At 40.7% G+C, this 121,896-nt stretch overlaps 5 protein-coding genes and 1 long non-coding RNA gene across 10 annotated transcripts in view; 4 read left to right on the top strand and 2 right to left on the bottom strand.

Moving 5' to 3' along the window:
• Positions 1-5,928, top strand: part of ambra1b (autophagy/beclin-1 regulator 1b) — a 21,168-nt gene extending 15,240 nt beyond the window's left edge. The window contains exons 18-19 of the mRNA XM_056388043.1: positions 2,461-2,589; positions 3,962-5,928. Coding sequence (XP_056244018.1) covers positions 2,461-2,589; positions 3,962-4,494 — 662 coding nt within the window. The 3' untranslated portion in view covers positions 4,495-5,928. The remainder of the gene's footprint in view (positions 1-2,460; positions 2,590-3,961) is intronic.
• Positions 5,929-9,262: 3,334 nt separating this feature from the next.
• LOC130175694 (muscarinic acetylcholine receptor M4-like) lies at positions 9,263-11,721 on the top strand. The gene has a single exon (XM_056386188.1). It carries the CDS (start codon positions 10,122-10,124, stop codon positions 11,424-11,426), a length of 1,305 nt encoding a protein of 434 aa, XP_056242163.1. The 5' UTR covers positions 9,263-10,121; the 3' UTR covers positions 11,427-11,721.
• An 83-nt stretch (positions 11,722-11,804) lies between these two features.
• On the bottom strand, positions 11,805-45,337 carry mdkb (midkine b). 2 transcript variants are annotated; one of them, XM_056386189.1, is made up of 5 exons: positions 45,254-45,337; positions 43,576-43,676; positions 41,947-42,120; positions 13,346-13,504; positions 11,805-12,271 (listed from the first exon to the last, which is right to left on the bottom strand). In XM_056386189.1, the coding sequence occupies exons 2-5, from the start codon at positions 43,673-43,675 to the stop codon at positions 12,252-12,254; spliced, it is 453 nt and encodes a 150-aa protein (XP_056242164.1). In that variant the 5' UTR covers position 43,676; positions 45,254-45,337; the 3' UTR covers positions 11,805-12,251. The 2 variants fall into 2 exon arrangements, with proteins under 2 accessions (XP_056242164.1, XP_056242165.1); XM_056386190.1 differs by having other exon boundaries at positions 45,258-45,302.
• Positions 45,338-45,880: 543 nt separating this feature from the next.
• LOC130176502 (uncharacterized) lies at positions 45,881-46,667 on the top strand. The gene is made up of 2 exons (XR_008828878.1): positions 45,881-46,483; positions 46,627-46,667. It is a non-coding gene; the product is annotated as an uncharacterized LOC130176502 (long non-coding RNA).
• A 4,892-nt stretch (positions 46,668-51,559) lies between these two features.
• On the top strand, positions 51,560-54,244 carry LOC130176621 (uncharacterized). Of its 2 annotated transcripts, none has more exons than XM_056387805.1 (2): positions 51,560-54,060; positions 54,204-54,244. In XM_056387805.1, the coding sequence occupies exon 1, from the start codon at positions 51,605-51,607 to the stop codon at positions 53,066-53,068; it is 1,464 nt and encodes a 487-aa protein (XP_056243780.1). In that variant the 5' UTR covers positions 51,560-51,604; the 3' UTR covers positions 53,069-54,060; positions 54,204-54,244. The 2 variants fall into 2 exon arrangements, with proteins under 2 accessions (XP_056243780.1, XP_056243781.1); XM_056387806.1 differs by having other exon boundaries at positions 51,560-53,734; positions 54,008-54,244.
• Positions 54,245-54,736: 492 nt separating this feature from the next.
• On the bottom strand, positions 54,737-100,528 carry LOC130176620 (diacylglycerol kinase zeta-like). 3 transcript variants are annotated; one of them, XM_056387802.1, is made up of 33 exons: positions 99,857-100,528; positions 79,026-79,134; positions 77,407-77,502; positions 77,098-77,175; positions 76,277-76,333; positions 76,110-76,178; positions 75,866-75,937; positions 75,040-75,156; positions 74,407-74,481; positions 73,966-74,067; positions 73,784-73,866; positions 72,708-72,768; positions 72,286-72,399; positions 72,039-72,179; positions 71,879-71,957; positions 68,210-68,265; positions 68,075-68,137; positions 67,819-67,892; positions 67,477-67,588; positions 65,454-65,653; positions 65,257-65,357; positions 64,393-64,484; positions 64,182-64,251; positions 64,064-64,104; positions 63,759-63,952; positions 63,566-63,655; positions 62,370-62,438; positions 60,582-60,616; positions 60,412-60,455; positions 59,530-59,650; positions 58,662-58,698; positions 57,947-58,046; positions 54,737-56,865 (listed from the first exon to the last, which is right to left on the bottom strand). In XM_056387802.1, the coding sequence occupies exons 1-33, from the start codon at positions 100,054-100,056 to the stop codon at positions 56,749-56,751; spliced, it is 3,069 nt and encodes a 1,022-aa protein (XP_056243777.1). In that variant the 5' UTR covers positions 100,057-100,528; the 3' UTR covers positions 54,737-56,748. The 3 variants fall into 3 exon arrangements, with proteins under 3 accessions (XP_056243777.1, XP_056243779.1, XP_056243778.1); XM_056387804.1 differs by lacking the exon at positions 99,857-100,528 and adding an exon at positions 80,180-81,186; XM_056387803.1 differs by lacking the exon at positions 62,370-62,438.
• Positions 100,529-121,896: the final 21,368 nt, after the last annotated feature.

Raw genomic sequence — 121,896 nt, forward strand, 5'->3', positions numbered from 1 at the left:
AATAGTGAGCTGTTTCCTGCCAAATAGTGATCCCTCATGTCTCTGATCTGTTCAGCCTCGTCTCTTTTTCTCATCAGCGTCTGTAGCTGCTGCTTCATCACGTTTGTTCAGTTACTAATTAATTATTAATTAACCCCCGTCAGCACCTTAATGGTCAAAACGTTTCATCTGGCAGATCAAATTATGGCAGATCACATGATCACGTCACATGACCAGATTCATCTTCTGAGGCCTTGGCAGTATTGATTACCTTGAGCTGCTCTCATTGTAACACAGCTGTTGATCAGATATGAACATGGAGGTGATTTCTGCTGGTTCCTCTTCTTCGGCTTTAACACTCAGGTGTGACTCAGGTGTGACCTTCCTTTACCTGGTGAACTGCTCAGTCTCTGTCCACATCTCTGTGATTCTCCCTTCATCATCTTCGTCTCAGTTTACAACCATTGATTGATCAGTTATTAACATTTAGAAACACATCATTGTTAATTAATGAATTACAAAGAGGCTCCTGTTACCAGTTAGAAATGGTAATAGCTCATTAGATTAATAAGTAGGAAGCGTCAGCTGAGAAGACTGTTGTAACTTGTTTATAATTGTTTATGATTTAAAAGGTGTCAACAAGCTGATTAATAACCTGGTTGTAAAGCATTTATTTATCCTTTATAAGGGAGTCTGACGGAACCATGTGAGACAGACACTGTCTCCTCACATGTCCCTCCTCTCCTCCCTCCTCTCCTCCCTCCTCTCTCCTCCCTCCTCTCTCCTCCCTCCTCTCTCCTCTCTCCTCACATGTCCCTCCTCTCCTCCCTCCTCTCTCCTCACATGTCCCTCCTCTCTCCTCCCTCCTCTCTCCTCCCTCCTCCCTCCTCTCTCCTCACATGTCCCTCCTCTCCTCCCTCCTCTCTCCTCCCTCCTCTCTCCTCACATGTCCCTCCTCTCCTCCCTCCTCTCTCCTCCTCCTCCCTCCTCTCTCCTCACATGTCCCTCCTCCTCTCCTCCCTCCTCTCTCCTCCTCCTCCCTCCTCTCTCCTCACATGTCCCTCCTCTCCTCCTCCCTCCTCTCTCCTCCCTCCTCTCTCCTCACATGTCCCTCCTCTCCTCCCTCCTCTCTCCTCCCTCCTCCCTCCTCTCTCCTCACATGTCCCTCCTCTCTCCTCCCTCCTCCCTCCTCTCTCCTCACATGTCCCTCCTCTCCTCCCTCCTCTCTCCTCTCTCCTCTCTCCTCACATGTCCCTCCTCTCCTCCCTCCTCTCTCCTCACATGTCCCTCCTCTCTCCTCCCTCCTCTCTCCTCCCTCCTCTCTCCTCCCTCTTCCCTCCTCTCTCCTCACATGTCCCTCCTCTCCTCCCTCCTCTCTCTCCTCTCCTCCTCCTCTCTCCTCCCTCCTCTCTCCTGTCTCCTGTCTCCTCTCTCCTCACATGTCCCTCCTCCCTCCTCTCTCCTCCTCCTCCTCCCTCCTGTCTCCTGTCTCCTGTCTCCTCTCTCCTCACATGTCCCTCCTCTCCTCCCTCCTCTCTCCTCTCTCCTCCCTCCTCTCCTCCCTCCTCTCTCCTCCCTCCTCTCTCCTCCCTCCTCTCTCCTCAGATGTCCCTCCTCTCTCCTCTCTCTCCTCCCTCCTCTCTCCTCCCTCCTCTCTCCTCACATGTCCCTCCTCTCTCCTCCCTCCTCTCTCCTCAGATGTCCCTCCTCTCTCCTCAGATGTCCCTCCTCTCCTCCCTCCTCTCTCCTCACATGTCCCTCCTCTCTCCTCCCTCCTCTCTCCTCAGATGTCCCTCCTCCCTCCTCTCTCCTCAGATGTCCCTCCTCTCTCCTCCTCTCTCCTCACATGTCCCTCCTCTCTCCTCCCTCCTCTCTCCTCAGATGTCCCTCCTCTCTCCTCTCTCCTCCCTCCTCTCTCCTCCCTCCTCTCTCCTCACATGTCCCTCCTCTCTCCTCCCTCCTCTCTCCTCAGATGTCCCTCCTCTCTCCTCAGATGTCCCTCCTCTCCTCCCTCCTCTCTCCTCACATGTCCCTCCTCTCTCCTCCCTCCTCTCTCCTCACATGTCCCTCCTCCCTCCTCTCTCCTCCCTCCTCTCTCCTCACATGTCCCTCCTCTCTCCTCCCTCCTCTCTCCTCAGATGTCCCTCCTCTCTCCTCAGATGTCCCTCCTCTCCTCCCTCCTCTCTCCTCACATGTCCCTCCTCTCTCTCCTCCTCCTCTCTCCTCAGATGTCCCTCCTCTCTCCTCACATGTCCCTCCTCTCTCCTCCCTCCTCTCTCCTCAGATGTCCCTCCTCTCCTCCCTCCTCTCTCCTCAGATGTCCCTCCTCTCCTCCCTCCTCTCTCCTCAGATGTCCCTCCTCTCTCCTCCCTCCTCTCTCCTCAGATGTCCCTCCTCTCTCCTCAGATGTCCCTCCTCTCCTCCCTCCTCTCTCCTCAGATGTCCCTCCTTTCTCCTCACATGTCCTTCCTCTCTCCTCAGATGTCCCTCCTGAGACTCCGTCCACCAGTGCAGCAGCTCAGGGACAGATGGAGGCGTCTCCGAGCAGCAGAGCTCAGGACAGCGTCCAGGGTGAAGCTACATCAGAGGCCAACACCTCCACTGCTGCAGGTACTGCTCTGATACAGCTACGCCTCCTACACCTCCTACACCTCCTCCACCTTCAACACCTCCTACACCTTTAATACCTCCAACGCCTCCTACACCTCCTCCACCTTCAACACCTCCTACACCTTCTCCACCTTCAACACCTCCTACACCTTTAATACCTCCAACGCCTCCTCCACCTTCAACACCTCCTACACCTTTAATGCCTCCTACACCTTCAATGCCTCCTACACCTTCAACACCTCCAACGCCTCCTAACCTTTAATGCCTCCTACACCTACTACACCTTCAACACCTCTTAAACCTCCTACTCCTTCAACACATCCTTAACTTCCTACACCCCCTACACCTTCAACACCTCCTACACCTTCAATACCTCCAAAGTCTCCCACACCTCCAACACCACCTAAACCTCCTACACCTTCAACACCTCCTAAACTTCCTAAACCTAAACTTCCTACACCTTCAACACCTCCTAAACCTCCTACACCTTCAATACCTCCAACGTTTCTTACACATCCTACACCTCCTCCACCTTCAACACCTCCTCCACCTTCAACCTCTCCTACACCTTCAACACTTCCTAAACTTCCTAACCTACGCCTTCAACACCTACTACACCTCCAACGTCTCCTACACCTCCTTCACCTTCAACACCTCCAATGTCTCCTACACCTCCTACACCTTGAACACTTCCTACACCTCCTATACCTCCTACACCTCCAACACCACCTCCAACTTCAACACCTCCAACACCACCTCCTCCTTCAACATTTCCAACGCCTCCTACACCTTAAACACCTACTACACCTTCAAAACCTCCTTCACCTCCTACACCCTCAACACCGCCTAAACCTCCTACACCTTCAACACTTCCTACACTTTCAACACCTCCTACTCCTTCAACACTTCCTAAACCACCTAAACCTTCAACACCTCGTAAGCCATCAACACCTCCTAACCTACATCCCCTGCACATTCAACACCTTCAACACCTCCAACACCTCCTCCACCTTCAACATCTCAAACAACTCCTACACCTTGAACAACACCTTCACCTCCTACACCTTCACACCTCCAACACCTCCTACACCTTGAACGCCTTCAATGCTTCCAACACCATCAACACTTCCTACTCCTTCAACACATCCTACACCTTCAATACCTCCTAAACCTTCAACACCTCCTAAACCTTCAAAACCTCCTATACCTACTAAACCTTCAACACCACCTTCAACGCCTCCTACACCTTCAACACCTCCTTCAATACCTCCTACACGTTGGTGTTAATGTGACTTCCTGGAGGGAAGGAACTGTCGAAGTCGTGTGGGTGGGGACTGTGGACTAACTTGTGTTGTTCCTCTCGTTGGTCCAGGTGAGTCTCCGGATTTCGGCTCAGGTGAGGATGCTCTGGCACGGATTCGCCGGCTGATCGCGGAGGGTGGTATGACGGCAGTGGTCCAGCGGGAGCAGAGCACCACCATGGCGTCTATGGGCGGCTTCGGGAACAACATCATTGTCAGCCATCGCATCCACCGTGGCTCCCAGACGGCTTCCGGGGCCTCCAGGCCCTCGGCTGACCCTACGGCCCCCTCCTCCTCCTCAGGTCCCCTCCTCATCACCCAGACCCAGTCGTACCCCCCTCCCCAGGCCTCCAGCCCGTCTGAACAGTTGGCCCCCATGTGGGGCCCCCAGGTGCTGTCGGGCCCACCCCCCTCCGGCCTCTCTCTGGATATGGACGACGTGTTTGACGGAGGACGGACCGACGACGACTCTCTGCCGGGTCCCTCGTCTTCTTCCCTGCTGCTGTATTCCCCCTCTTCCTCCTCCTCCTCCTCTCACAGCCCTCTCCCTGGCGGCGGCAGTGGCCGCCCCAACAGTTACCCCGGTGACCCGTACAGCAGGTAGCTCTCCTATTGGCCGAGAGAAGCAGAGCGTTGGACGACGGGTTTGGTCCTCAAAGCCTTATCTCACAGACATGGGTGCTGCTTCGACTCTGCAGAGGGTCTCCCGCCTGGAACAGAAGGGACACAAGAACCCCCCTCACCCCCCTCACCCTCGATGGCATTGGCTGCACTTCCTCTGCACTTAGAGAACCTGACTGAAGCTCGTCAGAGAGGGGCGTGTCCCGTCAGCTCAGCTCCTCTCTCCTCGACGAGGCTCCTGTGTATCCCAGTGCCATGTCTGAGGGGGGGTCCGGGGTCGGGGTCGGGGTCGGGGTGGGGTGGGGTGGGGTGGGGGGGGTGATCTCTTTCTCACACATTTACTCCAACGTGCTGCATTCGGTGCAATGTGATGTTGACTTTAGATGTGAATAGTGCGTGATTGAAGTGTTCAAAGTGAATTCAGCACTACTTTATTTTGAAGCCTGTTTTTGTACCGTGTGATGATGTAATGATGATGTATTAAGGAGACAGCTGGAGGACATCACTGTCCGATCATCATGACTGAATGAACTCGACCTGCTGCTTCTCTTCAGTAACTGCAATTCATCAAACACATGATCTTTTTTTTTTTTTTTAAGAGGAGAAGAACCATTTCCTGTTTGAGGGCAGGGGGGCGGGGCTTCATCATGATGTGCTCCAAACCTCCCAAACCCCTCCCCCTCTAAATTACCACCCAACCCACTTTCACTATAGTGCGTGTGCTACAAACCTGGTGTTCAGTGTGTGGAGGAGGTCATGTGACCAGCTGCTGCTCATTCACTTCTGTACATGAGAATCAACAGACTGTGAATCAGCTGATTGAATCATGTCGACAACATATTTATCACAACTTTAGAAATAATCATGTTTGTTTGGGGAGGGGTTTTTCTTCTGTACAGAAATGAGTGTAAACCAATGGCTGTCCTCACTTGCTCTCTCCTGTCCTCACCTGTAGGAAGCTCAGACTCCAGGATGATGACGGTTTTATTCTTCATTTTCGTACAGCAGTAAATTTCATGTTGAGACTTCAAACCAGCAGTGTGTTGGTCCTTCTCTTAGCTCCACCCCCCTCTGTCTGAGTCTCTCAGCTCATTGGTTCCTACTGATGATGTAAAAACTAGATATAAAGTTTTTAAAAAGTTTCATTAATTTCCTGAATCAGCTGATCGACTGTAGTTTCTAACAGGAGGAACTATTTTCAGCAGCAAATTAATCCAAATTAATGATGATGAAGGAACATGTGTGAGACTGATCCAAGGACCTGGTTCAGATCTGAAAATCACCAACTGAGACTTTATATAAAATATAAAACTCTTTAATCGACTTTTAACAATGTTGATTAGAAGATGAGACTGTCTGTGTGTGTCCGTCTGTGTGTGTGTGTGTGTGTGTGTGTGTGTCTGTGTGTGTCTGTCTGTCTGTGTGTCCGTCCGTGTCTGTGTGTGTGTGTCTGTGTGTGTGTCCGTCCGTCTGTGTGTGTGTGTGTGTGTGTGTGTGTGTGTGTGTCTGTCTGTGTGTCCGTCTGTCTGTGTGTGTGTGTGTGTGTCCGTCCGTCTGTGTGTGTGTGTGTCTGTGTGTGTGTCTGTGTGTGGTGTGTGTGTGTCTGTGTGTGTGTGTGTGTGTGTCTGTGTGTGTGTTGTGTGTGTGTGTGTGTGTGTGTGTGTGTGTGTCTGTCTGTGTGTCCGTCTGTCTGTGTGTGTGTGTGTCCGTCTGTGTGTGTGTGTGTCTGTGTGTGTGTGTGTCCGTCTGTGTGTGTGTGTGTGTGTCCGTCTGTCTGTGTGTGTGTGTCTGTGTGTGTGTCCGTCTGTCTGTGTGTGTCTGTGTGTGTGTGTCCGTCTGTCTGTGTGTGTGTGTGTCTGTGTGTCCCCGTCCGTCTGTCTGTGTCTGTGTGTGTGTGTCCGTCTGTCTGTGTGTGTGTGTGTCTGTGTGTCCCCGTCCGTCTGTCTGTCTGTCTGTGTGTGTGTGTGTCTGTCTGTCTGTGTGTGTGTGTGTCCGTCCGTCTGTCTGTGTGTGTGTGTGTCTGTGTGTGTGTGTGTGTGTGTGTGTGTGTCCGTCTGTCTGTCTGTCTGTGTGTGTGTGTGTCTGTCTGTCTGTGTGTGTGTGTGTCCGTCCGTCTGTCTGTGTGTGTGTGTGTCTGTGTGTGTGTGTGTGTGTCACCTCAAGTCTCAGGTTGTTTAGTTCCTCTGGTGGAGAAGGTCTGTGATTGGTGTCTTCAAACTAACACCCCCCCCCCCCCCCCCCCCCAAACTCCTGCAGAACAAAACTTGAATTCAGTGATGAAGCCTCTTCCCCTCCTGATGAGACTGTACAGCCACCATTCTGCTGGTTTACTTTGGTTTTATTATACACACACACACACCTGTTAGAGCTTCATGTCCTGATAGTGTTTAAGTTGTGTATGTGTGTTTCGGGGTGCGGGGGAGGGGGCGGGGCTGTAACGGACCTATGGAAATGAAGATGACGAGGAGGGCGAGCTCTGATTGGAGCTCTGAAGAGACAGAGACTGTTTACTTCCTGTTTTTTATTTCACCTGTAGCTCCTGCAGATGAGACCAGGTGTGGTCTCCCGGGGCGACGGGTCAGGACAACAGCTGCATGTAACAGCAGGTGATGTGAATGCTCCTCCTGGCTTTACTTGATCAATGAACATTTTAAACACACCTGTTCAGGTGGTCTCGTGTCTGTTCAGTGTGTGTGTGTGTTTGTGGGGGTTATCGGTGGGGGCGGGGTGGGATGGGGGGGTGAACAGAGCGTCTTCAACAATGCAACAGGTGAGTGAAGGTACGAGTGGAGTCTGTACAGCTGATTCTCTGCTTTGACTTTTAGACGTGATGTAATTAAAGAGCTTTGAGAGTTACCTGTGAGTCACACCTTCATCTGTCAATCAGCCAATCAGCTTCTGTTAGCAGTGATGTCACAACTCTCAGGTCGTCATCTAGATCCAAGATAATAAATAATTTATCCCGAATTTCTGCTCCTCTGAGTCTCAAGCTTCTGTTCAAAGACTTCAAACAGATTCAGAGCCGCCATTTTGTTTTTCCTCCATTCCGCGGTCTCTGGATTAAAGATGTCCGCCATTTTGTTTGGAGGTGTTCTCTACACTACGACAGGCTCTCAGTTCTGGTCTATATGTCGACCTTTTCACTCATGTAGGACGAATGGACGCCACTGATACTGACCCCGTATTCTTAATTATTTAACTTATTTTCTATGAATCTCTGTTTTTATAGGCGACAGTCTGAGCCACCATTTTGTTTTTGTGCGTCTGTCTCATTCTCAAGGACACGACATCTCAGTAACAGCTGGAGGAAACTTCTTCAAACTTGGCACAAACATGCACCTGGACTCAAGGATAAATTGATTAGAGTTTAGGGGTCAAAAGTCGAGGTCAGTATGACCTCACAAAACAAGTTTTAGCCATAACTCAGGACTTCACACCAATGGTTCATATTTTCTATGACTCAGGATAAACAGGATGTGACCTGGAACTAGTCTGAGTGGCGGAGGGATACGACCACGAGGAGATTCTAGTTTAGTTTCATTTTCACTGAAAGACATTTAAAGATGATGATGTGACTTTTGTTCATTTACATCTGGAGAATATGATTTGTTGGTGGGGCGTCTCTGTAGCAACACAACACTGATGGTGCTAACAATGCTAATGCTAACAACAATGTGACACATTTTACCTTCAGCAATGAAACTGTAGCTGCTGAGATTTGGACATTGAACTCCATATTGAGATTTATTTCTATTTCTATTCATTGTGCAGCTGTAAAGTTCAGTGACGTATAAAGTATATAAACAGATTCCCACACAACTAAAGGAACCTTTCTGTTTGACCTTCAGTCAGCGATGACGTCTGCTCGTGTTGAACTCATCAAACATTCAAACTAAATGAATCTTTCCTTAAAGCTTCAAACAGACTTCAGATCAGACCATGGTCTCTGTGAAGAATCTTTATCTGATGTTTCCATCGTTAGGACGCTGACAGGTTCTGCCATGACTGACAGTGGAGGAGATGGTCTGTCACATTTTTTAAATAAAAACATTCATTCACTGACTAAAAGCTCGGCTTCAAAGTAAGAGTTCTCCATAGAAATGTAGAGGAGGAACCGTCACAATAAAACTCAAGTAAAGATTCTGTTTCTAAACTAAAATATAAATAAACCTGTTTATTAACGACAAGCTGAATATCTTTATAAAGATCATCTTTCTACAGTCTCTTCCGACTGACTGATGAACTGGTTCAGACTCTTAACTGGTGAGAGGAAACTGATGTTCTGTGATGGACTCAGGACTCTGGTCTGTCCTCAGTCATTAACGTCCCACGTGAAGCAGAGACTGATCTGAGGACAGCTGCAGCAGCAGGTGACGTCAGGAAGCTGCTGATGAGGACGAATGAGACGCTTCCTCTGCTGCTTATAAACCTCAGACTGAGCTGATCCAGCAGCTGCAACGTGCTGCTCAGCCCCAGGTCCAGGTCCAGCTCCAGGTCCAGGTCCAGGTACTGTCTGCTCAGGTCCAGGTCCAGGTCCAGGTCCAGGTACTGTCTGCCTCTCTCTTTACATGTTTAATTATTATTCATATATTACTCATATTATCATCACTGACTGTTTCCTCTGAACGATGCTTCACGTTTCAGTATTTATCTGTTTTTAATTATTTTCATTGATAATAAAAAGTAAAGCAGATCTTGATCTCTGTGACGTCTTGATGAAATAATGTATAAATAAAATCAATGGCGGTGAATTCAGCTGTAATCAATAGAGTTAAAACCAGCTCCAGCTTCATCAGCTGTAACATTAAAGTGATCAATAATCGATAATTATAAACTGGTGACACATCTTTTATTGCTGGTATTTAAAGTGTTTAAACGTCGATACTTGGGACTAAAGTCACAGTGAATGAACTGAAGGAAACATCAGAGAGAGGCTGCAGCTGATAATCAATTAGTTGTTGATAGAGAAAGATCAATCGATTCATTTTTATGAAGCTTTATTTGTGAATCGAAAAGTGTAAATCTTTCTGTTTGAACTGTTGGTGGGAGAGAACACCACATCTGGACATTTATAGACTGAACATCTTCAATTCACTGTCGGAACATTTGATCTGATCATTTTCAGATCATTGATGAATTAATCAATAGTTGCTGATTAATCTTCTTCTGATCAACTAACTGATTAATGACCTGATAGCATTCTGCAGGAGAAGTTCACTTGTTTCCTCCTCGACATGAACGTGACGCTGCTGCAGTAGATTCACGTTCTACTGACTATAACAACTACATTACCCATGAGCCTCAGCTGATGACTCACAGTTGTAAAAGCAGAATTCGTTGCTGCATCAACTTTGACCCAAACAAGTTTCTGTAGCTGCAGATTCAACAGCTGGATGAAGCTCTGTGATTGGCTGTTTGTTAGTGAAATGCATCTTGGGAGTCGTAGTTGATTTCTCCTTCATATAGCCACAAAGAAAAAGAATCAACAAATATTCATCAAGATCCATAAATTAATAAAACTGATTCTTCAGTTTATCACACATTCATGTCCTGTTACTAATCAATCACCTGATCACAGCAGATCTTCCTGTGTTTTATTTTGTAGGAAACATGGGAGGAGCATCTGAACTGGACCTCAACTCCTCTGCTTGGCTCCGCCCCTGCATTAACACCTCCTGTCAGCCTCCAATCAGAGCAGCATGTCCTTACAGCACTGCTCAGCTGATCGGGGTCATCATGGTAACCGCCTCCCTCAGCATCATCACCGTGCTAGGCAACATGCTGGTCATCCTGTCCATCAAAGTGAACCGCCACCTGCGCACCATCAACAACTACTTCCTGTTGAGCCTGGCGGCGGCTGACCTGCTTGTGGGCCTTCTGTCCATGAACCTGTACACGCTGTACCTGGTGGGGGGCCGCTGGCCCCTGGGGGCCACACTGTGTGACATGTGGCTGGTCCTGGACCACGTGGTGAGCAGCGCCTCCGTCATGAACCTGCTTCTCATCAGTCTGGACCGCTTCTTTTGCATGACGAGGCCACTCAGCTACCCAGCGCGGCGGACGGGAGGGATGGCGGGGCTGATGATTGGGGGGGCGTGGCTGCTGTCCCTTGTCCTCTGGGCCCCCGCCATCATCACCTGGCAGAGTGCCGGGGGCAGACGGGTCGTCCCTGAAGGGGAGTGTTACACCCAGCTGCTGGTCAGTCCCGCTGTCACTCTGGCGACAACGCTTCCCTCCTTCTACCTGCCGGCGGTCATCATGGTCGTCCTGTACGGCCGCCTGTCCGCGGCCAGCCGCAGCCGCCTAAGCGCTTTGCGGTCCGAGCGGGGGATGCTCAGGACGTCCAGTCCCTCCGTTAAAGACTTCCTCCTGAAGCGACGCAGTTGGGTGGCCAGTGACCCCACCTCAGACCTGTCTCTGAACCAATCAGAGTCCAGCACCTCAAAGACCAGAAGGAACCGGAGAGCGTCCAGAAGTCCTGGAGACACGTCAGACGTCTGTCCGTCTCCCCAGCCGTGTCTCACTCAGACCGCCGCCTGCCGCACCACAGAAGAAGACTACAACAAGATGGAGAACGAGTCCTCGTCCACCGCCGACCTCCACAGGATGGCCTCGGCGGCGCTCTCCTGTCCCAGCTTCAGGTTGGAGGACAGGAGGAGACGGCGAGTGATGGCGAGGGAGAGGAGGGTCACCAAGACCATCCTGGCCATCCTGCTGGCCTTCATCCTCACCTGGACTCCCTACAACATCATGGCAGTGGTCGCGGCCTTCTGTCACGTGTGTGTCCCACAGAGTCTGTGGACCACAGGTTACTGGCTCTGCTACGTCAACAGCGCCATCAACCCCGCCTGCTACGCCCTGTGCAGCGTCACCTTCAGGAAAACCTTCTGCCGCCTGTTGCGCTGCTGCCGGTGACACTGATGTGGTTACAGATGCGGCTAAGTCTTTGTTCGCCTTGTACGATCTGTGATGATGTCACTCAGGGTTTGAAGTCACAGAGTGACGTGGAGCCGCTTGAAGTTTCTTCTCAACATGAACTCAGCTGACGTTGCCATGACGAAGACAGTCAGACGTGAATCAAATGACACACTGTCACTTTTAACCTCAGTTGAATGATGATGTGAAGCTCTGTGATTGGCTGTTTGCACCTGAGAGAACTCATGTGACATGCTAACCGTCGCCATGGTAACACGTGGTAGAACCAGGAGCTCTGTGGTTGTTTTGTGTCATTGAGCTGATGCTTCTGTGTCATGAGTGAAGATGAATGAATGAACAGACTGAACTCATCACCAGAACAATGTACAGTATTTAATTGGTTCATTTGTACAGTCTCATGTTGCATCGTCAATAATCTATAGTTCAAAAATAGATTTTATATCAGACTCTGTCGTCACAGACCATCAACATATTTAAAGATGAGGATTCTGACTCGTCTGAGACCAGGACTGTTCAGGTCTCAGAGCGGGTCAGGACCTCACCTGGATGTTAATACACCTAGAGCTACAGTAACAGTCTTCAGGACTACCTGTTAAAACAAACTACCAGCTACAGCACAGTGTTATCATCGACTAGAGAAAAGCTTTCCTCATTTAATCCAAAGACAGGAGATCAGAAAGGGAGGAGGAGTGAAGGTGGTCGTTGTCGGAGGAGTCTCTCGGTTTTTGTGTTTGATGAAGGAGGAAGACAATTGTTCAGCTGGAGGAGGAGAGACCTTCCTCCATCTTTACATCTGTCCATCCTTCAGTTTGACTTCTTCTCCCCTGTGAAGAGAAACATGAAGGTCTGAGTTCAACAGATTAAAGCTCCTCCAGTGTAAAGGTGTGTGTCCATGTGTAGTGTGATTATAGATTATAGATCAGCTCTAGCTTCTATATTAATACTGTGAAAGTATCAAAGCCTCAGTCCACAGAGAAATGCACACAGCCTGTATTCAGAAACTGAGCCTTAAAACCAGCCGTCAGGACTTCTGGAACTTTGTGATGTCACAACAAAGCAGTCACCAAGCCCCGCCCACCTGGACCCACCATCCAAACCTTGCAGGATTTGCTTTCTCTGAGTGTTTTTACCTGAAATCTGCTTTACTTTTATTGGATCACTCAGAAAGCAGTCAGCCAATCAGAAGAGAGGCTCAGAGCCTCCTCTCTTCTGAGATGGTTGAGGTCCTGAGTCCTGGTCCTGTTTCATGTCTCAGACTCAATTGTTGGACTCAGGGTACATGTGGACCTGGTGATGATGGAACCATGTGGACTCAGAAACCATGAACCTTGTGTCTGTACTAAAGCTGAACACTGTACTACTGTACTGGCTGGTACAACTGTTTTTGTGGAGAACTGGTCTGGACTTAAACATGGTCTGGACCCTCCTGTGAGGGACAGAAACATCTTCAGGAACCTGGTGTAATTCATAAATCATACACCTGTAAGAACCTCATGAAGCAGCATTGTTGATGTTTGGAGGACACTCATTCAATTACATGACAATAAAGAGATTTTGACATATGTTGGCACAAAGATGTTTTTTATATATTTGAGCTGCATGAATGTGAATGTATCATGTTTTTCAATGTCTGTTTTGAAGCTTCAACAGAATCAGAGATTTTACCTTTTAAATAAAAACACTGATGATTAAATAACTTCAGTTCAATTGAAATACACAGTTATTTAAATAAAAATTTAATTAGATAATTATATAAGATTAAGCTCAAATTTTAAGTAAAATTTATAATTAGAATTTTTTTTTTTAATCTGAAAATGAAAATTCCATTTTGAATCTTTGAGTTATTTAATCTAGAATTAGCAGGATCTCTAGTTCTGGTCTGAACCTTCAGGTCTCACCTCGGGTCTTCTTCACTTTGGGGGAGCAGGGTTTGGAGACTTTGACAGTGGTTTGGCACTCGGCGTTGAACAGAGCCCTTTTCAGGGTTCCTGACCGACTCTTGGTGTTGGTGGAGGCATCGCAGGATCCCCACGGCCCGAACTTGTACTTACAGTCACCTGCAGGAGATGGACAAAAGTTACACCTGAGACACAGCTTCATCATCATCACTTTAAACTGTCCAAGAGTCAGTCAATGGACCTCAGCGTGAAAAACTGAGAACAGTGCAGAGACAGGAAGCTCAATGTTTGTTAGGGGACAGGAACAGGAACTTTAAAAATAAAAGTCGGAGTCATCAAACATATAAACTCCAGAAACTCTTTTCAAAGCATCCATTAGATCTCTCTCAGGTGATAGTATAATAAGGCATATGAATGCCAAATAATATAACATTATACTAAGGCATTAAAACGTCAAAAAATATAACATTATAGTAAGTCATAAAAATGTAAGTATATTAAGGCATAAAAACATCAAGGAACATAATATTAAAGTAAGGCATAAAATGTCATAGGCATAAGAAAGTGATACTATAGTAAGGCATCAAAACATCAATAAACTTAACAGTATGCTAAGGCATTAAAAACATCAAAAAGTATCATACTATAAACATAGAAACGTAACAAAACGTAACATTGTAGGAGGTTATGTAAATGTCAAAAAATTTAACATTATAGTAAGGCTTGAATATGTTAAAAATGTAACATCATAGGAAGTCATAAAAAGGCCAAAAAATGTAAGCTGTAAAATTTTTTTTTTCATTATATAAATTCATAAAAAAGGCCAAAAAATTGAACATAAACATTAACAATAAAACATAAAAACGTCATAGTAAGGCTTAAAAACTTCATGGTAAAATAAGGCATAAAAATTTTATATATAGTTTATCATGAAAACGTCATAGCATAGTAAGACATGAAAAAAGTTTTAAAAAAGTCATAGTATAGTAAGACATGAAAAAAGTAAAAAAAAACTTTGTAGTATAGTAAGTCATGAAAACGTCAAAAAAGGTAATACTAAAGTGAGAAATGAAATTTTTTTTTTAAAGTCATAGTATAGTAGGACATGAAAAAATAAAAAATAGTTCATAGTATAGTAAGTCATGAAAAAATAAAAAATAGTTCATAGTATAGTAAGTCATGAAAACGTCAAAAAAAAGTCATAGTATAGTAAGTCATGAAAACGTCAAAAAAGGTAATACTAAAGTGAGAAATGAAATTTTTTTTTTAAAGTCATAGTATAGTAGGACATGAAAAAATTTTAAAAAGTCGTACTATAGTAAAACATGAAGATTTTTTTAAAAAGTCATACTATATTATGACATGAAAAATAAAAAAAAAGTCATAGTATAGTAAGTCACGAAAACGTCAAAAAAAGTCATAGTATAGTAAGAAATAAAAAAAAAAAAACGTCATCGTATAGTAAGTCATGAAAAGGTAAAAAAAACGTCATAGTATGGTAAGTCATGAAAAAATTAAAAAAAACGTCCTAGTATAGTTAGTCATGAAAATTTATAAAAAGTCATAGTATATTAAGACATAAAAAAATAGAAAAAAAATGTCATAGTATAGTAAGTCATGAAAACGTCAAAAAACGTCATACTATACTAAGACATGAAAATTGAAAAAAAACGTCATAGTATAGTAAGTCATGAAGATTTTTTAAAAAAGTCATAATATAGTAAGCCATGAAGATTTTTAAAAAAAGTCATACTATAGTAAGAAATAAAGATTTTTAAAAAAAGTCATAGTATAGTAAGTCATGAAAACTTATAGTAGTAAGTCACGAATAGTAAGTCACGAAAACGTCAAAAAAAGTCATAGTATATTAAGACATAAAAAAATAGAAAAAAAATGTCATAGTATAGTAAGACATGAAAAAAGTAAAAAAACGTCATAGTATAATAAGTCATGAAAACGTCAAAAAAGGTAATACTAAAGTGAGACATGAAATTTTTTTTGAAAAGTCATAGTATAGTAGGACATGAAAAAATTTTAAAAAGTCGTACTATAGTAAAACATGAAGATTTTTTTAAAAAGTCATAGTATATTAAGACATGAAAAAAAAAAAAAAAGTCATAGTATAGTAAGTCACGAAAACGTCAAAAAAAGTCATAGTATAGTAAGAAATAAAAAAAAAAAAACGTCATCGTATAGTAAGTCATGAAAAGGTAAAAAAAACGTCATAGTATGGTAAGTCATGAAAAAATTAAAAAAAACGTCCTAGTATAGTTAGTCATGAAAATTTATAAAAAGTCATAGTATATTAAGACATAAAAAAATAGAAAAAAAATGTCATAGTATAGTAAGACATGAAAAAAGTAAAAAAACGTCATAGTATAATAAGTCATGAAAACGTCAAAAAAGGTAATACTATAGTGAGACATGAAATTTTTTTTGAAAAGTCATATTATAGTAAGACATGAAAATTTTTTAAAAAGTCATACTATAGTAAGTCATGAAAACGTCAAAAAAAGTTAATATTATAGTAAGACATGAAAAAAGTTTAAAAAAAAGTCATAGTATAGTAACTCACGAAAACGTCAAAAAAAGTCATAGTATCGTAAGTCATGAAAAAATTTAAAAAAACGTCATAGTATAGTAGGACATGAAAAAAGTTTAAAAAAGTCATAGTATAGTAAGTCATGAAAACGTCAAGAAAAGTCATACTATAGTGAGACATGAAAAAACTTTAAAAAGTCATACGATAGTAAGACATGAAAAAATTTTAAAAAAGTCATAGTATAGTAGGACATGAAAACGTCAAGAAAGTCATAGTATATTAAGTCATGAAAAAGGTAAAAAAAACGTCATAGTACATTAAGACATGAAAATTTTTTAAAAAACGTCATAGTATAATAAGTCATGAAAACGTCAAAAAACGTCATAGTATAGTAGGACATAAAAAAATAGAAAAAAAATGTCATAGTATAGTAAGTCATGAAAACGTCAAAAAAACGTCATACTATAGTGAGACATGAAAAAATTTTAAAAAACGTCATAGTATAGTAAGTCATGAAAAGGTAAAAAAAAAGTCATACTATAGTGAGACATGAAATTTTTTTTGAAAAGTCATAGTATAGTAAGACATGAAAATTTATAAAGAGTCATAGTATAGTAAGACATGAAAACGTCAAAAAACGTCATACTATACAAAGACATGAAAAAAGGAAAAACAAACGTAGTATAGTAAGTCATGAAAACATCAAAAAAAGTTCATAGTATAGTAAGTCATGAAAAAGTCAAAAAAACGTCATAGTATAGTAAGTCATGAAAATGTCAAAAAACGTCATACTATAGTAAGACATGAAAATTTAAAAAAAAGAGTCATAGTATAGTAAGACTTGAAAAAAGTAAAAAAAAATGTCACAGTATGGTAAGTCATGAAAACGTCCAAAAAGATGCTAGTATAGAAAGACATGAACATTTTTTTAAAAAGTCATAGTATAGTGAGACATAAAAAAAAAAAGAAAAAAAGTCATAGTATAGTAAGTCATGAAAACGTCATAAAAGGTAATACTATAGTTAGACATGAACATTTTTTTAAAAAGTCATACTATAGTAAGACATGAAAATTTTTAAAAAAGTCATACTATAGTAAGACATGAAAACGTCAAAAAAAGTTCATAGTATAGTAAGTCATGAAAACGTCAAAAAAACGTCATAGTATAGTAAGACATGAAAAAATTAAAAAAAACGTCATAGTATAGTAAGACATGAAAAAAGTAAAAAAAAAAAGTCATAGTATAGTAAGTCATGAAAATAGTAAAAACAAACGTTGTAGTATAGTAAGTCATGAAAAGGTAAAAAAAAGTCATAGTATAGTAAGACATGAAAAAAATAAAAACAAACGTTGTAGTATAGTAAGTCATGAAAACATCAAAAAAAGGTCATAGTATAGTAAGTCATGAAAAAATAAAAAAAAAAGTCATAGTATAGTAAGACATGGAAAAAGTAAAAAAAACGTCATAGTATAGTAAGTAATGAAAACGTCAAAAAAAGTCATAGTATAGTAAGACATGAAAACGTCAAAAAAGTTCGTAGTATTGTAAGGCATAAAAATGTCAAAAAACGTTATACTTATAGTAAGACATGAAAAAAGTTTAAAAAAAAAAAGTCATAGCATAGTAAGACATGAAAAAAGTTTTAAAAAAGTCATAGTATAGTAAGACATGAAAAAAGTAAAAAAAAACTTTGTAGTATAGTAAGTCACGAAAACGTCAAAAAAAGTTCATAGTATAGTAAGTCATGAAAAAATAAAAAATAGTTCATAGTATAGTAAGTCATGAAAACGTCAAAAAAAAGTCATAGTATAGTAAGTCATGAAAACGTCAAAAAAGGTAATACTAAAGTGAGAAATGAAATTTTTTTTTTAAAGTCATAGTATAGTAGGACATGAAAAAATTTTAAAAAGTCGTACTATAGTAAAACATGAAGATTTTTTTAAAAAGTCATACTATATTATGACATGAAAAAAAAAAAAAAAGTCATAGTATAGTAAGTCACGAAAACGTCAAAAAAAGTCATAGTATATTAAGACATAAAAAAATAGAAAAAAAATGTCATAGTATAGTAAGTCATGAAAAGGTCAAAAAACGTCATAGTATAGTAAGAAATAAAAAAAAAAAAACGTCATCGTATAGTAAGTCATGAAAAGGTAAAAAAAACGTCATAGTATGATAAGTCATGAAAAAATTTAAAAAAACGTCCTAGTATAGTTAGTCATGAAAATTTATAAAAAGTCATAGTATATTAAGACATAAAAAAATAGAAAAAAAATGTCATAGTATAGTAAGTCATGAAAACGTCAAAAAACGTCATACTATACTAAGACATGAAAATTGAAAAAAAACGTCATAGTATAGTAAGACTTGAAAAAAGTAAAAAAACGTCATAGTATAATAAGTCATGAAAACGTCAAAAAAGGTAATACTATAGTGAGACATGAAATTTTTTTTGAAAAGTCATATTATAGTAAGACATGAAGATTTTTAAAAAAAGTCATACTATAGTAAGAAATAAAGATTTTTTAAAAAAGTCATACTATATTATGACATGAAATATTAAAAAAAAATCATAGTATAGTAAGTCATGAAAACTTCAAAAAAAGTTCATAGTATAGTAAGACATGAAAAAAGTAAAAAAAAAAATCATAGTATAGTAAGTCACGAAAACGTCAAAAAAAGTCATAGTATATTAAGACATAAAAAAATAGAAAAAAAATGTCATAGTATAGTAAGACATGAAAAAAGTAAAAAAACGTCATAGTATAATAAGTCATGAAAACGTCAAAAAAGGTAATACTATAGTGAGACATGAAATTTTTTTTGAAAAGTGATATTATAGTAAGACATGAAAAATTTTTAAAAAGTCATACTATAGTAAGTCATGAAAACGTCAAAAAAAGTTAATATTATAGTAAGACATGAAAAAAGTTTAAAAAAAAGTCATAGTATAGTAACTCACGAAAACGTCAAAAAAAGTCATAGTATCGTAAGTCATGAAAAAATTTTAAAAAACGTCATAGTATAGTAGGACATGAAAAAAGTTTAAAAAAGTCATAGTATAGTAAGTCATGAAAACGTCAAGAAACGTCATACTATAGTGAGACATGAAAAAACTTTAAAAAGTCATACTATAGTAAGAGATGAAAACATTTTAAAAAAGTCATAGTATAGTAGGACATGAAAACGTCAAGAAAGTCATAGTATATTAAGTCATGAAAAAGGTTAAAAAAACGTCATAGTATATTAAGACATGAAAAATTTTTAAAAAACGTCATAGTATAATAAGTCATGAAAACGTCAAAAAACGTCATAGTATAGTAGGACATAAAAAAATAGAAAAAAAATGCCATAGTATAGTAAGTCATGAAAACGTCAAAAAAAACGTCATACTATACTGAGACATGAAAAGGTAAAAAAAAAGTCATACTATAGTGAGACATGAAATTTTTTTTGAAAAGTCATAGTATAGTAAGACAGGAAAATTTTTTAAAAAACGTCATAGTATAGTAAATCATGAACATTTATAAAGAGTCATAGTATAGTAAGACATGAAAACGTCAAAAAACGTCATACTATAGTAAGAAATTAAAAACGTAAAAAAACGTCATAGTATAGTAAGACATGAAAAAGTCAAAAAACGTCATAGTATAGTAAGACATGAAAACGTCAAAAAAAAGTTATAGTAAAGTAAGACCTGAAAAACGTAAAAAAAACGTCATAGTATAGTAAGACATGAAAAACGTTAAAAAAAAAAGTAGTATAATAAGAAATTAAAAAAGTAAAAAAAACGTCATAGTATAGTAAGTCATGAAAACGTTAAAAAAACGTCATACATGAAAATTGAAAAAAAAGTCATAGTATAGTAAGACTTGAAAAAAGTAAAAAAAACGTAATAGTTTAGTAAGTCATGAAAACGTCAAAAAAAGTCATAGTATATTGAGACATAAAAAAATAGAAAAAAACATCATAGTATAGTAAGTCATGAAAAGGTCAAAAAAACGTCATAGTATAGTAAGAAGAAAAAAAAAAAAAAATCATTGTATAGTAAGTCATGAAAACGTCAAAAAAAAGTCATAGTATAGTAAGACATGAAAAAGTCAAAAAACATCATAGTATATTAAGTCACGAAAACATCAAAAAAAGTCATAGTATATTAAGACATAAAAAAATAGGAAAAAAATGTCATTGTATAGTAAGTCATGAAAAGGTCAAAAAACGTCATAGTATAGTAAGAAATAAAAAATAAAAAAAAACTCATTGCATAGTAAGTCATGAAAACGTCAAAAAAAAGTCATACTATAGTAATTCATGAAAAAAGTAAAAAAAACGTCATAGTATAGTAAGACATGAAAAAATTTTAAAAAACGTCATAGTACAGTAAGTCATGAAAATTTAAAAAAAGTCATAGTATAGTAAGTCATGAAAACGTCAAAAAAGGTAATACTATAGTGAGAATTGAAATTTTTTTTAAAAAGTCATAGTATAGTAGGACATGAAAAAATTTTAAAAAGTCGTACTATAGTAAGACATGAAAATTTTTTAAAAAAACGTCATCGTATAGTAAGTCATGAAAAAATAAAAAAAAAAAACGTCATCGTATAGTAAGTCATGAAAAGGTAAAAAAAACGTCATAGTATGGTAAGTCATGAAAAAATTAAAAAAAACGTCCTAGTATAGTTAGTCATGAAAATTTATAAAAAGTCATAGTATATTAAGACATAAAAAAATAGAAAAAAATGTCATAGTATAGTAAGTCATGAAAACGTCAAAAAAAGTCATAGTATAGTAAGTCATGAAAAAATAAAAAATAGTTCATAGTATAGTAAGTCATTAAAACGTCAAAAAAAAGTTCATAGTATAGTAAGTCATGAAAATTTCAAAAAATGTCATACTATACTAAGACATGAAAATTAAAAAAAAAAGTCATAGTATAGTAAGACTTGAAAAATTTAAAAAAAAAGTCATAGTATAGTAAGTCATGAAAACGTCAAAAAAAAGTCATAGTATAGTAAGTCATGAAAACGTCAAAAAAAGTTCATAGTATACTAAGACATGAAAATTGAAAAAAAACGTCATAGTATAGTAAGTCATGAAGATTTTTAAAAAAAATTCATAGTATAGTAAGAAATGAAGATTTTTAAAAAAAGTCATACTATATTATGACATGAAAAATAAAAAAAAAATCATAGTATAGTAAGTCATGAAAACTTCAAAAAAAGTTCATAGTATAGTAAGACATGAAAAAAGTAAAAAAAAAGTCATAGTATAGTAAGTCACGAAAACGTCAAAAAAAGTCATAGTATATTAAGACATAAAAAAATAGAAAAAAAATGTCATAGTATAGTAAGACATGAAAAAAGTAAAAAAAAAAGTCATAGTATAATAAGTCATGAAAAAAGTAAAAAAACGTCATAGTATAATAAGTCATGAAAACGTCAAAAAAAGTCATAGTATCGTAAGTCATGAAAAAATAAAAAAACGTTATAGTATAGTAGGACATGAAAAAACTTTAAAAAAGTCATAGTATAGTAAGTCATGAAAATGTCAAAAAACGTCATACTATACTAAGACATGAAAATTTAAAAAAAAAGTCATAGTATAGTAAGACTTGAAAAATGTAAAAAAAAGTCATAGTATAGTAAGTCATGAAAACGTCAAAAAAAGTCATAGTATAGTAAGACATGAAAAAATAAAAAATAGTTCATAGTTTAGTAAGTCATGAAAACGTCAAAAAAGGTCATACTATAGTGACACATGAAAATTTTTTAAAAAAGTCATACTATAGTGAGAAATGAAATTTTTTTTTAAAAGTCATAGTATAGTAGGACATGAAAAAATTTTAAAAAGTCGTACTATAGTAAGACATGAAGATTTTTTAAAAAGTCATAATATAGTAAGCAATGAAGATTTTTTAAAAAAGTCATACTATATTATGACATGAAAACTTAAAAAAAAATCATAGTATAGTAAGTCATGAAAAAAGTAAAAAAACGTCATAGTATAATAAGTCATGAAAAGGTAAAAAAAAAGTCATAGTATAGTAAGACGTGAAAAAAGTAAAAAAACGTCATAGTATAATAAGTCATGAAAACGTCAAAAAAGGTAATACTATAGTGAGACATGAAATTTTTTTTGAAAAGTCATATTATAGTAAGACATGAAAAATTTTTAAAAAGTCATACTATAGTAAGTCATGAAAACGTCAAAAAAAGTTAATATTATAGTAAGACATGAAAAAAGTTTTAAAAAAAGTCATAGTATAGTAACTCACGAAAACGTCAAAAAAAGTCATAGTATCGTAAGTCATGAAAAAATTTAAAAAAAACGTCATAGTATAGTAGGACATGAAAAAAGTTTAAAAAAGTCATAGTATAGTAAGTCATGAAAACGTCAAGAAACGTCATACTATAGTGAGACATAAAAAACTTTAAAAAGTCATACTATAGTAAGAGATGAAAACATTTTAAAAAAGTCATAGTATAGTAGGACATGAAAACGTCAAGAAAGTCATAGTATATTAAGTCATGAAAAAGGTTAAAAAAACGTCATAGTATATTAAGACATGAAAAATTTTTAAAAAACGTCATAGTATAATAAGTCATGAAAACGTCAAAAAACGTCATAGTATAGTAGGACATAAAAAAATAGAAAAAAAATGCCATAGTATAGTAAGTCATGAAAACGTCAAAAAAACGTCATACTATACTGAGACATGAAAAGGTAAAAAAAAAAGTCATACTATAGTGAGACATGAAAATTTTTTTTGAAAAGTCATAGTATAGTAAGACAGGAAAATTTTTTAAAAAACGTCATAGTATAGTAAATCATGAAAATTTATAAAGAGTCATAGTATAGTAAGACATGAAAACGTCAAAAAAACGTCATACTATAGTAAGACATTAAAAACGTAAAAAAAACGTCATAGTATAGTAAGACATGAAAAAGTCAAAAAAACGTCATAGTATAGTAAGACATGAAAACGTCAAAAAAAGTTATAGTAAAGTAAGACCTGAAAAACGTAAAAAAAACGTCATAGTATAGTAAGACATGAAAAACGTAAAAAAAAAAAAGTAGTATAATAAGAAATTAAAAAAGTAAAAAAAACGTCATAGTATAGTAAGTCATGAAAACGTTAAAAAAACGTCATACATGAAAATTGAAAAAAAAGTCATAGTATAGTAAGACTTGAAAAAAGTAAAAAAAAAAAATGTGACAGTATGGTAAGTCATGAAAACGTCCAAAAAGATCCTAGTATAGAAAGACATGAAAAAAGTAAAAAAACGTCATAGTTTAGTAAGTCATGAAAACGCCAAAAAAAGTCATAATATAGTGACACATGAAAATTTTTTAAAAAGTCATACTATAGTAAGACATGAAAACATTAAAAAAAATCATAGTATAGTAAGTCATGAAAATGTCACAAAACGTCATACTAAACTAAGACATGAAAATTAAAAAAAAAAGTCATAGTATATTAAGACTTGAAAAAAGTAAAAAAAAACGTCATAGTATAGTAAGTCATGAAAACGTCAAAAAAAGTCATAGTATAGTAAGACATGAAAAAATAAAAAATAGTTCATAGTATAGTAAGTCATGAAAACGTCAAAAAAAGTCATAGTATAGTAAGACATGAAAAAATAAAAAATAGTTCATAGTAGAGTAAGTCATGAAAACATTAAAAAAAACGTCATACTATACTAAGACATGAAAATTGAAAAAAAAGTCATAGTATAGTAAGACTTGAAAAAAGTAAAAAAAAAAATGTGACAGTATGGTAAGTCATGAAAACGTCCAAAAAGATCCTAGTATAGAAAGACATGAAAAACGTTTTAAAAAACGTCATAGTATAGTAAGATATGAAAAATTTTTTAAAAAGTCATAGTATAGTAAGTCATGAAAACGTCAAAAAAGGTCATACTATAGTAAGACATGAAAATTTTTTTAAAAAGTCATACTATAGTAAGACATGAAAACATTATAAAAAAATCATAGTATAGTAAGTCATTAAAACGTCAAAAAAAGTTCATAGTATAGTAAGTCATGAAAACGTCAAAAAAACGTCATACTATAGTGAGACATGAAAAAATTTAAAAAAACGTCATAGTATAGTAAGTCATGAAAAGGTAAAAAAAAGTCATACTATAGTGAGACATGAAATTTTTTTTGAAAAGTCATAGTATAGTAAGACATGAAAATTTTTAAAAAAACGTCATAGTATAGTAAATCATGAAAATTTAAAAAAAAGTCATAGTATAGTAAGACATGAAAAACGTAAAAAAAAAACGTAGTATAATAAGAAATTAAAAAAGTAAAAAAACGTCATAGTATAGTAAGTCATGAAAACGTTAAAAAAACGTCATACTATACTAAGACATGAAAATTGAAAAAAAAGTCATAGTATAGTAAGACTTGAAAAAAGTAAAAAAAAAAATGTGACAGTATGGTAAGTCATGAAAACGTCCAAAAAGATCCTAGTATAGAAAGACATGAAAAACGTTTTAAAAAACGTCATAGTATAGTAAGATATGAAAAATTTTTTAAAAAGTCATAGTATAGTAAGTCATGAAAAAAGTAAAAAAAAAAGTCATAGTATAGTAAGACATGAAAAAAGTAAAAAAACGTCATAGTTTAGTAAGTCATGAAAACGTCAAAAAAGGTCATACTATAGTGACACATGAAAATTTTTTTAAAAAGTCATACTATAGCAAGACATGAAAAATTTTTTAAAAAGTCATAGTATAGTAAGACATGAAAACATTTAAAAAAAATCATAGTATAGTAAGTCATTAAAACGTCAAAAAAGGTCATAGTATAATAAGTCATGAAGACGTCACAAAACGTCATACTAAACTAAGACATGAAAATTAAAAAAAAAAGTCATAGTATAGTAAGACTTGAAAAATGTAAAAAAAAGTCATAGTATAGTAAGTCATGAAAACGTCAAAAAAAAGTCATAGTATAGTAAGACATGAAAAAATATAAAATAGTTCATAGTATAGTAAGTCATGAAAACGTCAAAAAAGTCATACTATAGTAAGACATGAAAAAATAAAAAATAGTTCATAGTATAGTAAGTCATGAAAATGTCAAAAAAAAGTCATAGTATAGTAAGTCATGAAAACGTCAAAAAAAAGTCATAGTATAGTAAGTCATGAAAAAATATAAAATAGTTCATAGTATAGTAAGTCATGAAAACGTCAAAAAAGTCATAGTATAGTAAGACATGAAAAAATAAAAAATAATTCATAGTATAGTAAGTCATGAAAATGTCAAAAAAAAGTCATAGTATAGTAAGTCATGAAAACGTCAAAAAAGGTAATACTATAGTGAGACATGATAGATTTTTTTAAAAAGTCATAGTATAGTAAAACATGAAAATTTTTTTGAAAAGTCATACTATATTAAGACATGAAAAATAAAAAAAAAATCATAGTATAGTAAGTCATGAAAACGTCAAAAAAGTCATACTATAGTAAGACATGAAAAAATAAAAAATAGTTCATAGTATAGTAAGTCATGAAAACGTCAAAAAAGGTAATACTATAGTGAGACATGATATTTTTTTTAAAAAGTCATAGTATAGTAAGTCATGAAAACTTCAAAAAAAGTTCATAGTATAGTAAGACATGAAGATTTTTTTAAAAAGTCATAGTATAGTAAAACATGAAAATTTTTTTGAAAAGTCATACTATATTAAGACATGAAAAATAAAAAAATAATCATAGTATAGTAAGTCATGAAAACATCAAAAAAAGTTCATAGTATATTAAGACATAAAAAAATAGAAAAAAAATGTCATTGTATAGTAAGTCATGAAAAGGTCAAAAAACGTCATAGTATAGTAAGGAAAAAAAAAAAAAAAATCATTGTATAGTAAGACATGAAAACGTAAAAAAAAAGTCATAGTATAGTAAGACATGAAAAAGTCAAAAAACATCATAGTATAGTAAGTCACGAAAACGTCAAAAAAAGTCATAGTATATTAAGACATAAAAAAATAGAAAAAAAATGTCATAGTATAATAAGTCATGAAAAGGTCAAAAAACGTCATAGTATAGTAAGAAATAAAAAAAAAAAACATCGTATAGTAAGTCACGAAAACATCAAAAAAAAGTCATAGTATATTAAGACATAAAAAAATAGAAAAAAAATGTCATAGTATAATAAGTCATGAAAACGTCAAAAAAAAGTCAAAAAAACGTCATAGTATAGTAAGACATGAAAAAAGTAAAAAAAAAGTCATAGTATAGTAAGTCACGAAAACGTCAAAAAAAGTCATAGTATATTAAGACATGAAAAAAAAAAAAAAAACGTCATAATATACTAAGGCACAAAAATGTCAAAAAACGTCATACTATAGTAATTCATGAAAAAAGTAAAGAAAACGTCATAGTATAGTAAGACATGAAAAAATTTTTAAAAACGTCATATAGTAAGTCATGAAAAAAGTAAAAAAAAGTCATAGTATAGTAAGACATGAAAACGTCAAAAAAAGTTCATAGTATATTAAGACATAAAAAAAAAAAAAAAAAAAATCATTGTATAGTAAGTCATGAAAACGTCAAAAAAAAGTCATAGTATAGTAAGACATGAAAAAGTCAAAAAACATCATCGTATAGTAAGTCACGAAAACGTCAAAAAAAGTCATAGTATATTAAGACATAAAAAAATAGAAAAAAAATGTCATAGTATAATAAGTCATGAAAAGGTCAAAAAACGTCATAGTATAGTAAGAAATAAAAAAAAAAACATCGTATAGTAAGTCACGAAAACATCAAAAAAAGTCATAGTATATTAAGACATAAAAAAATAGAAAAAAAATGTCATTGTATAGTAAGTCATGAAAAGGTCAAAAAACGTCATAGTATAGTAAGAAAAAAAAAAAAAAAAAATCATTGCATAGTAAGTCATGAAAACGTCAAAAAAAAGTCATACTATAGTAATTCATGAAAAAAGTAAAAAAAACGTCATAGTATAGTAAGACATGAAAAAATTAAAAAAAACGTCATAGTATAGTAAGTCATGAAAATTTAAAAAAAGTCATAGTATAGTAAGACATGAAAATGTCAAAAAAAGTTCATAGTATAGTAAGTCATGAAAAAATATAAAATAGTTCATAGTATAGTAAGACATGAAAACGTCAAAAAAAGTTCATAGTATATTAAGACATAAAAAAAAAAAAAAAAAAAATCATTGTATAGTAAGTCATGAAAACGTCAAAAAAAAGTCATAGTATAGTAAGACATGAAAAAGTCAAAAAACATCATCGTATAGTAAGTCACGAAAACGTCAAAAAAAGTCATAGTATATTAAGACATAAAAAAATAGAAAAAAAATGTCATAGTATAATAAGTCATGAAAAGGTCAAAAAACGTCATAGTATAGTAAGAAATAAAAAAAAAAACATCGTATAGTAAGTCACGAAAACATCAAAAAAAGTCATAGTATATTAAGACATAAAAAAATAGAAAAAAAATGTCATTGTATAGTAAGTCATGAAAAGGTCAAAAAACGTCATAGTATAGTAAGAAAAAAAAAAAAAAAAAATCATTGCATAGTAAGTCATGAAAACGTCAAAAAAAAGTCATACTATAGTAATTCATGAAAAAAGTAAAAAAAACGTCATAGTATAGTAAGACATGAAAAATTTTAAAAAAAACGTCATAGTATAGTAAGTCATGAAAAAAGTTTAAAAAAAGTCATAGTATAGTAAGACATGAAAATGTCAAAAAAAGTTCATAGTATAGTAAGTCATGAAAAAATATAAAATAGTTCATAGTATAGTAAGTCATGAAAACGTCAAAAAAAGTTCATAGTATAGTAAGTCATGAAAAAAGTAAAAAAAAAGTCATAGTATAGTAAGACATGAAAAATTTTAAAAAAAGTCATAGTATAGTAAGACATGAAAATGTCAAAAAAAGTTCATAGTATAGTAAGTCATGAAAAAATATAAAATAGTTCATAGTATAGTAAGTCATGAAAACGTCAAAAAAGTTCATAGTATAGTAAGTCATGAAAAAATAAAAAATAGTTCATAGTATAGTAAGTCATGAAAACGTCAAAAAAAAGTCAAAAAACATCATAGTATAGTAAGTCACGAAAACATCAAAAAAAGTCATAGTATATTAAGACATGAAAAATAAAAAAATAATCATAGTATAGTAAGTCATGAAAATGTCAAAAAAAAGTCATAGTATAGTAAGTCACGAAAACATCAAAAAAAAGTCATAGTATAGTAAGTCATGAAAACATCAAAAAAAGTCATAGTATATTAAGACATAAAAAAATAGAAAAAAAATGTCATTGTATAGTAAGTCATGAAAAGGTCAAAAAACGTCATAGTATAGTAAGAAAAAAAAAAAAAAAAAAAAAATCATTGTATAGTAAGACATGAAAAGGTCAAAAAACGTCATAGTATAGTAAGAAGAAAAAAAAAAAAAAATCATTGTATAGTAAGTCATGAAAACGTCAAAAAAAAGTCATAGTATAGTAAGACATGAAAAAGTCAAAAAACATCATAGTATATTAAGTCACGAAAACATCAAAAAAAGTCATAGTATATTAAGACATAAAAAAATAGGAAAAAAATGTCATTGTATAGTAAGTCATGAAAAGGTCAAAAAACGTCATAGTATAGTAAGAAATAAAAAATAAAAAAAAATCATTGCATAGTAAGTCATGAAAACGTCAAAAAAAAGTCATACTATAGTAATTCATGAAAAAAGTAAAAAAAACGTCATAGTATAGTAAGACATGAAAAAATTTTAAAAAACGTCATAGTACAGTAAGTCATGAAAATTTAAAAAAAGTCATAGTATAGTAAGTCATGAAAACGTCAAAAAAGGTAATACTATAGTGAGAATTGAAATTTTTTTTAAAAAGTCATAGTATAGTAGGACATGAAAAAATTTTAAAAAGTCGTACTATAGTAAAACATGAAGACTTTTTTAAAACGTCATAGTATAGTAAGAAATAAAAAAAAAAAACGTCATCGTATAGTAAGTCATGAAAAGGTAAAAAAAACGTCATAGTATGGTAAGTCATGAAAAAATTAAAAAAAACGTCCTAGTATAGTTAGTCATGAAAATTTATAAAAAGTCATAGTATATTAAGACATAAAAAAATAGAAAAAAATGTCATAGTATAGTAAGTCATGAAAACGTCAAAAAAAGTCATAGTATAGTAAGTCATGAAAAAATAAAAAATAGTTCATAGTATAGTAAGTCATTAAAACGTCAAAAAAAAGTTCATAGTATAGTAAGTCATGAAAATTTCAAAAAATGTCATACTATACTAAGACATGAAAATTAAAAAAAAAAGTCATAGTATAGTAAGACTTGAAAAATTTAAAAAAAAAGTCATAGTATAGTAAGTCATGAAAACGTCAAAAAAAAGTCATAGTATAGTAAGTCATGAAAACGTCAAAAAAAGTTCATAGTATACTAAGACATGAAAAAATAAAAAAAAAAAACGTCATAGTATAGTAAGTCATGAAGATTTTTAAAAAAAATTCATAGTATAGTAAGAAATGAAGATTTTTTAAAAAAGTCATACTATATTATGACATGAAAAATAAAAAAAAAATCATAGTATAGTAAGTCATGAAAACTTCAAAAAAAGTTCATAGTATAGTAAGACATGAAAAAAGTAAAAAAAAAGTCATAGTATAGTAAGTCACGAAAACGTCAAAAAAAGTCATAGTATATTAAGACATAAAAAAATAGAAAAAAAATGTCATAGTATAGTAAGACATGAAAAAAGTAAAAAAAAAAGTCATAGTATAATAAGTCATGAAAAAAGTAAAAAAACGTCATAGTATAATAAGTCATGAAAACGTCAAAAAAAGTCATAGTATCGTAAGTCATGAAAAAAGTAAAAAAACGTCATACTATAGTGAGACATGAAAAAAGTTTAAAAAAAGTCATAGTATAGTAAGTCATGAAAATGTCAAAAAAACGTCATACTATACTAAGACATGAAAATTTAAAAAAAAAGTCATAGTATAGTAAGACTTGAAAAATGTAAAAAAAAGTCATAGTATAGTAAGTCATGAAAACGTCAAAAAAAGTCATAGTATAGTAAGACATGAAAAAATAAAAAATAGTTCATAGTTTAGTAAGTCATGAAAACGTCAAAAAAGGTCATACTATAGTGACACATGAAAATTTTTTAAAAAAGTCATACTATAGTGAGAAATGAAATTTTTTTTTAAAAGTCATAGTATAGTAGGACATGAAAAAATTTTAAAAAGTCGTACTATAGTAAGACATGAAGATTTTTTAAAAAAGTCATAATATAGTAAGCAATGAAGATTTTTTAAAAAAGTCATACTATATTATGACATGAAAACTTAAAAAAAAATCATAGTATAGTAAGTCATGAAAAAAGTAAAAAAACGTCATAGTATAATAAGTCATGAAAAGGTAAAAAAAAAGTCATAGTATAGTAAGACATGAAAAAAGTAAAAAAACGTCATAGTATAATAAGTCATGAAAACGTCAAAAAAGGTAATACTATAGTGAGACATGAAATTTTTTTTGAAAAGTCATATTATAGTAAGACATGAAAAATTTTTAAAAAGTCATACTATAGTAAGTCATGAAAACGTCAAAAAAAGTTAATATTATAGTAAGACATGAAAAAAGTTTAAAAAAGTCATAGTATAGTAAGTCATGAAAACGTCAAAAAAAGTCATAGTATCGTAAGTCATGAAAAAATTTAAAAAAAAAACGTCATAGTATAGTAGGACATGAAAAAAGTTTAAAAAAAGTCATAGTATAGTAAGTCATGAAAACGTCAAGAAACGTCATACTATAGTGAGACATAAAAAACTTTAAAAAAGTCATACTATAGTAAGAGATGAAAACATTTTAAAAAAGTCATAGTATAGTAGGACATGAAAACGTCAAAAAAAGTCATAGTATATTAAGTCATGAAAAAGGTTAAAAAAACGTCATAGTATATTAAGACATGAAAAATTTTTAAAAAACGTCATAGTATAATAAGTCATGAAAACGTCAAAAAACGTCATAGTATAGTAGGACATAAAAAAATAGAAAAAAAATGCCATAGTATAGTAAGTCATGAAAACGTCAAAAAAACGTCATACTATACTGAGACATGAAAAGGTAAAAAAAAAGTCATACTATAGTGAGACATGAAATTTTTTTTGAAAAGTCATAGTATAGTAAGACAGGAAAATTTTTTAAAAAACGTCATAGTATAGTAAATCATGAACATTTATAAAGAGTCATAGTATAGTAAGACATGAAAACGTCAAAAAACGTCATACTATAGTAAGAAATTAAAAACGTAAAAAAACGTCATAGTATAGTAAGACATGAAAAAGTCAAAAAACGTCATAGTATAGTAAGACATGAAAACGTCAAAAAAAAGTTATAGTAAAGTAAGACCTGAAAAACGTAAAAAAAACGTCATAGTATAGTAAGACATGAAAAACGTTAAAAAAAAAAAAGTAGTATAATAAGAAATTAAAAAAGTAAAAAAAACGTCATAGTATAGTAAGTCATGAAAACGTTAAAAAAACGTCATACATGAAAATTGAAAAAAAAGTCATAGTATAGTAAGACTTGAAAAAAGTAAAAAAAAAAATGTGACAGTATGGTAAGTCATGAAAACGTCCAAAAAGATCCTAGTATAGAAAGACATGAAAAAAGTAAAAAAACGTCATAGTTTAGTAAGTCATGAAAACGTCAAAAAAAGTCATAATATAGTGACACATGAAAATTTTTTAAAAAGTCATACTATAGTAAGACATGAAAACATTTAAAAAAATCATAGTATAGTAAGTCATTAAAACGTCAAAAAAAGTTCATAGTATAGTAAGTCATGAAAATGTCACAAAACGTCATACTAAACTAAGACATGAAAATTAAAAAAAAAAGTCATAGTATATTAAGACTTGAAAAATGTAAAACAAAAGTCATAGTATAGTAAGTCATGAAAACGTAAAAAAAAAGTCATAGTATAGTAAGACATGAAAAAATATAAAATAGTTCATAGTATAGTAAGTCATGAAAACGTCAAAAAAAGTCATAGTATAGTAAGACATGAAAAAATAAAAAATAGTTCATAGTAGAGTAAGTCATGAAAACATTAAAAAAAAGTCATACTATACTAAGACATGAAAATTGAAAAAAAAGTCATAGTACAGTAAGACTTGAAAAAAGTAAAAAAAAAAATGTGACAGTATGGTAAGTCATGAAAACGTCCAAAAAGATCCTAGTATAGAAAGACATGAAAAACGTTTTAAAAAACGTCATAGTATAGTAAGATATGAAAAATTTTTTAAAAAGTCATAGTATAGTAAGTCATGAAAACGTCAAAAAAGGTCATACTATAGTAAGACATGAAAATTTTTTTAAAAAGTCATACTATAGTAAGACATGAAAACATTATAAAAAAATCATAGTATAGTAAGTCATTAAAACGTCAAAAAAAGTTCATAGTATAGTAAGTCATGAAAACGTCAAAAAAACGTCATCCTATAGTGAGACATGAAAAAATTTAAAAAAACGTCATAGTATAGTAAGTCATGAAAAGGTAAAAAAAAGTCATACTATAGTGAGACATGAAATTTTTTTTGAAAAGTCATAGTATAGTAAGACATGAAAATTTTTAAAAAAACGTCATAGTATAGTAAAACATGAAAATTGAAAAAAAAGTCATAGTATAGTAAGACTTGAAAAAAGTAAAAAAAAAAACGTAGTATAATAAGAAATTAAAAAAGTAAAAAAACGTCATAGTATAGTAAGTCATGAAAACGTTAAAAAAACGTCATACTATACTAAGACATGAAAATTGAAAAAAAAGTCATAGTATAGTAAGACTTGAAAAAAGTAAAAAAAAAAATGTGACAGTATGGTAAGTCATGAAAACGTCCAAAAAGATCCTAGTATAGAAAGACATGAAAAACGTTTTAAAAAACGTCATAGTATAGTAAGATATGAAAAATTTTTTAAAAAGTCATAGTATAGTAAGTCATGAAAAAAGTAAAAAAAAAAGTCATAGTATAGTAAGACATGAAAAAAGTAAAAAAACGTCATAGTTTAGTAAGTCATGAAAACGTCAAAAAAGGTCATACTATAGTGACACATGAAAATTTTTTTAAAAAGTCATACTATAGCAAGACATGAAAAATTTTTTAAAAAGTCATAGTATAGTAAGACATGAAAACATTTAAAAAAAATCATAGTATAGTAAGTCATTAAAACGTCAAAAAAGGTCATAGTATAATAAGTCATGAAGACGTCACAAAACGTCATACTAAACTAAGACATGAAAATTAAAAAAAAAAGTCATAGTATAGTAAGACTTGAAAAATGTAAAAAAAAGTCATAGTATAGTAAGTCATGAAAACGTCAAAAAAAAGTCATAGTATAGTAAGACATGAAAAAATATAAAATAGTTCATAGTATAGTAAGTCATGAAAACGTCAAAAAAGTCATACTATAGTAAGACATGAAAAAAAAAAAAAATAGTTCATAGTATAGTAAGTCATGAAAATGTCAAAAAAAAGTCATAGTATAGTAAGTCATGAAAACGTCAAAAAAAGTCATAGTATAGTAAGTCATGAAAAAATAAAAAATAGTTCATAGTATAGTAAGTCATGAAAACGTCAAAAAAGTCATAGTATAGTAAGACATGAAAAAATAAAAAATAATTCATAGTATAGTAAGTCATGAAAATGTCAAAAAAAAGTCATAGTATAGTAAGTCATGAAAACGTCAAAAAAGGTAATACTATAGTGAGACATGATAGATTTTTTTAAAAAGTCATAGTATAGTAAAACATGAAAATTTTTTTGAAAAGTCATACTATATTAAGACATGAAAAATAAAAAAAAAATCATAGTATAGTAAGTCATTAAAACGTCAAAAAAAGTTCATAGTATAGTAAGACATGAAAAAATATAAAATAGTTCATAGTATAGTAAGTCATGAAAACGTCAAAAAAGGTAATACTATAGTGAGACATGATATTTTTTTTAAAAAGTCATAGTATAGTAAGTCATGAAAACTTCAAAAAAAGTTCATAGTATAGTAAGACATGAAGATTTTTTTAAAAAGTCATAGTATAGTAAAACATGAAAATTTTTTTGAAAAGTCATACTATATTAAGACATGAAAAATAAAAAAATAATCATAGTATAGTAAGACATGAAAACATTAAAAAAAAAAGTCATAGTATATTAAGACATGAAAAAAAAAAAAAAAAATCATTGTATAGTAAGTCATGAAAACGTCAAAAAAAAGTCATAGTATAGTAAGACATGAAAAAGTCAAAAAACATCATCGTATAGTAAGTCATGAAAACGTCAAAAAAAAGTCATAGTATATTAAGACATAAAAAAATAGAAAAAAAATGTCATAGTATAATAAGTCATGAAAAGGTCAAAAAACGTCATAGTATAGTAAGAAATAAAAAAAAAAAACATCGTATAGTAAGTCATGAAAACATCAAAAAAAGTCATAGTATATTAAGACATAAAAAAATAGAAAAAAAATGTCATTGTATAGTAAGTCATGAAAAGGTCAAAAAACGTCATAGTATAGTAAGAAAAAAAAAAAAAAAAAAAATCATTGCATAGTAAGTCATGAAAACGTCAAAAAAAAGTCATACTATAGTGAGAAATGAAATTTTTTTTTAAAAGTCATAGTATAGTAGGACATGAAAAAATTAAAAAAAAAGTCATAGTATAGTAAGTCATGAAAATTAAAAAAAGTCATAGTATAGTAAGACATGAAAATGTCAAAAAAAAGTCATAGTATAGTAAGTCATGAAAAAATATAAAATAGTTCATAGTATAGTAAGTCATGAAAACGTCAAAAAAAGTTCATAGTATAGTAAGTCATGAAAAAATAAAAAATAGTTCATAGTATAGTAAGTCATGAAAAAATAAAAAAAAACATTGTATAGTAAGTCACGAAAACATCAAAAAAAGTCATAGTATATTAAGACATGAAAAATAAAAAAATAATCATAGTATAGTAAGTCATGAAAACATCAAAAAAAGTCATAGTATATTAAGACATGAAAAATAAAAAAATAATCATAGTATAGTAAGTCATGAAAACATCAAAAAAAGTCATAGTATATTAAGACATAAAAAAATAGAAAAAAAATGTCATTGTATAGTAAGTCATGAAAAGGTCAAAAAACGTCATAGTATAGTAAGAAAAAAAAAAAAAAAAAAAAAATCATTGTATAGTAAGACATGAAAACGTAAAAAAAAAAGTCATAGTATAGTAAGACATGAAAAAGTCAAAAAACATCATAGTATAGTAAGTCACGAAAACGTCAAAAAAAGTCATAGTATATTAAGACATAAAAAAATAGAAAAAAAATGTCATAGTATAGTAAGTCATGAAAAGGTCAAAAAACGTCATAGTATAGTAAGAAATAAAAAAAAAAAAAAAAGTCATAGTATAGTAAGTCATGAAAACGTCAAAAAAAAGTCATAGTATATAAGACATAAAAAAATAGAAAAAAAATGTCATAGTATAATAAGTCATGAAAACGTCAAAAAAAAGTCATACTATAGTAAGACATGAAAAAAGTAAAAAAAAAGTCATAGTATAGTAAGTCACGAAAACGTCAAAAAAAGTCATAGTATATTAAGACATGAAAAAAAAAAAAAACGTCATAATATACTAAGGCACAAAAATGTCAAAAAAAAGTCATACTATAGTAATTCATGAAAAAAGTAAAGAAAACGTCATAGTATAGTAAGACATGAAAAAATTTTTAAAAACGTCATATAGTAAGTCATGAAAAAAGTAAAAAAAAGTCATAGTATAGTAAGACATGAAAACGTCAAAAAAAGTTCATAGTATATTAAGACATAAAAAAAAAAAAAAAAAAAATCATTGTATAGTAAGTCATGAAAACGTCAAAAAAAAGTCATAGTATAGTAAGACATGAAAAAGTCAAAAAACATCATCGTATAGTAAGTCACGAAAACGTCAAAAAAAAGTCATAGTATATTAAGACATAAAAAAATAGAAAAAAAATGTCATAGTATAATAAGTCATGAAAAGGTCAAAAAACGTCATAGTATAGTAAGAAATAAAAAAAAAAACATTGTATAGTAAGTCACGAAAACATCAAAAAAAGTCATAGTATATTAAGACATGAAAAATAAAAAAATGTCATTGTATAGTAAGTCATGAAAAGGTCAAAAAACGTCATAGTATAGTAAGAAAAAAAAAAAAAAAAAAATCATTGCATAGTAAGTCATGAAAACGTCAAAAAAAAGTCATACTATAGTAATTCATGAAAAAAGTAAAAAAAACGTCATAGTATAGTAAGACATGAAAAAATTAAAAAAAACGTCATAGTATAGTAAGTCATGAAAATTTAAAAAAAGTCATAGTATAGTAAGACATGAAAATGTCAAAAAAAGTTCATAGTATAGTAAGTCATGAAAAAATATAAAATAGTTCATAGTATAGTAAGTCATGAAAACGTCAAAAAAGTTCATAGTATAGTAAGTCATGAAAAAATAAAAAATAGTTCATAGTATAGTAAGTCATGAAAATGTCAAAAAAAAGTCATAGTATAGTAAGTCATGAAAACATCAAAAAAAGTCATAGTATATTAAGACATGAAAAATAAAAAAATAATCATAGTATAGTAAGTCATGAAAATGTCAAAAAAAAGTCATAGTATAGTAAGTCACGAAAACATCAAAAAAAAGTCATAGTATAGTAAGTCATGAAAACATCAAAAAAAGTCATAGTATATTAAGACATAAAAAAATAGAAAAAAAATGTCATTGTATAGTAAGTCATGAAAAGGTCAAAAAACGTCATAGTATAGTAAGAAAAAAAAAAAAAAAAAAAAAAATCATTGTATAGTAAGACATGAAAACGTAAAAAAAAAAAAAGTCATAGTATAGTAAGACATGAAAAAGTCAAAAAACATCATAGTATAGTAAGTCACGAAAACGTCAAAAAAAGTCATAGTATATTAAGACATAAAAAAATAGAAAAAAAATGTCATAGTATAATAAGTCATGAAAAGGTCAAAAAACGTCATAGTATAGTAAGAAATAAAAAAAAAAAACATCGTATAGTAAGTCACGAAAACATCAAAAAAAGTCATAGTATATTAAGACATAAAAAAATAGAAAAAAAATGTCATAGTATAATAAGTCATGAAAACGTCAAAAAAAAGTCATACTATAGTAAGACATGAAAAAAGTAAAAAAAAAGTCATAGTATAGTAAGTCACGAAAACGTCAAAAAAAGTCATAGTATATTAAGACATGAAAAAAAAAAAAAACGTCATAATATACTAAGGCACAAAAATGTCAAAAAACGTCATACTATAGTAATTCATGAAAAAAGTAAAGAAAACGTCATAGTATAGTAAGACATGAAAAAATTTTTAAAAACGTCATATAGTAAGTCATGAAAAAAGTAAAAAAAAGTCATAGTATAGTAAGACATGAAAACGTCAAAAAAAGTTCATAGTATAGCAAGACTTGAAAAAAGTAAAAAAAAAGTCATAGTATAGTAAGTCATGAAAATTTAAAAAAAGTCATAGTATAATAAGTCATGAAGACGTCACAAAAAGTCATAGTATAGCAAGACTTGAAAAAAGTAAAAAAAAAGTCATAGTATAGTAAGACATGAAAAAAGTTTAAAAAAAGTCATAGTATAGTAAAACATGAAAAACGTAAAAAAAAAACGTTGTAGTATAGTAAGACATGAAAACGTCAAAAAAAAGTTATAGTATAGTAAAACATGAAAAAAGTAAAAAAAAACGTCATAGTATAGTAAGACATGAAAACGTCAAAAAAAGTTATAGTATAGTAAGACATGAAAAAAGTAAAAAAAAAAGTCATAGTATAGTAAGTCATGAAAACGTCAAAAAAAAGTTATAGTATAGTAAGACATGAAAAAAGTAAAAAAACGTCATAGAATAGTAAGTCTTTAAAACGTAAAAAAAAAAGTCAGTATAGTAGGACATGGAAAAAGTTAAAAAACATCATAGTATAGTAAGGCATAAAAACGTCAAAAAACGTTATACTTATAGTAAGACATGAAAAAAGGCCAAAAAAATGTCATAGTATCGTAAGTCCTGAAAATGTCAAAAAACGTCATACTATACTAAGACATAAAAACGTTAAAAAAAAAGTCAGTATAGTAAGACATGGAAAAAGTAAAAAAAACACCATAGTATTTTTAAGGTAAACACAAGAAACTTGTGCTACAGAAAATGGACCAGACTCAGTGAATAGCTCCCTAAGCTTAACATGTCCTATGATAACTATTAATTTAGCTATACAGACTAATGAGCAGTGATAACTAACATGTCTTTGGGGTCACCAGGTGGGAACCTCCTTTCACCAGTGTTTCGTCTAGTTGGTCCCACGACACCTCCAGGAGGCTAGACAGTGATCACTGGCGTCCCAGAGTCACTCCCCTAATGCCAGCCATCACTGCTCCACACACCACCACTATTTTCTCCTTTATCTTGCCTATGCTACCACAAACAACACCATCATCAACTCTGACAAAACACACTAGCAGATTCAGCAAACAAACTCCCCCAAACAGTTCTGTTCTGTTGTGTAGGACTAGAGTTTTTTTTTTTAAAGTGGCAGCCATTTTGAATGAGGGAGGTAGAGTCAGGGAGAGATGCCTTGTTGGGCTAAACTCTCCCCCACCGGATTAGGCTCTGCTCTACCTCCCCCTACTCCCCCACTCTCCAAGACAATACAACTCACCTAAACAGTCAAAGACAGACTACAGACCAATTCAAAACAATACAAACAAACAATACAGGCCAACTCACCTGGACTAACCGCATGGTCTCAAATAGACTCACACAGGCCATATCCCCCACTTAAAAAACACTTCCTCCTACTGGATTTCTTCCTTGCTTCTCCTAAGAGTCTGTCTATCCTAAGTGCTCCCCCTGCTGGGCCCCCAGCTACCATTACTTCTTCTCATCCAAATCCACTGACTGGATCTTACTGCCTCATCTGACATATCCTTTACCCAGAGTTTTAGGTTCTGGGGAGTTGGCAATACATCATATGTTGTCCCTATCAAAAATCTAATACTACTTTTGTATAGTAGGTCATGAAAACGTCAAAAAACATCATATTATATTAAGGCATGAAGACGTAAAAAAAAGTCATACTATAGTAAGACATGAAAAAAGTTTAAAAAAAACGTTGTAGTATAGTAGGTCATGAAAACGTCAAAAAACATCATAGTATGCTAAGGCACGAAAATGTCAAAAAAAGTCATACAATAGTAAGACATGAATAAAGTAAAAAAAACGTCATAGTATACTAAGACATGAATAAAGTAAAAAAAAAGTCATACTATAGTAAGACATGAAAACATCAAAAAACGTCAAGTATACTATGGCATAAAAAAGTCAAAAAAACATCATAGTACAGTAAGGCTTCAAAATGTCAAAAAACGTAATATAGTAAGGCATAAAAAGTCAAAGTATAGTAAGTCATTAAGACTTCAAAAAATTTAACATCATAGTTAATCAGAAATGTCAAAATACAAAATAGTATAGTAAGGCATAATATGTCAGAAAGCATCATTTTATAGTAAGACATAAAAAAGGCAAAAAACGTTACTGTATAGTAAGGCATCAAAACGTCAAAAAAAATATTATAGCATGGCACAAAAAGTCATAGTAGAGTAATTCATAGCGATGTCAAAAAGCATCATTCTATAGTAAGACAAAAACGTAAAAAAAATTTAATATCATTGTTAGTCATAAAAAGTAATTGTATAGTAAGGCATGAAAATTTCAAAAAAAATTAAAAGTAAAAAAAAATGTCGTAGTATAAGACATCAAAATGTCAAAAAACATCATAGTATAGTAAGTCATGAAGACGTCAAATACTTTAACATTATAATAAGTCATAGAAATGTCAAAAAACATGATCGCAGAGTAAGGCATAAAAACGTCAAAAAATATAATATATATAGTAAGTCATAAAACCTCATTGTATAGTCAGGCATGAAAATGTCAAAAATCTTCAGATTATAAGGTGTAAAAACGTCAAAAAACATTTCATAGTATACTTAGGCATAAAAACATCAAAAACACTAATATTATAGTTAGTCATAAAGGCATGAAAACGTCATAGTATACTAAGGCATAAAAATGTCATCGTATAGTAAGGCATAAAAACATCAGAAAACCTCATAGTATAGTAAAGTGTAAAAACTTAAAAAACATCATAGTATACTAATGCATAAAAACGTAAAAAAAAACCTCACAGAATAGTAAGGTGTAAAAAGTTATAGTATAGTGAGGCATAAAAACATCAAAAAATGTCATAGTTTAGTAATGTATAAACAAGATTATGCCATACATTGTACATGTCTGGACCTCTGGTCAAATCCTGATGTTATAACAGCAACGTCTTTTGTCAAAATGACCAAACACATGAATCAAACACAAGGACTGAGCTTTGATTTCAGTTGGATTCACCTATAAACACTAGAAGACTTTCTTTTTTAACTATCTTTATAGGCTCTTCAGGTGAACTACTAGGGCGCACACTCTCATCATGTAACAGACTTCAGTTAGAGGCAGGTCTTGTCTTGACGATATGTAGAGGTGGTCATAGCAGTTAGTACAAAACCTTCTCTCTCTTTCTCCCTGGTGGAAACATCATTAGTCAGTCAGTAAGTCAGTCAGTCAGTCAGTCAGTCAGTGTTTGGTTTACTCAGGTGATCAGAACCTGTTGAGATGAACTGACACTTCAACATCATCCAGTTCAATGAAGTTTGACTCTGGTCAGAATGCTATGGAAACCATGCCAGTCAGGGTTTAACGTCAGAGCTGTAAACCTGTTTGATCAGTTTGTATAATGAGAGCAGCTGTATTATTCTGTTTGACCTGAAGGTGTCGCCATTTGTAATCAAATGCTCCACAGAGACTCAGATCCAGATCATACAGACCTAACATCATGTTAACATTAGAAAATAAATTATTCAATCATCAGCTGAGTTTTCTCTAATTTTTACTAAAGTCAAACACCCTCCAGTCAAATATCTGCTCTATGTTCGTTAAGTCTCTTCAGCATCACTACAGGTGTGATTCAGGTGTGTTCAGGAAAGGACGTAGGTTTGCATATGGACAGTGGGGACATGTCCCTACCAATATTTTGGGAGGACAGAATTGTCCCTACCAATGTGTGAGTGAATTTGTTTGTACTATGTTTGGAGTGAAGTCATATTAGATCATTCCAATGTGGCCTCCAAGATGATACGTCTCCAAGACAACCGATTTGGACATGCTAGCATTGATTGACAGAAAGGGCAGGGACTATCTGAAGGCTCACATCATGAGAGAATATCACATTGGTACCTAACGTCACCAGGAAAATGTCAACCCTGGCTTCTGTCCTCTGTAGGCTAGCTGTCAGGTTGCTAACAGTCAGGCTGCTAGCAGGAATAAACATAAAATGGTGGATATATCAAAGTATGAATTTAATTTCTTTCAAGAAATCTATGAAAATATGGCCATTAAGGAATTCAATGATGAATCTTAAGGGTTTTAAGTTTTAAAATAAGATATGGATTAATTGACTAACCTACATTTATCGTAACCACAGTCCAGCTATTCTGATGTGAACGTGTAAGTTATTGAAACACAGGATAAATTCTCAAAACTTCCATCTTTGATCTGTTCCTGTTAGTTTTATTTAAATGTAAATACATTTCTAATGTAAATTCAGATCTTATATGTTAATAAGCCGTTTGGTTGACGGCTTTAAAAAGTCTTTTTTTGTTTGGAGGGGTTGTTGTGTCCCTACCAATGTTGAGACTAAGCCTACGCCCTTGGTGTCAGGTGGGATACAGCTGTGATTCAGGTGTGTGTCAGGTGTGATTCAGGTGTGTGTCAGGTGTGATTCAGGTGTTTGTCGGGTGTGATTCAGGTGTGTGTCAGCTGTCAGGTGTTATTCAGGTGTGTGTCAGGTTTGATTCAGTTGTATGTCAGGTGAGATTCAGGTGTGTGTCAGGTGTCAGGTGTGAGTCTTACTGATGTCCTTCTTCCAGTTGCAGGGGATCCTGCAGTGGATCTTGTCGGTGTGGTCTTTACAGGTGGCCTCTCTCAGTCCGTCTCCACAGTCTCCGTCCTCTGGGACACATTTCCCATACTGAGTCTCTGCAGTGGAGCACTCTGAGGCGGGTCTGGACTTCTCATGTTTCCCAGCTGGTGGAACAGAGTCACAGCAACACCTGAGTCCTTACAGTCCCCCTCAGAGAGAGACTCTACTTTCAATCATCAGGTGAGTCTGATGTCACCTCGTTAAGATTAATTAAGGGTTCATCTCCTCCAGAATCTGTAAACATTCTTCATTTCTACAGTTTAACAGCTGGACAGATGTTTCCTGAAGTGTTTGTGAACTTTACATCACAGTCAGTTTAATACTGCACTGGCTCCAGGCTAGCTGTGATGTCATAACACCTGCAGGTACATCCAAGTGTTAAACTGAAATTCAAGCACAGACTGTAAATAAAGATGAACGTCACCTCTGTGATATCACCCACAGGTTTCTGAAGCTCAGAGTGAGCTGCTCCACCGTTGGCATCTTGGCAGTATCTGACTCCGCCCCCTAACTCTCAGCTAATCTAAAAATGGTCAAAGAGGAGGGGCGTGTGAGGAGTCGAAGAGGCCACGACCTCAATCCTCCATAACTTTAATAAAATGTAAACAGGTGAGTTATATAAACAGGTGTCATGAAGGAGGAAATTAGTTTGTGTACCAGGCTGTAAACATGTTTATTTCTGCTGTAAAGTTGAACATTTTAACATGGGAGTCTATGGGGACTGACTCACTGTTGGAGCCAGACTCTAGTGGTCATTAGAGGAACTGCAGCTTCTGGCTTTGGCTTCATGTTTCAATCGCAGAGGGTGATGCTTGGATTTTGGTGAGAACAGAGAAAATCAGAGAATTCAACAAGCAAAAGTTTCTCTTTAGAATTCCCATTATAATTTTTTCCTGCCTCATGAAGCATTTGCATCAGGAAGTGATGTCACACTGAATCAGGTCAACATATGGCTCAGGTCTGAGGTTCAGGTGAGTGTGTGTTGCAGTGATGAACACTTTCATCAGAGTTTTGTGTCTGTCTAAATAACCAGGACTCTGGTAACCTGAGGATCAGCTGACAGCTCCGTCAGACCGATCAGTCCAGTGTGACTCGTTCTGTCTCTACAGGAATGAGGAACTTGTCTCACTCTCTAACCTTTGTGCATCTGGTTAATTCATTCCAAGTGCATTCTGGGAAATATGAAGTTCAAACAGAGGAAGACGGAAAAATGATTCATGACAGAACAACAGCTGTAATGAGCCGCACCTCAGACTCAATATTCATAACAGAGGACAGAGTCCACTATATCTGACTATATCTGCAGCAAAAAGGCACCAGAAATGTAACATCTAATTTTGTACATTAAATTTTAAACATTAAATATATATATATATATATATATATATATATATATATGTACTGTATATTCAGGTGCTGATTACAACATGATATGATTCAGAGTATCATGGTTTATGATCAGATGTTCCCATCAGCCTCATCTGCACTCTGTTTACAGCTGATTTATAAATGTTAGCAGTCTAACATGCTAAGCTAACAGCTGCCTGTTTAAGCCTCACCTCTGTGACTCTTTCCTCTCTTGTTGGCCTCGGTGGTGCCCATCAGGACCAGGACCAGGACCAGGACCAGGAGCAGCGTTACTGAGAATAAACCTCGCATTCTGCAGATACACAGACACAAAGGAGACGATCACAACACAACAACACAACACAACCCAGGAACCTATTCTGACGGGGCGGGGGGGGGGGGGGGGGCTCAGAGGTGTTTCTGGTCTGTTGGCTGACCTGATCCTGGTCTTTAACTGTACCCTGTACCCTGGCCTCGGGGGGCCAGATGGTCCAGATATTAGTCCAAACAAAATCAGATCTGACCCCCACCACATAATGTGAGCTTTGTAGTGAGAGCAGCCTCAGGATTATAGAAGTAGGCTAATGTATTCACACAGTCACTGCTCTGCACACTCCTCAGCTCTGATGTACTTCAGGCTCTTGGCTCTGCTCTGACAAAGAGAGAGTCAATTACCCATAAAGCCCCTCTCTCCCTCGCCCCCTCTCTGTTGTTATTGTGCTGAGAAATGACAGCCTCCTCTTTCAGGCCTCCATTAAAGCTCCGGCCTTCTTTCACATGTCAGCTGGCAGAGCAAATCCTGTTCTTCTCGCTCCTCCTGCGGGTCTTTTATGAGCAGAGAACCGGCTCTCAGCAGGCCTCCAGTCTGTCCTCCATCAATGAAGAGGGGTGGGGGGGGTGGCGGGGCGAGGAGGCCAAGCAGTATCTGAAAGAGCCCTTTAGATTTCCCCTCAAAAGAATACTGATTCATTGGCCCAAAACAAAGCCTTTTCTAGCCTGGTTCCATTTCTCTGAAGCCGAACACAGATTCCATGCAACGACTAAGGAGCTGCCCCCCCCCTCTGCCCCTGAATAGAAATGTATTTGCATAAGAAAACAATGAGATCTTAGCATGAAGAAAAGGAGTGGGATGCTCCCTTTGGTGGAAAACGAGCAGCAACATTTAGAGGAAGTTGCTGCTGAATCTCAGAGTTCAACTCTCACATCCGAAGCCAAGTTAAAAGGCTGAGGAGCTTCCTGCTGCAGAGACACAGAATCTGAATCTGATCCCTGCAGCAGGAAGAGACGGAGCTGCGGCTTCTTCTGACGCTTCCACAGCACAAACACGAAGCAGAGACTCAGATACAACTGATTCTGAAAGATCCAATCAGACGCTTATTTAACAACATCTGCACATTCACATCAACACAAACACGAAGCAGAAACTCAGATACAACATACTCTGATCAACATGCTCAGCTGGAAACGTCCGATCAACAACAACTAAACAACAACATGTGCACACGCACATTAACACAGACATGAAGACTGACGTTTGTCTGTTTTACTGTTTAACTGTTTTGTTTGTTCTCCCTTTCAAAATAAACCTTTCTCTTTCCTGTGTGGTTCCTTTGTGAAATGCATCATCACATAATTCTCAAAGATTTCAAATGTTCAGTCATCTGTGGATCTGAAACTCAAACTTATTAACAATTGATCACTGAATCGATTATTGAAAAAGTTCAACTATCTGTTCATCAGTACACTGTAGTTTAGAGGCTTTGTAAATTAAAACAAGTACACACAGTGTTGGTAAAATGAGTGTGTGTGTGTGTGTGTGTGTGTGTGTGTGTGTGTGTGTGTGTGTGTGTGTGTGTGTATGTAAAAGGTTTTAAAAACATAAAAACTTACTTGCCGGTCTCAGAGCAGCAGCCAGTCAAACTGTGGAGTCGTCGCCTTCTGTCGCTGCCTGCCTTCAGCTGCTGCTCCTCAACACCCCGCCCCTCCCTCCCTTACTCACTCACACTCACACACACACCCTAACACACGCACGCACACCCACACACGCGCGCACACACACACACACGCGCACACACACACGCACGCACACACACACACACACACACACACACACACGCACGCACACACACACACACACGCTGCATATGAACAATGCTGAAAACCAGCCTTATGGTGTCATCACAAGCTTTAATGCTTCTCCTGATGAACAAAACAAGCTCAGCTCATTAGCATAAAGTGTGTGTGTTACATACAGTGTTGGCAAAATATGTGTGTGTGTGTGTGTGTGTGTGTGTGTGTCACTGAGAAGGAGTGTGAGCTATGTCACCGTACAGGTTGTGTGTGTTTGTTTTCTGTAGGTGTGTCTGAACTCTGAATTACTATTTACTCAAATGGCTGAGTGAGTGTACAGGTGAGTGATGGGGTTCACCTGGTTTCAGTCACCTGTTGGACTGGGTGTGATATATGTGATATATAAATGTGTGTAATATGTGATATTTATGTGATATATGTAACGGACAAGGAAAGAGTTTTGTATAATTTTTTGTTTTATTTTATTAATTTCACCAAAATCCTTTCTATTATGTGTTTTGACTTATTTTTATGATTATTTTTATGTTATGTCAACATTATTTAACATTGTTTTCAGAATGAGGTAACCTTATTTATTAATTTTGGCTTCACATTTTATGGTTATTTTATTCTCATAGTCAGCACTTTTATTTTGAAGTTCCATGATGTCGGTTGTGATGTCAGATCCGCCTCTCCTCAGTGATCGTTAACCTGATGGAGAGCGGTAAGTGTTTGAAATAGCTTAAACTAAAAAGTTCATTTTTTAAGTTTTAAGTGTAGTTGGAAGCAGTTAAATTTGAGAATATTGGTCTGTGATGTGTTTGTAAAGGTTTTAGGTCATGTATGGTTTGTTGTTCATCTGCACGTTGAACGAAGAGAGCAAGCTAGCTTGCCGGAGCTCTCCCTGTGGGTGTGTGTGTGGGTGCGGAGGGGTGCGTCTAAGCGCACATGTTAATTCATCTCTCCTTATCTTTGTTTCTTTGTTTTTGTGTGTTAGGTAGCCGGTCGTGGAAATGTGTAAACGCTCACACTCAGAATGTCACATTACAGGTATGGGTGCAGCTGATTGTTTATGGAGGAATGTTTAGTTTAAAATTTATTTCATTTCAAAGTCGGTGATCGTTAACCTGATGGAGAGCGGTAGCCGGTCGTGGAAATGTGTAAACGCTCACACTCAGAATGTCACATTACAGATTGTGGGGAACAGAATAAAGAAAATTCACGTGGCAGCATCTCCAGTGTCCGGTATCTCATATTGCACCTGAACACAACGCAGAATTGTCGGGACTTCAAGGCTGTTCCGGCTACATTGGTGCCGTGACCCGGATCTCTTCGCCACGGATCATCGCCAGAGTGATCACCGGTGGTTGCTGGAATAAGTAGAGACTTAAAAAAAAAAAAAAAAACGCCATTGACACTCTTGTTTTTGTAAATTGATTTTGTTAAGTTTTTTTTCTTGGACTGTGTGCATGCCAAGTGTTACTAACCTTCCCACATTACTTTTGTACGAATGTCAACCTACTTGGTTAAAATGGCTAATGGTAGGGATGTAAACAGGCCACCTAATGATGATGAGGGTGGTGTAGTAATGACTCTGGGGCGAGGCAGGTTTTTGGGTGATTCCACTCCAGTTAAAGGTGTCAGCAAAGTGGGCCACCCAGTTTTATCTTCCACTCGCATGCACCATGACATCACTAGCCCACAACAGCAGACGCCTAATCCATTCAGCTTTACAGGCATGGGGAGAGGTGCAAGCGCAGTACGTCCTCGTACATCATTTTCCCCTCACGTGCTCGCTGATGAATTCTCTCCCATGCAACAAAAAACTAATGAAGATATCAGCTCTCAGGACATAGGGAACCTCATAACTCAACTAGCACATCAAATTGGCGAGAGCATTGCAAACCAGATACAGAAGACCACAGGTAAACAGAATGACACAAGTGTCCCCACACCCAACATAAACACAGGGGAAGGTCATCCTGAGTTAAACCTGACAGGGGTGAAGCTTGTAATGCAGGCAGATGTCAAAGAGCCGCCACACTTCAGGGGTGATGGGACAGACAAACACACAGTACACGAATGGGAGGAAGTTATGGACGTCTATCTGAAGAAAAGGGGTATTCCACCCAATGAGCACTCCCAAGAGATAATGTCAAAATTGGTGGGAAAGGCTAGAGATGTTGTAAGGGTGACTTTGCGCAGCATCCCCTCTTTAAAACCTGCTGAAGACCCCAAGCTTGTTTTTGATATTCTCAAACAGCATTTCAGTGAAGTAACATATTCCTCAATGCCCCTAGCAGACTTCTACAACACCGTACCTCTGGCTGGAGAAAGCCCCATGGACTACTGGATCCGCCTGAACAAAGCCGTGGATGTAGCAGATGAGTGTCTGAGAAGGCAGGGGAAGAATATCGGAGATCCCGCTCATGAAGTCACTATGATGTTTGTAAAGCATTGCCCTGACCCTGCACTCACCAGTGTCCTGAAATGCAGAACGGCAGAGAAATGGACATCACATGAAATACAGGAACATCTCATTGAACATCAGAGGGAGGCCAAGACAAGAAATCAAGGTAAAACATACCGGCCACCACAGCAGAGGCAGGTTAGTGCTCACGTTCAGGCTTCAACACTGGAAGATGTATCTACTGATAATGTGAGGGAGCACACTTGTGAGCAAAACATGACAGGGCCATTGTCCACTCCTCCTGCTGAGAGTACTTGCATTCAGTCACTCATCAGTCTGCTGGATCGTGTTTTGGAGCAGAAGACTCAGACGGCAGTCAATATAAGACCAAACAGAGAACAAGCAAATTCTCCCCAAAGGAGATGTAAAGTCTGTCAGGCAGCTGATCACTCTACTACAATGCACTGCAGACAGGAGAACTTGTGCATGAACTGTTTCAGACCAGGTCACTGGAGGCGAGAATGTCGGCAACGCAGGCCAGGACGCAATGCCCCACCCCACCTCAGCCAGTCTCCACCCACAGAAGGGCAAGCTACAGCACCTTTAAACTAAATAGCTCACACTCGGAGAGGGGACGTGTGGGCATCAAAGAGGGAACCCTCGAATGTGGTGAAGATTTAAAGGAGGTGTATTCAAAAATATGCAAAGCAATGCCTGATACCACAGTAATTGTTCAAAACATCCACAGGGTTGAAGCATTTGGTGAATTATTTCACGCTCCTGTGACCATAAATGGTTCTGTTCAGCTGCGAGGATTACTTGACTCTGGATCGATGGCTTGCACAATCAGTGAGGTTGCAGAACGGAGACTCTTATCTGAAAATACCTTGATCCAACAACAAGAAATGACACAGAACATTGTCCTTGTTGGTTGTGGAGGAGTGCGGGTGAGCCCAAAGTGCATGTATGACATGGAACTGACATTGTATGGGATTAAGTGCATGGTACCAGTTTTGGTGGTTGCTGGTCAGAATGATGAACTCATTGTAGGCACCAACCTGTTGAAGTATGTAGTCCGTCAGATGAAGAAGGATGATACTTACTGGAAACTTGTCTCATGCAATGGACAGGAGTCTGCAGAATGCGAACGGTTCTTGGAGATGATGGCTGGCCTCACAAGGTGGAGAGGGGAGGATGTGCCAGACAAGGTGGGAACAGTCAAGCTGACACAGGCAGTGACACTACAACCTCAGCAGGAGTACTTGTTGTGGGGCAGGTTGCCAAGTAATGTCCCTATGTCACCTGGGAGTACAGTGATGGTGGAGCCCACCTCATCTAAGTGTGCCCCCCGAGGCATAATGGTCGGCAGAGTGGTCACACACTTATGGGGAGATGGCTGGACTCCAATGAGAGTGACAAATATCACTGGAAAGCCCCTCACCCTAAAAAGAAACTGCAAGCTAGCAGATGTCTCTCCTTGCGTGGCAGCCGAAGACTTCACATTGCTTCAAGGCTCCTGTCAGAAAGAAAATGACACGGATAAGACAACACATGACCGACATAAGACTGTGGATAACACTGACCTGAAACATAAACTGAAGGACCTTGGACTGGGAGATGTTGACATTGACGGTTGCCAGGTGAGCCCCTCTACCAAGAATCAGCTGGTGGAAATGCTTGAACAATATCAAGATGTGTTCTCAAAGCACCATCTAGATTGTGGGGAAGCCAAGGGCTTTGTGCACAGGATTCGGCTCACAGACGACCATCCCTTCCGCCTCCCATATCGCAGAGTGCCCCCGGCTCATTACCAAAAATTGCGCCAAGTCCTCACTGAAATGGAAGAGCAAGGAATCATTCGAAAATCAGTGAGTGAATTTGCTTCCCCTTTGGTGATGGTTTGGAAAAAGAACGGTGACCTCAGGATATGCACAGATTTCCGGTGGCTGAATGCGAGAACCATAAAGGATGCTCACCCTCTGCCTCATCAAGCAGACTGCCTTGCTGCCCTTGGCGGGAATTCGGTTTTCAGCACCATGGACTTGACATCAGGGTTCTATAACCTGCCCATGCATGAGGAAGACAAGAAGTACACCGCCTTCACAACACCACTGGGCTTGCATGAGTATAACAGGATGCCACAAGGCCTGTGTAATAGCCCTGCATCCTTTATGAGAATGATGCTGAGCATCTTTGGTGACCTCAACTTTAGCACCCTGCTGTGCTATCTCGATGACCTCCTGGTCTTTGCTCCGTCAGAGCAAGAAGCCCTCAACAGACTGGAGGCCGTCTTTCAGAGGCTGAGAGAACACAACCTGAAGTTGAGTCCAAAAAAGTGTCATCTGTTGCGACGCTCCGTGAAATTCCTCTGCCACCTTATTGATGGTGATGGGGTGGCTGTTGACCCAGGAAAAGTGGAGGTCATTGTCAGGATGACAAGGAAAGATTTGATGGAAGATGACGGCTGCACACCTTCAGTTCGGAGAGTGAAATCGTTCCTTGGAATGATATTCTATTACCAACATTTCATTCCGAACTGTTCCTCTATCGCCAAGCCTCTGTTTGCTCTCACAGCTGGCCAAAAGCGAAGAGGAAAGACTGGCAAATCAAACCAGAAGACAGGGGTTTTCAGAAAGCTAAAACCTACAGATTGGACCGATGATTGTGACTCCGCCTTCCTCAGTCTCAAGGACAAGCTCCTGAACTGTGTGGTCCTCGCACACCCAGACTTCTCCAAACCGCTGGTCCTCTCCATCGACGCCTCTCTCAATGGTCTAGGAGCGGTTTTGTCCCAGATACCAGAGGGTGAGACAAAGGCCCGTCCAATCGCCTTTGCAAGCAAGACTCTGACTGGCTCACAAAAGAGGTATCCCGCCCATCGCTTGGAATTTTTAGCGCTCAAGTGGAGTGTTTGTGAGAAATTCGGTCATTGGTTGAAGGGACATTCTTTTACAGTGTGGACCGATAATAATCCATTGACTTATTTGATGACTAAACCAAAACTTGATGCCTGTGAACAGCGGTGGGTGGCCAAGCTGTCCCCATACACCTTCAGCATCAAGCATATCCCCGGAACGAAGAACGTTGTGGCGGATGCCTTGAGTAGAGACCCTTTTTCCAGGTCAGTGAGTCAAAGGCTGATCAGTGAGCCATACGAGGATCTCGTGGCAGAGGCTAAGGCTACAAAGGCGGAAGGAGTGCAAGATGTTTTTCGGTGCAGGGTTCAATGCTCTCAGGCACCTGACTCAGTCTGTGCAAGTGCAAATGTCTCTTGTGGCAATCAAATTGGAAGTCAGAGTTCCTCTGATGTTAAATCCATTTGTGTAGCTCACATTGAGTGGGAAGAGGCAGCAGAGTCACGAGCGGTACAGTTTTTTAAGGCTCTTCCTCAGATAGCACCTTCCGAACAAGAGGCACTTCCAGCTCTGTCTCTTGAGGAACTTCGGCACAGTCAGGAGTCGGACCCATACATTCGGGGGGTTTTGCTATTTGTAGAACGGGGAGAACCGCCATCCAGAAGGGAGAGAAGTAACTTACCTCATAAGGCACGAGCACTCTGTAAGCAATGGCATCGTCTGAGAGTTCAAGATGGAGTCCTCTATAGGACAATCAGGGACCCATTGACTAGACACACAAGGTATCAACTCGTCTTACCATCGACCTGTAAAGCCAAGGCCCTTTCTGGAGTGCATGATCTCGCGGGGCACCAAGGACAAGCCAGAACCCTGCACCTTGCCAGACAGCGCTTTTTCTGGCCACAAATGGAAAGAGACATTAAGGATTACGTGAAATGCTGCCGACGATGTGTCCTTGCAAAAACCCCTGAACCAGCTGCCCGAGCTCCATTGGAGAGCATCCACACCTCAGCACCCATGGAGTTGGTGTGTATCGATTTTTGGAGCGCCGAGGATAGCAAGCAGAGATCTGTGGATGTTCTGGTTGTAACAGACCACTTCACAAAGTTGGCTCATGCTTTCCCCTGTGTAAACCAGACGGCGAAACAAGTTGCAAAGAAGTTGTGGGATAATGTGTTTTGCATATATGGTTTTCCGGAGCGGATTCATTCCGATCAGGGAGCCAATTTTGAAAGCAAACTAATATCAGAACTCCTCAGTCTCGCAGGGGTAGCAAAGTCACATACAACGGCATATCATCCTATGGGAAACGGACAGACTGAAAGATTCAATAGGACGCTAGGCAGTATGCTACGTTCCTTACCACTGGCAGCAAAACAACACTGGGCACAGCAGATACAAACCCTGACATTCGCTTACAATGCTACTGTGCATGAAACAACTGGATATGCTCCATTCTATCTGATGTTCGGTCGAATCCCTAGACTCCCGGTAGATATGGTCTTCCAGCAGGTCCTTAAGGACACCAATGTGGTTGACTACAAGACCTATGCTGGCAAACTGATGGCGAGCCTTCGTGAAGCTGCTAGTATTGCCCAGCAGCATGCAAGAAAAGAACAGCAGCATCAAGCCGATGGCTACAACAAAAAGGTCCGGGGCACCTGTCTGAATGTGGGGGATAGAGTTTTGCTTGCCAATAAAGCAGAGAGAGGGAAGAGAAAGTTGGCAGATAAGTGGGAACCCACAATCTATACAGTCATAGACTGTAATCCCCAAACTCACATCTACAAAATCAAGGATGAGAGTGGAAAGACCAAGGTGGTGCATCGGAACTTGATATTGGATGTGAGCTTTTTACCAATCCCCGAACAAACCGGTGCAGAACCCAGTTCAGCCACCACAGATGAGATCAGTGGGTCTCAGACTCGGCTAGCAGATGCCTTGAGGGGTCTGTCAGAGGAAACTTCAGAGATCCGGACAAACTCATGGGTGAGCATGTCACCGGATGTTGACTGTGAGTCATTGGGGGATGGTAAGGAGACGAAAGAGATGGATGAGAGGTCAGAATCCTCAACTTTGGACACTGATCAGATGTCATGTGCAGGTTCTCATGACAATTCTGCAGATGGTGGGAGTGTGGAACGGAGGGAGGAGGTTTTACCTCCGAGAGACTTGCCTGATGTTACAGTGGATGGTGATCAAGCACCAATGCAAAATTCAGGGCTTGAGAGACATGCTGTCAGGACCCGTACAGGCAGGGTTGTTAAGGCGGTTAATCGCCTAATTGAGAACATGGCCCAGAAACCACTTCCAAGGGGTATTATGAGAGGGTTTGGCAGAAAATCTCAGTCTTTGCTGACTCTGTTCTGAGGTGTGATAGATGGGGGTACAGCTACGTACAAATTGTAGTATTTTTTATTTTTTTTATTTATTATTTTTTTTCATTCATTATTCATCATCATTCTTATGTATCTTCTTGTTCATGCACGATAAATGTTTTCATTGGTAGGGTTGTGTGCCAAGATTGGGTGTGGTGTATAAGGCACCATATTAACTAGGAGACACAGTAGCCTGATCAACTTCTGTCTTCTCTGAACTTATTTCATAAGTAGCTTTTCATGCTGTATTGAGGAATCTGATTCCGGGGGTCATCTTGGTTTGAGTGAATGTGACCATTGTAGATTGCACAAATTACTGATTACAGTTCCTTCCTAATGTTTGGGATTTTGGAGAAATTAAGGAGGGGTGAATGTAACGGACAAGGAAAGAGTTTTGTATAATTTTTTGTTTTATTTTATTAATTTCACCAAAATCCTTTCTATTATGTGTTTTGACTTATTTTTATGATTATTTTTATGTTATGTCAACATTATTTAACATTGTTTTCAGAATGAGGTAACCTTATTTATTAATTTTGGCTTCACATTTTATGGTTATTTTATTCTCATAGTCAGCACTTTTATTTTGAAGTTCCATGATGTCGGTTGTGATGTCAGATCCGCCTCTCCTCAGTGATCGTTAACCTGATGGAGAGCGGTAAGTGTTTGAAATAGCTTAAACTAAAAAGTTCATTTTTTAAGTTTTAAGTGTAGTTGGAAGCAGTTAAATTTGAGAATATTGGTCTGTGATGTGTTTGTAAAGGTTTTAGGTCATGTATGGTTTGTTGTTCATCTGCACGTTGAACGAAGAGAGCAAGCTAGCTTGCCGGAGCTCTCCCTGTGGGTGTGTGTGTGGGTGCGGAGGGGTGCGTCTAAGCGCACATGTTAATTCATCTCTCCTTATCTTTGTTTCTTTGTTTTTGTGTGTTAGGTAGCCGGTCGTGGAAATGTGTAAACGCTCACACTCAGAATGTCACATTACAGGTATGGGTGCAGCTGATTGTTTATGGAGGAATGTTTAGTTTAAAATTTATTTCATTTCAAAGTCGGTGATCGTTAACCTGATGGAGAGCGGTAGCCGGTCGTGGAAATGTGTAAACGCTCACACTCAGAATGTCACATTACAGATTGTGGGGAACAGAATAAAGAAAATTCACGTGGCAGCATCTCCAGTGTCCGGTATCTCATATTGCACCTGAACACAACGCAGAATTGTCGGGACTTCAAGGCTGTTCCGGCTACATATACATGAAATGTGACATATGTTATTTATATGTGATTTATATGATATATATGTGATATATAAATGCGTGTGATATGTGATATATATGTTATGTGAGATATATATTTGTTCTCTCTCTGTTCTCTCTGTTCTCTGTGTTCTCTTGGTTCTGTGTTCTCCCCTCCCTCAGTCAGAAAGTCTGTGATGGCTCAGTCATGCGTGGAGGTCATTGTTGTGAGCTGCAGCTGTAAACAGAGAGCGGCAGGCAAGCTCTGTCCTGTCCTCCTTCAGGTCCTCAGGGCCTTGTTGTTGTTGTTGTTGTTGTTGTTGTTGTTGTTGAACGCCATGACACAATAAATAAAACAATGTGTGGTTCATTTCCTGTTGATGGACAAACAGTTTCTTCTTCTTGGGAATAATTTCACGTCTCTCAGAACATTGTTACTGACATGCTTTATTGCAGGTCACTCAAATGATAAAACCAAACAGTGATTACTCGTTATCATACAGTGTCATCATAATTAGCTTTTAGTACAGACTGACTGCTTTGGCAGAATCTGGCTTCAGCTTCAGTTTTCACACTGAGTCTATCTCAGCTATGTACAGCAGATACACATCACTATGCTTCATTCTCATGTAGCAGACACAAACACATAAAGTCTTTATCTCTACACATCATAAATATCTAAACTCCTCTGAGGCTACATTAAATATCCAAACACTTATTTCTCATCAGAAATCATCACTAGAAGCTGAGAAGACACGTTTTTGCAGCCGCTCTAACTGATATGGCGAAAGCATCTAGTTTCCATCAAATCCAGCTGCAGACACATAAATGCTGTCACTGTTCACATCTGTACACACACACACACACACACACACACACACACACACACACATGCACACACATGCACACACTGTCATTTACACACAGGTCAGAGTGCTAATGTTTAGAGCGCTAACGTTCAGGTCCAGACTGCTAACATTCAGACTGCTAACATTCAGACTGCTAACATTCAGACTGCTAACATTCAGACTGCTAACATTCAGACTGCTAACGTTCAGAGTGCTAACGTTTAGAGCGCTAACGTTCACGTCCAGACTGCTAACATTCAGACTGCTAACATTCAGACTGCTAACATTCAGATTGCTAACGTTCAGAGTGCTAATGTTTAGAGCGCTAACGTTCACGTCCAGACTGCTAACATTCAGACTGCTAACATTCAGACTGCTAACATTCAGATTGCTAACGTTCAGAGTGCTAACGTTTAGAGCGCTAACGTTCACGTCCAGACTGCTAACATTCAGACTGCTAACATTCAGACTGCTAACGTTCAGAGTGCTAACATTTAGAGCGCTAACGTTCACGTTCACAGTGCTAATATTCAGACTGCTAACATTCAGACTGCTAACGTTCAGAGTGCTAACATTCAGACTGCTAACGTTCAGAGTGCTAACATTTAGAGTGTTACCTTTCATGTCTAGAGTGCTAACGCTAACCCTAACCCTAACATTCAGAGCACTAATGTTCAGAGCGCTAACATTCAGACTGCTAACATTCAGACTTCTAACGTTCAGAGTGCTAACATTCAGTCTGCTAACGTTCAGAGTGCTAATGTTCAGAGCGCTAACATTCAGACTGCTAACATTCAGAGCGCTAACATACAGACTGCTAACATTCAGACTTCTAACGTTCAGAGTGCTAACATTCAGACTGCTAACGTTCAGATCGCTAACATTCAGAGCGCTAACATTCAGACTGCTAACGTTCAGTGTGCTAATGTTCGGAGTGCTAACATTCAGACTGCTAACGTTCAGACTGCTAACATTCAGACTGCTAACGTTCAGAGTGCTAACATTCAGACTGCTAACATTCAGACTGCTAACGTTCAGACTGCTAACGTTCAGACTGCTAACATTCAGAGCGCTAACATTCAGACTGCTAACGTTCAGTGTGCTAATGTTCGGAGCGCTAACATTCAGACTGCTAACGTTCCGACTGCTAACATTCAGACTGCTAACGTTCAGACTGCTAACATTCAGACTGCTAACGTTCAGTGTGCTAATGTTCAGAGCGCTAACGTTCAGCTCATTGAGACACATTCAGAAACGAGCCTTTGTGGTCTAGTTTGAATTGACTTTAGTGTCCAGAGGTTTCCTTCAGTTTGGACCAGACGACAGAACAAACACTGATCTCTGGTCAGTTAAAGCAGTTTGATCAAAACAATAACTGATAATCATGATGTCATCAGTCTACAAAAACAATAACTGATAATCATGATGTCATCAGTCTACCAGCCTCCTGTCTTGAACAGACAGGAAGGAGTAGTGGACTACATTCAGTCTGAGGAGTTAAAACACGACCTTTGACCCTGATATACACACTGAGCTGGGAGTAGATACATGAAAGAGCTAAGGACAGACAGGTCAGAGGTCAGACAGGTCGGAGGTCAGACTGCCGTCTCGTGGTCTTCTCTCTGGATCATCTGGTAATGCTGGCGGTTCTCCAGGTACTCAGCCAGGTCCTGGTCTCTGGCTCTCTCAGCGTGCTGTTTGGGAGTCTCACCCTGAAAGACACAGACGTGTGGTTTGATGTGGTTTTAGCTGATCCTGATTAGAGTCCTGATACTGATCATCTGCTGATACACACTTTATAGAACTGTGGATTAGATCTGACAAGACAGTTTACAGACAGACAGACAGACAGACAGTGAGACAGTTTACAGACAGACAGACAGTTTACAGACAGACAGTGAGACAGTTTACAGACAGACATACAGTTTACAGACAGACATACAGTGAGACAGTTTACAGACAGACAGACAGTTTACAGACAGACAGACAGTTTGCAGACAGACAGACAGACAGTATAGCAGCAGCTCTGCACCAACACTGGACAAATTGACACACACACACACACTAACACACACACACACCCACACACACACACACACACACACACACACACACACACTACCAAACACACACAGTAACAAACACACACAGACACACACACACACAGACACACACACACTAACACACACAGTAACAAACACACACAGTAACAAACACACACAGTAACAAACACACACAGACACACACACACACACACTAACACACACACACACTAACACACACACACACACACACTAACAAACACACACTCACACACACACTCACACTAACAAACACACACAGTAACAAACACACACACACACACTGACACATGAACTCTTTTCATTTGCTGGAGAGCAGAAGAAGAAGAAGATTATGGGCTGCTTCCTGTTACCACTGGCTTCACCATGGCAACAGGGAGCCATGGCCTTTGTGTGTGTCGGAGCGGGGCCGGGATCCTGCGGCGCTTCGTCTCTCAATGACACACAACATTAATCACTTGAGAGAAGTGGGTCAGATCCTGGTGGGGGGGGGGGGGTGGGGGGTGGGGGGTGGGGGGGGGGGGGGGGCTGTCTCAGGCTGGTGGTGCTTCATACAGCAGGAAGCAGCCCTGGGTGAGTGCCACCATTCGCCCCCCACTGTTCACTCATCACTAACACTGATGGAGCTGCTGTTTCCCACCAACACTCAACACATCACACAGTCACATGACCACCACGGGAACATAGGAAGTGTGTGTCACAGGTGGTTTACCTGCAGGTCTGTCTTCATGAGCGATGCCCCGCCCTCCACCAGGTAGTGACAGATGCTCCTCTGACAGGAAGTGGCAGCTTTGTGGAGCGCTGTCTCACCTCTGACACACACACACATACACACACACACTATTCAGACTCAGCTGATTTCTGAACTCTGATATTAATGCAGTCCAGCATAAATATCATGATATATAAAATAACTAAATATTATCCGATATATCTGCTGTTCAGTTCATTTGTCACAAGCCAAGTTCAATGTAAAGTAAGGTCATAATACAGTAATGAATATCAGCCCAAATCTAATATTATAATAATAATATATTAGAATGTTATTGTACAACATTTTATTATTATAACATTATAACATTGGATGGATGGATGAATAGAAAGACACTTTATTTATCCCCTAGGGGAAGTTCATGTGTCCACTATCTTAAAAATAGTTAATAATAAATAATAAACAATAATAAGTAAATTGAATTAGTCCACTTCCTTTGGCTGGCTGTTATACAGCCTGATGCCAGTGGGAACAAAGGTTGTCAATATGTAATTATACTATAACATTATCACAGTATAATGTGATAATATCATTATATTATAGCATTAAATTATTATCACATTATATTGTTATAATATAATAACATAGTCACATTATTACATCACAGCATTAAATCATTATCACATTAGTACAGAGAACACAGAAGCCGACTTACGTCTCTCTCTCTGTGACGTCCAGGTGAGACGTGGGAACTAAAAGTAAAAATAAACAAAGTTAGAAACATGTCGCTGTCAGAGGAGCGGGACTAAAGTCCACCTTCAATATCATCTGTGACTAATCTGATGATGTTATAATCTGATGACAGATTCACCTGTAGTCCAACACACACACACACACACACACACACACACACGCACACACACTGATGACTTCTTCTTCTCTGTATATTGGATTTTTCCTTGTTATCATTTTTTTTTATTTCATCTTAACAAATCTCTTCAACTGACTCAAGACTTTTATTTTCTTAAAGTCAGTGAACAGCCTCAGTTGTGGCGCCCCCAGTGGTGAAGTAAAAACAGTGATGTCTGGATCAGAGCTGACGGCAACATGAACTGATGCTTTCACCTGAACATTCACAATCTTCTACAAGACAAACTTCTTTATCATCACATATATATGATATATATGATATATATGATATATATGTCATCTGTCAGTAACATGTGCTCCAGGTCTTTATAGAGATGTTCTTCAGTAGAACGGATCACTGCATTAGAACCAGAACACAAACGACAATAACTGAAACGGTATTTGAACAGAACTAGAGGAATGACTCTGTAATGTATTTACTCATGTTTCTTGATGTAATGTTATTTACTGGTTTATCTCTTTTATTCTACTTCACTTTATTTGTTTCATTGTTGAAACAGGAGTTTCGTTTCTTCTTATCTACACTTGAACAGCCGGAAACACAGAAGCACCTCTTTAATGTTTGAACAAAATGACAATGTTGACAAACGAGTTTGTGAGGTTTGAGATCCAGAGCCGCCAGCTGCTGTTAACGTCTGATGGTCGACTCTTACCATGGTCGATGAGGTACTTGACGATCTCTTTGCTCTCAACCCGCACGGCGTGATGCAGCAGCGTGCAGCCGGCTGCGTCCTGCAACAGCAGGTCCGCCCCCTGCTGGTGGAGCTCCATTAGCTGTATTGTGTTTGATGAAGGCAGAATATAGTTAACGCTCCTCCAGTGTAAAGGTCTGTGTCCATGTGTAGTGTGATTATAGATCAGCTCTAGCTTCTATATTAATACTGTGAAAGTATCAAAGCCTCAGTCCACAGAGAAATGCACACAGCCTGTATTCAGAAACTGAGCCTTAAAACCAGCCGTCAGGACTTCTGGAACTTTGTGATGTCACAACAAAGCAGTCACCAAGCCCCGCCCACCTGGACCCACCATCCACACCTTTACAGGATTTGGTTTCTCTGGGTGTTTTTACCTGAAATCTGCTATTTTTTTATTGGATCAGTCAGAAAACAGTGGGCCGGGGCGTCAAGTAGCTCAGTAGGTTGAGCATCCGCCCCATGTGTAGAGGCTACAGTCCTCGCTGCAGTCGGCCCCGGTTCGAGTCCCGCATCGGACAAGCCCTTAGCTGCATGTCATTCCCCCTCTCTCTTCCTCCCCATTTCCTGTCTCTCTCTACTGCACTATCAATAAAGGCACAAAAAGCCCGAAAAAATAATTAAAAAAAGAAAGAAAAGAAAACAGTCAGCCAATCAGAAGAGAGGCTCAGAGCCTCCTCTCTTCTGATTGGCTGACCAACCTGTTGTTACTAGAGCTCCAGAGAGAAGCCTGAGAGAGGAGATGGTTTAAACAAATGCTCTAACACTTTAAATCAAATAGTGGAAGCTTTAACTTGGAGCAGGATCAGATAAAACATGAACCAGTTGTTGTTTCAGACTCACCTGGTCCAGGTCTTCAGCCTCAATGCAGCTGATCAGCTCTGCCTCTACAGAGCAGAAGAACAACACAGGACGCAGTCAGGAGAACCGAGTCCACTGGGAACCTGACTCTGAACATACAACAGGTGTGAACAGGTAGATCAGCTCAATGTTTCTCAGGTGAGAACCTTTACCTTTCTCAGGGTGGTGTGAGATAGCACTGGAGGGACTGTCAGAGAGAAGAGAAACCGTTAGATATGGACCTGAAGAACCACAGGACAGGAGAACTACCACAGGACAGGTGAACAGGTGAACAGGAGAACTACCACAGAACAGGTGAACAGGTGAACAGGAGAACTACCACAGAACAGGTGAACAGGAGAACCACCATAGGACAGGTGAACAGGAGAACCACCATAGGACAGGTGAACAGGTGAACAGGAGAACCACCACAGGACAGGTGAACAGGAGAACCACCACAGGACAGGTGAACAGGAGAACCACCACAGGACAGGTGAACTACCACAGGACAGGTGAACAGGTGAACAGGAGAACCACCACAGGACAGGTGAACAGGAGAACCACCACAGGACAGGTGAACAGGAGAACCACCACAGGACAGGTGAACAGGTGAACCACCACAGGACAGGTGAACAGGAGAACCACCACAGGACAGGTGAACAGGAGAACCACCACAGGACAGGTGAACTACCACAGGACAGGTGAACAGGTGAACAGAGAACCACCACAGGACAGGTGAACAGAGAACCACCACAGGACAGGTGAACAGGTGAACAGGAGAACCACCACAGGACAGGTGAACAGGAGAACTACCACAGGACAGGTGAACAGGAGAACCACCACAGGACAGGTGAACAGGTGAACCACCACAGGACAGGTGAACAGGTGAACAGGAGAACCACCACAGGACAGGTGAACAGGTGAACCACCACAGGACAGGTGAACAGGAGAACCACCACAGGACAGGTGAACAGGAGAACCACCACAGGACAGGTGAACAGGTGAACCACCACAGGACAGGTGAACAGGTGAACAGGAGAACCACCACAGGACAGGTGAACAGGAGAACTACCACAGGACAGGTGAACAGGTGAACCACCACAGGACAGGTGAACAGTGAACAGGAGAACTACCACAGGACAGGTGAACAGGAGAACCACCACAGGACAGGTGAACAGGTGAACCACCACAGGACAGGTGAACAGGTGAACAGGAGAACCACCACAGGACAGGTGAACAGGAGAACCACCACAGGACAGGTGAACAGGTGAACAGGAGAACCACCACAGGACAGGTGAACAGGTGAACAGGAGAACTACCACAGGACAGGTGAACAGGAGAACCACCACAGGACAGGTGAACAGGTGAACCACCACAGGACAGGTGAACAGGTGAACAGGAGAACCACCACAGGACAGGTGAACAGGAGAACCACCACAGGACAGGTGAACAGGTGAACCACCACAGGACAGGTGAACAGGTGAACAGGAGAACCACCACAGGACAGGTGAACAGGAGAACCACCACAGGACAGGTGAACAGGTGAACCACCACAGGACAGGTGAACAGGTGAACAGGAGAACCACCACAGGACAGGTGAACAGGAGAACCACCACAGGACAGGTGAACAGGAGAACCACCACAGGACAGGTGAACAGGTGAACCACCACAGGACAGGTGAACAGGAGAACCACCACAGGACAGGTGAACAGGTGAACCACCACAGGACAGGTGAACAGGTGAACAGGAGAACCACCACAGGACAGGTGAACAGGTGAACCACCACAGGACAGGTGAACAGGTGAACAGGAGAACCACCACAGGACAGGTGAACAGGAGAACCACCACAGGACAGGTGAACAGGTGAACAGGAGAACCACCACAGGACAGGTGAACAGGTGAACCACCACAGGACAGGTGAACAGGTGAACCACCACAGGAACACAGAGATGGAGTCCTACCGAATCATGGATCTGAAATCAGCGAGGGTGGTGTTGGAGCGATGGACATTGGGGAACTTTGCCTCCCTCCTTCAGGATCACATAGAAACAGGTGGGACAAGATGTTCAGGTGAGGACGGTCAGAGTGAGGTTCTGTGAGGTCTGGGTTTCAGTTAGCAACTAAAACCCTGTCAGTCACACGTGTACAACATGAAGACAGTGATTACATGGGTACGACAGTCGGCTCATGTGGTCTGTGGTTGGCTGATCCAACCCAGCTCCACCCAGTTCTGGATACGTATGAAGAAGATTGAGAAACATCAGAGCGAGTGACGCTCTGGATATCTGATTCGGTCTTAGAGCACCATGTTAGTTAAATAAACAACAACAGATTATGATTTGTTTTTTTATCTCATCATTTATTTCTATGCCAACACAAATATTCCTCACCTGGACTGGTACTGGACTGTTGCTAAGCAACACATAAACATTTTCCTGACCTGATGATGTCATATGATCTGAAGTGTCCAGGCTTCTTCCTTCATCGTCTCCTGACGACCAGACGTCATTTAATTCAAACGTTATTTCTGAAATATTTTCATCTTTGTTTGTTACAGTCTGAGATCGTTAACGACGTTGGCGCTGATTAACGGTTGATGGAACAGCTGTGAAGAGGAGTGATACGTGGAGGGAAAAGTCCCAGAGCAGTTATACTCCATATCGGCACTGAGGGAATGACTCTCGTCCAATCACATTACTTGGTGGAACTAACTGTTGTGTAATAATGTTGTGTTTTATTTTGAAGGTCGGTCTCTTTACTCACTCATAATCAGCCAATCACAGCATTATTAGAGCCTGGTGCTGACATGCTGCATGCTGATTGGCTCCCTGACTGGCCCCCAGAAGTCTAAATCACTACCATACATAATATTCAATATATTTATTTTACTCTCGTTGTAATAAATGTTTGCAGTTTTGTTGTTAATGAAATTCATGAATAAAACTAGTTGTGTTGAGAGGACATTAATCAGGTCCCCTTATTAAATTGATGAGGTTTACAGCGCCCTCTAGTGGTGACCTCCTACACATGAGCTGAGGCTGAGGTCAACACACTGGTTTTAGATTTAGTTTAGGTTAAGTTTAAATTTAAATCATCAGCCTCACAAAATGAGTGGAGGTCGCTGCAGAGTCCTGAGAGATGTGCACAGGTGAGTTACCTGCACAGGGTCGTCTTGGAGGAGCTCTGGGACAAAGCATCAGCCACTGAGCTGTCACTGGAGATCCTCCTCCTCTGGAAGTCTCTCACCCTGAAACACAGAGCTGTGGGTTCATGGTCCAGCTGCAGTCCACCCGACACACCTCCCTTCTCACACTAGAGGAGGAATCTAGACCTGAGCCCCCCCCCCTCACCTGGGTGTGTCTGAGGAGGTGGGGGAGGATGGGGAGCAGGGGAAGGCGAACTGTCTCTGCTGGTCCTGGTGCTCCTCTGAGTCCACCAGGTCCGGCATCCCAGGGGAGGTGCCCACGGTCTCCTTTAATACGAGCTCCGGATCCAGGATGTAGAGCTCCTCCTGAGAGATCTCCGTGACGTAGTTCAGGTGCTCCTGGAAAACCAGGAGAAGCTCAGGAACCAGCTGACGTCTGCAGCCTGTACTGTTCATAAAACCAGTTCAGAGGACTAAGACCAGCTGGGGGTCTGTGAACAGCTGTCATACCTGAGCTCGGTCGATCCTGTAGAAGCGGTCTGCAGTCGTACCTGAAAGACAAGAACACAGGTCAGGTTCTTTGAGAGCCGGACTGACGGGGGGGGGGGGGGTGTTGATGTGGACTCACAGTCGAGGAAACACCACTTCAGGGACAGTTTCTGTGAAGATAGACACTCCCCCCTCATCGTGTCACTGTCCTGAAAGAGCAGGAACAGAGACGACACATGAACACAAGTCTCTCAGGAGAACTGGACTCTGGTGGACTCATGTTACTGTAACCTCCAGTCCGGTCTGGATTCTGGTTGTGGACTCTGGTCTGGAGGGTTTTACTGCTGTACCTGGTCTAAGTTTTCCTGCAGACGCTCAATGAGCAGGCGGCAGGTCTCCAGGTCACTGTCTCCGGGGACGGTGATGACTCCGAGCGGCATGGCTGCAGAGACAGAGAGAGACAGAGACAAAGGCACAGAGACAGACACAGAGAGAAAGACAGAGACAGAGAGACAGAGAGAGAAAGACAGAGAGACAGAGAGAGAGAGACAGACAGACACAAAGACAGAGAGAGACAGACAGACAGAGAGACAGAGACAGAGACAGACACAGAGACAGACAGAGACAGAGACAGACACAGAGAGAAAGACAGAGACAGAGAGACAGAGAGAGAGAGACAGACAGACACAAAGACAGAGAGAGACAGACAGACAGACAGACAGACAGACAGACAGACAGACAGACAGACAGACAGACAGACAGTGAGACAGACACAGAGAGACAGACAGAAAGAGAGAGACAGACACAGAGAGAGACACAGAGAGAGAGACAGACAGACGGACAGACAGACAGACAGACAGAGAGACAGACAGTGAGACAGACACAGAGAGACAGACAGAAAGAGAGAGACAGACAGAGAGAGAGAGACAGACAGAGAGAGAGAGACAGAGAGAGAGAGAGACAGACAGACAGAGAGACAGACAGTGAGACAGACACAGAGAGACAGACAGAAAGAGAGAGACAGACACAGAGAGAGAGGACACGTACAGGTTAAAGTAGCAACAGCAGTGGGCGGAGTCATGTCAAGTCAGTGTTTTCCAGTCATGTTCATGTGAGTATAGATGAATATCAAGTGTGTGATGTCATCAGCGTGTGATGTCATCAGCTGACTGACTGATCAGGTCTCGGTGGACCCTCTGAAGACGTGGACTCACAGGCCTCCTTCAGCTGGTCCTTGTCGTAGTGCAGAGCCTCGTAGGCCGCCATGCTGATCCTGTTCACTCTGATCTGCAGCGTGTCAGGGAGGGGCTGCTGACTGCACACACACACACACACACACACACACACACACACACACTGAGTGAGGACTGCAGGTCAGGTGATCAGTATGAGGGACTAGGTTCTGACGTACTCGTTGAGGTGGGGCATGGAGATCCTCCTCTTGGTCTTCTGGACCAGGTTGGCCTGGTTCCTCAGGTTGATGCGGATCACGGACGGAGCCAGTTTACAGGGTTCCCCGTCCACCTGCATGGGGATGGACTTGTAGGTGGTGAGGGTCACCTCTTTACACTGGTGCAGACGCTCGCCGTGACCCCCCACCTGCAGCGTGGCCTGGACATAGACATCAGCTGATCAGATAATGTGACCCGAAGGTGTTTCCTGGTTTCATGTATGGATTATATGGCTATTAATAAACAGCTGATTAAATCTAATCAATAAAACATCAGACGAGGTGTTAAAGTGAATGTGGGACAAATGAAACTTGAAGCTACTGAAATATTAAAATAAATGAGCAGATTTGTGAAGTTCTTGGAAACATCACAAATCCTCCTGAAGTTTTAGTCTTTGGATAATACACGTTAGCCGCTCAAAAAGTGTGTTCATCCACTATTTTCTCATAAAATGATCCAGGTATCAAATCAAACATTTTAACACTGTAGAAGAAGAATTTAGTTAACTGTAAAAAATGAAATCAAAGTATATATCAGCAAAAATATTACTCTCAAAAAAAGTTGCTAACTAGCCTAGCACTAGCGAGTTAGCCTAGCAAGCTAAAGTTAAAACAAGCAGACTGTCGATTCTTACAGAACTTTTGATTCATCATTAAGATAAATGGTTTGTAAACACATTGTGTTTTTTGCAGAAAGTTTCACGACATGTTAGAAGCTGTTCAAATTAAGTTCAGAGGAAATTTAAGAGCTGTGACTTTGACATCCTGAGAATCTAAAACATAAATTACAAATTATTTAAATCTGTCTGAGGGTAAAATGTATGTTTCTTGTGCCAGAAATGGCGACCATCTGGTCTGATCTGGTCTGATGTGGTCTGATGGTCTGATGTGGTCTGATGTGGTCTGATGGTCTGATGTGGTCTGATGGTCTGATGGTCTGAGGTGGTCTGAGGGTCTGAGGGTCTGATGGTCTGATGTGGTCTGAGGGTCTGAGGGTCTGATGGTCTAATGGTCTGATGTGGTCTGATGGTCTAATGGTCTGATGTGGTCTGATGGTCTGATGGTCTGATGGTCTGATGGTCTGATGGTCTGAGGTGGTCTGAGGTGGTCTGAGGGTCTGAGGTGGTCTGATGGTCTGAGGTGGTCTGAGGTGGTCTGATGGTCTGAGGTGGTCTGAGGTGGTCTGATGGTCTGAGGGGGTCTGATGGTCTGAGGTGGTCTGAGGTGGTCTGAGGGTCTGAGGGGGTCTGATGGTCTGAGGTGGTCTGAGGTGGTCTGAGGTGGTCTGATGGTCTGAGGTGGTCTGAGGTGGTCTGATGGTCTGAGGGTCACAGGGTCTGAGTTGGTCTGATGGTCTGATGGTCTGAGGTGGTCTGAGGGTCTGAGGTGGTCTGATGGTCTGAGGTGGTCTGAGGTGGTCTGATGGTCTGAGGTGGTCTGAGGTGGTCTGAGGTGGTCTGAGGGTCTGAGGTGGTCTGATGGTCTGAGGTGGTCTGAGGTGGTCTGAGGTGGTCTGAGGGTCTGAGGGTCTGAGGTGGTCTGATGGTCTGAGGTGGTCTGAGGTGGTCTGATGGTCTGAGGTGGTCTGAGGTGGTCTGAGGTGGTCTGAGGGTCTGAGGTGGTCTGATGGTCTGATGGTCTGAGGTGGTCTGAGGGTCTGAGGTGGTCTGATGGTCTGAGGTGGTCTGAGGTGGTCTGATGGTCTGAGGTGGTCTGAGGTGGTCTGAGGTGGTCTGAGGGTCTGAGGGTCTGAGGTGGTCTGATGGTCTGAGGTGGTCTGAGGTGGTCTGAGGTGGTCTGAGGGTCTGAGGGTCTGAGGTGGTCTGAGGGTCTGAGGGTCTGAGGTGGTCTGATGGTCTGAGGTGGTCTGAGGTGGTCTGAGGTGGTCTGAGGGTCTGAGGGTCTGAGGTGGTCTGATGGTCTGAGGTGGTCTGAGGTGGTCTGATGGTCTGAGGTGGTCTGATGTGGTCTGATGAGAGCTCACCAGAGACGTCATGGTGAAGCCGATGACCTCGATGAAGCCGTCGTCATGACGCTGAGGTTCAAAGTCTTGATGCTCACTAGGGTGACCCCACGGCATGGTGCCTGCACAGTACCTGCACACACACAGACACGCACGCACACACACGCACGCACACACACACGCACGCACACACACACGCATGCACAGACACACACACACACACACGCATGCACAGACACGCACGCACACACACATGCACGCACGCACACACACACACACATGCGTAACTGACAGAGTGAACCAATCACAGCCTGCTTCTACTTCCTGTCTGACACGCTGATTTCTACAGGAGAGAAGAAGTACCTGGGGATGTTGAGGAACAGCAGACACTGTAGCTTCAGGTCCTGGACTTTGGCTGTCAGGTCTGTCCCATCACACTGGGGGGGGAACACACACACACACACACACACACACACACACACACACACTGTCAAACATGACACACAGCAGGACGCTGTGACGCACAGACTGACTGACATGGAGCCGGTTTTTCATGAGGTTTGTTGACAACAGGAAAAAGAAAAGCAGTCAGAGTGATGTCATCAGTGTTTCCACTCACCACCACTTTGATGTGTTTGGCGAGGTCTTTGGAACTCCCGCTCAGGAAGTCAGAAAACGCCGTCTGAAACACACAGACACACAGGTCAGACCGTTGAGTGTGTGATGGTCAGACAGACTCAGTGAGTACTCTCACCCCTGCGTAGAACATCTTGTTCCTGAAGCGGCTGTTGAACTTCTCTGGGTTCGCCTCTGAAACACAAACAACAACAACAACAACACAGTCTGTGATCAGCTGATATTAAACATGATATACTTTTATTTCATTTTTCACAGTGAGTGAAAGAGTGAGAGAGTGAGTGAGTGAGTGACTGAGAGACAGAGAGGGAGAGTGAAAGAGTGAGAGAGTGAGTGAGTGAGTGACTGAGAGACAGAGAGGGAGAGTGAGTGAGTGAGTGAGTGACAGAGAGAGAGAAAGAGAGACAGAGTGAGAGAGTGAGAGAGTGAGTGAGTGACAGAGAGAGAGAAAGAGACAGAGTGAGAGAGTGAGAGAGTGAGTGAGTGAGTGAGTGACAGAGAGAGAGAAAGAGAGACAGAGTGAGAGAGTGAGAGAGTGAGTGAGTGAGTGAGTGACAGAGAGAGAGAAAGAGAGACAGAGTGAGAGAGTGAGAGAGTGAGTGAGTGACAGAGAGAGAGAAAGAGAGACAGAGTGAGAGAGTGAGAGAGTGAGTGAGTGAGTGAGTGACAGAGAGAGAGAAAGAGAGACAGAGTGAGAGAGTGAGAGAGTGAGTGAGTGACAGAGAGAGAGAAAGAGAGACAGAGTGAGAGAATGAGGGAGTGAGTGAGTGACTGAGAGAGAGAAAGAGAGACAGAGTGAGTGAGTGAGTGAGTGAGTGACAGAGAGAGAGAAAGAGAGACAGAGTGAGAGAGTGAGTGAGTGACAGAGAGAGAGAAAGAGAGACAGAGTGAGAGAGTGAGTGAGTGAGTGACAGAGAGAGAGAAAGAGAGACAGAGTGAGTGAGTGAGTGACTGAGTGACTGAGACAGAGAGACAGAGAGGGAGAATGAGAGAGTGAGTGAGTGACTGAGAGAGAGAAAGAGAGACAGAGTGAGTGAGTGAGTGAGTGAGTGACTGAGTGACTGAGAGACAGAGAGGGAGAGTGAGAGAGTGAGTGAGTGACTGAGAGAGAGAAAGAGAGACAGAGTGAGTGAGTGAGTGAGTGAGTGAGTGACAGAGAGAGAGAAAGAGAGACAGAGTGAGAGAGTGAGTGAGTGAGTGAGTGAGTGACAGAGAGAGAGAAAGAGACAGAGTGAGAGAGTGAGAGAGTGAGTGAGTGAGTGAGTGAGTGACAGAGAGAGAGAAAGAGAGACAGAGTGAGAGAGTGAGTGAGTGAGTGACAGAGAGAGAGAAAGAGACAGAGTGAGAGAGTGAGAGAGTGAGTGAGTGAGTGAGTGACAGAGAGAGAGAGAAAAAGAGACAGAGTGAGAGAGAGAGTGAGTGAGTGAGTGACAGAGAGAGAGAAAGAGAGACAGAGTGAGAGAGTGAGAGAGTGAGTGAGTGAGTGAGTGAGTGACAGAGAGAGAGAAAGAGAGACAGAGTGAGAGAGTGAGAGAGTGAGTGAGTGACAGAGAGAGAGAAAGAGAGACAGAGTGAGAGAGTGAGAGAGTGAGTGAGTGAGTGAGTGACAGAGAGAGAGAAAGAGAGACAGAGTGAGAGAATGAGAGAGTGAGTGAGTGACTGAGAGAGAGAAAGAGAGACAGAGTGAGTGAGTGAGTGAGTGACAGAGAGAGAGAAAGAGAGACAGAGTGAGAGAATGAGAGAGTGAGTGAGTGACTGAGAGAGAGAAAGAGAGACAGAGTGAGTGAGTGAGTGAGTGAGTGACAGAGAGAGAGAAAGAGAGACAGAGTGAGAGAGTGAGTGAGTGAGTGACAGAGAGAGAGAAAGAGAGACAGAGTGAGTGAGAGAGTGAGTGAGTGACTGAGAGAGAGAAAGAGAGACAGAGTGAGTGAGTGAGTGAGTGAGTGACAGAGAGAGAGAAAGAGAGACAGAGTGAGAGAGTGAGTGAGTGAGTGACAGAGAGAGAGAGAAAGAGAGACAGAGTGAGTGAGTGAGTGACTGAGTGACTGAGTGACTGAGAGACAGAGAGGGAGAATGAGAGAGTGAGTGAGTGACTGAGAGAGAGAAAGAGAGACAGAGTGAGTGAGTGAGTGAGTGAGTGACAGAGAGAGAGAAAGAGAGACAGAGTGAAAGAGTGAGAGAGTGAGTGAGTGAGTGACAGAGAGAGAGAAAGAGAGACAGAGTGAAAGAGTGAGAGAGTGAGTGAGTGAGTGACAGAGAGAGAGAAAGAGAGACAGAGTGAGTGAGTGAGTGACTGAGTGACTGAGTGACTGAGAGAGAGAGAAAGAGAGACAGAGTGAGAGAGTGAGTGAGTGACTGAGAGAGAGAGACAGAGAGGGAGAGTGAGAGAGTGAGTGAGTGACTGAGAGAGAGAAAGAGAGACAGAGTGAGTGAGTGAGTGAGTGAGTGACAGAGAGAGAGAAAGAGAGACAGAGTGAGTGAGTGAGTGAGTGAGTGAGTGACAGAGAGAGAGAAAGAGAGACAGAGTGAGAGAGTGAGAGAGTGAGTGAGTGACAGAGAGAGAGAAAGAGACAGAGTGAGAGAGTGAGAGAGTGAGTGAGTGAGTGAGTGAGTGACAGAGAGAGAGAAAGAGAGACAGAGTGAGAGAGTGAGTGAGTGAGTGAGTGAGTGACAGAGAGAGAGAAAGAGACAGAGTGAGAGAGTGAGAGAGTGAGTGAGTGAGTGAGTGAGTGACAGAGAGAGAGAAAGAGACAGAGTGAGAGAGTGAGAGAGTGAGTGAGTGACAGAGAGAGAGAAAGAGACAGAGTGAGAGAGTGAGTGAGTGAGTGAGTGAGTGAGTGAGTGACAGAGAGAGAGAAAGAGACAGAGTGAGAGAGTGAGAGAGTGAGTGAGTGACAGAGAGAGAGAAAGAGACAGAGTGAGAGAGTGAGTGAGTGAGAGTGAGTGACAGAGAGAGAGAAAGAGACAGAGTGAGAGAGTGAGAGAGTGAGTGAGTGAGTGAGTGAGTGACAGAGAGAGAGAAAGAGACAGAGTGAGAGAGTGAGAGAGTGAGTGAGTGACAGAGAGAGAGAGAAAGAGACAGAGTGAGAGAGTGAGTGAGTGAGTGAGTGAGTGACAGAGAGAGAGAAAGAGACAGAGTGAGAGAGTGAGAGAGTGAGTGAGTGAGTGAGTGAGTGACAGAGAGAGAGAAAGAGACAGAGTGAGAGAGTGAGAGAGTGAGTGAGTGAGTGAGTGACAGAGAGAGAGAAAGAGACAGAGTGAGAGAGTGAGAGAGTGAGTGAGTGAGTGAGTGACAGAGAGAGAGAAAGAGAGACAGAGTGAGAGAGTGAGAGAGTGAGTGAGTGACAGAGAGAGAGAAGAGAGACAGAGTGAGTGAGTGAGTGAGTGAGTGACAGAGAGAGAGAAAGAGAGACAGAGTGAGTGAGTGAGTGAGTGAGTGACAGAGAGAGAGAAAGAGAGACAGAGTGAGAGAGTGAGTGAGTGAGTGAGTGAGTGACAGAGAGAGAGAAAGAGACAGAGTGAGAGAGTGAGAGAGTGAGTGAGTGAGAGAGAGAGAGAAAGAGACAGAGTGAGAGAGTGAGAGAGAGAGAGTGAGTGAGTGAGTGAGTGACAGAGAGAGAGAAAGAGAGACAGAGTGAGAGAGTGAGTGAGTGAGTGAGTGAGTGACAGAGAGAGAGAAAGAGAGACAGAGTGAGAGAGTGAGTGAGTGAGTGAGTGAGTGACAGAGAGAGAGAAAGAGAGACAGAGTGAGAGAGTGAGAGAGTGAGTGAGTGAATGTGTGACTTACCTCTCGACTCGTGGAAGCCCAGTGTGACGTGAGCATCGAAGCCCAGACTGAAGTAGTTGTTGAAGACGTCAATAGGAAGCTGAGAGACAAACAGGGACATGAGTCAAACACAACGTGAGGCTGAGTGACCTCTGACCTCTGACCTCTGTGTGACACTGACCTTGTCTGTCTGATGCTCGTCCCTGTCCTCCGCTCGCGCCTCAGGGTTGGACTCCACATTGAGGTTCCACCGGTCCAGCTGGACAATGTTTCCGTCCTCAACGTGAGACAGGATCTTTGTGATGGGTTCATCAGTGTAGCCCTGAGACAGGAGGAGGAGGAGGAGGAGGACATGAGTGTTGTTAACATAATTAGAAGATGTAGGACCAGTAGAGTCCACTAGAACCTGTAGAACCAATAGAACTCACCCCGCCCCAGTTCAGAGTCCGAGCCAGGTCGTTACCAGTTCCCAGAGGAAGGATCCCGACGGGAGGCTGAGGACGAAGGTTCAACTGGTCCAGGACCGACAGGATCCATCCAACCTGAACACACACACCCACACACACACACACACACACATGCACGTACACATGCACGTACACATGCACGTACACACACACACACACACACAATGTTCTCAGTTCTCCACTGGGAGGTGCCAAAGTTCAAGTTAACGTCAACACAAGATCATTTCAGCAACATTCAAGTGAAACATTGAACCAGAGCAGGAAGAGAGAGAGATGATCAACTGACATTATTTACATTAATGTCATTAAAAATGTAACTAATGTCAGTTCTGAGTCTGAGTTGATGATTTTATTGATTTATTATTTTAATCTGCTGGACTCACTGTCCCGTCTCCTCCACAGGCCAAGATCCTCAGGTTGGGCACTTTGGCATACAGCTCCAGCCTGTAAGAGACAGAGACTGGTCAGACTGGTCAGACTGGTCAGACTGGAGAGATCTGGTCAGACTGGTTAGACTGGGGAGAGGTGGGGGGGGGGGGGGGGGATGACTGAGGTGAAGTGGGGGGGGGCTTGAAGAGGAAAGAATAAACTGCCTCCATTTTTCTTTCACTCGTGTTTTAGCCCCTCCCTCTCAGCAAGTGAGGAAAAGATGTGAAAGGAAAGGAGGAAACACACTTTTCCTTGTCATCGGAGTGATGTCAGAGTGATGTCAGAGTGATGTCAGCGGAATGTCAGCATGATGTCAGAGTGATGTCAGTGATGTCAGAGTGATGTCAGTGTGATGTCAGCATGATGTCAGAGTGATGGCAGAGTGATTTCAGTGTGATGCCAGCATGATGTCAGAGTGATGTCAGAGTGATGTCAGAGTGATGTCAGAGTGATGGCAGAGTGATTTCAGTGTGATGCCAGCATGATGTCAGAGTGATGTCAGAGTGATGTCAGCATGATGTCAGAGTGATGTCAGAGTGATGTCAGCATGATGTCAGAGTGATGTCAGAGTGATGTCAGCGGAATGTCAGCATGATGTCAGAGTGATGTCAGTGATGTCAGAGTGATGTCAGTGTGATGTCAGCATGATGTCAGAGTGATGTCAGTGATGTCAGAGTGATGTCAGTTTGATGTCAGCATGATGTCAGAGTGATGGCAGAGTGATTTCAGTGAAGTAGAATCAGCTGCAGCATCAATCACCTTTCTAATAAAAAATGTGTTGGTTCTTTAATAGATCTCTGAAACAGCCCCCCCCCTCCTACACACACACACACACACACACACACACACACACACACACACACACACACACACACACACACACACACACACACACACACACACACTCCTCCAATCAGGAATAAGGAAACTGGAGCACCTCAACATTTCTGGGTCATACAAGGAGCGATCAAACAAGGGAACTAAGATGTGCCCGCCCAACCCCCCTGAGGGTCCAAGTGGCTGATCTTACCCCTCTCTAGGCCCCCCCTTGGTCAGGTCGAACACCTGTCGAGGGTTCAGGTACCACATGAAGGACTGGATGATCTTGGCTCCCTAAAGAAGAAGAGACAGAATCATCAGTCAGTCAGTCAGACAGGTTGTTGTTAATCCTTCCTGTGGTCACTGCTTTGATGTGTTGATGAGTTGAACTACCTGGTTCCCGCCGCTCTTTGGGTTGACAAACACCAGCAGAGGCTTCATGAGCTGAGAGGGGAGGGGCTTCACCAGGAAAGGCTTCCAGCGGCCATCTTGGAGCTGAGAGACACAACAGAAAGCCGCAGTCTGACTCTGAGCTATTAACCTTATTACATTACATTCTCCCACCTCATTAACCTTAATACATCAAATACTCTATTTTTACTGCAGCTGCTCCTCAGACTCACTGTGACGATTCAGGGTCATTAAAGGTCAGACTGATGCTGCTGATAAAGGACAAGTGATTTAAAGAAACAGCAGCTGAGGCTCCATCTGCTGAACCTGATGTTAGCTAACATCTGGAGAGTGATGTATCTTTGCAGCACCACGAAGTTTAATTTATAACAGCTGTGATATAGATTCTGTGATTTCTATATGTGAACAATCTCTGCTCCTCACCTCAGATCCCTTCTTACTCGTCTTGTTGCACTTCAGTGACGTCCTCTTCTTCTTCTTACTGGACTTCAGAGACGACTGCAGGACGAAGACAAACAGAGAGGTGTCCTTCATTTTACTGTGTGAGGAGCTGGACCTGGTTTCACACTGGTTTCAGAGCTGATCCAGATCTAACAGACCACATCCATAACCCTAACTGTGCAGAACCCTGCTAATAAACTGTGCACGAACAGTAAGATTTTAATGTGTTGTCAAATTGAACAACCACACAGGAGTGGGTCACTGCAGAAGAGGTTTTACAAGTTAGTCAAATAAATGTATTGCTAGAGAACATTTTAAAACAACAAATGTTAACCAACGATTGAGTTTGGTTTAATTCTGTCATCAAACAACCAACTAATTCACTACTAATCACCAATATTCACTAATATTCATCAGAAAACCGACAAACAAAAAGATTGGGTGATGAAACATGGACGACAAATACAAACACAAAATACAAATTAACAGTTTTGCATAAAACTGAACCATGACACAGAATAAATCCACTGACAGTTAAGAAAGTGTAGTCCTAGTGTGTGTGTGTGTGTGTGTGTGTGTGTGTGTGCGCGCGTGTGTGCGCGTGTGTGCGCGCACCTGTGGTCGACGGACCCTGATGATCCAGGTAGGGGGGATGATGACGGCAGCGTGAGCGCCCAGAGAGCAACACTCCTCTATCTGCTGCAGCATGAAGCATGTCACCTTGTTGTGATACTGAAGCACAGACAGGAAGTCATAGACAGGAAATCACCTGACAGGAAGTCACCTGACAGGAAGTCACCTGACAGGAAGTCACCAACAGCTGCCCACCCAGAATAAAGGTATGATACACCATACACACCTGTATTGACTGACGCACGCATCCTTTGGTATTTAAATATATAAAGCATTCACAACCGTTAGCCTCAGTTAGCTCAGATAGCTTCAGTTAGCCCCAAATAGCCTCAGTTAGCTCAGATAGCTTCAGTTAGCCCCAAATAGCCCCAGTTAGCTCAGATAGCTTCAGTTAGCCCCAAATAGCCTCAGTTAGCTCAGATAGCTTCAGTTAGCCCCAAATAGCCTCAGTTAGCTCAGAGAGCTTCAGTTAGCCCCAAATAGCCCCAGTTAGCTCAGATAGCTTCAGTTAGCCCCAAATAGCCTCAGTTAGCTCAGATAGCTTCAGTTAGCCCCAAATAGCCTCAGTTAGCTCAGATAGCCTTGGCTAGCTCAGATATCCTCGGGTTAGCTCACATACAGCAGATACAGCCCCCCCCCCCCGGTAACCACAGGAGGAAGACAAGCTAACATTAGCTAATCCTGGACTGAGTTCTATTAGTTATCAATACAAGAAGAGGAGGGCTGTTATTGATTATTATAGTGTTGTTACCCAATCAGGTATCAGGTCTGCACCTGAAACAGACAGACAGACAGGTTGTGACCTTACCGCCTGTTTACACCACGAGCAGCTGATCGCAACAATCTCTTTACTGTGGAACGAGAACTTCTGTTGAAAACCCTGAGGGAGAGACAATCACACAGTGAGACAGAGAGAGAGAGAGAGAGACAGAGAGACAGACAGAGGGAGCGAGAGAGAGACAGAGAGAGAGACAATCACACAGTGAGACAGAGAGAGAGAGAGACAGAGAGACAGACACAGAAAGAGACAGAGACAGACAGGTGACACTCACCTTCCCACACTGTCGACACTTCCCTGTCTGACGTCTCCTGTGGACCCAGTGATGTCTCACCACGTTGGACTGAAACAGTGAATCAACAGTTCATGTTGTTTATGTGACAGTGAATGTGTTGTGATCATGTGACAGAGTCGATGACATCACAGCAGTGACTCACTGACCTCTCTAATGGCTCGGGATCCTGGTTCTCTGAACGATGGCTTGCACCTGAAATTGATCTGATCACAGAGACAGAGAGAATCATTAACTCCGTTAGTCCACACCTGTTCTAGACCCGGTCCAGACCCAGTCCAGAACCGATCCACACCTCGTCTACACCTCATCCAGACCTGATCCAGACCCGGTCCACACCTCATCCAAACCTCATCCAGACCTGATCTAGACATGATCCCGACCTGATCCAGACCAGGTCCACACCTGGTCCACACCTCATCCACACCTCATCCAGACATGATCCAGACCTGATCCAGACCCGGTCCAGACCTGATCCAGACCTGGTCCAGACCTGATTCAGACCTGGTCCACACCTCATCTAGACCTGATCCACACCTGATCTAAACATGATCCAGACCTGATCCAGACATGATCCAGACCTGATCAAGACATGATCCACACCTGATCTAGACCTAATCCACACCTGATCTAAACATGATCTAGACCTGGTAAAGACCTGATCCAGACATGATCCAGACCTGATCTACACCTGATCTACACCTGATCCACACCTGATCAAGACCCGGTCCACACCTCATCCAGACATGATCCACACCTGATCTAGACCTAATCCACACCTGATCTAAAAATGATCCAGACCTGGTAAAGACCTGATTCAGACCTGATCTAGACCTGATCTACACCTGATCTAGACCTGATCCACACCTGATCTAAACATGATCCAGACCTGTTCTAGACCTGATCTACACCTGATCTACACCTGATCCAGACCTGTAAAGACCTGATCCAGACCTGGTCCAGGCTTTACCTTCTCCAGCTGCTCCATACACATGGTGTGGACTGAGATCTTACACCCGGCACACTTCTTCCTCGCCACAGACTTTTGCTGCAGAAAACAAGAACAGAGTTGTTGTGTAGTAAGAGAGACTGTAAACACTATGAGCAGGGGGGCGGGGGGTGGGGGGTTATCTCAAGATAACAAGATAAAAAATACTTTCTTGCCCTCCAGACCCCTGAAATGAGGGAAGTTAAAATGTTTGAAATCTTTCATTTATTCATTTAAAGAGTGACAGCTGTGAAACACCCACTGAGCAGGTCACATGACTCTGTGACTCACCAGCGACTTGGCGACGCAGTACTGCTCTCCAACATAACAGAAGTCTCCAGACCCACTGGTCTCAAACCAGATGTGGTCCCCGAACTGGGCATTATCCTGTGACGGAAAAGAGTGGGAAACACAAAAACATGTTCAGGACCACAGTCCTGCTCAGGGTCACATGATGCTAATAGCGCTTCTCTATTTATTTTAAATTGAGCTGCACAATACGCAAAAAAATCATATTGTGATTATTTTTGCAAATTCTCTTTATGACTGGAGAATATGATCTGTAGGCCAGGGCATCTCTGTAGCACCACAACACTGATGGTACTAACAATGCTAATGCTAACAGTGATTTTTTTTCAGATTTGGATATTACACTTGGTCATATTGAGATTTCGATGAATTCTGCAGCTCTACTTTTAAAGTGTTTGATTTTCATCAGGAGTCTCTCCTCACTTTGTTTTATATTGTAGAACCAAAACCCACAGTGAGGCGTCTTATTACTGTGGTCCATGTCTGTGGTTAAGGACCTGAAGACCTTAAGAGCTGAGACCTGAGACCTGAGACCTGAAGAGCTGAGACCTGAGGACCTGAGACCTGAAGACCTGAAGAGCTGAGACCTGAGGACCTGAAGACCTGAGGACCTGAGACCTGAAGAGCTGAGACCTGAGGACCTGAGACCTGAAGACCTTAAGAGCTGAGACCTGAGACCTGAGACCTGAAGAGCTGAGACCTGAGGACCTGAGACCTGAAGACCTGAAGAGCTGAGACCTGAAGACCTGAGGACCTGAGACCTGAAGAGCTGAGACCTGAGGACCTGAGACCTGAAGACCTGAGGACCTGAAGACCTGAGGGCCTGAGACCTGAGACCTGAGACCTGAAGAGCTGAGGACCTGAGGACCTGAAGACCTGAGGACCTGAGACCTGAAGAGCTGAGACCTGAGGACCTGAGACCTGAGACCTGAGACCTGAAGAGCTGAGGACCTGAGGACCTGAAGACCTGAGGACCTGAGACCTGAAGAGCTGAGACCTGAGGACCTGAGACCTGAGACCTGAGACCTGAAGAGCTGAGACCTGAAGAGCTGAGACCTGAAGACCTGAGACCTGAAGACCTGAGGACCTGAGACCTGAAGAGCTGAGACCTGAGGACCTGAGACCTGAGACCTGAGACCTGAAGAGCTGAGACCTGAGGACCTGAAGACCTGAGGACCTGAGACCTGAAGAGCTGAGACCTGAGGACCTGAGACCTGAGACCTGAGACCTGAAGAGCTGAGACCTGAGGACCTGAAGACCTGAGGACCTGAGACCTGAAGAGCTGAGACCTGAGGACCTGAGACCTGAGACCTGAAGAGCTGAGACCTGAAGAGCTGAGACATGAGGACCTGAAGACCTGAGGACCTGAGACCTGAAGACCTGAGGACCTGAGACCTCAGGTCTTTCTGCTCCCACCTCCTTCATGTTGTGTCTTCATCTTCATTAAAGAAGGATTCACAGTGTCTCCCTCCTCAGACATTAAACTGCTTCATCTGGACTGAGAGCCACAGTTCCTTATTATTGATCAGTTAACATTAGACTGAGTGTGTGCAGAGAGCAGTGACTGATATTAGTGAGGATATTATCTGTCAGTGACTCACGCTCCAGTCCACGGTGCTACTGGGCTCTTGCAGCAGGTCGCTCTGACTGGACGTTGAGATGCTCGGCGGAGTCGCCGCATGCTGCAGACCTGACTTCGCGATGGCTTTCCTGAAACCACAAGAGACATGCACTGTTTGATTCTGACTTTATTAATGTATAGTTTTATTTGTGTTAATGTTTCCTTTAAATGGTGGAGGATGAAGGCCTTCACTCTGCAGGACAAACCAGGTGTAGACAAGTCTGAGTCCGTCCCTGCTGCAGACAGAGTGTCTCGGCAGGTCCGAGAGCTCTAGAAGTGTCTCATGAACACCACGATGAGACGTCACATGATCCTTCATCATCATAGACACAGTAAATCTGATTCAACCATTAATTTGTTTGTCTGATTGCAATTGTTCATGTCATCACTACTGTTGTTGCCATGGTTACCTGGAGCCTCATATATAGTAAGCACTGATTTACTGCAGTGATGAACCTGTTGATCACACCATTTTATTGATGAGGTGACTCACACAGATACTGTATGTGTCAGCCAATCAGGAGCAACCAGCGTTCACCACACACCCCATGTGTCTGCATGAGGGGGTTCTTACTGTGTTTATAAGTGAACTATTGACTATGCTGTGACATCACACACACACGCACACGCACACACAAGCATACACGCACGCACGCACACACACACACACACACACACACACACATTCATGAACCTTAGCAACAGAGCTGCTGTGATCAGTCGTTGTTGTGTGAGCTGCTAATGAGGATGTTTGTGTCATCATCCTCCATCCCTTCATGACTCTGCCTCCTCACCTGTATTTCCTGTCTCCTCTGCACTAAGAACATCTACAGGTACAAATGAAGAAATCTTGAACCTTATCATCACCTCTCTACTTTCACTTTCTCCACATCAGATCTAAAACTACAAACAACTCTTCAGCCAGGTGACATGTTGCAGTAAAACCAGGAAACCAGGTGAACACCCAGAGGAGGGAGGAGGAAAACACACACTTGAACACACACTCAGAGACGAGTGTTTCAACACACTGAGGATGAGCTGAGCTAACTGAGCTGAACTAATCGAGCTAGGTGAGCTAACTGAGCTGAGCTAACTGAGTTAAGCTAACTTATCAAACAGTAGCCGGCTACATACAGCAGGAAGGCGCTCCAGTTCTCCAGGCGGGAGTCGTAGCCGTGGGCCCCCAGAGGACTGAGGGCCCCGGGGCCCCTGTAGAAGGCCGGGTGGGTGAGGTAGTAGACTGAGGCCCTGCGGCTGGGCAGCGGGGGCCCTCTCCCAGGCCAGGGGCTCCCAGCTTTGGAGATGGTGGAGATCTTCCTCCTCCTCCTCTGGATGGAGGCGCGGCAGCGGCTGTAAGGAGCCGAGTCACCTGAACACACCTGAGACGAGTTCCTGCGGAGGCAGCGAGGGGCCCGGATCAGGGGCCGCGAGGTCGACGGCAGCTGCGGGACCTTTCTCATCACCTCCAGGGTGGAGGAGTGAGAGACGTGTCCATCAGGGGACCAGGAGGCGTCGTCTTCCTCCTCGGCCAGCTGCTCCACCTCTGACGGCTGACTGGCTTCTGATTGGCTGTCGTCATTGCTGGAGTAATCGTCACTGTCCTCATCTCCGTCTGAGTGGAGGCTGCTGGAGCGTGAGAACATCCTCCTGTTGTTGGCCCCGCCCCTCACCTCCACCTGCTGCTCTCCAGTCAGCAGCCCCGCCTCCAGCCCCTCCTCCTCCTCCTCAGCCATCTGGATGAGACTGGCCAGCAGCATGGACGGCCCCAGTAGGTGGGTGTCGATGGTCCGCAGCTTCCCCACCTTCTTCCTGCTCACGGCGAACCTCGGGTTCAGGCTGGGAGTGGTGGTGCTGGAGCGCCTGCGACCGTGTCCTGCCAACCTGCTGTGTCTGGATGCTTTCGCCAAACGCCCCCCGCCCGCACAGGGCAACGCACCCTGCAGCTGGACACTGGACCGTCGCCTCTGGGTCAGGGTGGAGGAAGGGAGGCCGACGTTGGACCGGCGGCGGGCCTTACTGGTGGGGACGGCCACGCTGGGCCTTCGCTGGCGGCCGGATGTGGCCTCAGGTTCCACCTGCAGTGCAGCCTCCTTCCTCTTAAAGTGACGGCGGAAAAACGTGTCCATGTTGGACTCGGGTGGGGGGGGGGCAGACACCTGAAGAGCAGCGCTCTGTTGGACAAAAACCAGTTAGAGCTGCAGGAGCACCACCCCAAGTCTGTAAAGCACATCAGACCTGCTGGACCACCAGTCTCAGCCTCATGCAGCTGGAACATCTGCAAACATCTGGCAGCTACAACAGTCTCAGCCTCCTCACTGACACACACTGACACACCTGTGCAGGTGTCACCTTCAGGTTAATACCTGGCTCACTGTGTTAAAAACCTGATCCAGTCGTCCAGTGTGACTGCAGGGTTAGCAGCTAGCAGTTAGCAGCAGCTAACCCGGACTACAAAGGAGAACTGGAAACAGCAGGTGTGCCTGATCCCAGATCAGCTGTTCAGACTTGGTCCTGTCTCAAGTCTTAGGACAGGAAGAGAAGAAGACTGGATTCATTACAGAATCAAATCCTAAACACATCAGTTATCAACTGTTATGTCTGTTACCTAGCAACGCACGTTACATCTCACTCAGGTGTCTCTGTCACCTGCAGATTTCTCATTGAATCAACAACAGGTGAGTTACAAGTTCTTTTACTACAACACTCACTAAGAGGACAAGAGAGGGGTTGTGTCTTCAGGACGATTTGCTCCTGTTACCAAGGCAACAGGTCACAGCTTCAACCTGTGGCCAACATGAATTATGAAACAGTCTGAGGGGGCGGAGGGGTCGTCTCCACAGGGGGAACAGCATGACAACAGGAAGCTGTCATCATCACTGTGACTCACAACAACAGTAATTAAGGCCCGGGCTCCTGCTGGCTCCTCGCCCTCCAACACAAATATTACACCAGGAATTAGTCTGTGACCGAGTAGTACACCTGTTCACCTGCAGAACAAGCTGCCAGGTGTTCAGCTGTTACAGGTGAGAGAGCAGCACACACCTGACAGGTACCTGGAGCTGAGTCCAACTTCAGGAGCCGCATCCTTCAAATGAGACGTTGTGGTCTATGGAGGATTTTCGGTGTTCCCACCTTTACTGTTGCGTCGCCTAGCAACCCCGACAACGCGTAACTTTTTTAAACAAAAATGTGAGCTGTGTCTCATCCTTCAGAGGCCGCAGCTGAAGACCGACTACACTGCCCTGTTTCACAGGCTGCAACAGGTGGATCCTTCCTGGTCCAACATATCCCAGGATGCATTGCGCTGTGGTAATGAAAACAGTGACAGAGAGTCTGAGAATCACTCCATTAAATGTCAGTATTGTGTTTCAGTTCAACAGCTAACAATACTGTTAAAGGCAAGACATTGAACACTAAAAGTTACTGTGAAAAAAAGTTACGCGTTGTCCAGGTTGCTAGGCGACAAGAACTAGGAACAGTGTACTATGTTTTTTTAAAGGGACAGTTGTTGTCTTTTGACGTGGGGTTGTTTGAGGTCATCAGATATAGTTGGTACATTACCTGCAGCAGATCATGATGAGCGCGCTCCCAGGTAGGAGAGCCGACCCCCGCTGTGGGCGGGGCCACCAGAAGAAACGTGTTTTAGACACTTTTAAAAACGCCCACCAAAACAATCCAATATCTGCTTAAATTAGGCTTAATGTAGAATATTTTCAGAACAGAACCTTTGGCACTACATTTTTCAACCGCTGAACTACCGTATTCCTACGCACATGCACCTATAGAGAGCACTTTATTATGACACTTTCTACAGTGCGCTACATTAAGCTGGAGAGCTGAAATATTCTACATGAAACAGATGTTGGATTGTCTGCATTTTAAAAGTGTCTAAAACACATTTTTTCCTGGTGGCCCCGCCCACAGCAACACATCTCTCTGACCTTCTTCACACAGACCTGAGGACCTGAAACCTGAGGACATGAGACCTGAGACCTGAGACCTGAAGAGCTGAGACCTGAGACCTGAAGACCTGAGGACCTGAGACCTGAGACCTGAGGACCTGAGGACCTGAGACCTGAGGACATGAGACCTGAGACCTGAGACCTGAGACCTGAGGACCTGAGACCTGAGACCTGAGACCTGAAGAGCTGAGACCTGAGACCTGAGACCTGAAGAGCTGAGACCTGAGACCTGAGGACCTGAGACCTGAGACCTGAGACCTGAAGAGCTGAGACCTGAGACCTGAGGACATGAGACCTGAGACCTGAAGACCTGAGGACCTGAGACCTGAGGACATGAGACCTGAGACCTGAGGACCTGAGACCTGAGGACCTGAGACCTGAGGACATGAGACCTGAGACCTGAGACCTGAGACCTGAGACCTGAGGACCTGAGACCTGAGACCTGAGACCTGAAGAGCTGAGACCTGAGACCTGAGACCTGAAGAGCTGAGACCTGAGACCTGAGGACCTGAGACCTGAGACCTGAGACCTGAGACCTGAGACCTGAGGACCTGAGACCTGAGGACCTGAAGACCTGAGGACCTGAGACCTGAAAACTGAGACCTGAAGAGCTGAGACATGAGACCTGAAAACTGAGACCTGAAGAGCTGAGACATGAGACCTGAGACCTGAGACCTGAAGAGCTGAGACCTGAGACCTGAAGACCTGAGGACCTGAGACCTGAGACCTGAGACCTGAGACCTGAGGCCTGAGGCAGTATGCTGCTGTCAGATCTCCTAACTGGGAGCGCACCCGTCATAATCTACTGTAGGTAATGTACCGACTGTATATGACGACCTCACACACCCCCCACGTCAGAAAACCCGAACTGTCCCTTTAATCACAGCATTCACTCATTTGATCAGACAGGTGTTTGGAGTTTCACTATCCAACAGGATTAAAAGATTTACGGATTTTGAAAAAAATGATGTCAGAGCTGTTTACAGGTGTTACAGGTGTGAAGGATTTCCTTTTTGCTTTTGGTGGTTAAAGACCTGCACCTGTTCAGTCATAGACCGTTGACTTTGTTTTCCACTGTGTATATTGCTGATGTTTACTGTGTGATGTGTGATGCCTTCACTGTGACTCTTCTCTGCTGTACGTTCAGGATCACCTATGACAACAGCTTAGCTGCAGGATGTGACGGCAGCAGCACTTGACAGAATGAGAGGTGACTCTGCTGATTATCACCGTTGTGACAGAGCAGCAGCTGATTAGTGACACACACACACACACACACACACACCGCAGGGAAACCTCTCTATTCCTAGAGCTCGTCCTCACTGTCAGTCTGCAGCCTCACCTCTCACCTGTCTGACCTGGTGACATAATCATGTACTCACCACACAGTGGAAAATGTCAAACACAGGAGAACATGTACACTGGTTTTCAGGTGCGCTCTGGTCACCTGATGCCACGCCCTCAAACACACAAAAGTTAGCAGTTAGCAGTTAGCATGTTGAAACCAAGCATCAACCTTCAGACTGAAACATGAAGCATCAACAGTGAAGAACCAGAAGCTGAAGTTCCTCTAATGACCACTAGAGTCTGGCTCCAACAGTGAGTCAGATTTCAAACTTTACAGCAGAAATAAACATGTTTACAGCCTGGTACAAAAACTGTTTTGGTCTCTAAAGCTAATTTCCTCCTTCATGACACCTGTTTATATAACTCACCTGTTTATATAACTCACCTTACATTTTATTAAGGACTACAGTTATGGAGGACTGAGGGCGTGGCCTCTTTGAGTGACAGGTGGGTGTTGTCACAGTTAGCTAGCTGCTAACAGCTGACTTACTGAAAAAGTCTGAGCTCCTGTTTTTAGAGGTGAGTGAAACTCTAGTGTTATTTGATTTATATGTTAGCACTAATTAGCAGGTATCAGTGAATGTGCTCGTCATACCTGGCTTATTAGCTTAGCACGTTAACTAGCTAATCCTCAACATGAATCATCATGTTGATCATGTGACTGTGAGTATCTAACCATAGATGATAAACTGTCCTGCTGTCTCAGTTCATTAAAGCAGGTTTGTCATGTTTTAATCATCAAACCTCTGATACGAACCAAACCAGTGTCTCCTCACAGAGTGTAACCATGACCTCGGTTGTCATGGTTACTGGTAATGAACATGCAGGCTGTACCACCAGTGGTGTTCCTACCTTTGCCACCATGGTTACTATAGTAACAGTCATGGCTTGGGGAGGTTTAGGAAAAGATGGTGATTTGGGTTAAAGTAAGTACTTCCTCAACATTCGACGATCTTTGTTGTCATGGTTACAATAACAACAGCAAATGGTCATGGATAATAGAAACAACGTGGGAATTGAACACACCGCTCCCCTTTTGTCACATTCATCCATCCGCCACCTCCTGACATGGACTTTGTCTCTCTTTATACTACGTCAACAACACTTCTCCCTTTGCTCCTGTCACCATTACTACGACCACTAGATGTCGCCTGACTATCAAACCTAACTATGATGTCATAACATGTGTACACACTGTGTGCTCGTTTGTTACAGGAGGACGGACTCTATAGAACAAGTCAAAAACCAGACCAACACCCCCGGTCTGGTTGGTCTGGTTCTGGACTGGTGAAGCTGTTTTTAAATGACGCTGTGTTAGCTACAATGCTAATGCTACAAACAGTAGACCTCTGTGTTTCAGTCACTCTGGTCTGATCTGAGGTCAGTTTGTAGTCAGACACCAGATCAGTGGAAAAAACACAAATACAAAAAGGCAAAATACCACAAAAAGGTTTTTGTGCTTTGATGAGATTTTATCAAACAAAAGTTCACAAGATCTACAATAAACAGTCAGTCAGACAGTCAGTAAAGAGCCCACTACTCCTCCTTTGTGTCTCCTTCACCAACACTTTACCAACTCACCAGAACCTCCACCACCTCCAGACTCACTTCTGTACTAGAACTGATCTGAAGTCCAGAGTCCACCAACCTGCAACCAAACCCAGAACAAGGACCCAGACCTCACTTTAAAATGTCCCTACAGTGTGAATACCAGTCCTCCAGATGCTCTGGTCCACCTGTAGACCAGGACCAGGTCCAGTTCTGTCACTGAATGAGACTGTACAAACTTCATACTGATAGTGATCAACTTCATGATGTGATAAAAAAAAAAACTATTAATAATCAAATTAGAAAGTAAGAGAACACTGGGAAAGCTAACACACACCTGATTCGACAGGTGGGTTTAATGGCAGTGACGAAGACTCAGCTCCAGCAGCTGTTTCTCTCCATCAGTCGCTCACACAGAGGAGGAGACAGGACTGAGCTCAAGCTTCAGACCTGGAGCTTCCATCAGACAGAGACGTTTTCAAATCCTGATCAAACAAGTGGAAACCAGGAGAGTTTGTCTGTATCAGTAATAAACGTCAGCTCAGATTATCTTTTGTTGACTCAGTTTAACCCTCTGATGTCCATTTCTATTATGTTTTTATGCATTAATATCTGTCTTTGTGCAGCACATTTTAAACTGTCCTACATGCATTGTTTCCTTTGTTCAGCACAAACTCGGCTGTAAATCTGACAAATTATAAACCACCAGGAACCCAAGGTATATGAAATATAACACAAGCACCTGTTAAAGTCTTCATGTCTTTAGTCACAATCAATCAATATACTATTGTAGAAAAGCTCAAAGTTGTAAAAACTATTGTTTTACTAGTTGTCCACACCAATAGAAGATAGCAGAAATATGTAAGAAATTAAACTATAATATCTATATGTCTATTTACATGTAAAGGGATTTTATTCCAAATGATTATTGTGCCTTTTTCACTGAAATCATGGAAAATATAAACAATTGAGACTCTATGCAATCGTGTGTGAAAGTCCCACATCAGCACCTTGAACTGATTTCCTCACCTGGTCTCTACATCATAAATAAAGTTATGTGACTGTAAATTAAAACTGTGGCCGCAGACAGACTCCAGAAGGTTTTAATTAACACAGATTTAATCCAACCACACAAAACAAACTGAAAAACAGATTCTGATTTTATTCATGTATTTTGATCATATTTTACTGAAGCTACGTTCAGCTGCTGCTGAAGATCAGACGTTTAACATCTGACAACTTCTGTTTGCTAGAAAATCACATTTACAGAAAGAAGAACTGGGACCAACACCCAGGTGTACTGAAACTGTCTGAAGACACCAGATCTAACACAACAGGCTGCTGATCTACAGGTCACACAGGACACAGAGCCCAGAGACCAGACTGTGATGGTCCAGAGACCAGACTGTGATGGTCCAGAGACCAGACTGTGATGATCCAGAGACCAGACTGTGATGGGCCAGAGACCAGACTGTGATGGTCCAGAGACCAGACTGTGATGGTCCAGCAGATCAAACCTCCACAACCACAGAAAACACGAGGAGCAGCACTGACACAACCACAGACACAGTTCAGCTGAATACAACCTGAGAGGAGGCTCAGTCCGTCCTGCACAGAGGGAGAGGAGACGCTCACTGAGAGAGGCAGGGCAAGAGAGGCAGGAGCACAGAGAGAGAGAGAGAGAGAGAGAGAGAGAGAGAGACTAAGCTGCTGATTTAAAATAACTCTTTAACTCAGCAGCTATATGTGCTCCGTGTGCTGACCCAGGACCAGTTCACCAGCGGGGCCTTTGTGCCGGCTCACTTCAATGCAGCTCATCCTCAGATGAATGGAGCCGCGGGGCCACTCCAACATCCCAGAATACTCTTCATTAACACTTCAAGGCTGCGGTGCTGCAGCATCATGAAACACAAGTAAAATAACAGGGGGGAGGCTGCATGTTAATGTGTCCAAACACCATCAGCTCGTCCTCAAATGGAATCACACTCATTGTTTGTGCTAGACAATCACACAAAGTAAACGTGTGTGCTGATAATGAAACTAATTAGTGTTGTGTTGCAGGAGAATCAGATTCTGCTGTTGCTTTGGTCGTTACTATGGAGCCAGAACTCCAGACATCCTCACTGTGTCCACGTCCTGATCCTCAAAAACCTTCAAGGTTCAATGAAATATTGATCTCTTTGCACATCTGATCAGAAAAGTCTGAGGCTGCAGCTAAAGATCCATGTGAATGATCAGAAACACAAGAATAATTGTTTTATGATGATTTTTTATAAAGTTAATTGTTAGTACATTAGCAGCAGCATTAGTGTGTTAGCAGCAGTGTTTGTTTGTTAGCAGCTGCATTAGTTTGTGAGCAGCAGTATTAGTGTGTTAGCAGCAGTATTAGTGTGTTAGCAGCTGCATTAGTATGTTAGCAGCAGCATTAGTATGTTAGCAGAAGCATTAGTGACGTTAGCAGCAGTGTGTGTTTGTTAGCAGCTGCATTAGTGTGTTAGCAGCAGCATTAGTATGTTAGCAGCAGTATTAGTGTGTTAGCAGCTGCATTAGTTTGTTAGCAGTAGTATTAGTGATGTTAGCAGCAGTGTTTTTTGCAGCAATTTGTGTATTGTGTTGTGTTATGTTGTGTGTTGTGGTGTGTTGTGTACTGTTCAGTCTTCCTCTGAGCTCCTCTTATTCTCTGGTTTTATGTCATCTTGTAAAGAACTTTGTTACATTGTTAAAGGGCTATATAAACCCTGATGACATCACTGTGACATCACCAGAGTTAGTTTCTCACAGATACCATGATACGTCTGTGTGATCAGGCTGTAGAACGTAACTCTTCACCTGTGACAGGTGCGACTCCCTCACTGCTCTTTTATATCAGAACACAGATTATGCCTGGAAGAGGCTTAAAGGATCAGCAGCTCCGACCTGCTCAGGGTGCTCAGATCAATCCCCCCACCCCAACCCTGTCTGACTCACTGCTGCTAACACACTAACACTGCTGCTAACACACTAACACTGCTGCTAACACACTAACACTGCTGCTAACACACTAACACTGCTGCTAACATCACTACACTGCTGCTAACATCACTAACACTGCTGCTAACACACTAACACTGCTGCTAACATCACTAACACTGCTGCTAACATCACTAACACTGCTGCTAACACACTAACACTGCTGCTAACACACTATCACTGCTGCTAACACACTAACACTGCTGCTAACACACTAACACTGCTGCTAACATCACTACACTGCTGCTAACACACTAACACTGCTGCTAACATCACTAACACTGCTGCTAACATCACTAACACTGCTGCTAACACACTAACACTGCTGCTAACACACTAACACTGCTGCTAACACACTAACACTGCTGCTAACACACTAACACTGCTGCTAACACACTAACACTGCTGCTAACATCACTACACTGCTGCTAACCCACTAACTCTGCTGCTAACATCACTAACACTGCTGCTAACACACTAACACTGCTGCTAACACACTAACACTGCTGCTAACACACTAACACTGCTGCTAACATCACTAACACTGCTGCTAACCCACTAACTCTGCTGCTAACATCACTAACACTGCTGCTAACACACTAACACTGCTGCTAACATCACTAACACTGCTGCTAACACACTAACACTGCTGCTAACATCACTAACACTGCTGCTAACACACTAACACTGCTGCTAACACACTAACACTGCTGCTAACATCACTAACACTGCTGCTAACATCACTAACACTGCTGCTAACACACTAACACTGCTGCTAACACACTAACACTGCTGCTAACATCACTAACACTGCTGCTAACATCACTAACACTGCTGCTAACACACTAACACTGCTGCTAACACACTAACACTGCTGCTAACACACTAACACTGCTGCTAACACACTAACACTGCTGCTAACATCACTAACACTGCTGCTAACATCACTAACACTGCTGCTAACACACTAACACTGCTGCTAACATCACTAACACTGCTGCTAACCCACTAACACTGCTGCTAACATCACTAACACTGCTGCTAACATCACTAACACTGCTGCTAACCCACTAACACTGCTGCTAACCACTAACACTGCTGCTAACATCACTAACACTGCTGCTAAAATCACTACACTGCTGCTAACACACTAACACTGCTGCTAACATCACTAACACTGCTGCTAACCCACTAACACTGCTGCTAACATCACTAACTCTGCTGCTAACATCACTAACACTGCTGCTAACACACTAACACTGCTGCTAACCCACTAACACTGCTGCTAACATCACTAACTCTGCTGCTAACACACTAACACTGCTGCTAAAATCACTACACTGCTGCTAACACACTAACACTGCTGCTAACATCACTAACACTGCTGCTAACACACTAACACTGCTGCTAACATCACTAACACTGCTGCTAACATCACTACACTGCTGCTAACATCACTACACTGCTGCTAACACACTAACACTGCTGCTAACATCACTACACTGCTGCTAACATCACTACACTGCTGCTAACACACTAACACTGCTGCTAACATCACTAACACTGCTGCTAACACACTAACACTGCTGCTAACATCACTAACACTGCTGCTAACATCACTACACTGCTGCTAACATCACTACACTGCTGCTAACATCACTACACTGCTGCTAACACACTAACACTGCTGCTAAAATCACTAATCCAGATGCAGATCATATGATCCCTGCATAGATCACACTTAGAGTAATGTCCTGTCCTCAGGCATGTGCTGAGGTGTGTGTCCTGTTCTTTAATGTCACTGTGCTGCCATCTAGTGGCTTCTTCTTGTTCACGTCAGATATCCTTGTGTACATCTCTCAAATGGATGAGGAGTCTTTGACTCCCTGCAGTAGAAAAGTATATTTTTGTATTGAGGATGTTTTTTGAACTTTGACACCTCCATCACACCTCCTCTTAACATCTGCCTGTGTCTTATTTTTCCCTTCTGTCAACACTCGTCCTCCTCCTGCTCCTCCTCCTTTCCTTCTCTCCAGCCTTTCACTGTTTTGTTTATTGTCCTCTGTCTCCACCTCCTGGCCCACATCCTTCTCTTCTTGGTTTTCTTCTTCTTTATCTCACTGTGGGTCCACCTCCCTCTGCTCCCCCTCGTTCACACTCTTCTTCTACCTCATCTTTCTCCCCCTTCACCTCCTCCTCTTCTCTCTCTCTCCTTATAGTCATATTAATGTCTTCACAGCTTACTCCTCCACTTGCTCTCCCCCTTTTTCCTCCTCTAGCTTCATCAATCTCTTCCTTGCCCTCTTCCATTTCCTCTTCTTTCTCCTGGTCCTCCACCTCCTCTTCTTACCTCTACACCTGGTTCTCCTACTTCTATTTCCCTCCAGTACTGCTCCTCCTGTCTCCCGTTTTACCCCTGTCCCTATACCTCCAACTCCTCCTCCTCCTCCTCCTCCTCCCTCAGAGCGTCAGTCTCCCTCCTCCTGGACCAGACTATTTATAGAAACAGGGCAAGCGAGTGACAAAGATAGCCATGGAAATGGGTCTGAGTAATCTCTGGGTCCTGACTGCATCTCACACACACACACACACACACACACACACACACACACACACACACACACACACACACACACACACACACACACACACACACACACACTACACCAAACATGACCAACACGACAACATCACACTGACAGAGCAGATACAGGTCTTTATCTACTGTATATTTAAATTAATCTATATACTTTATCTATATATTTAAAGTGGAAGTCAGTGAAAGTCGTTGATCCCACAGATCAGATGTCACAATGTGACATGATGTTGATTCCATCAGTCCTGATGCAGTCTGTGATCTCATCACCTGCGGCAGGTGATGGTTCAGCGCATGGATGATGTTCATGTGTCAGTGTGAACATCAAGAGGTCAAAGGTCGCTCTGCTGCCATTTAGTTTATAATTAGCTGTTCTACAGGAGAGAGATGAAAACATCAATCGATCATCTCTTTCTCAGATTAAATCGAAGGCAACTGGACTTGTATTTGTCTGTGGAAGACGTTTCGCCTCTTATCCAAGCGGCTTCATCAGTTCTTATGTATTGGTCTCTCTAGTCCGCACTAGTCTCACCCTAACGACTGTCGTTCACACGGGATAACAACAGGGTCACCTGGCCCTAACGACGGTCGTCCACATGAGACCACAACAATGGTCAGGTGAAACCAGTACTTTCACAGGTACCTTGGTGGACCCACCCACAAGAGGTTAGATACCTGGGTCCTACTCCACTTTCTTGGTCAGACTAGTGCGGACTAGAGAGACCAAAACATAAGAACTGATGAAGCCGCTTGGATAAGAGGCGAAACGTCTTCCACAGACAAATACAAGTCCAGTTGCCTTCGATTTAATCTGAGAAAGAGATAACAATGACCTGGACGAATGAGAACTTGCACAGACAGATCAATCGATCAGAAACTCTCGGATGATCAATACTCCAGTAGCTGCTCTCTGACCCTGCTCTCAGCAGGTGTTTACTTTCCTAAACACCTGGTATTGATCTATTAGCTCAGCTCCGAGGCCTCTACAGCTAGAATAGCTGAGAGGAGGCATCTATCAATATTCTTTGAGAAAACCCCGGTAATATATACATCAAAACGTGCGTCTTGATCCCGAAAGGGTTGCTATGACTTTTGGTGTTAAAATTCCAATTTTTCCCAAAGTTATTCCCAAAAAACTGGGAATAAACAATGCATTAGGAATGCATTGAAATTTTCTTTAAAAACCCACAAAATTTCACCTTTTTTCTACAAAATTTCACCTTTTTTCTGAGTCACCCAGCTCTCTCATACCTGCACGTAGAAATGTGATTCAAACTGTAAAACGGAGGAAAACTTCTGCTCTCTCAAAAAGACAGGAACTGTTTTTACATAACATGTAAACTTTTCAAACTGTGAGCACTCAAAGGAGGAGTGCAAATCACTTTCTCTTCAACGTTAGAGTGAAAGCGTCAGTTGGCTAGAGTGCGTGAAGCAGTAAAAAATAACCTTTATTTTTATTTTTAACTCAAGCTCGCGGCCAAACCGTAAATAGGAGACAAATAATTCTTTCTGAAAATGTAGACATAGTTGTTGGGATTCATAAAATGTAACTTTGACAGGCAGGGTCTGCACAAAATTTAAACGGGGGTGCCGAGTCCGGCAGCAATACCTGTCTCGCTCTCATTGACACCTAATGTAATCGTCTTTTTTTTTCAAAAGAATCTCTCTCTGTCTTCGCACTGAGCTTACGCACTCATTTTAAGGAATATCTGAATAAAATAGAGACTGTAGAAACTTCTGGCTTCAGTGTCTCTCACGGTCTTTTCGGTTTTTGAAAAGAAGTAACGGTTTTCTCATAATTTGCAGTTGTTTGAAGCCATGTAGAAGCCAAATTCTGGGCACATTTTCACATTGCCATGGCAACGGCAGCTCCTGACCTGTGTGCGTGCGCCTAGCAACCAGATAACCAACTCTCCAAGCTCCGCTAGCTTTACATTAGCCATTTTCTTTACTTTCTTTTTTGATTTGCTGATCATTTTGGCTGTTACAGCTGAAGGTATGGATTTCTGCAAGAAAGTGTCTTTTTTGACATATTTTTAAAATCTAATGTCAGTTACTGTTACAGGTCTATTATACACTGGTAACACATTTTGTCCCCTCTGGGGTTCCTCGAGTCCAAAAAAGGACACACAAAGAAAATGCTATAAAATCATCATATATCAATATTTTTTTCTGCTTTTTTTTAAATGCCAGTTTGAAGACATGTTGCCTCTTGTTTTATTAAAAAAAACAAGACAGAATATGAGATATTTCCCACATAATACATGATGGAGGGATGTGACATTGTTTTATATCAGAGTCTTTTATATCAAGACATTTCTCAAAACCAGAATATGATCAGGGTGACTTTTGAACACTGGAAATAAATCATGTACTCATCCCGGCAGTAGCCCCCGTGGCACTCAAAATTCCCCTGGAATTTTCTAGTTATTATTATTATTATTATTATTATTATATTTTTACCAACATCTGTCAATCACACTGAAGCATGAACATCCATGTGTTACTGTGAGAGCTGGATATAATTTGAGAATTCATTAAATAATCACTTTCTCCGTAGTTTTCATCTCATTAATTGAAAACTGTTAGTTTAGTTTCTTTATGACTTTATGGATCAATAAATCAGAAAACTTCACCTGAACCCTCAGACCTGAACCACATGTTGATCTGGTTCATTGTGTCACAAAACAACATGTGAACATCAAAACCTTAAAGTCTGAACTGAGTCTGGATTTAACTTTTTTTTTAATTATTATCATTATCTAATTATTCTGAGGGTTCAGAGAAAATAAAGTGTTTTCATTTCAAAGGAAAAGAAACTGTACAGTCTTTAATTGAACGAGGTTTAGTTGAGCTGCTGCTCAGTTTAGGGAAGTGTGAGCAGATGTTTGTACGTGACAGTGTGAAGTTACTGTAACAGAGACATGACTGAGCATGTTTCACACAGACTTTAACACTGACTCTGTCTTCATGCAGGAAACATGTTTATTTCTATAAAGAAGAGGAGACGTGGCATTGTTGCTGCTTCGCCTTCATGTGCGTGAACAGAACAGGTTCAAGGGAAAACAGAGAATTTGGATTAGCTGGGAGTTAGGGGCGGAGTCAGACACTGACTCACTCAGATGTGGGTGACGTCACAGAGGTGTCCATCATTAGTACAGTCTATGATCCGAACCTCAAATCCAAGATGGCTACTTTTCGCATCAACAAAGGTGTAGCAATAAACTCTTGAGTAGCAATTCTGTCTTATTGTGCCTCATTAAATCAAAACTGTTCAACCTATATCTGTGGACATGTTGGGTGTATAAGCAAAACAACACGTAATGTACTAACAACAACAACAATAACAACAACAAGCTTCTGTCTTGTTGTACTGTAACACTGAACGAGTGTGACGTTATTCTAAGCTCCAACATCCAACTGAGGTAAAAGAAACAGCATTAGTGTGTCTCGTGCTTAGTGAGTTTAATGCTAACATCAGAATGCTAACCTGCAGATTAGCAGTTCATTCTCTGTTAGCATGAGCTCTGTTGTCAGTATTTCTACAGTCCTAACTTCAGCCCTGAGCCCCGGAGGCGTGAACTCCTCCTGCTGGAATTAAAACCTGAAAACACAAAAATGATTACAATGTTTTAACCTCACGGCATCACTGCAGAGATCAGTGATGAAACAAAGCTCTGATCGTGTTAGCATCAGTCAGATGTGACTGACAGAGTCCAGAGACAAACTGAACAAACAGAGAGCTGCCGTCCTGCCTGTCGGCTCTAATCAGATTAGAGAGGGAAGCACCGAGCAGCAGGTCCACTCATCATCCTCATGGTGACTCTGACAGATGAATAATTAGTGATCTGGCCAATCAATCATATCATCTTACAACAGAGGCCCTGTCACTGTTAGAACACACTGTGTCACAGCAGCTTTAAAACAGCAATCACTGGAAACTCTGTCCAGACTGTCTGTTTGTCAAAAGCTTTTAATCGCAGAAACCAGAGGAATTGTTTTCAGCTTCTCTCATCCTGAACACAAAGATGGAAAAAGAAAGTCTTCATACAAACTGATGGTTTGCAAACTTCATATCAAAAATTACAACTGGTGCATATGAAAAACGCAAAATTCTAGATAAATGGAGAAAAGAGTGACTCAGCTCTGCTGGAGATGTAACACTAACAACTGTGGACATGTAGACCATTGTCTTCAACAGGGTTAGACAGTTTGTCCTGAGGGTGGTGCTGTAATAGTTGTAACAATTGTTCACAGACTTTTTTCATGTGTTTTCCTACAACATTCATGATTTTCAGCTGAGACATTATTCATAATTTTTATGGTTTGGGGAGAGCAGAAAACGTCCACACTGACAAGCACAACAGGATTATCACCATCCGTCACCAACCGGGTCTAAACCACAGACTGAACTATGGACCTGGACCCAGGTCTCAGGGTCTCGTCCGTCAAAGTCTGAAACATTGTACATCCAAACCTCCACCCTGACTGCTACACTACGGCTCATTAATTAATCAGTTTATTCATTCATTCAATAATCCAAGCAGCAGTTTTGTTTCTTACCACAAATTTAAAGAGATGAGTGAGATGACTAGAAGTGGTATTTCTTGTGTAAATTGGAAATGTTGACCTGATGGTGACACTGCAAGGGAGAGGTGAGGGGGAAGTCTTCAGATTCATAAGGAATTATTATCTATAATCCCCCAGGAGCATGAATTTACAGACAAAATGTAATGGGAGTCAGGCCAGTCTTTATTTATCAGTGATTGTATGATTAAGTTTGGCTCGTCAGTATCTCTATGAGCTGTTTTTATGTGGTTTCTTCAACTCTGGCAGCCTGTGACTTCCCATCAGCCGACTATAGACTCTATTTCCTTTTTGGTAATAGCAGAATAATGAAATTACACCAATGTTATCCTTTAAAGCCCTTGACTGTTTCTAGATGGGAGGAGGAGCTGAATCCATCTTCCTCACCCTCCTCTCTCCTCCTTGTATCTGTCCTCTGAGGTCTGCAGATTGAATCCTCTCCTCCTGAGTGAAACATTCCCACAAGGACCTAAAAATGACTGCTTTTAATTAATTGCTCTACCAATCCATTAATAGCAGCTATAATTAGAGGTCCATGGGAGATCACTGGGAGATTAAACTAACCACCTGACTGAACTTGAATCTGCACTTGCTACCTTTTTATTCACAGTGGAGGATATCCAGGATCCGACAGCATGCTATTCAAACTGCACACCTGTCCAGTCAAAGTCTATAGTCAAAGTTTATACTGTAGAACATGAACATGTGTGATGGAGGAAATGTGTAAGTATATTAGTAATAATGCTCTGTCACAAGTATCATGTATCATATTACATCAGTTCATATCGTATCACATTGTATTGTATTGTATCCTATCATATCCTATCGTATCGGATCATTTCATATCGTTTCTTATCGTTTCTTATCGTTTCTTATCATATCAGTTAATTTTGTATCACATGAGTTGGTTTGTATCGTATCACATCGTAACGTATCACATCGTATAAGTTGGTTTGTATAGTATAATTTCATATCGTATTGTATCGTACCACATCATATCATATCACATTGTAACGTATTGTATCGCATCACATCGTATTACATCAATTCATATCGTATCACCTCGTATTGTATCGTTTCGTATAATTTCTTATCAGTTAATTTTGTATCATTTAAGTTGGTTTGTATCGTATCACATCGTATCGTATCACATCGTATCACATCATGTCGTATCACATTGTGTCGTATCAGTTTGTATCGTATCACAGTGTATGGTATCAGTTCATATTGTATCAGTTCATATTGTATCACATCATAACGTATCACATCGTAACATATCACATCGTATCTTTTCACATCGTATCTTTTCACATCGTGTCGTATCACATTGTGTCGTATCAGTTTGTATCGTATCACAGCGAATGGTATCAGTTCGTATTGTATCAGTTTGTATCATATCACATCGTATCATATCATATCGAAATGTGCAGTTCCGTGTGGAACAAAGTATCATATATACAGCATATGAGCCTCTTTTATGTTTTTAATGTGAAATCTGAATCTGAAAAGTAACAAATAACTCCAGTCCTATGTAAGTCCTCTGCTTCATGTGAAGCTCATTACACAGACAGTGAGCAGTGCTGACTAACTCACACACTGATGTGTTACTCAGATCACAGTGGATCAAAGAGGAAGTCAAACTGAAGTTCATGAGTTCATGTTGAGCTCAAACTATTTTTGGTCAAGAAAATTCAACTGGCTAATCGATTACTTGTCTTAGTGATAAAAATGACATTTTTCAATACAGTCACAGTGGTCACATTAACAATGAAAAACATTTAACTTGCTGTAATCACGTGAAGTTTACCTGAGGTTGATTTGAGGCTTCAGCCGTCTGAATCAAACAGTTCATGGATATCTTCCACAGTGAGACAACGTCACAATAAAGAGCAGTGAACTGGAGAGTTTCTACGAAGCAACTCTTATTCACAGTCAAAAAATGACTTCTGAGTACTGTAATAATGTAGTAATAATGTGGTAATAACAGAGTACCGATGCAATAATCTAGTAATATCACAGTAATAACTACAGAGTACTGGTGTAATAATATAGTAATAATGTAATTATAGCGGAGTACTGATGTAATAATGTAGTAATAGCTGAGTACTGATGTAATAATGTACTAATCATGTAGTAATAACACAGTAATAACTACTGTGTACTGGTGTAATACTGTAGGAATAATGTAGTAATAACTGTTGTGTTTCTCTCAGGTTGAGATCCTGCAGGAAACCAGCTTCTCTCTGTAGCGAGCAGCTTTAATCAGATCAGTGACATGTACCGACGCTGATGATGTCATGCGTTTGAAGAGCTCGTCGACATGTCACAGGTCGTTCATCACTGGTTTAGTTAAGGTTAGTTTAGTCAGGGTTAGGTAAGTGAGGGGTTAGTTTAGTTAGGGTTTCTCCTGGTTATTTCACATCACATCAGTTTTCACTGAGAAATGACAATAAAAGATGAAACTGTGACTTTTTCTTCTGGTCTGGATGGTTTCGCTGGGAGGGTCATAATAATAGAAACACCTGGACGCCTGGACACCTTGGTGGCGATCTATAGACTTTATGTAGCAGAAGTCTTTTGTTGGACTTTGTTAATTTTAACACATTTTACTGCAAATAAATATCTGTATCAGTCCAGTCTTGATACTGATATACTGATTCTGCTATACTGATATTATTGATTATACTGATATATTATTGATTATACCTATACTGTTATATATTATTGAATATACTGATATATTCCATTCAAGTCCATTAAAAATATCTGACTTTATAATCAGTTCAGTGTTTAACTGTTTAGGTTATGTGTGTTGTAGCTGCTCGACAGGCTGAAACTGAAGGAAGCTGAAACTAACAATGGATCTGCTCGTGATCTGGATTAACTGCTGCATCGTTTCATCTATTAAAACCAAACTGGTCAAATGTCCAACCAAAACACAGGAAACAGAGGTTCTTGATCACAGTTGTTTATGATGTTATTGATTGTGTAAATAAAATATCGGCTGCAGTGATTCGTCAATTCATTGATCGGTTGATCAACAGAAAATGTAGCTGCAGCAGTTTTCTATAAAATCAAAGAATCATTTTGTTCATGTTTGACTTTAAAATATTCTCAGATGTGAAGATTTGATGATTGTGGATCAAACTGGATCTGATCAGAATCAAAACGTCTCTGTGGGAAATTATACGTTTTTTTCAATGATCAGAAAATAATCAAAATGAAAATGATCACTAGTTAAAGCTCATTTATAAGAATCAGATTTATATTAACAATTACCCAGAAGCTTAATCACCAACTGTTTTGATAATTGAACAATCAATGAAGACGTGAAAAATAATGAGGGGCATTTTTACTTTTTATTGTGGTTTTACAGAGAAAAAAATTGATCAATGAATCAATAAATAACTTGCAGATTAATCAATAATGTAATTTTTAGCTGCTCCACGCTTCTTCAGTTTAAACGAAGACAACGCAGAACAAAGTGTCTCTGTTTCATTTCACTGAGTGGAACCGACCTGAACGAAAAGTTAATTTACAGATCTCTAGACTTTCAGTCTACAAACAAGTCGTATGTGACATCACTTCCTGTGCAGCAGAGGAGGAGGAGCTTCCTCAGCAGCATGTACAAGGACCTGCTGCTGTTCATCATCACTCAGTGTAAAAAAGTTTGAATACATTTTATTCTGTGAGAAACTTTTACTGTGGAGTAGAAGAAGAAGAATCAGAGGAAGAAGAAGAATCAGAAGAAGAGACACTGACCTCCTGCAGAAGATCCTCAGGCCGGTGAAGGTCCTGCTGGTGTGGTGGCAGCGGGGGGCCGGGGGGGCTGAGGGCAGCACGGTGTTGGAGGAGGATGAGGTGGAGGTGGAGGAGGAGGAGGAGGGGACAGAGGTGGTGAGGGGCTCCTCTCCCCCCTCCTGCAGGGAGGTGCTGTGCTGCTCCTCCTCAGGCTGATCCATGGTCCTGAGCTGGCTCTCTGCTGGTCTGAGGTCAGATCTGAGCAGCTCACATTCTGACAGCTCCACTCTCGACTTCAAGTCTCTCACACAGGAAGTGAGCTGTGTGTGTGTGTGTGTGTGTGTGTGTCTCCTTCACACCAGGAAGCAGCAGCAGCTCACAACAACACAACTCCTCTGACTTAGAGCCGAGGGAGGAAGGAGGAGGTGTACTAAACTGCCTCCTTACTTCCTTCCTTCTCCTAACCCTCCCAGCCTGAGGAAGCCTCTCTGCTCCTCATGCTCCTCTCTCTGCACAGCTCCACAGAATCCAGGAAGTTTGAAGCCCTGACAGTAAAGAGCGGAGTGAGTCCTCCTCTCCTCCTCCTCTCTTCCTCCTCTTTCCTCTTTTACCTGTTGCTTCTCCTCTCCACTGTCTTGCTCTCTGTCCTCCGAGTTGTGTGTCTCCGCTGCTCTCCTCACTCTTTACTTTTATCTCAGCTCTGTGGCTCTCCCTCTCTTTTTTTCCTATGTCCCGCCCACCCCCAGCCCCTCCTGCTCTGATTGGGTGAGAGGGAGAGGTGAGCACTTTGCCACCTGCTGGTGCTTCAGAGACTGTGCAGCTGCTGAGGAGGCTAAAAAAAGAGGAGGAAATGAACTAATTTTCTCCTCTCCAGAGCTGCAGCTGAGGACATGACAGACACTCAAGGAGCAAGCCAGGTCTATATATATACATGTATATATATGTATATATATATATATGATTTATTTACTGGTTTATTTAACAAACATCTGGGACAGATGTTATAGAGTGATCCTGACATAAGATGATGAGGTAAAGAACATCAGACTCAGGTAAAACAACACTAGCCGAGGATACGAGGAGTGAGCAAGGTCTATATATATACTGTATATACATACATACTTTATATATGAAGATATGTATATATACTTATACACACACACACACACACACACACACACATACATACACACATGTATATATTATAAGGCTGAATCTTGTGCGTTCACATGGCGTCTAATGTAAAGTCTTAACGAGGCTCCAGAGGCTCTGACACTGTGATTAATCAAACAATTAAACAATGACTCACAATCAACAATTAGGACATTAAACACAGACACAATTATTTATATTTATAATGTAAAACTCCGAAACCATGTGTTCATGGTGACTCTCACCTCTGGTGTTAAACAGGTGTTCGGTTTATGAAGCAGAATTAACTGTAGCTGTTGTTTAAATGTAGAGCAGAAATAATAATATTTATTATTACTATTATTATTATTAATAATAGTAATAATAATAATAAATAAATAAATGAATAATAATAATAATTTAATATCTGAATGTAGAGCAGAATAAAGTGGAAATATTCAAGAAAAGTACAAAACTGTAACATAGTGAATCAGTGTCAGCTAAAAGCCCCTCCCCCATCACACACACACACACACACACACACACACACACACACACACACACACACTAAAAACCAGTGTTTCTGCTTGTTGACGTCTCTGCTCTCAGTTTAATCTCAGGTTCACACCTGGAACTACCTGAAGGACTTATGACATCACAGCTGGACTGGAGCCAATCAGGGTCCAGAGAAAGTGACACAGTAACAGCAGAAGAAGAGTTGATGAGACACAGAGTGGAGCTGGATCACTCTGCTCTGCAATGTGCTGCCTCCCACATACGTTTTACATAAAGATGGAGAACAGCCCACACTGAGAGAGAGAGAGCGAGCTGCAGTGAAGCAGAGGTCGCACGGCCGCACTGAGACCCACGCACAGTTCTTCACCACGTGCACGTGGCGGCTTCATCCCCTGGGTTCCCGCTCCGAGGCGGAACTGAAGGATGAGCCGCGGTTATTTTTGACAGCCAATTAAAACAGAGGTGCAGCGGGCAGGAGGCCGGGTGCTGGGGACGAGCCTTCGTCTTCAAAAGATCCAGATTCGAACAAATAAAACTCATGGTTCCGTGTCACAGCAGGGTCCGTTCAAGACAACAAGTTCAATCATCGTTAGAAAATAATTAAATCACATCGTCCTCCTGTAAAAACCAGAATCTGTGAGTCTCACTGCTACACAGCACTGTGAAACACTCAGTCTGTTCAGTGAACGCACCACAGTGTGAAACACTCAGTCTGTTCAGTGAACGCACCACAGTGTGAGACACTCAGTCTGTGACACTCAGTCTGTTCAGTGAACGCACCACAGTGTGAAACACTCAGTCTGTTCAGTGAACGCACCACAGTGTGAAACACTCAGTCTGTTCAGTGAACGCACCACAGTGAGAGACACTCAGTCTGTTCAGTGAACGCACCACAGTGTGAGACACTCAGGTGAGTCTGTTCAGTGAACGCACCACAGTGTGAGACACTCAGGTGAGTCTGTTCAGTGAACGCACCACAGTGTGAGACACTCAGGTGAGTCTGTTCAGTGAACGCACCACAGTGTGAAACGTTCAGTCTGTTCAGTGAACGCACCACAGTGTGAGACACTCAGTCTCTGACACTCAGTCTGTTCATGGAACGCACCACAGTATGAGACACTCAGTCTGTTCAGTGAACGCACCACAGTGTGAGACACTCAGTCTCTGACACTCAGTCTGTTCATGGAACGCACCACAGTATGAGACACTCAGTCTGTTCAGTGAACGCACCACAGTGTGAGACACTCAGTCTGTTTCAGTGAACGCACCACAGTGTGAAACGTTCAGTCTGTTCAGTGAACGCACCACAGTGTGAGACACTCAGTCTGTTCAGTGAACGCACCACAGTATGAGACACTATGGTGAGTCTGTTCAGTGAACGCACCACAGTGTGAGACACTCAGTCTGTTCAGTGAACGCACCACAGTATGAGACACTATGGTGAGTCTGTTCAGTGAACGCACCACAGTGAGAGACACTCAGTCTGTTCAGTGAACTCACCACAGTGTGAGACACTCAGTCTGTTCAGTGAACGCACCACAGTGTGAGACACTCAGGTGAGTCTGTTCAGTGAACGCACCACAGTGAGAGACACTCAGTCTGTTCAGTGAACGCACCACAGTGTGAGACACTCAGTCTGTTCAGTGAACGCACCACAGTATGAGACACTATGGTGAGTCTGTTCAGTGAACGCACCACAGTGTGAGACACTCAGTCTGTTCAGTGAACGCACCACAGTATGAGATACTCCGGTGAGTCTGTTCAGTGAACGCACCACAGTATGAGACACTATTGTAAGACATGTTTTTGGATGTCTTAACTATTGCCTTACATATTGCTTAATTAAACTATCGAAGGGCTGTGGGTAAAGCAAGAGCACGGGGACAACTTCTCTGTACAGGTCAATCCATCTTTTATTCCTTTCCTGGAGAACCCCAACCTAGGAAGACCGAACACTGACTACCCAAGTGACATCTCACCTCTTACATATCACTCCGCCACTCCTAATCGTAACTCACATTACCTGCCACTAAAGTGCGCCATATTATATAGTTCCAGATTAAACTTAAACAGCAGAATACAATATTTATAAATGTAGTTACAAATAATTAAATTATGTGGACTCAAAATAATGTACAATGCAAAATAAGGCAATCTGTTGAATATGTCCTCACAAGAATAAATCTCATCTTACACTATGGTGAGTCTGTTCAGTGAACGCACCACAGTGAGAGACACTCAGTCTGTTCAGTGAACTCACCACAGTGTGAGACACTCAGTCTGTTCAGTGAACGCACCACAGTGAGAGACACTCAGTCTGTTCAGTGAACGCACCACAGTGAGAGACAGTCAGTCTGTTCAGTGAACGCACCACAGTATGAGATACTCAGTCCGCACTAGTCTGACCAGTGCGGACTAGAGAGACCAAAACATAAGAACTGATGAAGCCGCTTGGGTAAGAGGCGAAACGTCTTCCACAGACAAATACAAGTCCAGTTGCCTTCGATTTAATCTGAGAAAGAGATAACAATGACCTGGACGAATGAGAACTTACACAGACAGTCCAGTGAATGCACCACAGTGTGAGACACTCAGTCCAGTGAACGCACCACAGTGTGAGACACTCAGTCTGTTCAGTGAACGCACCACAGTGAGAGACACTCAGTCCAGTGAACGCACCACAGTGTGAGACACAGAGTCCAGTGAACGCACCACAGTGTGAGACACTCAGTCTGTTCAGTGAACGCACCACAGTGAGAAACACTGAAACACAGTGGTAAACTTATTGGTCCATTCATATGTTCATAACTTTAATCTGAACTAATTCATACACAGCTAGAGTCATCCATAGTGATGTCATAGTTCATGTGTTCATTATATCTTGTATCAGTAATCTGAGCCTTCAAAGTGACCTATAGTAACCTTTCACTGTGAGGAGACCTCTTGTGGCTGTAGTGGGAATGACAGTAGCAAAGGAGGAAGTCGGTGCGGATGGATGGATGATGGATGGATGAATTGATGGATGGATGGATGATGGATGCATGAATTAATGGATGATGGATGGATGGATGGATGGATGATGGATGGATGAATTGATGGATGGATGGTTGATGGATGCATGAATTGATGGATGGATGATGGATGGATGGATGGATGGATGGATGGATGGATGGATGGATGGATGATGGATGGATGAATGATGGATGGATGATGGATGGATGAATTGATGGAGGATGGATGGATGGATGGATGGAAGGATGAATGATGGATGGATGGATGATGGATGAATTGATGGATGGATGGATGGATGATGGATGGATGATGGATGGATGAATTGATGGATAATGGATGGATGGATGGATGAATTGATGGATGAAGGATGGATGGATGGATGGATGGATGGATGGATGATGGATGGATGAATTGATGGATGGATGGATGGATGGATGAATGATGGATGGATGAATTGATGGATAATGGATGGATGAATTGATGGATGGATGAATTGATGGATGAATGGTGATTCCACATCACACTGTGCCAGTATCATTCTGGACTGTGATTGGTTCCAGTGGTTGTGATGTCATAAATCCAAATCAAACTATAAACATACTTCATTCTGTCCAGTGACGTCACCATAGAGAAGAACACTGGCCCTTTAAAAAGAAACAACGGAGATATTGATGATGATGATGATGATGATGATGATGAAGATGAAGGTGTAAATGGGTAGTAAACCAGGTTATAAACCAGGTGTCACGTCCATGATGACCAGAGCTCTGTGTCACTGCAGGTTCTAATGATTTTAATACATGAAGTATTGAAAATAAAAAGACACAAGGTCAGAAAGTCAGCAGCAGAGTGAGCACTCTCATCCTGTTTACTGATCTTTGTTCATGAACAAACAGCTAGAGAATTAAACCAGGACAGATTCCAGCTAAGACCACAAAGAAACTCACGAAGAAACACAAAACTCACAAAGAGACATAAAACTATAAAGAGACAAGAAACAATTTGCAAACAGTAGAACTCAGTATGTCAGTGGCTCTCTGTCTCTTTGTGGTTGTCTTGTGTCTCTTTGTGGCTGTTTTGTGTCTCTTTGTGGTTGTTTGTGTCTCTTTGTGGCTGTTTTGTGTCTCTTTGTGGTTGTTTCTGTCTCTTTGTGGTTGTCTTGTGTCTCTTTGTGGTTGTTTCTGTCTCTTTGTGGTTGTCTTGTGTCTCTTTGTGGTTGTTTCTGTCTCTTTGTGGTTGTCTTGTGTCTCTTTGTGGCTGTTTTGTGTCTCTTTGTGGCTGTTTTGTGTCTCTTTGTGGTTGTTTGTGTCTCTTTGTGGCTGTTTTGTGTCTCTTTGTGGTGGTTTCTGTCTCTTTGTGGTGGTTTTGTGTCTCTTTGTGGTTGTTTTGTGTCTCTGTGGTGGTTTGTGTTTCTTTGTGGTTGTTTTGTGTGTCTGTGGTTGTTTGTGTCTCTTTGTGGTAGTTTTGTGTCTCTTTGTGGTTGTTTTGTGTGTCTGTGGTGGTTTGTGTCTCTTTGTGGTTGTTTTGTGTCTCTTTGTGGTAGTTTTGTGTCTCTGTGGTTGTTTTGTGTCTCTTTGTGGTGGTTTCTGTCTCTTTGTGGTTGTTTTGTGTGTCTGTGGTTGTTTGTGTCTCTGTGGTTGTTTTGTGTCTCTTTGTGGTTGTTTTGTGTTTCTTTGTGGCTGTTTTGTGTCTCTGTGGTGGTTTGTGTTTCTTTGTGGTTGTTTTGTGTCTCTTTGTGGTTGTTTTGTGTCTCTGTGGTGGTTTGTGTCTCTTTGTGGTTGTTTTGTGTCTCTGTGGTGGTTTGTGTCTCTTTGTGGTTGTTTTGTGTCTCTGTGGTTGTCTTGTGTCTCTTTGTGGTAGTTTTGTGTCTCTGTGGTTGTTTTGTGTGTCTGTGGTTGTTTTGTGTCTCTTTGTGGTTGTTTTGTGTCTCTTTGTGGTTGTTTTGTGTGTCTGTGGTTGTCTTGTGTCTCTTTGTGGTAGTTTTGTGTCTCTGTGGTAGTTTTGTGTCTCTGTGGTTGTTTTGTGTCTCTGTGGTTGTTTTGTGTCTCTGTGGTTGTCTTGTGTCTCTTTGTGGTAGTTTTGTGTCTCTGTGGTTGTTTTGTGTGTCTGTGGTTGTTTTGTGTCTCTTTGTGGTTGTTTTGTGTCTCTTTGTGGTTGTTTTGTGTGTCTGTGGTTGTCTTGTGTCTCTTTGTGGTAGTTTTGTGTCTCTGTGGTAGTTTTGTGTCTCTGTGGTTGTTTTGTGTCTCTGTGGTTGTCTTGTGTCTCTTTGTGGTAGTTTTGTGTCTCTTTGTGGTAGTTTTATGTTTCTTTGTTTTAGTTTTTTTGTCTGTTTGAGGTCAGTATGCGTCTTTTTGGCTGACATGATCCAAGTAGAGCTGAGGGGGCCCCTTCCTCTTCAGGCCCCGGGGTCTGTGTTCAGTGGTCCTGCTGCCGGTCCTGGACCTGGGGGCGGCGTTGTAGATGTTTGGGTGTGAGTTTGCAGCAGCAGAAATGGAGTGGAGCTGCAGCGGGGGCGGGCAGGTACGTCCCTTACATAAAGACTGTGTTATGAAACGCAGTCAACACTGAGCTGGGATTCGTACGACGCGGTCATGAGTCACTTCCACCGAGGCAGGAGCAGAGAGGAGCTGGATTATGTCATCAGGCCCAGGTTGGACTGCATGGACTCAGGTTCACATGTTGTAGTAATGCAGCAGTGAGAGTATTGAAGAGCTCTGTGGGCTGAGCTCTAGTACTCTTCACTTTCACAGCCTCATCACCTCATGTATCTCTGAAGACTGTTTTATATTTATTATTGAACCATGGATTTATTAATATATAATATAATATTAATACCACTCATGCTTGTAGATCTAATGGCCTTGTTTGTTTCATGATGAACAGTGTTGATCTCTGTTTCCCTATAGAGAAATAAAGTGAATTCCAAATAACCTCCAAAGACGTTTCACACTGAAAACAGATTGATCAGCTGATCGTTTCATGTCTCTCCAGCAGTGGCGGCTGCTGGTCTTATAAGGAGGGGAAGCTAATTTTTCGGCCTACATCATAAAATGTGTCAGTTTATTTAAATGTAAATTCGCAGAGTGACAGAAGAGAGTCGCCAAACACAACGCTAGTCGTTTTTAACAAAGACAAAGTCGCTGAGGATCAGTAACGTCTCCAGATCAACTCCGAACAACGGAATGAAAAACTTGAAAACTGCTCCGGTGGATGTTTATACTTCAAGATCGCTGATTCGCTCATTTCGCTGTCAATCAAAAAGGGACTCAGCCTCAGACAGATCATCCAATCATCATGCAGAAGCCGAGCGTCCGGGCCAGCCCATTGTCCCATAGACCCCCAGAGACGCTGAGCGTCCGATGGGCGGGACAAAGCCCAGCATTTATCCAATGACCGTCTAGTTTCGCTGCAGTGGAACAACCCACTCTCTGCCTCCCCAGTGACGTCAGGAGACGCTCGGCGTCATCACTGTGTAAAGCTCTGTGGCGCTGCGGGAGGAAGGAGGAGGAGTCAGATCGGTTACCTGTGATAAGCAGCTGATTCTGAACAAAAGATGAACGTGTTCTAGCGCATATTTAGTCAATGAAATGTTCACACAACAGAACATATTTGACCAATTAATTTGTTGACATTTTAGGGGAAGCTGAGCTTCCCTTGCAGTCTTAGAGCGATCGCCACTGCTCTCCAGATATTGCTAAATGCTCAGCGAGCACAACCTTGACCTTTGATTCAGACTGATGAAATGAACTCTAAAAAATCTACAAACAAATAATAAATATTCAGTGGAGCTGGTACTTTAATAGAAATTCATCTGGAAGTCACAATAAACTCAACACAACCAACTGAACCAACACAAGAGAACTGCTGAGTCTCTGCGTCTCTGAGTCTTTGAGTCTCTGAGTCTCTGCCTTCCCTTTTCCACCAAGATGAACCTAGTGCTAGTTCTGGGCTGGTGCTGCAGCTGGTTCGTATTTGGTTCAACTTGCAAATCTTTTAAGAACCATTCCAAAAAGGTTAATCTTGTCTCCACTGCACTTATTTCTGCTTTTTTCTTCTGTCAGGTTTGACAGGACGACCACACCTGTATAAACAACAGCTGATAAGACATGTCACAGCAACATCACGTGACTCTTCTGAGGAAGACTGCAGGAAGACAACAGTCGAACGATGTCAAGGTAAAAAACACCTGCTTTTCCACGGGCTAGAGAGCCACAACACAGTCATGTCATGACATCAGTCCACAGGTCTCCATTTTCCCAGCAACGCTCGTGCCAAGCACATAAACAACAATGGTAGATCACATTGGGGTGTTGTATGTATTGCTCCTGGCTTTGCGAGCCTACATTGGCATGCAAACACATATAGAAACACCTGAAACCAGTAAAACATCAGTTCAGTTTACTGAATGTCAGAAATTGCCTGAAGTGAACATTCACAGACACTGAGTTCACTGTGATCAGTGAATATCTGCAATCTTTAAATCATCTGTTATCAAAGCTGTTGCCAGTTCATTTTCTGTGACTCATTTTTACAAGATTTGTCCTGTGAACAAGTGAAAATGTGACGTGATGGTGGCGCTAGATGAAGAGTCAGAGGTTCATTAGAGTTCATCCTCTGGGGAACATGAATAAAAGGCTTCCAGTGTCCTGAGGTGTGTGTGTGAAGTGTCTGTCAGTGTGTGTGAATCCTGACAGAGCATCTTGTGTCTTGTTTTCCTTTGAAGTGTCTCTCTCTTTCTCTCTGTCTGACAGATTCACCTGCAGCAGGTGCGGTCAGCTGACTGACACACATGAAAGCCTCCTGATTGGTTTGATGTGATGTCAGATGTGAGGAGAAGCTCCTGAGACTAAAAGCCAGAGCTGCTGTTCAAAGCCGAGCAGAGCGGGACATTAACGACGTTAGCAGCTCTAATGAGGTCAGGAAGTTATTATCCAGCAGATGATGGATCCTCCGCTCTCTGATCCGGTTAAAGGACCAGGATCACAAGACTCACAGCACACACTTGTCAGTCACAGGATGGAGCCAGCTGATTGGTCCAGACTCAGCATCCTCCATCAGTGCAGCTCGGTGTGGAGGATGTCTGTTCACAAAAAAACTAAACTGACTTTAATATAAAGTGAAATCTTTTACTGACAAGTTTTTAAAACATCATGATCCCTTTAACATAAAAACATATAAGATTGATTCATTTCAGCACTTAAAAACATGAGTTCTTCTGCTTCAAGTTGAATGAACTGCTCATAAGTCCAGCCTCTTCTCATTATCATTAAAAGATCAATCAGAACCTGAGTTAGTCACGTGCTCTATGTTAACTCACATTTACAAACAGCTGATCAGAAATAAACCAGGGTCAGTCAGTGACCCTATCTGACCTGCAGTAACCCCGGTTTCAGATCACATGCAGGAGAGAGCTAACTGCTAATGTCAGGACCTGAGTGTTAGGTATACAATGAAATGTAGTGGAGTGGAAATTTAAAGTGAAGTACAAGTACCTCAAAAACTGCATTTCAGTACAATACAAGGTCCCACTCCCAACGTCCCCTAAGGTCTCAGCCCTGAAACCTCAAACACGTAACTGACGTCACCTTTTTACATGTTTTCTTCCCTCCCTCCACTTCCTGTTTGTAAACAGTCATGTTGGATCAGATCTGATGAAAGCAGATTCAGAATTCATCATGTGATCACAGGACAAACAGCTGCAGTTTGAGTCGCCACTGAGCTCTGTGTTTATACTCACTTCTTTTTCTTGTAATGTTAGCATTAGCATTAGCTCCTTTTCTACTTGTTCATTCCTCTTCTATTTTCTTTTTTTCTGTTTTTATGGCAGTTGTTTATCATTCATTTAACACTTCCTCCCCTGGTAACCATGGTAACTTTAATGTCATAACACTATGAACGTGGGTAATGTCAGGCAAAGTCTTGGAAAGTGGAAATGCACTTCAAGCTCTGTGAGTCCATGAGGGGGGACATTGGGACTGGGTCTCCGAGTAAATTAATTACTTTCCACCACTGCTAATACAATCACTGAGCCTTCAGCACGTGGATTTTAATATTGTTCAATGAGCTGACAGATAAAACTCCTGAACTCCTGAGTGAAAACTAAGACGGTGTCTGTTATAGAAGTTAATGTCAAAAGGTAACACACTAACTAAACCACCACAGACACACAGAGACTGTTAACATGAAATAATAAACTCTATATTGATGTCAAAACGTTTCTCTACAACAACTAATCCTCCTCTGTCTCACTGCTCATGACTGAGCTCCAGTGTTTGTAACATTAGATCATATGTGACGTTTATATAGTTCATGAAATGACAAGCTAACACTGGAAATGACTAGCTCATCAGCTCGTCAGCTAGCTAACATTAGTTAGCTTAAATATCACTTAAGGCTAAAGTTAGAAACATTAGTTAGCTAGTTAAAGTAAAGCACTTTATGTTAGATTGTGTTATATGAAAAGTGTTGTGCAAATAAAGTGTGATTGATTGATCGATTGATTCCATATAAGCTTTTTTTAATAATGTATAATAATTTATAATGGTGTAAAATAATGTATAATAATGTATGATTATGTATAATAATGTATAATAAGCCACGTTTCCACCGCAGGAACTTTCCCCAGGAACCAGGAACCTTTTGAGGAACTATGCGTGTTTCCACCGCAGGAACCAGGGTCTAAATTTAGTTCCGGGGTAATTAGTCAACCCCTTAAAAGGTATCTGGTCGGGGGGTAGTACTTTCCAAAGGTTCAGGAACTTTGGGAGGTGTGGTCTGCATAGCTGAACATTTCTGACTGGTCGAGAACTCGCTGCATTTTATTTCACCTGCCATGTTTAAAAGTCTGCAGGGGGCGAGCGAATACCGAATGAGCTCAACATTTTCCACACCACGAAACGCGTCCAGGAGAAGGTAAAAAAACTGAAACAGGACCACAACAACCAGAGTGGCGAGGGTTGCCACCCGCCACGTATAATACAGGATTGTCCGTAAAAAAGTTCTAGGTACTTTTTGGTCGAAACGCAACTATAATGTATGATTATGTATTATTATGTATACTAATTATAATAATGTATAATACTGTATAATAATGTATACATTATATTACATATATAACATGATGAGATAAAGAAATGAACTTAGCACTTTATTTATTATAGCCAGTTTCCTAAGAATTACTCAGAATCACTAAACTCATTGGGTCCATAAAGCACCAACACCACACTGTGTAGCTTAAAGAAGCAGTTGTTCAGACCAAGTGTTGTGTTTTCTTGTTGTTGGGTTATTAAACATGAACTGATGTTAATGATCTGCTGCTCTGTTTAAACGTACAGTGACTGATGTGTGTTTGTACTTCTCAATGTCTCATACGCATCGGTAAATAACCCGACATCATATTAGTGAAGAAAACCAGAGATGATTGGTGCAGAAAAACAACAGATACTTTTCAAACTATATAAACAGCTGCAAACAGCTGGATACATGAGGCTCAGTGACTGCTCTGTGATGGTGTGTTGCCCTCTAGTGGTTCCTTTCAGTCACTGTCAGACCTGAACAAAGACCAGCAGCCATCACTGTAACTGACATCTTGGAGTCATCATTATACTGACATTACATTCCATACATTATAATATATAACATTTATACAACATACACCAACATTTATATATTGATGACATATAATTGCATATCAGAATATATATCATTAATGTATGAATGTTGGTTTAACTTTGAAGGAAAACCACTAGGATCTGACTCAGGGAGGACAGAGGATGTTAGGATGCTAGGACAGAGGACGGAGGACAGAGGATGTTAAGATGCTAGGACAGAGGATGTTAGGATGCTAGGACAGAGGATGGAGGACAGAGGATGTTAGGATGCTAGGACAGAGGATGGAGGACAGAGGATGTTAAGATACTAGGACAGAGGACGGAGGACAGAGGATGTTAAGATGCTAGGACAGAGGACAGAGGATGTTAGGATGCTAGGACAGAGGACAGAAGACAGAGGATGTTAGGATGCTAGGACAGAAGACAGAGGATGTTAGGATGCTAGGACAGATGAGAGAGGATAGAGGACAGAGGACAGAGGATGTTAGGATGCTAGGACAGAGGACAGAAGACAGAGGATGTTAGGATGCTAGGACAGATGAGAGAGGATAGAGGACAGAGGACAGAGGATGTTAGGATGCTAGGACAGAGGATGGAGGACAGAGGACCGAGGATGTTAGGATGTTAGGATGTTAGGATGCTAGGACAGATGAGAGAGGATAGAGGACAGAGGACAGAGGACAGAGGATGTTAGGATGCTAGGACAGATGAGAGAGGATAGAGGACAGAGGACCGAGGATGTTAGGATGTTAGGATGCTAGGACAGATGAGAGAGGATAGAGGACAGAGGACAGAGGATGTTAGGATGCTAGGACAGAGGATGGAGGACAGAGGACCGAGGATGTTAGGATGTTAGGATGTTAGGATGTTAGGATGTTAGGATGTTAGGATGCTAGGACAGATGAGAGAGGATAGAAGACAGAGGATGGAAGACAGAGGATGGAAGACAGAGGATGTTAGGATGCTAGGACAGAGGATGGAGGACAGAGGACCTGCTGCAGCTCATTTTCTTCTTCATTGGGGCAAATAAACAAATTTGTGATCAATCAAATGGTACAGACACAAATGGAGTGAACCTGGGCCCCGGGGGGCCCCGGGGGGCCTGCAGCTGGTGAACACTTAGTGAACTTTATGTAAAGTATAAGTCCACGTGTGTGTGTGTGTGTGTTTGAGTGTGTATGTGTGTGTGTATGTGTGTGTGTGTGTGTGTGTATGTGTATGTATGTGTGTGTGTGTATGCATGTATGTGTGTGTGTGTGTATGCATGTATGTGTGTGTGTGTGTGTGTGTATGTATGTGTGTGTGTGTGTATGTGTGTATGTGCGTGTATGTGTGTGTGTGTGTGTGTATGTGTGTGTGTGTGTGTGTGTGTGTGTGTGTGTGTGTGTGTGTGTGTGTGTGTGTATGTATGTTTGTGTGTGTGTATGTATGTGTGTGTGTGTGTGTGTGTGTGTGTGTGTGTGTGTGTGTGTGTGTGTGTGTGTGTGTGTGTGTGTGTGTGTGTGTGTGTGTGTGTATGTGTGTGTGTGTGAGTATTAAGTTGAATGTGTATTTTGAATAATCCCCTGACTGATGGATCTCGTCTCCTCCTCCACATCAAAACTGAAATTCCCTCCATGCCGTCTCTCATGGCGCCCTCTGCTGGTGAAACCAGTGATGTCACAGCTCCAGCCACTGACACTGAGGATGTATAGACATTCATATAGATTCATACAGACCTGAGGGTCTGATGGAGGAGGAGTTACAGACTGTAGATACATATACAGACTGTGTATACATATATACATATATATATACATATATATATATATATATATATATAAACAGGCTCTGTAGTGTTTAGCATAGGTCTCTGGGCTTGTTTGTTAGTGCTGTGAAAGTTATTATTGAGAGTCGTGGCCGTCATGGCCGTTTTAACGTTTATATCATGTTTACAGATACAGTGCCTGTAGGGAATATCTAGATAAGCGCAGAGTTAAGGGGATATGTCCAAGGAGATAGTCTGTAATACACATTTCTTGCGTTTTGCACATATAGTGAGCTATTTGCAGCATTTACAAGCTATTGACAAACCCAGTTTACACATAATTGAGTGCATTTGTTGTTATCATTTTTGCTCTGCTTGCAACTGTTGCCATAACTACACATTTGAGGAGATGTTGGTGTAATCTCTGTTTCCTCTGTTCAGCACATCAAGTGCATCTATACAGCTTCCTGCAACAAGGGATGTTGCATGCCAGGCTGACCCACTGTATCACACAGTTATCCTTGAACTCTTCAGCCTCACATCAGAAGTACAGGTCTGTAGCCATCTGAAGTGCATCTACTTTTGAGAAACCTAACAGTCATTTATCAGTCTTGGAATAATGTGCAGGTAAATGAAGCTGTGGTTACTTAGAACTTGTGAGAGTGTGTAGGCTAAGGTTTCTGTCATCATCTGTCACCTGGCTGCCATGTACTACAATGAAAATGCTGACCGACCACAAGCCCAAACAAAAGAAGGTGAACCACTGTTCAAGGTCCAATTTCCAAAGGTGTGTTATATTATTTTATTTTTCAACCAAAAAATGTTTTGTACACATTGTATTAAGTATTGCACGTATAATGTTATGACAGTTCCATCAACAACAAAATACAGTAAAGAAAATGTCAGGAGGTAGAAACAGACTTTCAGTCATTGTTTTGTAAAAAAAACAACAAAAAAGTGAAAAATGTAAACAAAATCTTTTGTGTTTTATCAAACAGGGAATGTGGTGGACCTCATATTTGGAAAAGTCTTTGTTGACCTGGGACCATACACAGAAGCTGCTTTGGCCATCCCCATCCCAGAGGACCTCACTGCACAGTTCGAGCGGCCTGAGAAGGAGGAGGTCATATCCAGCTCTGTGTCCCGGTTCTATCATGGGGCAGTCTGAAACCCACGTACTGTCCTGTGGCGTCAGGAAACACGGCATGGATGCGTAGGACCACGCAGGCTGGAATGACGACCCGGATTCTGCGACCAAGGAAGCCCCAGCACCAGATCACAAAGCTCCTATAGGCTAGATACCTGTACTGACTAAAACAACTGGACAGGGCATTTAGTCTTGCAAACATATATCTATGATGTGTCTCACAATTTGTTTTATGGATCCAGTGAATCCTAGTTTTTTTACTATCACTGATTATAACTGCCTCATTTGATGTAAATGAATGCTTGATTGTTACTAAAGAAATGCCTCCTCTGAATTCATATATTATATGCACACTATCTGCTGAGAGAAGAACTTTACAAATCAAAGAGCAGCTAAACTAATTTATTTGAGGGTGTGTTACTCCATTTGTGGTGTGTTATTACCATTGTAAAATGATGTGCACTGAAGTAAAACAAGACTGCCTAACATCTTTTATTTAGATTGAAACTATGTTTTTACAAAGAAGCAAAACGTACTGGTGTATTCCTCTCAACCGTAAAGGACCGTAGTCAGTGCGGTACATGTTGCAGGCAGAACACATTGAGGCAGAGCGGCTCCAACCCAGGACGGCCAACCATACATGGTAAATCTTCCTTAATCTCCCATAGCCGTCTGGTAACCTACAGTGAATCACAAATGGTAAATGCTCGTCTCGTCTCGTCGTCTCCCGCTTATCCGGATCCGGGTCGCGGGGGCAGCAGCCTCAGCAGAGAGGTCCAGACAGCCCTCTCCCCAGCCTCTTCCACCAGTTCCTCCAGGAGGATCCCGAGGCGTTCCAAGGCCAGCCGAGAGATATAATCCCTCCAGCGTGTCCTTGGTCGGCCTCGAGGTCTCCTCCCTGTGGGACATGCCCGAAACACCTCCCCAGGGAGGCGTCCAGGAGGCATCCTCACCAGATGCCCGAACCACCTCAACTGGCTCCTCTCGACATGGAGGAGCAGCGGCTCTACTCCGAGTCCCTCCCGGATGACCGAGCTCCTCACCCTCTCTCTAAGGCTGAGCCCGGCCACCCTGCGGAGGAAACTCATTTCGGCCGCTTGTACTCGCGATCTCGTTCTTTCGGTCATTACCCAAAGCTCATGACCATAGGTGAGGATCGGAACGTAGATCGACCGGAAAATTGAGAGCTTCGCCTTCCGGCTTAGCTTCCTCTTCCCCACAACGGACCGATTCAGCGTCCGCATCACTGCTGACGCCGCCCCAATCCGCCTGTCAATCTCCCGCTCCATCCTACCCTCACTCGTGAACAAGATCCCGAGATACTTAAACTCCTCCACCTGAGGCAAAGCCTCCCCCCCGACCTGAAGCGGGCAATCCACCCGTTTCCGGCTGAGAACCATGGCCTCAGATTTGGAGGTGCTGATCTTCATCCCAGCCGTTTCACGCTCCGCCGCGAACCGCCCTATGGTTTATTATTAATGTAATGTAATCAAAACAAATTAGTGATTAGTTTGTCCAGTGAGAATGCTACCTGTGGTATCTCCTAGCAGCAGATGTTCTCAGCTTCTGTTGGCATGGTTGCACAGTTTCCACAGGAGCACCTGTCCAAAATATAGAGAAAAATGGTAACATTCACCAGAATATAAAGCTTATGAAATTCAAACACTGACAGACAGTGGAGCTAAGGTGGGTAAGAAGTAAGCTTGGCTACATATCAAGTGCATATAACAGGTAATTTATAACATGTCACTTATTGCATATAATGTGGAGCTTGACAACAGTGTAGTGTAGAAAACTGCACAGTTTAGTCTTTGACTAAAGATTACTGTTGCTGTCAGACATGTTTATGCTGATTTACAGCTTTCATTGTAATACACAAAATAAATTTACTTCATAAAGGAAGATGTCATGATGAGCATCTCTGCTCAAAACATGGAGAAAAATGATTTACTTTGTCAGCATCTATTAAAATATCTGACTAGTACTGACATTGAACACCTGTAGCAGTCCAAATACAACAAACATTTTCAGACTGTAAAAGTATATCTAAGGAGGCATGACAGATAACTACATTACACAATTCACAATAGTGCTTATTTACCAAAAGAGCTCCCAGTAATGACGAGACAGTAACAGTTAGCATTAGCTACCTAGCTACATGTTAGTAACTGTGTGCCAGCACTCATCAACAAACTGAAATTGTAATGTCAAAATACAAAAGATTGGTTACCAACCATTCAGTTGTAGAGTTTGAACTTCTTCAGCAGCCTCTCCCTCTGGCTCAGATTCTGGATAAAAGTCGTGTGGTTGAACCAAATCGCTACCGACGCCAGGTTGCCGGTCACGGTCACCGTAAACATTAGAGCATGGTGCCAGAAGCCCAAGCCGCATCCCCTTCCGGAGAGGGGCGTGGTCAGGCACAGCTCATTTGCATTTAAAGCTACAGACACAGAAACAGCCTGTTCTGAACAGGGCTGAAAAACAGGGGTTTACAGGCATGCTGAAATATAGGATCGGAGTGGATTTTTTATCAAGAAGCTTCAAAGACATGTTTTGGAGACGTCTGAGACTTATTTGAACTTGTTGAAAAGGAGCATAATATGTCCCCTTTAAAACAAAGACATTGAGCTTAACTTGACTGATATTGACACATTTGATGCATACAAAACATTTTAATTTGCTTTTACAGTATATAAATCTCTACTTGTATTATAAAATACAATCATGCTTTCCCTTATACTTACATTCAATTTGTGATATACAAACATTTGTATTTCACTGTTCACATGAAGCATCAAGATATAAACCCTTTGTGGAACCACTTTGCTGAGAAAATAAAACCTCCGACGCTGTGGGACTCACATCCAGTACCAGGCAGATGATTTCTGCAAGTAAAGAAGATACAACAGCCTGGGAAATTTTACTCACCGAGTATTTCACTGACTGACTGTGGACTGCTCACAGAGCCAGGTGTCAGTTCACTGAAGCCATGTTGGTTTCAGTCATGGGGCTTTCTCACCAGTCACCATATGTTGGCAGTCTTTATGTTACGACCTAGCTAGGGGAAAAGGGAAGCAACATAAAACCAGGTGTTATTGGTAAATCAAATTTACTGATTTAATTTATTCCATAACCAGGAGGGTAAATAATTAAACAAATATACTAACAAAGCAAGAGGATAACTGAAGTAGGGGAACAGGAGCCAACAAAGAGCCTAACTATGTGATTCTAACCAACCCAAAAACACAAGAAGCAGCACCCCTGTTCCTAATGTGTCCAACAGTCTTTTTCTAAGGGTGTGATGCACAATCAGAATTTTAAACCTAGCCCAGTCCCCAACAGTCACTACCAGCATCTCAAACCAAATCACAAATTACACACAAATGTTCACAAAGGCGGTACAGAGGCGAGCTGCCGATCATGTCAGCCGCCACTAATGATGTGTGGGCTGGGCTCTTAAACTCTCTTCCTCTGATGCTTAAATGGCAGCAGCTGTGGTGAGGATTGACAGGGTCATTGCTGCACCAATAGGAGAAGCTGTGGAGTCGGAGGCTCCTCCTCTCTGCTCCGACAGGGACAAGTAATCCATCAGTTAGTGTTAAAATGCCCGAGCTTTGTGCAGCAACAGGCTGTAATAACAAGAACAACTGTAGAGAGTCTTTGCTCTGCAAGCCGCCTACATCGGCTACCTGACCTCAGCAGGCTCCTGGATACGCGCTACGAAGTCGCTGCTAACACAGTTAGCATTCATAATTCGAGATAAACTTTATATCTTACTGTTAAAATAATCTTAGTAGCTAATTGCATACATGTCCACATTTGGTAAATATCACATATATGAGGAGAAAGCTTGTAACATTAGCTGAAGTTCCTGTGTGTAAGCTAACTGTGAGGTGTAACCGCTTGTATTAAAACCATAGACGGAGGGAAAACATGTTATAACGTGTTTTACAATGAGTTCTGCAAAGCGAAGGTGACGTCACCGACCTTAGTGTTAACAGAGACAGCGGGTCAATGTCGGTAAGTCACGGTCACTAAACGATCCCGTTATTACAGTGAACTGTCGTGTCTGGACGAGCTGTTAAAGAGCAGAGCAGCGGACGTGTGTGTCGTGTTTGTTCATATTAAGTTTGGTTCAGTGTTAGTCGGATAGTTTTCAGCTCTAGTTCATTTCATTATTGATGACAGGAGTCAAAACATCTGTTGGAATGATTGTGTCTCTGTCAGAATAAAGAACATGACTGAGAGCTGAGAACCATCATGACATGTTCACCTGCACAATGACTCCAAACTCAGTATTAGTTTCTATTCTATTGTTATTTCATGTAAAACGGTTCAGCAGACTGTTTATTACAACTAAGCTGAGGGAATAATGTATTTTAGATATCTGTGATCATCTAATCAGAGTGCTGTTTCTTTAGTCTTTTTCTCTAAACTCTACAATATGATATTGAACTGATTTCTCTCTATTATAATGTTTTTTCCATCCAGCCGAGGTCTGGATCTTTGGAGACACCTACAACCTCTTGCAGCGATGATGGAGGCCCTGCACCACCTCCACCTGCAGTGTCCACACATGAAGATCTTCTCTTCCCAAACATACACACAGTGTCTTATATGATAATATAGTATTTTTTAATGTAACACTTGTGGCCATAACATTGTTCAGTCTGATCAGCTCTGCTCTTCCTGGTTCCCTTCACCCTCACTGTCGTATTACACTCTCTGCCCCACGTCAGACATACAGTCACATGACCTTTGGACTCCACTGCAGCTGTAACAAACTGTCAATAGTTTCAAACATTAGATTCATATTTCATAGTCCTCAGCCATTATAGTTAATATCAGTGTGCTGTTCCAACAGCATCACTTATTTAGAGGGAGATTGTTACTGGAGCAAATAAATATTAACTGTCTCACACATTAGGACTCATGATCAATAATGATTATACTTGTTACTAAAGATTCTGTTGCTGTTGATTCAACTACTTCTTTTTATTAAACAAACTTACATATGACAGTGAAATTCAGCTTTAACTTCATCCACAACTATTTTTTGATTTTAAATAGTTAGTTGATTGTAAATTGTACACTACAGTATTTAATTAATCCATTTATTATTCTTTTATATGTTTATAAAATCCATGTTTCCAGTGTTGTAAATTGTTTAAATTAATGTAGTTTATAATGTCCAATAAAGTTATTTATGAAGCTCTTGCTTTAACTTTGTTGATGGTTTTTATAAAACACATCTGGTATGAATTTTCACAACAGTAACACGTACAACATTGTGTGACTATTTCTATGTTAGCTTCAATCAACAACATAAATACTAGAAATATTTAAATGTTGTCTGACAACACTGACAGTGAAGGATCAAAAAACATGCTGATGTTAATTGGTAAATACTTTCACCTGTGGAGGTGGTGACAGTGCCAGAGATGATCCATCATTAATCACAGTTTAATATTTATAGATTCTGATCTTAAAAGTGTTGCTACCATCACCTGTCAACAACAGCAGAAGTGAAGCTGCAGGTAAGAAACTGAACCTGTGAATACTGAAGACAGAATAATAAAGAAACTCATCAGCAGTTGGTCTGTCATTTCATCAGAGGAAGATGAACTGGGAGGTTTTCTACCTTCATCATCATCATCATCATCACAGCACATTAGAGAACTAAGGATGTCCATGCAGTCTCCCTTCAACCAGATGAATGGAAACTAATGGGCTGCTCTGTACATGAGCTCCTCCTTCTGTTGGCACAGATCACTCAGTTTTCACAGTGTGGAAACCTTCAAATGACAATAAAACACAAACACTTGAGTTAAGATGCGGTGGATCACAGTTAATCACAAATATCGATCAGCTGTCAGGATAGGTGCATGAATGTCTGCTTCAGTTGAGGACCGGTTTGAGTATTAAATGAACAATCTTCTATATGACAAATATTTGTCTACACATTTTGTAAACGTCACGTTATCTTAACTTGAACTATCACGACGTCTTGATGGACAATGTATTAACTGACATTAACGCTGCGCATTACACTAACGCAGATCAATTAAACTGGGTCACATGTGGAGAAACACAAACCAAATGTCGTTAGATTAACGTTGATTAAATTCACCTTTTTATTGGGCTGTGACTGAACACCTCCACGGGCTAACCCAGGTGGACACAGGTTATCAGCTAATGCTAACATTAGCTGGCTAGCTTGGTTAACAAGGTGCATCCTCACCTGAACTGTGATATAAGTAAAGCACATGTTCACACACAGAGCAGGTCTCTCTCCTCCATCTTGCTGTTCGGCTGGATATTTTATCTAACATTGTATTCAAGTATAGTACTTGTACCACACATACTTCATACATTCTGCAGTTGTGTGGAAAACATTAATACATTGATCTGAAAGTGTGTCTCACCTGTCCTCCGTGTCGCACCTGTCTCCTCCTCTGCCACAGACCAGGAACTGGCTAACCTGAGCTGGAGCAGTCCAATGGGTTAAGTAGAGGGGTTCCCAGAGGAGGAGACCAAATGTGGTAGAGTGGGAGGGGTGTTTTGTGTCAGTCAAGGGTTTTGGCAATTAAAACACATATTTATTTTAAGAAAACATATTTTTAATGGACTTAAATGTATTAATCATTGATAATGTGTTGTATTTGAATATTGCTTTCCATGTGAACTGTTTGAAGAAGATAATTGATTTTTGTGTCTTCAGCAGGTGAGCTCACCTGGCTGAGGTGGCTCAGGGCATTTTGTCCAACTGAGAGAGCCACACAGCTACAGACCTCAGATCCTGCTTGGGCCCATCTTTAAGGGCATAGCCAAAAGTGCAGTTCAGAGTTAGTTTTTTTTTTAAACTTCTAAGCAAACTCCTTTTTGTTATTTTTTGTTT

The sequence above is a fragment of the Seriola aureovittata genome, chromosome 10 (assembly GCF_021018895.1).
Source record: "Seriola aureovittata isolate HTS-2021-v1 ecotype China chromosome 10, ASM2101889v1, whole genome shotgun sequence".
NCBI lineage: Eukaryota > Metazoa > Chordata > Actinopteri > Carangiformes > Carangidae > Seriola > Seriola aureovittata.

Excerpts from the sequence above, each read along its gene's own strand:
- mdkb (XM_056386189.1), bottom strand. The coding sequence starts at position 43,675 with ATGCGAGGTTTATTCTCAGTAACGCTGCTCCTGGTCCTGGTCCTGGTC. Across the intron at positions 13,505-41,946 it reads CAACTGGAAGAAGGACATCA|GTGACTGTAAGTACAAGTTC; the intron begins GTAAGACTCACA and ends CATCTCCTGCAG. Across the intron at positions 12,272-13,345 it reads CAAAGTGAAGAAGACCCGAG|GGGAGAAGAAGTCAAACTGA; the intron begins GTGAGACCTGAA and ends TTCTCTTCACAG.
- LOC130176621 (XM_056387805.1), top strand. The coding sequence starts at position 51,605 with ATGGAAAGAGACATTAAGGATTACGTGAAATGCTGCCGACGATGTGTC.
- LOC130176620 (XM_056387804.1), bottom strand. The coding sequence starts at position 81,171 with ATGGACACGTTTTTCCGCCGTCACTTTAAGAGGAAGGAGGCTGCACTG. Across the intron at positions 68,138-68,209 it reads ACAAGATGTTCTACGCAGGG|ACGGCGTTTTCTGACTTCCT; the intron begins GTGAGAGTACTC and ends TGTGTGTTTCAG. Across the intron at positions 63,953-64,063 it reads ACAGGATCGACCGAGCTCAG|GAGCACCTGAACTACGTCAC; the intron begins GTATGACAGCTG and ends CTGGTTTTCCAG.
- LOC130175694 (XM_056386188.1), top strand. The coding sequence starts at position 10,122 with ATGGGAGGAGCATCTGAACTGGACCTCAACTCCTCTGCTTGGCTCCGC.